Source organism: Gopherus evgoodei, chromosome 11, assembly GCF_007399415.2.
Source record: "Gopherus evgoodei ecotype Sinaloan lineage chromosome 11, rGopEvg1_v1.p, whole genome shotgun sequence".
NCBI classification, from domain to species: domain Eukaryota; kingdom Metazoa; phylum Chordata; order Testudines; family Testudinidae; genus Gopherus; species Gopherus evgoodei.
In genome coordinates, this window is record NC_044332.1 from 38,416,416 (window position 1) to 38,538,311 (window position 121,896).

Genomic DNA, 121,896 nt, shown 5'->3' on the forward strand with positions numbered 1-121,896 from the left:
GGGATTGGGAGGCTCTGCCCCTTCAGACACCCCAAACTTCACCCGCTTGAAGGGAAGCTTTGCATTAAACTTCCTAACACCAATCTCGGAGAGCTTTTCTGCCTTTCTGGCCCCCCCCCTTGGGGCAGAGTAGCTGATCTCTGAGGAAAACCATGTACAAAAGTGCTGACACTAGTCCAGAGAATGCATTTGTATAATTTCTTGCTTGTCACAATCAGACCTGCATCAAATATGGAAGCATTTTAAAAATCTAATTTAGTTTCTTTCACGTTTTAGGGCTTGCGTATTTTTACATTTATTCAGCGTGGTCAATCAAACTAGATTTGCCAGTTTCACTTTCTTCTGCTCAAACACCGTGCTCTTGTGTTTAAAATTTCAATATCACAGGGAAAAAATTGAATTAAAAATTCATGAAATCTTGTTAGTTATATTAGATTTTATAAATACATGTTCTAAAAAAAGGGAGAAAAGGTTATTAGGACACTAAATAATTCTGATTCCCCTTGGCTTCTACTGCAGTCAAGAGATAAAAAATTTCACAAAAGCATAGCCACGGTAGATATACAGCATATTTTAAGACCAAAAATTAATTTTAATTTAAGTGAAAGTGTAAGAGGAAGTTTGCAGCTTGACAATACTAAAAGCTGTCTTCTGCAGAGAATAGTTAAGCAGGGTCCAAATATTGACAACAAAGTTTCTTCTTATGGCTTGATTCTGTGAGACACTGAACACCTCCGGCTGAGCCCAGGAAAACCTCTCAGTGGCATGCTGTAGGTACAGCCACTGGCACTGATTTCCATTTTACCATCCTATAGATTTCTCCCTCAGTGTGGCTGTAGGTCTCGTGGATTTTCAGTCGTCTCCTGCCTAACCAAAGCTGCTCATTGGCTTGCAGTATCAGGTCATTGACTTGAAGGTTTAGCATCTTCTGTCACACCTGTTCCTGATAGATGCTTAGTACCTGCAGCCCCCAATGAAAAGTTTGATTTCCATTCCATTGAAATCAATTGTAAAATTCCCATTGATTGCAACAGGAGCAGAGGCAGGCCATGGGAAGGCAATAAGAGCTAAAGGCATTTGGTATCTTGTGGGCTGAGTTCTGAATGACCTATCATGGACTTTTTCTTCCTAAAAAGCATTTAAAATCATAAGGCCATACCATTAACTGTTTTATGCTACTACTCTAAAATTCATGGTCAAGCTAGACTTGTTTCAGCCTTTGGAGCTTTTAGGCTCTGATTCAGCAAAGCTCTTAAGATCAGTTTTTTTTTAAAAAAAGGTATTTAGGTACCTAAAGTTGCAGATAAGCACCTACTGGGATGTTCAAAAGCACATAAGGTTGAGACCCTGAAAGGCACCTAACATTGAAATCAATGAGTTAGGTACCTAGACACTTTTGAAAATCACAAAGCGCTTCTTTAGGCACCTAAGTACCTTTAAAAATCTGCCCCTTAAGCACATGCTTAATTTGAGTGAGACATGAGCACATGCTTACAGTTAAGCTCGCGCTTAAATGCTTTGCTGAAACAGAGCCCCAAATATTAACTGAAAATACATCTAGTGTTTTACAGATGTTTGGTTTCAGGTACAATACATATACTTGACTTTTTCCAGCACTATATTAATGGTAAAGTGCCCTAGAATCTGGACAACGGCCATGAAGATCCAAATTTTGCCTGGACTGTGCAGTTGATCATATCTAAAAATCAGTGGCTCTTAAGGATAGGTCATGTTTTGAAATTGTCTGCCCTGATGCTAGCACTCCTAACCTGCAGAAACACTGCTCTACCTATCCTTTTGCCTATGGCCACAAAGAGGTGTTGTAGAGTTGGGATTAATGATCATCAGGCAGTGTGACACAATTGTGTTAATTTAGAAACACCCTAAACTATTTCCAGCTCCATCCCATGCACACATTTCTGGCAACAGAAGTAATCTGGGCAGGATGGCAGCCACAGTATGGGTCCACATTAATGTTGATTTATTTATATGCCAGTTGATGGGGGGATGGGTTATGTCAGTTTCACGGTTCTAGACAGAATTTGGCCAGAGATGTTCTGTAAAGAGGGAAAATTGTATTGTCCTTTCTCCTCAAAGTATATTACAGTCTTATGGCAATAGAGGTCCTCCTGACAAAGCGACAGAACACTAGTAAGCTGCTGCAGTTTGTGGCTTCAGCTTTGATGCAGGAACATCTCAAGTATGCGCAGAGTATATAAAAGCCTATGGCTGTCTCTTGTTAACAAGGTGCAGAGCTTTTCTCCTCTGCATGCAAAATTCCAAATGCGGAGCCAGATTGAAAGAGGAATACAGTAGACATTTGTGATTTTTATAATGCCCACAAGCATCTACAGATGTGATCCCATGTAATGAAGCATGTGGCCCTAAATGGGAATTATTTGCAAACAGCAGGATCTCCTGGCAGAAGCGATGACACTTGCTGTGTTCTGAAGGCTTCCCCTCTAAAACCATGTTTGGTTAGCACCTATGCCCTGTTGAAATTGGCACAACAAATTCAGAGTGGGAACAATGCCAGCCTAGCAGATGGGAATGACTGTAGGCATGCCAGAGAACCAGTATGTTCATCAAGTTTGAATATTAGGGACAGAATCCAGTCCAAGAATGTAAAAATGACAGGCTGTACACACATCTGTACCTTAGGTTAAAGGACTATACCATCTCTTTTGAGTTACTACAGTGAATTCAGCACTGAGACCTAGGAGCTTCAGGACTGTAACAAATACTTTCCACTTATTCAGCACTGTCCAGCCAGTGATCTCAAAGCAGTTTGCAAATATCAGTGAAGTTAGCTTCATCACCACCCTGTGAGGTACGTAAATATTAACTCATTGTACAGATGATGAAACTGAGGCATAGCAGCATTAATGGACAGGCTGTGCCCACTTTGGAGGCCAGGATGCAGGACCGCAATGCCCCAAAGAAAGCTCTGGGAGGATTCTGTCTCAGAAGACACAAAATTTCCCCAGCTCCCTGCCATGCAGAAGGTGTGCATATGCAGTATTATTCCTTTGGATGGTGCAGACTGATTACCACTATGCAGCTGTCCAGCTCTTCCTCTCACTTTTGGATTAGTTAATCTGCAGAGGCACAGGACAGCTACTTCCCCTGACTCTTGTGCAGGGAGTATGAAGGCTCTTTTCATTCTTCCAACCTCTTACCACCCACAATCTTGCCCTATGTGACTTGTCTAAGGTCAAATAGGTCATCCATGGAACAACCAGGAATAAAAGCCAGGTCTCTCTACTCTCAATTCCGTGCCTTCACCACAAGAGAATATTGCCCTCTAAAACTAAGAACCTAATGCCACAACCCCACTCTGTACAAAAGCCCACAATTTCAAAAGGGTTTACTAATTAGGGATGCCTCCATTTTGTCCCCCAAAATTTATAGACACACTTGAAAATTTTGGCCCAATTGTAGCCTAAAGTTTGGCCTCCTATACTGTTCTTTAGAGTTGCAGGCAGGCCGGGTTCTCCTCCCAGTCACTGGGAAGTGGCACAGGACCTAGAGATGGAATGGAAGACTGTCTGAGGTGGCATTCTGACAGCTTGTCTGGTGGGACTTTAATATCCTGGAAGGAGGGCCAGGCCGGAAGGATGAGTCAAGAAGAGGGAGCACTGAATCATGAAGAAAGAGAAGGACCACAGTGTGAGCGAGTGATGACAAGGGGCGCCACACACAGTGAAAGCTGATTTCCCAGACCTAGCCACCTAGCTACGTCTGCAGTGAGTGGAGCCCTTTACAGTGCTGCAGCCGGACCTCCTTTCTTCAAAGTCTTCAAAATATGGCTGAAATGGAAGTGATGGATATGTCTTGTGGTTGGCTCTCTAGTGACAGGTGAATTTCACCCTCATTGAATAGATTTTGATCTCATGCCACTGCCTTTCAGGGGCATTAAACAGAAAACTGTTGGTTTATACTTTGAACAACAGAACTTTACCTGACTATGCATCTATGGTTTCTTCAGACTTAAAATTTATTCTTAATCATCTGTATCTTGTGTTAAGAATTTTTCTGACCCATAGTGCAAAGCACTCCGTGGAGTTGAATGAACAGATATGTCAATAACATTTTATCTCTTTGGCTTCCTGAACCAGTCTTCAGCCATAGAAGTTCAACTATATCTAGAGGGAAAACCAGCTGATGTTTTATACTGCTTCCACATGACAGTTCACAATGATTGTGATCAGTTTTGCTTGTTACCAGCTTTCTGGAGGGCAAAGTGAATGGAAATTCAGTGATAAAAAAGGATCGCTGAACACAGGGGCGGCTCTAGACATTTTGCTGCCCCAAGCACGGCGTCATTCGGCGGGAGGTCCACTGAAGCCGCGGGACCAGTGGACCCTCCGCAGGCATGCTGCCGAAGGCACCCTGCCTGCTGGCGACCGGCAGAGCAGCCCCCGCGGCACGCTGCCCCAAGCACGCGCTTGGCGTGCTGGGGCCTGGAGCCGCCCCTGGCTGAACAAAATCACTACAAAAAATGCCAGTTCCATGAAATGGAACTGTTCAGTGCTCACAGTTCCATGTTGCACGTCAGCCAGCATTTGTGTATGGTAATAATTACAGTTTGAATCATGTCGATGTAAATTCAGTTCAGGGCTGTTGTGGGCACCCTACTCAGGAAGGAGGAAAAGAGCTCCTCTGGGCGCCATCTGCCTCAACCCAATGGAAGTGTGAGGCTTGTCAAGACTGGAGATAGGCAGAGCTGTAAGAGGAAGGATCCCTGCTCAGTCCAGTGTGGCACTCTGAAGAAGTAGGATTACAACTCAAATATCCCTGGTACCTGAAAGGAGGGGTTGCTGATTGGGGAAACAGCTTGAGGGCCCTGGGCTATACTACACTACATCTTATGTCGACATAACTTACATTGCTCAAAGGTGTGAATAAATCACCCCCCTGAGCAACATAAGTATCACTGACATAAGCGCTGATGTGGACAGCACGATGTTGGCGGGAGAAGTTCTGCCATGACATAGCTTCTGCTGCTCGCAGGGGCTGGAGTAGTTAAACCGATGGGCGAACTCTCTCCCATCAGCTACATTAGAGAGCTTACAGCTGTGCAGCTCCATCAGTGCAACTGCGTTGCTGTAAACTCACTAGTGTATCCATCTCTTGGTTGCCTGGGCCCTCTCAGAAAGGAGAAGGGGTGGGTTTTTTTTGTTTTTGTTTGTTTGGTTTTTGTTTTTTTCCCTTTGGCTTCCCAAAGGCCTAGGACTCTGCTTTTTGTGGGCTGTGGAAGCATGCTGACTCTTTGTTTGGACTATTTTAACTCCCCTTTCCCCTGCCCCCTCCAGGAGGGCAGGTGCCCTGAACCGCACAGCTGAAGGGCTGAGTCCTGAACTCAGAAACAGAAGCTGTCAAAACACTTAAAGGGAAGATTTGAGAGATGCAGACTACTACAGCTGCAAGCAAGAATATTCTGAGTATGTTTACATAGGGTTGGTGATCTATGGTGTAGCTGGAAAATTGGAAGAGATGATTCCAGTTACAGGCTTTGGGAAACATGAGATAAAATTCCTGGTGGATTTAACCTGTTACAGTTTTCTGTAGTATGGCAAATTTTTAATGGAAAACTCAGGGCACACATTAAAATACGGCATGTTAGCGCACTAATACACTTTTTTAAGGCCCTATTGGAAATTCATCCACTAGGAGACAGTTTGAGGCTATGAGAACTCTTTTTACAAAGGTCTGTTTAAATTAAGCTTGAGCAGAGGTCCCAGAGGTAAATAACAATGGCTACTCTGACTCCTCCTAAAAGCAATAACTGAGGCATACGTAAAATATAATATCAGCTGTTATGTCTTAACAGGGACTAAAAGCAACATTTAACAAGTGTTGTGTAATGGCAGGTTTGATGTTAAGATCAAACAGCTTGTGAATGCATTTTTGAAAAACATTCTAGAATGGGTATCATGACATAAATTGCACAATACTCAGGAGACTGTAGGAAGGTTTTACTAACAGATGAAAAGACACAGTGTTTGAGAACAAAGAGCACAATCTGAGTATAGAGGAGCTATAAGATCAACTGAGCAAAGATGGGGAGAAATGTAAATGTTTTAAGACAAATATAAAATGCAAACTCTGGATTGCTAATAAGTAAACTTCAGGCTTGTATTAGAAGTCTATGACTGGAACTTAAATTTACTTGCTGCTTTTAACACAGAGAGTCAGCAGTAATCTGGGACTCAAATCCTCCACAGCCAAGACTCACAATGATTACATTATTATTGCATGGTATTAAAGTTCTGTATTAGCCAGCCTTCAGTGTAAGCTCAGTTATTTAAGGTGATATCAGAAAGCATGGAGTGGTCCCTTTGTCGCCAGCATAAACTGAGCATTCTCACCAAAGAAGGAAAGCCATGTAAAAGGGATACAATGAACACTAAACATATGATCCCCAAATTGGTAGTGACAGATGTGTTTGAGGATTATTATTATTATCAGAATGACATCTAGTACTTTTAACGGGCTAACTGGATTCTGATGTTCATGTGAGAATTCAGTTAAAGGATAATAATAGGAGATAATAATAATAAGTAGTGTGGTTTAGAGGTTAAGGCAGAGTACCGAGAGAGAGATTTGGGTACTGGTCCCAGTTTTGCTATGGAATGCCTTATATAATCTTCAGCAAATCACTTAACCCCTTGATTGCTCTATATCTAAAATGCAGTTAATAATACCTGCTTGCAAGGGATATTGGGAGACTAAATTCACTGATATTTGTGACGTGCCTTGAGATCCTCAGAATGAGAATTGCTTAACAAAAACACAACGTATTAGTTTATTACATTAAATTGCCTGTTTCTGTAGCATAACACTTTCAGGGCTAATATAGCGCTCTCTGATATTCAACTGTTGTTAAAAGAAGCAAAGGCAGGCTCCTGTGCAGCACATATAGAAAGACCAACACAGACAGGGTTAGCAAGTGCTGTAATTTGGAGCAGCCAGGAGTTGCTTTAGAGCACTTTCCCCCTTGTCAGTAGGCCGCTCTGCAGCTGGCAGCGGTGGACAGTCCAGACTAGTGTCAGAAGCAGCTAGCCCATTTTTAGTGCATTAGCTCAGTCAAAGCTAGAAACATGTACATTTGCCCTAAGCTGTAAATTGCACCTCTACCTGCAGTGTAGGTGTCCTTGCGGGGCTCTCCTCCTGCTTCTGAAATATTCCCTTCATTCTCCTAGCAGGACTTCTGTGGCTGAACTATGCAGTGCCTATACTTGGGGAATTCTACCTTGGGTGGCTGATGATCTTTTTTGCTGCTGCCACAGCAGTCTGCAGGGGCTATAGCAGAGGCAAGAACCCCTCCCAAAAAGTTGGATGGATCTAAGACATCCTGGGCCAAATTCTTCCTGGCGTAATACTATACTTTATGATAAATTCATCTGGATGTTATTCCATCCTCCTATTTCTAGAGTGTGTTTGGAAGATTCCAGCTTCAAAAATTGTGCTTGAAATTGAAAGTCCTGAGATCAGTATTATTTATTGGCTTCTGCCAGCTCATATCAACAGAATCAAAATTTGCATGGGAGATCATTAAACAATATATGGTGTTATGAAATAGTAATGGTGGGCCTGATCCTTGAACTCCAAAATACCAACTGAATTGATCCCTAACTTACAAATACAACACAAGGGCCAAGTTCTGCCCTCAGGGTGAAATTCATTCCCATGCATGGGGCCAGCACAAGGTCTATGCACAACTTTAGATCCACATAAGCCCTACTGTGGAGCAGTGTTGGGTTTGTGCTGCACGTCTGTGGGTTACACATCCACTCTCTGCTCTGTGATCCTTAGCAAAAGTTTACTGAGATGATCATATCTACTTTATGCCTGAAAGTCCGGAGTCCCAGGTTTCCAGGCAGCAGGGAACAAGCCCTCCGTGTGCATGAGGCCCTTACTTCAGAATGGCTCATTCACTGCTTCAGTTTCAATAACCACTTCATAGCCCCGTACTTTGGATCATTTGTGTGAAAGTATGTAATTTGCATTAAAAATATGCTGCAAAGACACTGGCTTTATACTGTTTCAGACTCCTGGAGAGAATTATTAATATAACAACACACAGATAAAAAGACAAAGAAAAAAATTCTGATTGGTTTACACAGAGTTTGTTGTTATTTGTATAGAATCTTGTTTAGTGCATGTTTATGGCTATGCCACATTACAGATCCATCCATTAACACCTCAGGCCCCTAAAATGGATTTAGAGTTCATATTGGGAAGAGCAGAGTGAAAGAAAACTGAGACCTTTTCCTTGGACCCAATACATTCCCTTTGCCCTGTTCGCTTCGTTATTCTGCTCTGAATTAAAGCAGCCTGAAGTAGCCCCTGCCAGCCATGGGGATTAGAGTAAGGGCAGGAAGATAGCATGTAGCCAGCTTTGCTCCTCATATTAGCTCAGCTGAACCCTAGGATCAGGGCTGAGGATTTCAGATGAAGGACAGATCAGTAACTTTATCATTAGATTACTGTGCAGCTGATGAAAGTGCAAGTAGATCTTGATTATTTATTTATTTATTTGGTAGGGTGTTTTTCTAGTTGCTGACATTGAGCCTGTCTCACCTTTGTGCTACAATAAATATCAACATCAATAGTTCACATGAATTTGAAGGAGAATGTGATCAGCGGTTCACTTCTTGGACATAAAAGAGGACCATTCTGAGTACAGCCTCAAAGAGTGAGAAGAGTTGGATAAAGAAATTAGTATAATGAAACAAGCAACAAGTCCACACTGGGCTACCACCAGCTATGATGCCAAGAAAGACTGAGAAATGCTTCACATTATGTTGACAGTAAGGGCTTGTCTATGAGGGGTTGTGAACTGGTTCAAACTGAGTTAATCTGCTTGTAAAATGCTAACACACACAATGCAATGCATGACAGTGCATTAACTTCACATTTACCATGAACGCTGGAGTCCTCATGCAAACTGGACTATATTGGCTGAAAGTTGAATTACTTTGGTCTGTTCATGTGCATGGAACAGCTGCCTCCAATGGCTATTCCACACAACTTTGTGGTCGACCATTACTAAACTGTCTCTGTGCTGGTGTGCCCTCTTCTGGTGTCAAGTTCCCAGAAGGCAGCCTCTCCTGTTTAAAAGCGAGCACACAGCCGTATTATGTCTATTTTCTCTTGACTTCAAGTGTAACTGCTTTCTTGTGATACTACAGCAATTCTACACCACAAACCCCACAACATGCCTTGTGTTGCTGCTTGGAGCCATTCTGAGACCCTGAATCTCATTACCGTTTGGGAAGAAATGTCAGTGCTGGAAGCTCTTGTGGCCAGCCACCGTAATAAAGACCTGTTAGTGGAAATTGCAAAACAGATGTCCATGGGTTGCCTACCAGTACCAGATAAAGAGCAAGAAGCTCAGAAGGGTCTACATTAAAATGAAGGATGCAAGGAAAACATTGGGCAGAAGACACGTGACCTGCCTCTCTTATGAGACAGGATTTTACACAATTATACAACTACCTGATCCAGATAGTTTGTGGATCCTGCTGCTGGTTCTGCATTCTCCACCTAAAGATAACAACCAACACTCATTGGAGGATGAGTGGCATGGGGCCAGAGAAGAGCTCTCTCAGAGCCAGGATCTGTTTGGGATTCAGGACTCTGACAAAGACCAGGTTGAAAACCAACCCAATTCCAGCAAGCAACCCAGGCCAGGACTAAAGTAAAAGATCCTCTGAAGGGAACTTCAGCAGGTAAGTACCTATCTTTTCAATTTATTATTTATTATTGTGTTAACTACACTAGCTTCTGTTCCAGGTGAGCCATGGCTGCAGCCATTTCACGCGAATGTGAGCTAGAAGCTTTTCTGTGTCTCCAGCCTTTGCCTCCCTCTGCCCATACTTTCTACTCAGCCCTCCTATACACGTTCCCAAGATAGCAGCCGTTCTGCCTTGCCTTATTACATGCTACAGCCCTAACCATTGGCCATTCTTAGGCCCACACCACGGACGGCACATACCCATTTTCCTTTCTTTTCTGCTTTCCTCAGCTGTCCTGCCCAGTGAACCCATTCCCCACCAGCACCATTCACTGCTCCAAAATGGCAACCAACAGCATAGCACTGCTACAGCCTCTACACTACCCTCTCCTGTGGCAGATTCAAATAATGAAAACATTTATTTGCTCAAAAATGAATGGTTTATTGAGACAGCAGCTACAGGAAAAGAAGTCTGGTTAGGGTTCATTGTTTATATGAGGTATAAATACATATTTTATGCCCAATACAGGTACAAAAAGTACTGCTCCCCACTGAGATACTGCAACATGCATTCTACCATACAATCATTGTAGGACCCTATCAATATTTCCCTGCACTTTTTCCATGTCTTCAGGGGAGATAAAGCAGAACTTAAGACTGAGAAATTGCTCAGTTTTGGTTCTCACATTATAGGGGATAACCGTGTGGTCCTTTCCTTTCCCCTAGTATAGCCTGCAAGTCCCTTCCACTCCTGGAGCATGTCTGGGGAGACCATCTTGGTGAATAACTTCATAGCCTATCTCACTGTTTTGCCCTTGCCTTTTCGAATAAGGCCATTCTCTGTCTCCTAATCACTTGTCTCAATATCACATCATCCAGTCAGGACAGCTTACAGGAGATGTAGAGAGGATTACTATCCAGATACTATCCAATGCCCACCATAACCCCTCCAACACCAATGCACAAAGAAAATTGCAAAACGGGACTATACGGGGAACATAATTTCCCTCCTCCAACACAGTGGCAAGGCAAGATAGCATATACTTATACGCACAAAAATCCCAATGCACCCAGTACCTTCCCGACACACTCCCCATCTACCATGTCTGAGGTGCCCCAAAGACCGGGAAGAATCTCAACACAATCTATCTAGAAAATGAACAATAACCCCTCTGTTTGTTTGGGGTTTTTTTTGCACATATCCCATAGCCACAGCATCTGCAATGGCCAGACAATCAAGGGCATGGCCTTTATCAGTGGCAGAGGGCCTGGCCAACGTGAAGGGGGGCAGGGGGACAAAAAAGGAAGACTCAGGATGAGATGTTTTCAGAACTCATCAGAGTCCCTTAAAAAAATTCAAAATTGGGTGAGAGGCTGTGATGGGTTGGGTCACAGAGACCCTCTTGGGACTGCCACATAATGTGTTAAGACTACCTGTGAATCTGTTTTCCCTTGCAGTCTGCCTTGTTCAGCCAGACATGCAAGTCTGCTCCAACACAGACCCAAGGTCCGAACCATGTCCCCCAGAAACTGCAGACTTAACTGAAAACAGTTTAAGTGCTTCTGTATCTAGAACCCAGGTCCTCTAGGTCTCCTGGTGTGTTTTATGTCTGATTTGTGTTACTTGAACATTTATAATGCAAGATGATTGGGGAAGCGATCATTCTTCTGTGTCTTGTACACTGATGGGTACACCAATGTCAATTACAAGATAATTAATTTGTAGCTTAATAGATTTTAAGGTCAGAAGGAACCATTAGATCTAGTCTGACCTCTTGTATAACATAGGCCATTGTATTTCACCTAGTTCTCCCTATCTGGGCTCAAAAACTTGTCTGACTAATGTATATCTTCCAGTAAAGCTTCCCCTTAATTTGAAGATAAGAGATGGGGAAACCACAGCTTCCCTTGGTGGTTTGTTCCAATAGTTAATCACTTTCACTGTTAAAAATGGTGCCTTGTTTCTAATTTAAATTTGTCAGGCTTTAACTTCCAGCCTTTGCATCTTGCTTTGCCTTTCTCCACTAAAGAGCCCTTTATTACCCAGTATTTTCTCCCCAGAATATTTTTTTTCACTGTAGTCAAGTGACCTCTCAATCTTTTCCATAAGCTAAACAGTTTGAGCCCTTTAAGTCTTTCACTGTATTTTTTGCAGCCCTTGGATCATTTGTGTGGTTCTTTTCTGTATCCTAATTTTTTCAGTGTATTTTTTTAAAATGCAGACACCAGCACTGTATGCAGATACTGGTCTCGGTCTCACTAAGGTGGTGAACAGAGGTAAAATCACCTCCCTACTGCTACTCCCCTGTATATCCCATCCGAGGATCACATTAGCCCTCTTGATCACAACATTGCATTGGAAGCTTATGCTGATCTACTTGTCTAATATGATCTCTAAATCCTTTTCAGGATCACTGCTTTCCAGTCCCTCATTCAGTTGGTATGGACCTGCATTATTTGTTCCTAGATTATCATAGTTAAGTACTAACAGACAACCTCATTTTTTTCTTGGAAGTCTTAGTTCTGTTTTGCATTAATGTTTTTACTAGAAGAAAACATCTCCATTCTTTTAGGGATGCCATTTATTTGAGATGTAATTCCTTATATCCAGCATCAAGTCAACATACTCGTCCTGCACTTCAAGAATAATCCTGCAAAGACCACCAAGCACTGTAATTTGGGGCTACGGGGTAAAACACTGCGGGGAGCTGTCCCATAAAAATAATGGTTGTGGGTCCTTGGGAGCATTTCCACTATGAAAGTAAGTGAGCATAAAAACTGATCCCAAACTTTTGGAGCAGTAAAAGGGGCAGCACTGCCGTGACTTGTGAAAGCAGCGGAAACAAAGCTGGTGCCACTGGAAATGATTTCTCAAACGAAGTACCAGGGGCCCAGCGCCCAGGAGCCCAGGCTCGGCAGCAGAGAGATACTGTAGGCTCTTCCGGGCAGGGACCAGCTCCCACTGCGGCTGTAGCGCCTGGCCCTCAGGCCCGGCTCCTCCAAGGGATTTCGCTGCCGAAAGGCCCTGGCGCCACGCTAGGAAGGCGAGCGCGGGAAGAAAACGGGTCTCGGGGCAGGGCGCGCGTGGCGGACACTTCCCCGGGAGGGCGGAGCCGAGGCCGGGGCCGGCTCGACAGTGCTGCGCTCGCTGCGGCTCCGTCCCGCCCCTGCGGCGGGACCAATAAAGTTGCTACAAAGTGACCTTGGGCTCCAGCGTTTCCGCCCTCCCCCCCACATCCGGGCGCTCCTCGCCCCCGCCGCGCCTGCGCCCCATTCAGTCCGCTCGACCTCTGCTGCTGCAGCCAGTAAGTGGGGAGAGCCGGGGATCGCCGCCCCATCTGCCCCCCCCTCCCCCCCGCCTAACCGCTCTTGCTCTCTTCGCAGAGAGGCGGATTCCAGCGCCGAGGAGGCCCCGGGGACACAGCGCCAGCCCGCAGCCCTCTGCCATGTTCGCCTGCGTGAAGCTCGCCTCCTCCCCGGCCCTGGTGAGTGCCGCCGGCTGCGCTGGGTAGCCGCCGCCCGGCTCGGGGCGGCCCTGCATCCCCGCGCGACCCGCTGCTGGCTTCAAGTCCGAGCTCCGGGACGGGGGGGGGGGGGGGTCGCAGCAGCTCCTCTGCGGGCCGGTCCCACCCCACAGGGCTTCCCCAGTGCCCTGTCGGGGTGGGGGATCGCGGTGCAACCAGTGAGCTGCTCCTGCTGCCGGGGCCTGGCTCCCCCAGCCCCTTGTTATAGGGCAAGTCCCAGCTCCTTCTCTGCAGCCTGGGGCCCGCGGTGACTAGCGCGGAGAGAGGCGGTCCCCCCGCCCCGAGAGCCAGGCGCTGCTCGTGAGGCCTAGCGCCCGCTCAGCTCCTTGCTGGAGGTCAAATTCCAGCTTGCCGCTTCCGCTGTGCGGGAGCCAGACTCCCCGCCACAGCCGGGGATCCCTCGGCACAGCCGGCGGCCTCTCCGCTATGCCGCGGACACGGGCCGGGTACGAGTCAGCCTGACCTTAGAGCGCTGGGAGCCCAAGGACACCAGCAGGCCGCACTGGAGAGAGGGTTCATTCATTCCTCGCTTGCTCGATTTAATTCTGGGTGGTGTCTCTCAAAACTTACCCGTGCCTTCGTAAGAGTAGCTTAGGGGGGTTTAATGCATTATAGTGGAATTTTATTATGACTGCAAAACTCAAGTTTCTGCTTTATTTTTCTTAGCTCTAAAACATGAGCATAGTTACCCTTTTAAAATGAGATCTGAATTATTCTGCAGCCCTCTGTATTTCACTGTTCAGCTTTAGGATGATGCTCACAAATGAGCAAGTCAGAAGCACTTGTTTTAATGATATAAACAAATGGCTAGCAACTTGAGTAGTGTGGGGTTACAAATGTTCAGTATCTTGCTTTCATTTCAGTTTCCAAATGTGGGGTTATCTCACTCTTTGTTTGTATTGCTGTTAGATATATCACACTTAACATTATTTGCTCTCAATATTACAGTGTTGTTTAGCAATGGCTCCAAATAATGGATTAGCATGAACCTAAGTACTTGACATAAAAGAACCCATCACAGAAAAGGGGGCTGTGAGTTAGGGAATCAGATGATAAATGTAAGCTTTCTTCTTGCCTTGCTTTGATGTTGCTAGATAAGTCAATGTCTGCACATCAGCAATGTTCATTGCCTTGACCTTAAGAAGAAAGACTTAGTGAAGAGTGAAGTCCTTAATCTTACACAAATCACTGTTAAAAGTCAGTGCAGTCATATAGAAATATGTTTATGGTCAAATATGTCACTTTTTCTCTTACAGATCCGTGCAGGATCAAGAGTCTTGTACAGACCAATTTCCGCATCAGTGTTGTCTAGGCCAGAGGTCAGGACTGGAGAGGTACCTTATAAACTAAATTCTGTAGCTTCCTAAACTTTCTGGTGAGCCCAAGTGTTCTCATCCCATTTTTCAAATATACTTTACTAACTAAAATATTGACTGTATGACAGATCAGTAAAAGGTCATCTAATACATTTTCTCCCATCAAAGCTACAGTCCATTATGTTTGGCAATTAACGTACAGAAGTCTGAACTTCTAGTCACAGGCTCTAGTAAACTCTATAACCACTCTGGCTTACTGTATTTGTAATAGAAGAACTACAGAATAACCCGAAATTTCAAAATAGCTATAAAAGATCTGTTTGAGTCTGTATTTAAATGCTTTCCATGTTTATTTCTCAGGGCAGCTCAACACTTAATGGAGCCCAGAATGCTGTCTTCCAAGTAGCACTTAGAGAGTTCCAGACCAGTGCTGTCAGCAGGGACATTGACACTGCTGCCAAATTTATTGGTGCTGGCGCTGCCACAGTAGGAGTGGCTGGTTCTGGTGCTGGTATCGGAACCGTCTTTGGTAGTCTAATCATTGGTTATGCCAGGTAATCCTTTTTTTTAAATATATATATATCACTTAAGTTGCATGCAAACACATTTAATGATAAACTTAAAGATATATATTGGTAGCAAAGTCTTGATAAACTTCCACTAAAACAGTCAGTGTGTAGAATTTAAATAATGCCCCTAGAATAATCCTTCTAACACAGGGGTGAGCAAACTTTTTTTGGCTTTAGGGCCACATTGGGTTTTGTAAATTGTATGGAGGGCTGGTTAGGGGAGGGGGTCGTGGCCTGGCCCCCACCTCCTATCTCTGCCCACCCCCCATGGACTCCTGCCCTATCCACCCCCCCTGTTCCATGATTTGGGGGGGGGGGCAGGACCCCTGCCCCATACAACCCCCATCCCACTCTCCCGGGACCCCTGCCCCATTCAACCCCCTGTTTTCCCCTCGACCACCCTGACCCCTATCCACAGCCCGTCCCCTGACCACTGAACTCCCCTGCCCTCTGTCCAACCCTCCCTCCCGCTTCCTGCCCCCTTACTGCGCTGCCTGGAACACCAGTGGCTGGCAGTGCTACAGCTACGCCACCTGGCTGGCTGCCACCACTGCACACCACAGAGCACCGGTCAGGCCAGGCTCTGCAGCTGTACTGCCCCAGGAGCTCACAGCCCCGCCAGCACTGCAGTGAGCTGAGGCTGCATGGGAAGGGGGACAGCAGGGGAGGGACCAGGGGCTAGCCTCCTGGGCCAGGAACTCAGGGGCCAGGAAGGATGTTTCCGCGGGCCGTAGTTTGCCCACCTCTGTTCTAACATGTTAACCTCTTGGAATATTAGGTAATGGCACACCAGGCCCAAGTGCTGAATTTCTAAGATTACAGATTTCAGTATATGCAAATCTTACGTGACTTCTCAGGGCAAACCAACTACAGCTAAATCAGTGTTTCATGTTTAGTTCTTCAGTATTAGCTTCAACTCTGAGACTCCAAAACCTAACCTAGACTGAATATAACTTGAAAACATTTTGTAGGGGACAATCCTCCATAAATGGAGGGACAAATTGGATGGTGGATGTTAATATTTAACTTGAGATCCTGTGCCTCTTTTAACCCAATTATCAGGATTGGTCTTGAGAAGTAAAATTCTTGCTACAGCCCTGTAATCAATCTTTTACTTAATGTTCTACTAAATGCAGTTTTATAAAATCACTGCAGTAACTACTTCCATGGCAACCAACTAATATCAGACAAGTGATTCCACTGTTGGAGCTTGAGAGGGGGAAACTCCTTTAAAGAGAGAGAGATCTTAGTTCCCTGTGTTCATAATTTTGTTTCCCCTATTTCATTTGTTTAATTCCCATACAGTAGTATCTCAAATCTTACTACTGAGGAGACAGCAACTAGCACAGTCACGAAATGACTTCTTGTAGAGTTTCTGCTTTCTCCTCTCTCCCCCCCCTCCAAACAAAAATATTTAAACACCTTGTTTCCATTTATGAACTCTCTTCTGAAGTGTTAGCTTGGCACTAAAAGCCTGGTTTTATTTCCCATTCAGGAAGCAAAAATATGCTTCTAGCCAAACTAGTTACTTCATCTTTTGAAATGACCCCCCCCCCCCCCCCAAAAAAAAAAAAAGACTGTTTCAAACTGATATTTGTGCTGTTCTTGGTTTTGGTGTTTTTTTTTTTGTGGGGGCAGGGGTGGGTGGAAGAGGGCAGGGAGGCCAATGTTGCAAGGTACTAGTTCATAATTATTCTATTCTCTTCCTTCCTTCCACACTTCCTCAAGGATACTCAGTTGCAGTTTTGTAACACTAAGGGGGCTGACAAACCATCTAAGGCAGAAATCGTTGAGAAGTATAGGTTATCTGTAAGCTGCCTGAATATTACAAGGGCATTCAGAATAAATCTGGATGTATAACAAACTCAGGCCGCTAGGAATGTTGTGTGCATTGCACGCTAGTGGAATTAACCAGAGAGATCTTAGGCTGGTAGGTAATTACTGCATATGAACTCTCTATGTTGATATGTCTGTCTACAAAGGCTCTTTTGGTTTTGCACTTGTATAGACAGGGCCTTCATGTTTGGGTATGACATTTTACACATGCACAAGATTACAAACGTGTATATATTAATATGCAATGTGTACACTTTAAATCTAGTCTTGACTTATTCAGAAGTCACAATTGTACGGTGAACACTGTTAACATTTGTGTGGGTTTACTGTGTTTTCCCTGCTATAGCAGAGAATCTGTAGCATGAAAGTTAATTTAAAATCCTTAACTGGCTCTGTCAGATGCATCAAACTACATTAGCATAAACTCTTAATTTGTATGTATATAAAAACAATCTTATACCTGCACGTTCTCTTTTAGAAATCCCTCTTTGAAGCAGCAGCTGTTTTCATATGCTATCTTGGGATTCGCCCTGTCTGAAGCTATGGGTCTCTTTTGTCTGATGGTTGCTTTCTTGATCCTGTTTGCAATGTGAAGAGATCTGCTGCTCATAATGTTAGCGTTAGTAAACTACAAATGTAATTGTATGTATTTTACTGAGGCTCCCAAAATGTTGATGTCATGGAAACGAACATTATTTCCAAAGTCATTTCATTAAAGATAATAACTTTAACAGTCTGGCTGTGGCCTTCATTTATTACTTTGAACAGTATCTCTTGGTATGACTCTTACGTGGGGGGGGAGGATGTTAGTTAATGTGAAAATAAACTAAATGAGGCTTATACTGACCTGCAGTCACCACAGATTTCTCCTGATCCCAGTGAATTCACATGGAGTATAGGACCCTGAAACTAAAACTTAATGGCATTCTGCTTGAAGTTATGAATGCACATTAAGGGCTTTCTCTAGGTAGTCACTGCATATGTCAATTTTAATTTGTAGTTTTGATGCATTTGTCATTTGCCTTTCTGGTTAAAGACTCCTAAAATAGCCTCTCTCTAAGGCTACTGGTGATCTTCGGTATATGAAATACTAATGGCTTTTGGAATAACATTCAGAACCACAATTAAACTTTTAGACCTTTCTCCTCTATTAAAACCATTTTGTTTCCTGTTCCCATGTGCTATTCCAATACTCCTGAACTTGATGATGTGTTCCATAGAATCTTTCATCTAAGGATCAAAATCGGGGTAGTCAACAGGCAGATCAGAAACATCTGCAAGTCCAGGTTTGAACAGACCCTGAAATCTCTTTACTTATTTTCTCTGGTGTCTGGAATTTGACTGTACCTTGACCAAGAAATTTGGACCTTGATTAAAAAAAAAAGACTACCCTGATCTAAATGCTCCACAAACTGGTAATCAATCCCATGGATCCAGAAGCATGACCTGTTTCAAACCTCATTGCTCAAAAGTAGTTCTGCAGTCCACTCGCCTGTATACAAATCTTGATCAGTCGTGACCCTGTCTCAGACTCTTTAAATATCAGTTTACAAACTAACTGGGTCAGAGTTGACTATTTGCAGGAAATCTTAAAAATACCAAGGAGTGTTGTTCTATAGTGATTCTGCTTTAACAAACAATATTAATAGGGCTGATGACCATACGCATTTTTGCTTGTCTAAACTACAGTCTGTCTGAATCAGTTTAAGAGATCACTTTCTCAAACTACACACATTCTTGGTGGAGATCAGGACATGCGGTTGAAGTGTGGTGCTAACTTAATGCATATACTGGCTAGCTAACTTTGATTATTTAAGGGCTACCACGTGCTGTGACATAAAAGTAATTTGCGTGGAAAGTACAGAAAATCCAAAAGAAGCTGGAGGGAGGGTTTTTTTTTTGGGGGGGGGTGGGGTAAAGTAGGCATAGCAATGTAATTTGAGCTGGTGTTAAATAAGCTGTACACTAAATCTTGTAGCTGTCTTTTAGACAATTATGTACATAACTCCACATTTTCTAACACAAAACATTACAATAATTCAGTCCTAGCTGCCTTAGTAGCACAATTGTAAAAGTTGTTATGACTAGCTCTAAAAGAAAATTGAAAATTCCAGTCACCCTTCCACAGGGCAGCAATATTAAATAAATGCATAAGACCCTTTACTTCTCACAGAAGGTGTATTAGGTAGCAACAATCTGCTAAAAGCTTAGATGATCACAACTGCTTGTTCTAACCCCCTAGCAAGAAAAACAGCACTAATGTTCATCTTAAACTCTTGGTCCCTGAAACTTCTACCTGTTGCAAGTAATTTAAAATAGAATTTCTTGGAGTTTTGTAACCTTAAAAATGGCAGAGTCCTGTGGCACCTTATAGACTAACAGACATATTGGAGCATGAGCTTTTGTGGGTGAATACCCACTTCATTGGATGCAAGTGGGTATTCACTCACGAAAGCTCATGCTGCAATATGTCTGTTAGTCTATAAGGTGCCACAGGACTCTTTTTGCTGCTTTTACAGATCCAGACTAACACAGCTACCCCTCTGATACTTGTAACCTTAAGTTTACTTCCAACCAAGTACGTTCCATTATTCTCCCTACTTAGTCATCTGTCTTGCTGCTGTAAAACATTTGAACATCGAGCAGGCAGTAGAAAATTCTTTGACATTCAGAAAGACTATTGTTTAAACATATCCCTAATATAAAAGAAAAATTGAACATTTGTAAGTTCAGTATTGAAATATTTTTTCACTGTTGATACTCGAGCAAAAAGGTGCCACTGTAACATGTGTCTGTTTTTGTATGTGCATGTTCTTCAATATCCTCTCTTAAAACCTTTGTTAAGCCTGCAGGCATGGTAGTATTGAGTGTAATTAACTGTTTCAAGTACACAGTAAATGAGCCTTCCCTACACACCACTTAAGAGGTTAATGTAAGTAGACCTAATCAATCACCTATCTTCTGCAAGCTGGAAAAGGCTTGGGGAGGGGATAGTACACAAGCTTTAGGAATCAACACCAACCTTCCCTCCCACTTGCTTATGGTGATGAGAAAAAGTGCCTGTATGGTGGCCTCTCCCAAGCCTTACAAGGTTTGGGGATGGTGGTAGAGGGAGGATAAAACATTTCTGCAGGCTACTGAGAGCTCTCTGACATAACCCTATGGAAGGAAATAGGAGCTAGCTACTGTCTGAAGCTGCCAACAAGCCAAAATGTAGTTTCTGAAAAATCTTGTGTGGCAACTTTAAAATAAGTCCCATTGTTCTGCTTATTCCTTAGATATTAAACAGAGGAGCTCAATGAACCATCATCTATGTTATTTACCATTTGGACTGTGATAATGCTGGGTTTGTGGGGGGTTGGGGGGGAGGCATTGTGGTTAGGAACCCAATATGGTAGGGATTGTACAAACCCATAACAAAACCAGACTTGCCCATTAGAAGAACTGTTGAGATTTTTTGGGATGTCAAATCATGTACCTAACTGATCTCAAATAAATCCAACCTTTCCCATAAATATAATCTACCATCTTAAGACCTATATTTCATTGTGTTTGATTTATAGAGGGAGGGGGTGCAAAATTCAGGTTATAATGTCAACTTGAGTGCAAATTTAAAGGGACACTTCTCAAGCTGATTTTTTTTTTAATAGAGTACTCTTGAAAAAAATAGGGCCTTAAGAGGTGGTTTTTAACAAGGGGTTTTCTTCATTATTTGTATTGCAGTAGCTCTGATCACAGATTAGGACCTCATTGTGCTAGGCATTTCGCGCGCGCACACACACACACACACACACGTACGTCCTGGCTCTGCTTTTAATATTTAGAAGGGTCTTTTTGTGGGACCCATATGAAACATTACCAAAAATGCTTGCAGACATTCCTCCACCATCATCTACTCTTTTATCTATATATGTGTCTGTTTGTAGCCTCTGCAATTTCAATTTACTGATAAATACTCTTGCAAAGCTCTGAAAATGTGCTGTCAACGAAACAGAATAACTGATTATATAACTGATGAGAGAGAAAAGATGGGGGAAGTAATATCTTTTATTGGCCCAATGTCTGCTAGTGAAAGATAAGTGTTTGAGCTTACTCAGAGCTCTTCTTCAAGTCTGGGAAAAGTACTCATAGTGTTAAGTCTGCATACAAGGTGGAACAGATTGTTTAGCATATGTAGTTAACACATGTTGTAATAGACCACTCAAGGGAAAGTGGGGAGTTAACACTGCTGCAGTAATAGAACAAAAAAGGAGGGTCAGTGGATTATAGATTGAATTTATGGCTCATTAAAACAATGTCTTTACTGTGTCCATGATTTTTAGTCTAAAAGTTGTGAGTTTAAGCTCCCAGGTTTGTATTTTGAAGGTGTTATGCAGATTTCCTTTGAGGATGAGGGCTGAGAGGTCAGATAATTGACTGAAAAAAGAATCAAACATTTTATTCTTTAACCTCAGAGGAATTTTAGGTGCTACATAGTATAATATAGTGCTATAGTATCTACTATAGTTAAATTTTTCAGACGGAAATATGATTTGAGGTAACAATGTCTGACCCATTATGGAGTGCTTACTGTCATTTAATGATCAACAAGCCTTAGACACCGCAATAAGACTATTAAATGTGAAATATAGATGTGATTTTTGCATTGAATTGAGATATTGCATTAGATACACCTCTACCCCGATATAATGTGACCCGATACAACATGAATTCGGATATAATGTGGTAAAGCAGTGCTCCGGGGGGGCGGGGCTGTGCACTCCGGTGGATCAAAACAAGTTTGATATAATGCGGTTTCACCTATAATGTGGTAACATTTTTTGGCTCCCAAGGACAGCGTTATATCAAGGTAGAGGTGTATAATTAAAAACAGTGTTTACATTAACTAAAGGAAACAGTTTAAATTTATAGCAGTAAGTTTTTTCTGTATTGTTTAAGGACATAAACATTCTAGTTCAAAGAGCAGACTTCTAAATGAAGATCCTATTGTTTTCCCCATTGCATTTTAGGAATCATAGCCTGAGGAAATTTCATTGCCCTGTTAACTGTATGACTCTCACTAATGTTAATTAGATTCAGGTGTCCAGAAACTTAGTTCTGGTGATAACGCTAACATTTTGTTGTATGCATACTTTGCATTGCAAGTAGCTTTTATTAAATTTAATAAATGTGTAAATCTTGTGGTTGCATTTTAAGGAGCTATAATTCTGATATTATTCAGCACCTGTGTTTAGCAATCAGCAATGTTTAAATTACATAACATTTTCCTGCTTCATTTAGAAAGCTTGCCCTACAGTCTTGGATCAACCACAAAGATGCTTTTAGTACTATAGTTGCTGGAATTTTCTAATAAGAATGCAAAATGTTTTAGCTAATATTTTGTATTTTATTTAAAGGGACATTGTCAACTTAAAAATCACTTTTTGAAATTGTAAGTGCTAGTGTGTTCAAATATTACCTAAGAATTTAAGAAATTAAAGATTAGAAGAGAACTATATTTTTATAATTAATTTGTTTATGTATTTAGCAGGATTTTGTGTGTAGTCATTTTCACTGGTTTTCCACTGTCTAGTCCATTTTCCATATTGCTTGTGGGTTTTTTGTACAGTAACATTAGAGGAAAAAAACATTTTCTGGTAGCATGAGACACAGACTTTGTCTTCACTGCAGTCTAATTTTGAGTTGGACATTACAAATCAGTATAGCATGACCACGCTGCAGAACAGCAGTTGAATACCCGACATATGCAGTCACACACGGCGTCAGTACTGGTGCTGTATTCAATCCTGAAATGCAAAGATTTCTAGGTACATACTCTAGAGTTAACTTTCAGAGGACATGGGTATGTGGCAACGTCTTACCCCTATGGAGATAGTTGGCAGAAATGGTCTAGACCCACAAAATTGCCAGGACACAAGCTGGTGCTCTGTTACCTCCTTGTGCTGCAAGGAGGTAATCTGCTTGTCTTAACAACTGGGAGTGACAGCTGCTGTTTTTTATTGAAACAATAATTCTTTGGCATGCCTTTGCAGAAGCTGCCACAAAAATAGGGTGAAGGTGGCGTTTTGCCTGGGGAAGGCAGGGGCTTGCTGATACAAGCACAAGGCAAAAAGGCCAGCACTATGCAGATAGGGCGGCATGGACCTAGCAAGTGCTGTCTTTCATGGCAGACATCCCCAAGCACACTAGGCAAACTGCTGCTTCTGGATCAGGGTCACAAGCACAGAGTGGTGGGACTACATTGTGAAACACAGGCCAGCAGGGTCAGGGTCCAGAGCTTTTGTATGAGAAAAGTACATTCATGGAGCTATACAAAGCGCTCACCAGCCCCTGTCTTCCCCAGGCAAAACGTGTTTTGGGCAGTCCAGCCAGCATTACGAAGTTGAAAAGATGTGCAGAACATTAACAGGTGTAAGCAAGAATATAACAGTGCAAAATACTGAAGCAAAGAGCAAAATATACTGAAAATATTGATGTGCACTGTTACATCTAATGGAACTGTACATCTTCAAGATACCAGTTTGTTCCCCTGTGTAGGAATAGGGGCAGAACACCGCAGCTACTGCTGATGGTGTGCAGTGCTATGACTCATTGACTTGCTCTCCGACTCCCACATCTAGACTTGTACATATGCTGGAAGATATGGTGCAATGGAAGTGAAGTGATGGGACTGGACATGTGGGTTGGGCAGTAGAGCTTGGAATTGACTGGTTCATAATCCCTAACAGTCTCTCAGACGTCCCTTTGAAATGCCATGTCTTGCTCCCTCATCTCCCTATCATGGCAAAGACACTGTGTCACCATCTTTTCAGCCAGAGTTCACATCTCCTCTGTCACTAGCTTCTCCTTTTTTTCATTTTGCAGCCCTCCCTTGGCCCTCCTGCTGCTGAACTCCATTTTGTGATGCTGGTCTTACTGCCTGGAGAGTACCAGCTCTTCTGTTGTTGGGCTCTTAGGCTGTATAGCTGTTAGCTCACAGACAGCAGTCTCTTAGGTGTCCTCTCTTCACTCACTACATCCGAGCCTCTCTTGAAAGTTCTTAACAAACAAACAAAAAGTCCGAGTCTCAGCATAGTTTTACATCCTTCCTGTGTAATTTGGAAAAAGAAATTGTAAACTTTTATCTCATGCTATTCCATTCACTGCCTTGCTGTGATTGCTAGCTTCTGACAGATCACAAGCTTGGTTAAAGCACATTCCTAGAGGAAAAAAAAAAAAAAAAGGTGAGTACCACAATCTTCCCATTAAGCAAAATTTTCACTGAAATAGGGGAGACTTCTTGAGAGGTGGGTGGGGAGATCAGTCCTGATGAAGCAGCAGCATTGGTGATTATTTCAAGCGTGGTCTAAGCTGCTGTGGTGTTAGGTGATACGGTCCTGTTGGAGATCCCGGTCTGGAAGGGGAGAGCAGATATTCCAGGGCTCGGACTGGAGACCTTCTGATTGTGCAAGGGAAATCTTTCCGTGTCTTGTAGTAGCTGAACTTTAAAATGGCCAGAGGGGATTTGTGAGCTATGGGGGAGGCAAAGGGAGGCCTGCCTTGCACAGGTATAGACCACAGGTATAGTGGAACTCTAACTTTACATTAACAATAATGGTTGTGCCCACATTACCTGGCTGAGATGCTATATCCTCCACTGGTTCTTCCATGAAAGACTCTACTGTGCTCACTGGAGTTTGGTTTACCAAAGAAATCCTGGGATTTGGGACTGAGGTCTTCTCCAGGCTGGCTGTTCACAACCAAGAGGGTGGCTTCTGTGTCTTTACAGACAACCATGTTGCAAGCGTGCACCCATCCTGACGTCACAGATGAGCATAGGCTGAAATGAGAACTGCACACAAGACGATGCTTAGAACACCACCCAGTGCCTCATAAAACGGGTAGCTCTCAGGTGGCATGGGGCTTGGAACTGTTATTCTTGGCCCTCCAACCTTGAGCTCATTCATCTTCTCCCTGCTCTATTGTCCGGTCCAGTTGATCCCATGATTGGCCAACAGTTTTGGGGCTATGGCATCTTACAGGTGGGCAGTTCTCACTCCAGGCCAAAGGTCAACCAAGGTTTTAGTATCATCCTTTGGCCAGGTGGCAGTATGCCTGGCAAGCATTTTTCTTACTGCTGTGTTGGAGACCAGAGATGACAAAAGTTGAAGGTACTTCTAACAGTGTAGGTCCAAAGATGCTCAGTAGAATTATAGGAAGGTAGCCAGCTTCCAGGTCAGTGACAGAGCACAGGTAGATGGTAAGACAGAACACGGGATTAGGTGCTCTGAAGACTTCTGGAAACGGATTGGTGGACCATTATTGATTGTTGTGACTGGTCGTAGCTGCACATTTTCACTGCAGACATTTAAAGTTAGCAAAAAGCAGCAAGCTAACATGTGGCTTAGCCCATACCAAAAAACATTGCCAAAACCGTATGGCAAGATTATGATATAACAGGAGGGTAATGGTGTCTGACTATGGAGTGTGTTAACAAGAAAACTTGTGATTCACAACAAGTTAATTCTCTAGAGAAGACAAAGCCCAGGTTACGCTGTGGAGCATGACCACTACCTTTTGGCCAACAAGTGAAAAAACTTGGAGCAATGCTGAGTGATCACATCATACATTTAATGACTAAAGCTTAGCTGCCACAGCCAGTCAAGAAAGCATGGAATATATAAATTAAAGAATTTTAAAGTTTTTCTAGTTATAATTCAGGAAATCTCCTTGCCTTTGAATAATTAAGATTAATATGAGGATTAGGCCTGCACATGAAGGAATGTAAAGCCTTGTCTGAATTTCCTTAAGGTATAATGAAGTTACTACTTAATTTGGTACTGTAGATCCCCACCAGTTTTGAAGTTTATTTTTTTACATCATTATCATATGTTAGGATATAATCTATACATTCATTTTATTTAGTCATTCATAACTAATTGTAACAACTATGCCATTGGAAATAAAGGCTCTGCACATTGTTTTATGGTTTAACAAATGACTGCAACTTTTATTAGTTTATTCAAAAACCTGCAATAAGAATATTTATATAACCAAAAGCATGCCCTTCTTTCTATCCATCAATAAAAGTTGAACAATGCAACCCTTTTGCTCTCCAGCCACAATAGGCTCAGAACCAAATTGCATACAAGTTACTCTTCCAGATAACATTGGGATTCGGTCCAGACTAAAACTCTCAAATCTGATTTGTCCAGAGGTATGCCTACCTCTCTGCTCAATGTCAAAGTACATCTCCTCATCCAAATGCTCACCAGATAACATGGCCTCACTCCTGCCTCTGTACAGGATCTTAGGATAACATCTGGGCATGATTATGCACTATAATTTCAATTGACCACCTGCCAAGTAATCCTGAATTACTCCAATCAGCTCTCAATATGAGATAATTTCTGACTTTGGATCTCTTATCCACTCTGAATAGCCTTCATCTTAACAAGACCTACTCTGTTCCTTTGCAACAGACCAGTCTTGCCTAAATGAATGACACCTATGAGAAAGGCCCAGCCCAGTCACAAGGAAATACACTGTTGGCATCAGCTGGATACAAAAAATATGAATACCTTGTTAACAAACAACTTAAAGCTCTCCAAAACTAAGGCCAATGAAAGCAATAACTTTTTTTAAAATGGGAACAAACTGATAGCCAAGAAACGACCATCCTCATAGAGAAAAAGGGTGATTAGGCGACCTGGATGAATGAAGCATATTTACTTTACAGATTTTCCCATTTGCACACTTCTGTGGCAGTCTTGGCTCCCTGATCCATCTAATGTCTCCTGGAAAACCAGAGTCAGAATCACAGCCCTATCTGCCCACTTAAGAATCCGAGCTGGTGGGACCCAACTTGACTGGCCCCAGAAGCACCAAAAGACTTGACTTTACCCCGAACACTCAAAAAATGCAGTCACAAGTGATGAATAAAAACTGATTATATTCAGAATCATTAGCTCAAATATTCTGAAGAGCAGACAGCAAGGGCCACACCATCTCAACTGTAACTGGACAGCAAGGGTTTATCCAACGGGCTTTGATAATGTTCATCCCTTTAGGAGCTTGAATACCTGAAAACTCTTACACAAGTTGCGGAAACAGAGACAGGCACAAAATGAAATGCCAGTCTGGTGGGACAATTCTATAGATAGTGATAGAGTCTTCACTGTACTGACTTTACTGAAAACTGCATCACCTGATCTTCTGGTATGGACCACAACAGGAAAAAGTCTGATGGCACTCTGAACACCATGAACTCAGAAAACCTGTTTTGTCGATTGTTCTAGTCCTAGCTATAATCTCTCTCTCATTTGGTATCTGACAAAGAGGCAGTTAATAAAGACCTTCATTGCTTTTACTCAGAGATTGCTCTGCTTTCTCCCCAGCTAGATCTAGGCCACAATAATGGCTATATAGCATATGCTGGAGTGGGCTATATTGGGGTTTAGCACTAGCAGTTCTTACTCCTCATCTTGTCCTTGCTGCTCTGTTCTTGTCTCCAGTCCCCCCAAGGTTTCTGGGCCAATTTGAGACTAAGGAAAGGTAGGGAACTGCATGACTAGCCTTGTAGCCCAGAGTTCTCTGATCACATTTAGGCAACCAGTGCTGCAAGCATGTGGTGCTAGCAGCTGGTAGCTGGTACATTTTAAAATGTAGCACCTCAGGAATTGGTGCTATGTGAGAGTGGTATAGTTGGAACAGGTGTGTTGGAATAATTTGCATAGTGAGGGTTCTGAGAGCCATTGAACCAAACTAAACGCTGTATAGGATAGAAACCACTTCCAGCCAGCAGGTGTGGCAGCACGCCAGCACATATTAGTTGGAAAGTATAAAATCCCCATTGTCTCCTACTCTTAAGCCTTACAAGCCCTATGTGCAATCAAGAATTATTTTACATTTTGATAAAGCTCCTTCATATATATTATAACCTTTATCCCACATGCTCTCAAAGTACTTTACAAAGTACAAAGGTTGTTTGCAGGGTTGTGTTCGGCCCAGGATATTAGAGAGAGACAAAGTGAGTGAGGTAATATCTTTTAACAGACCAACTTCTGTTGGTGAGAGAGACAATGTTTTTGAGTTTACAAAGATGTCACTTCACCAGCCATTGTGTAGAGCCCAGCAACATGGTTCTGGAGAATAAGTGAAGAATGCTACATTTAATTGAAAATAAAGGGGAAATTTAGCAAGACAAAAGTAGAATTACTGAGGATGCAGTTTGGTTGTGACACTCAAGCTACTTTTGCAGATGTATAACTGGATCTTTAACTATCATTAATTTGTATTACCATAGCCCCTAAGAGCCCGTCATGGACCTGGACCCCACTGTGCTGCTAGGCATTGTACACAGAACAAAATGATGGTCCCTGCCCCAAAGACAATGTAAATTAAATTACCACAAAAGGGTCAGGATGTCGGTTTTAAATTTCATCTAAAGTGCACTTTCTTCAGCCATTCCCCCCATTATTTTCAGTACCAACCATTCGACAATCGTTAACTGAACTAGTGACAGCTCTGAAGATCTCCCTTCCACCCACTTGCCTTCGCGGGCTCTGCTTAGCGGCCTTCCTTTCCCGCTAACTTGTTACTTATCGCTTCCGGCCACACAGACACGACACAGCCCCATCCTCCGAGCCAACCAGCGCCCTGCCCTATGGCTCCTCCAACAGCGCCCCTTGGATCACGTGACTCCTTTTCCTCGGGCGGGGGTATGTCAGTGAGTTATCGCGAGAAGGGACGGAAGCCTGTTGGGGACCCGGCCTTTAATGTGCGGTTCGACCCGTCTACCCGGGGTGAGTTTGTAAACAGAGCGCGGCGAGGGGGAGCCCGGCAGCGCCTCCGTGGCGTTGTAGTGGGGTTTGTGCGCGGCGGCGCTTCAGCTGTAGCGGGCAGGTGACGGGGGCGGCGCGGCCTTGGCTAGGTGGGGGTGCCCGGGAGGCATTAACATGGCGTCGCCGCTCTCCACAGAGGCCCCCGCCCCCACCGCGGCCTGTGGCCCCCCTTGCCTATAGAGCCGCGGGGTTCGGGCCGGAGCCAGCGCGGAGAAGGCCGTTACCCGTCCCCGAGGTGGGCTAGTCCCTGCGGCTGCCCCAGGGAGAGGCTGGAGAGCAGGGCGAGGCTCCTTTTCCGGAGGCGGGCTGCCCTGACAGGTACAGCAGGTTCCCACCCCGTCCCTGGGGGCGGGGGGGAGCTGATGGGTGCAGCGAGGCCTGTCCCTCCCCCTGCTGTTGAGGGGGCCGAGCCAGCCGCTTTTCGCCTGTGGCTGCCCTGGGTAGGGCGGAGGAAGATGGAAGACTCCAGGTGCCCCTCAGCAGCTGCCAAGAGGGGAGAGCTGTCCTGCCATAGGGGGGCTGCATGGCCTGTGTCTGTTTCCGGCCTGGCCTGGGTTGTGGTGGTCTGCTTGGTGAGTGGGAGCTGGACACTCTGTTGCCAATTGTGTGTGTTTCCTTTAGGGTCCTCTCAATAGCTATAGTCTCTTACCTACTTGTGGCCCACCAAGAAGACGTTTTATGTGAGGCAGCAGTGGTGTCCAGACATTCAAAGCATGATGGTTATATTCTAGGGCTTGAAAATCATCCGTGGTGCAACACTTTCTTGCCTCAGGATTAAGTTTGCTAATAGGAGGTAGGGACTTCATGTGCTGCTACCTCCTGCCACCTATTTAATTTACATTGCAACCTCATGATTTTCCCCACTTATAAAATAATTCTGGTCTTGCAAATAAAATCAGTTGGGATACTCCTATCTCACATGTATTCTGGTTGCCTTTTCTTCTTTCCCCCTCTAGCCATCCCCCAAATAAACTGTTTGTTGTTTCCAAAAATGAAGACATTTTGATATTTGACCTCACAATTAATGGGTTTTTGGGTTCCCCCTCTTCAACTAGTAAATTCTAGGCTGTCCGCTTCTCCAAATAAATGAATTCTGGGCTTTTTGTTTTCTCCCTTCCACCCTCCACTCCCTTTAGCAAAACTTTGTTAAAATCTACCTTATATCCAAGTGAGTGAATTTGGATTTTATTCCCTCTATTGCCCCAAGCTGTCTTTGAGTGCAAGAGTTTAGTAGGACTAAAACAAACAAAAATAGCCTCTTATGTGGCTACTGAGAATATCCACACTTACGTTAGATATAAATTATCATACTTTCGAGCAGTGCTTTTCAAGCCTGTGGTCCCGTGGGTGGGGGAGGTGCAGACTATGTCTAAAATTTCCAAAGGGATTTGCACCTCCATTTGGAAGTTTTTAGGAGTCTGCAAATGAAAAAAATAGTGAAAACTACTGCCTTAGACTATAAGACAGCCACTAGCAGATGGGATGAGGAAAAAAATCCACTATGGGCAGGTTATTCCATAACTGTCCAATGCAGGATTTCTTCAACCTTTCTCTGAAGTATTGGTAGTGGCTATTATCAGAGGCCCCAGTACAGAAAACACTTACGCATATGCTTAACTTTACTACTAGTAATAGCCCCATTGATTTAAAACAAATGTTTGCAGAACTGAGGCTAGAGTGAGGATGTTGGGTTAAGTAGAACACTGCTCTGATCTGGTAGTTATAACATCTACTAAAATACCATTTTGAAAATTACACTTAGCATTCATATAGCATATTACAGATTCAAAGGGCCTCATTGCAATGTGTGAAGTTTAAAAAAACAAAAAATACACTAAACTTTACTGGGGTTCCTTGTTAAATTAAAGGTTATTGACAGAAATTTGAATGAATAATAATAAAAATGCATTTTTTGGAGGGTTGAGTGGGCAACTTGTTTATTATCATTTTATATTTGGGTATCTAAAGTTGTGCATTAATATTTTGATCTTCACTGCACACACAATATCTTTATCATGATTTGGAGATCTGTAAGCCTAATTTTGTTGGTATGCTTACTAGGAATTTTTGTAGCCATACTGATTTCGCCATATATCCTTCTTTCTGCTCAGAAATTTTGTCTTATTTGATTGCGTTAAATCTTTTGGGTTCACTGCTGCTCCCACACCTGTATAACCTAATCTGTTTGGTTTTGTATAGGATATATCCAGATAATACTGTATTACCTTAACTTTTGACATTCAGCCATGTTTCCGATGTTCCTATTATGTCAAGATTTTTTTCCATTTTTATCCATTCTAGTTTCTTTGGTAGTTTTTTCTTTTGTTTAAGCTTCTTGTCTGTAGGTATTTAAGACCAAAAATAAAAGCTATGTGCCAATCTTTAACTCTTAGCTGACACACATTGCTTTTCTGAAATTGTATCTGATCTCAGTTTGGCACGCCTCCGGTTTTAAAAAATGTTGATCAAATTCCCACTTAAAAAGAACCCAGTGAAGACTTTCATAGTAACGAGCATAGTATGGTTCAGTATTATATAGTAATACTTACTGAAGTCATCAAGTGGTGTGCATTCGCTAGCTTATATAACTGCGCGATCTTATTAGTTAGCCCTGTCATCTCTTCAACCATCCCTTGTTGCTTGTTACTCTCACTTGTTACATCTTGTCTTAAATTAGACTGTGTGCTGTTATGAGCAGGTAATGCTTTCCTACACATATGTCCACCTAGCACAAAGGGTCCCTGCTCCTTCTTGGAGTTGTAGGATGTTACTGCAGTACATATAATAAATAAAAACAACTTTGTATAACACCAAATTTAGATTCTCCTGGTGTTAATGGGACACTGTTAACCTACCAATCACACTTCTATCTGAAATATCTTTACCGGTGTTACAAGAAATACCTATGAAATCCTGGCCATATCGGAGTCGATGAGAGTTTTGCCAGAGGCTTGAGTAAGGGCAAGATTCACGCTCAGTGACTTAGGGCACAGCTGCAGCTATGCCACTGTAGCGTAGGCTAAGTCTACATTTAAAATTCTACAGTGGCACAGCTGCATTGCTGTAGCACTTATTGCAGCATCTGGAGGCATTCTCCCGTCACTATGGGAGGATAACTAAGGGTTGTAACTAGGGTTGATTGAAGAATTCTTCCTTCGATCTAGCACTACTTACATGCAGCTCTCAGGGATGTGGATTTTTCACACCCCTGAGAGATGTAGCTTAACTGATGTCGCTTTCCATTGCAGACTAGTCCATAGACACTCGCTACAGCGACAGAAAGGGGTTTTCCATTGCTGTAGTAAATCCACCCCATCAACAAACAGTAGCTCGGTGGATGGAAGAATAGTGGTGTTTATGCCAGGGCTTAATCATATCTTGCTGCAATGTAGCTTGGTCAACATAAATTTTAGATGAGGATCAAAGAACCATAGGGTAGGAGGGACTGGAGAGGTCATCTAGTTTAACCCCCTGCCAAGATGCAAGATTCGGTATGTCTAAACCACCCAAGAGAGATGGCTATCCAGCCTCCTTTTGAAAACCTCCAGCGAAGGAGCTTCCATGACCTCCCTATGCAGTCTGTTCCATTGTCCCATTGTTCTTACAGCTAGGAAGTTTTGGCTTTTACTGAGTCCAAGAAGTGTAGAACACTTCTGTCTGTAGGTAAACGCAGACAGGTTTCACAAAAGAGTGCTCAAAGTGGTCAATTATATTATTTTGGTAAAGACACTTGTAAAGTCTACTGTTTTGTATAACAGAAATCTTACCAGTGAAACAGTTCTTCATTACAAAAACTCAGAAATGATTTGTATCAAATTCATAGCTACATGATAGTGTGAAACAATGTAGACGTGAACCAGTTTTCTGGCTTTATTAATAAAGTTGAAACACTAAAAATGACTTAGCATTATTGTAGTGACAAGATAAGTTTTCATTTTTGATTAACTGAATTTCTGTGAGAAATTTTGAGATTTAAGAACCCAGACAGGTGGATTCAGAAGATTAATCATAATTAACTTAGAAAAGAATATTATTCTGGAAATGTCTGAGAGAACTAAAACTTTATTTTTGCCAAACTGTAAGTAACCTTTGTTTCCAGATTCAGCTTATTATGTAGTCTATCATAAGATGATGTAGCTTCAGTAACAGTAGAAACAGAAATATTTAGGACAGTAATGTTTTTAAGGACATGAAATACACTTTAGAAGATAATATACATGTATTTAAACTAATTTTTATGTCCTGTCACCCAAACTCATGTTTGCTTACTTATTTAATCCTTCCCTATATTTGTATCTGTATTAGTAATTTGACTTTTTCATAATCCCATCAAAAAAGCCCCCCCAAAAAATAAAATTTATTCCTTGCATATTGTCTGCAGTGTTTACCCTTCCACTTGCCTTTCACACAGAAATTTTGCCTTTATTCCAGCTCTGTCCCTGTCTCACCAAAGTCATACTCTCCTTGTTCCTCTGCACACATCCCATTCCATAATTAGGTCTGCTGATTCTGTTGAGCTGGGTACTGGATCTTTCTGCTTCAGGTCATTTGACAATCTGGACAAATGGGTTTCCTTCTGCTTTTTGGATTTGGTTGGCAATGTGACCAATCACCAACTTCAAACTTTTTTTTTTCTTTCTGTCCAGCTGCACTCTTGCGTGGTCTCTCCACTGCTTGCTTCTTGGAACCTCGTGGAGCAGTTAGCCATTCAGACAGGCAGAAAATGCTGTGGCTGTTTGTGCTTAGATCTCTTCATGATGATACACTTGTTATATCCTCTCCTGCTCTCCCTCAAGACCCACTGGAGCAAGCCCAACTTTAAGTCTTCTTCCCAGGGCAAACAGAATGGCCTCTTACAGCAAGGCAAATAGTGGCAGCAGCAAAGTAGGAGGCTCTGGTTCTCTTTGCCTTTAGGTGTTGAGTCCTCCACCCTCTGCACAGCTCCTTTCTGCTTAGTCAGTAGGAGCTTAGGCTCCTCGTGGTTCCACTCCCGTCTCAAATGAGACAGTGTGTACTGCAAATTCTCCTGAACTACATTCTGAGGGCCTCACTCCCTTTAGCACTGTCTTTTTATGGCAACTGATGTTTCAAAATGGAGCCCACCCTGCTCATTTGCAGTCCTACATGCTTCAGTGACCAAGTCCCTCTTCTCCTTTGCAGGGACGGAACATTACTCAGAAGATCCACTTGTGCAGGGACTCTGACACACAACAGAAATTGTCATTTAAGCATCCCTCCACCCTATACAAAAGCCTCAGGCAGTACACTGGAGCACATCCTGTGCTAAGAAAAGCACAGGAGCTGGCTTGTAAAGAGTATAGCTGGATGGGAGAACAATTCTTGGAAGCCAGTAATAATTTCTCTGTCTAGTAAGTTTGAACATCAAATGATACTGAAGAAAACCCATTGGTCCAGACTTTCAAATATGTTGTCTCAGAAGGTTGACTTATAGTAGGGAAAAATCTCATTTGTGTTTTAAACACCTGAACCCTTCCTTTTCACTTTTGTGTTTCAGATCCTGTGCTGGTGGTATACAATAAGTCTATTAAAATGAGGCATTTACCCTCTTCTTTGTGGAAGGCAGATTTTCCTGTAAATGTGAAGCAGTAAATATATTTCATTTTGTTTCAGCTTTCCGCTTGTGTTCTAGGAATCTGAGAGAAGCTGTTCCAGCCCCTCCAGGTCAGTGCAGCTGTGACTTTTTTTTTTTTTTAAACTAAAAATTTTAATTTGTTTTATTTTTCATTATTTATTGAGTAGTTTAATATGAGAGACTTTCCATCTACCAACTTCTATACTTAAGTGAAAGGTGTGACTTTCAAAAATGCTCAAAATCATCCCTGTTCTCCTCCCCTAGAAATAATGGTATAATTCCCATTAACTTTAGTGGGAACTAAGATTAGGCTAAATTAGAATGCTTTTTAAAGTCTCACCCAGAAAGTATAAAGTGTAGCAACTGAGCTAGCATTTAGAACTCTGTTACTTATTTTGAGTTGTATTGTTTCCTCTTCGCTCTAGGAGAAGATACTGCTTTTAACTTTAGATAATTTTAATCTGGTAAACAAAAAAAAACTGAACCCTTCTCCTCTTCCTCTTTTGCCTCTTTGGCCCATTTAAGCTAACATTCCCCATGTTAAGGTTGGAACAGTAGTAAATTAATACCTACACTTAAAATAAGTATTAAACATACTTTCCTGTGTTCAGTTTTTATTCTTATAGTCTGCATCACTGCTTGTTTTATTGCAAATCACCTAAACAAATCTTTTATTGCATTTATATTCTTATCTGAAAAAAGACATCATACGAAAAGAAAAATCAGGAATTAATTAAATCAAACATGCCTTTTTTATTTTTAAGTGACCATTCTTCCTTGCCTGCTCTGGCTTACCTGTCCAATATTTATTTTAATAGTAGTACAATAAACATTTAAGGATACAGTTTAATGCCCCTTCAAATCCAAGAGGTCAGCATTAAACATTTTTTATTAAAAGAATCTAAGGTAATTTTTCTGTGTATATAAACAAAGTCATGAATTAATAACAGCAATGCAGACCAAGTGGGCTACTAGCAGTCATCAGTGCATTTAGTACATTTCACTACTATTTAGGTAGCCTAATAGCTCAAAGAAATGTTCAGTTTCTGCATTTAAAAATAGTGTCTGCTTTTACATTTTCAGTGTATTATCATTCTCAGTTATGGGCTACGCATCCACTCGTAGTGGTGGAAAAGAAGAGAACAAGGGGGATGAATGGATTTTGATGTAATCTGCAAAAAAAAAAATAAAAAATTAAAGATCTAAAATGTTAAAACTTCAAATACAGTATAGAGAGTACTCTAGCTAATGTCCACTCAGCTTCTATTTGCACTTTTCTTTTTAAGAAGTTTTAAGTGAGATGCTTTGAGCTTGATGATTATGCTTTGCATTCATACAGAATGTCATTATATTATTTATTATTTGTATTATTGTAGTGCCTAAGAACCCTAGTTATGTCAAAATAACTTAATCTTGATGAATTAATGTTTATAAAGTATTAGCCTTTTGCTTGCAGGACAGGTATATGGAGCTTGTTCATTTGATAAACTAAAATTTGCCCTGTAGTTAAAAGGGCCGGGAAGACACACACTATATCAACTATCATTGCTATAAGTTCTGTATGTTGTAAATCATTAATCATTTGAGCATTTCTTGTAGATGAGATGCACTGTTGCCCTTCAGACTCTGTTTAAAGTGCCACCTATATTGGTAATGAAAATCTATCAGAGAAACAAGTTTAAAACAGTTTGCTTGGCCAGTGTGGATTCTGTATAAGCTTTAAAAAATTTTCTAGATTCAAAAGGTGAAAAAATCTAGAGAAATGTTTTTTAAATGCTTACACTATTATACTTTTCCATACCAATCAGACAAGCCATGTTATTCTGAACTGCCATTGTGGACAGGGCCTGAGTCTCATGCTAAATTATGTTGAATTCTTTAGGGAGTAAAGTATGGGTAAAGTAATTGACAGATAGGTAAATACTACTTTTAAACTGTTATTTTCTTAGTTACAATACCTTACTATACACCTATTTAAAGATGTGGCTGTGGTCAGAGAAACAGGAGGACAAGTGTGGAAATCTTTTTCTTATAAGCCCAATCAATATCTAACTAAGAGCCAGTCTAATTTTTGGGAAATCATTATGCAGGTGGCATTGATCAAGGTCACCTGCTCTGGCTGCCTAACATTGACTGGGTTCTTTAGTTTACTTCTATCCTGTATAAATAATACAAGGTTCACAGGGCTGTCTCACAAGTACCTATCAAGGAAACAACTTCCTTTTTCCCATTTCCATTTGTTGTATCTTAAACAGATTATTTTGGTATCTGAAGGTCACCGATGTTGCTTCCATACATCTCTCCCCATGTAGGACTTACATCAAAGCATACATGAAGGCCAGGGATGATGCAATACAACATACCACTAGACAGACAGGTAGAACTACATAAACCAAATGCCTTAGGGTAACATGGCTGAAAGGGGCATATGATTCCAAAGGATACAAAATGCAGCTTCTAAGATCATCTTCCTGGGTCCATTATCCTCCTCCTGTTTCATTGCATCAAAGTCAAAGCTTCTTGTCCTCACCTTCCAGAACCTTCAGAATTCTGCCCTAGCTATGTGCTTTCGTTTGTGTCTCATCACATTAAACACAGCTTCTCTGTTCTGTTAACTATGCTAGTCGTCTTTAGCCATTTGTCACCTTCTTATATATGGATATATGCCTCTGCACCTCTTTCCATGCTGCCTCTTACATGTGAAACCTATTCTTTGAGCTGATCCCATAAGGCCACAGATTTCTCGTCAAGTCCCAACTCTGCCCTGACACTTATCAGTTATTAATTATGACTCCGTTGAATGGCAGATAAGAATAGTTGGCACTTACTGTACAATAAAAAATCTGCAAATATATGTATGTATATCAAAATTGTATATATTTGATATCTGTATCCTTCTCCCTTTACCCGTCATATCCCACTTATGTGGAAGAAACGAACTCCACTCTCAGGTTGGAAGCAACAAAATCAGAGACAGCTTTATTCAGGACATGCAATTGCAAGGGAAGAACATAGCTGACAGAGAGCATCTCTGCCTCAGTTTCTCCAAAGTACACACGAAATCACACAAGTATTTATACCTCTTTGTGACATGCATTAATTAAAAAATCTGCATTTTATTTAGGCTATTTGCTATGTATTCCAGTATTTTCTCACTTTCTCTTCTCAAGTATCATTATCTCAAGGCTAGGTCACACTGACTATTCTGCTGTTTTCCACTCGCTTCTGAAGTGAGCCTTGCTTATACAGGTCTTGCGATATTAGGCTAAGACTTAACAGAACAGTTGCTCTGTCTGTGACACTTAAATGGCTGCACTTAAACCCTCTCTTTCTTTCTCTGCTTCCATTCTTATAATCTTAGATAATGAACTCCTTGGAGCAGGGAGCATTACTATGTGTTTTTGTGCTGCTAGCATTAGGGGACAAAATCCTGGTACAGGCCTTTGGGTATTACTGTAATACAAATGTTCAATTACATTTTTTTAAAAATTACATTCAGAGAACTTTAAGGTTGCACTGTCAAACACTCGGAAGTTTAGGAAATGCCAGAACTAAGATTGATTGTGCAACCTTAATTCAGCCCCTTTGTGCATATTCATTATAACAACACCAGTGGATCAAATTCGGTGATGAATCCTGAAACATATTGAGCATATGCTAAGAAGATTATCATACACTCTTCAACTGTATGATCACATTTTTTTTCCCACAGACCCTCAGCATTATTTAAAGTACAGGATGTCTGGTGCTCTGGAGATGATCAGGGTTGTGGAGTGAATGAGGTTATTGTTTGTAGGATCCCTACCTCATTTGTTGTGTAAGTTGGAAAGAGTGTAGTGCAGGGAAGGCAGCACATGAGCTGATTTTCAATGGCACTCACACTGTCCGGGTCTTGGCCACCGGTCTGGGGGGCTCTGCATTTTAATTTAATTTTAAATGAAGCTTCTTAAACATTTTAAAAACCTTATTTACTTTACATACAACAATAGTTTAGTTATATATTATAGACTTATTGAAAGAGACCTTCTAAAACATTAAAATGTATAACTGGCACACAAAATCTTAAATTAGAGTGAATAAACGAAGATTCAGCACACCACTTCTGAAAGGTTGCTGACCCCTGGTGTAGTGAATGAAGCAGGGAACTGCAGGAAGAGAGAGAATGAATTTGTGGTTAAGGCAGCTGAATGCTACTCTGGGATTGGATTCTATTGCTGCTACTGCCACAGGATTCCTATGTGATGTACAGCAAGTCTCATAAGCCAGATTTTTCACAGGTGGTCATTACTTGTTTGTTCCTCATTGTTTGGTGTCTAACTTAACATTAGGGGCTTGATTTGCAGGTATTTGCATTTTTAAAAAAGGGGGGGAGGGCAAATTGAAAACACAGAAATTTAATTGTTGAGCCAGATGGGTGGTCTAAAGGATTAGAAACTTTACCTCCTCATCAGAGACCGCTACCACTAGAGCTAACAAAGTAACTGGTAGCAATCATAGTAGTATGCTGTGATTCTCTTTGGAGCAGTCACTAGATAGGACTGAGACACACTTTGAGTGGGTTTCAAAGATTTTTCCTAGCTAGCAGAGGAATGTTGAGATTCAGTAATCCTGCATTCTATTCCAGGGTCAGGATCGGTATGTGTTCTTGTGGTTTTCTTTACATCATACTCCTATTTCTAACTCTTGCATTTGAGTCTTGTTGCTTTCTCCTTCTCCATGGTGCCTATGCTGGGCAACAGCAGGGGACCATTGAGACTGCAAGAGGGACAATCTGTCTCTTTGTGTTCCGGCCCCTGTTCTGGCCCCTGGCAGCTGGGAAAAGCAATTGCAGGGAATGGCCTGCTCAGCCCCCTGGAGCATGTTCAGTGCAGTTGAAAACAGGAGCTGTGTAGGGGTGGAGTTTGCTTAGTACAGATGGACTATTTGGAGAATTTAGCTGCCAAGCTCTAGCAAGCTTCTATGGCACATGTGCAAATAGTGATTTTTCAGAGGCTTCTTTCTGACCAAAGCTGGTCAGATTCTTATATTTAAGTCTAGAGATTGCAAAGCTTGTCAAAATACAATTTTTCAGATGTCTATCACTCATAAAACTACGTTATGCTGTGTCCTACAATAAAATAATGTTAACAGAGGCCAGATTAGCTTTGACCTTTGTCCAGTAAATAGTTCACTTCAATAAAAACTTATTTCTTTTCCTTTCAAAGCAGAGAGTCGAACCATTTAAATTTTGGTTCAGTTCGGGTTTAGCAATGTTTCCTAACTCTCTGGTTCAGACACTAACAGAGAAAATTTTTGAACTGGTTCGGATAATTTCGGGCAGATTGTCACACACACTCTTATGCTTGCATTGTAACTCTTAGAAAAGGAATATTTATTATTGTATTCTTCAGGAACTTTCTCAACGGAATTTCATTCAAAATGTTTTGTATGCAGAAATGTATCACATTTTCAAACTGTGATCTGGGTTGTTGGGTTAGGATAAATCACAAGTTACATAATATCAATATCCCTTGTTATCAAAGACATACCTGAGGGACTAGGTAGGAGCAGCCTCAGATGGAGCTGGAAGTGATTAGCAGTTGAGCCAGCAGTATGGCCAGAGCAATGTACTGTATTTAGTTGGCTCTGTGCAGTTAAGCCAGTCACCTCAAAGACTTAATGCAACTCAAAACATTCCAACATTCTTGTAAGATTAAAAAAGAAAGATAGTTATTGAGTAATTAATTTTGAAATCAGGAATGCAAAAAAAAAAGTAGCACAGGAAAGCAGCAGGCCTATTAAACAATAAAAAATTCACCACCAGGGAACTGCAACCATTACAATCAAGTAATATGAAATAATTCTGTTCTGAAAAAAAAACAAACCAACCTCCCTGACATAGTGGACAGAGGGGAGAAGTTCTAGGCCTAGCCAGGGAGGTGAGGTGATGATGGGGTTGTTATTAGTCAGAAGAACTGATGCAGCACCTCTCCTCTTTCAGCTAGAACTCCCTTCCCTTCCTTCCTCCTTTCAGGCCCCTCAGAGTCCCTCTATCAAGTAGTCTCCCATAGCATAACACAATAACTGAATCTATGCAGGGTGACCGTTGGAGTGGCAGCAGGAAGGAACTTCAGTGCCAGGGAAACAAAGCCAGGAACAGCGTGGAAGAACAGTGGAGCCTTACATTCGCAAGTCAAAACAAAGGTCCTGTGTTCCACACTCCTCCTGCCTCACTCATCATGTCTGAAGCCTGAGTTATTGGCCTCTAGCACTCACCAGCAAGCAGGAGGAGATGATGATGAGGGGAGGGAGGTGTTCTCTTCCAGGGGGAGTCCTCTTCCTGGGCATAATTAATAGAGAACTACCATTTCCAGAATTCTCTCGCTCTCTTCCTTCTCCTCTCATTTCTGGTTGCTTCTTGGGAAGTGTAGTCTGTGCTCCTCTCTCTGTAAGGTTGGTGCATCCTGAGAAGACACTCCCCACCACCTGATGATTAAGCCTGTTACTTTGAACTGGTTTTTGTTTTTTTATGTTTGATTCCTGTTTGGGGTCAGTATGATTCAGAGGTTTTCAGTCGGGGGTCAGTTCCAGTTCACTCAAAAAAAAGTTTTCTGAATCGTTTTTTTATTTCAGTTCAACTCCTTGTTTCAAAAGGATTCACTTTTGATCAGAAATTAAATATAAAAAATAAAGGATTATTTCCCTCTCAGCCCAATAGATTTAAATCAGATAATCACTCTATATGCTATTTTATATTGTCCTAATCCTGTACTAAAAGGGAGAATAGGCAGATAGCAAAGCTTTTGATATTTCAAATCCTGAAATAGAAGAAAGGTTTACAGTAGAACCTCAAAGATACGAGCAACAGAGTTACAGACTGACTGGTCAACTGGACACCAAGTGAAACCGGAATTCAGGAGTAACCAATCAGGCAGTAGCAGACACCCCCCCAAAAAACAAACACTGTACTGTGCTTACACGTGGGGCAGCCACTTACAGCAAGACACTGGTGCTGCCAGCCCAAGGCAGCCAGAGCCAGCCAGCAGAGCAGGAGCAGTGCTGGGGTCTGCACCTCTTTCACTCCTCCACCCCTCCCCCACCAGTAGGGGATGTACTGTTTTTTACCCTCCCTCCCCCAGCTGAGGGAGAGTCATGCTGTACACACCCACACAAACCCCTGCAGGGATAGGGACAAGCTTGCAAACTCAGCTGCTGGTTCTGGAGCCCAAACTGCACTTTGAGTTACAAAAATTTCAGCGTTACGGACAGCCTCCATTCCTGAGGTATCTGTAACATTCAGGTTCTACTGTATTTGGAGCAAGCTAGATCTGCTAGAGGCACTCTGATACTGTACTATTTCATCTGGCATGGAGTTAGCTTGCCCCTTTGAAGATCAACAACGAGGTATACTGTCACAGTGGACAGATAGAGGCAGTTGTGCCCCTTCTAATTCTTTATTATGATTGTCTTCAGACTTTTGGGAATCCTAAAGGCTACAGAGCTGCTTCAACAATCTCCAATATAGGAGTTGTCCACCAGTACCCCTTGGAGAGAGATCCAGCAGCATTTGGTTAATTAATGTCAAGGCCTAACTGAGACTAACCTATGTTAGATTTGAAACTGAACCAAGAAAAAAAAATTCAGAATGGAGTACAGCAGAACTGGGATGATATTCTCTCTGGGAAGACTTTCAAGCATCCATGGAAATTCAAGATGACTACTTATTCCAATATCCTCTTAGCTATGCTATCTATAGTGTAGCCTGGAGTTTAGACTAATTCATTTTCGTGCTGTGGCTCTTGCCTGTGTTGCTGTAAATCTTTACAAAATGATGATGATAGTACATATCAACAGCCTGCTTAACAGTTCAACAAATACTGAATGCCTTCGAAAACCTGGGACAGGTAATGAACTCTTTGAAGGGAATAGCAGAACAATTTCAGTCCGTGCTTTGTCTTGGCATTCACACTCTGATATGTCAACCTTTCCCTCAGCAGCCAAAGTCAGAGATTCTTAAGTGTCTCTTCTTGGAATAATCTCCTCTTTGTTCCTGATCTGTGGTAGTCAAAGTCCTTTACTGTTGAATGTGGATGTAATAGAATCAACACCTTAGAACCTCTTGCACTATATCTTTGCTGCTGCTTCAGTTAAGTGCTTGTAGCTAGAGTCACTAGCTCTCCTTTATTATGTGTATAGTAGCCAAAAGATCTATCCAGTGGTTGTGAGATGCCAAATTTAGTAAAGGAGAGTGGGATTTCTATCCTTTTGGAACAAGTCTGTCAGCAGTGGATATCAATGACATACATCAGTGATGAAGACCAGTTTAATGGATCTGTCTGAGAACAGTTGAGCTGTCTCATGTCTAATGGTTACTGATGTACTAGAGAGAATTCACATCCAGTGAAAATTTAGGCATTTCCAAAGCTCTCATGACCGTCAGCGTCCGAACTGTTGGAGGAGAAGCAGATTTGATCTGTGCATAGCACATTTTGTTAATAAAGCTGCCATTGCATACTTCATCTAGCAAAGCAGTAGTTGAAACTACCATTCACTGGAGCTGTCTAAAGATACTTTTTTCAATGGTATTTTCTTAAACTTCTGAATCTATTTCTATGGGGGTTAAATAAACCTATGGGCTGGGAGTATGTGTCATTTCTTAGTTCATCAAGCAGTTGGGTTGCTTCATTTCCTTATCGTCTATCTTTGAATGTTAAAATGGGGTGGCCTTGTAATGACCTCTTGTATCCACAAATACTATCCAGTACCTTTACTGTTCTTGGTTACCTGGAACCAGTTCAACAAACTGGTCTATGGATGTTTTTTGTTTGTTTTAATCCGCTGGTCTGAAGAAATAAAATTGCATTTTCTTTCACCATCCTTCTCGTTGCTTCTGGCTTCCTCATTACATGTTTAAATAATAATAATAATAATAATAATAATAATCTGTCTCTGTATCTCCGATTAACCAAATCAGACTTATCTTTATAAGTAGGTCTTACTCTTCTTTGCTGGTATGATACTTGCGGGGATCCAGATAAGAGAAATTTCATTAGAAAAAGTCTGAATGTTGTTTTTGTTTTTCTTCTCAGTAGTATTCCTCTATTTTTGTTCTGGATTTTTTCCCACCTCTTCGAGATTTTAGATTAAGTAAAGAATTGTGGTTTCTCTTTTTATGTACTATCTTCATGTAAATATAGACAGTAGTGAAACTCGTGTTAGAGAAGCAGTCAGGTAAGACAAGGCAATAGCAAAGAAGCTAAATGAATTCTTTGCATTGGTCTTCGCTACAGAGGATGTACAAAATACCCACAACAGCACTGTTCTTTTTGGATGACAGATCTGAAGTATTGTCCCAAATTGATGTGTCAATAGAAGAGATTTTAGAATAAATTGATAAATTAAACAATAATAGGTTGCCAGGACCAGATGGTATTCACACAAGAATTCTGAAGGAACTTAAATAGGAAATTGCAGAACTATTAACTGTGGTATGTAGCCTATCACTGACATCGGCCTCTGTATCAGAGGAAGGTAGCTAATGTAACAACAGTTCTTAAAAAGGGCTCTAGAGTAGATCCTGGCAATTACAGTCTGGTAAGCCTAACTTTAGTACTGGGCAAATTGGTAGAAACTATAGTAAAGAATAGAATTGTTAGATACAGATAAACATGATTTGTTGGAGAAGAGTTACTTCGGCTTTTGCAAAAGGAAGTCATGCCTTGCCAATCTATCAGAATTCTTTTCAGGAGTGAACAGGCATGTGGATAAGGGGTGCGTGGAATATCAGAAAGCCTTTGACAAGGTCCCTCACCAAAGGCTCTTAAGGAAACTGAGGGCTTGTCTAAAGTTAGAGAACTGTAGCAGCTATAGCACTTAGTGAAGAAGCTACCTGTGCTGACAGGAGAGCGTTTCCTGTTGACATAGGTACTCCATTTCCCCAAGAGGGGGTAGCTACGTCGAAGGGAGAAGCCCTCCCATCAACATAGTGCTGGCTACACCAGGAATTAGGTCAATATAACTGCATCACTTATGCTTGCATGAAACTGTATTAAATTGAAAAATAGTAGTTCTGAGAAGGAAGATTGTATTTATGGAGAGAGAAACTCAAATTCAATATATGCATAAATAATAAGAATTCAATGCAATCTGAACCTGATCCAGGGTAATGAATGGTATTATATAACTTATCCAGACACATTACAAGGGAATAACTGCATTTTGTTTGTTTAGCATGCACAATAATTGTTTTCTTTAATTACAGTTCATTGCCATGAAAAGGAGAATGTGATTAAACTGCCCACCTTATGAAATTTGGCTTACATGTGAATCTGCCAGGTATAGATGATGTGTGTGTGTCTGTTTAGAGCGTTGCTAAGTAAAGTAACATTTTGATGTTCTGCTGACTTCTTATACATATGAAAAGTCTTTAGGTAAATATTATCATTATTATTATTTATTTTCTTGTAGTATTTCTGAAGTGGTACTGAAATGTAGTCTTTTTTTAAAAAATAACATTTATAAAAATAATCTCTGCTGTGGAGATGTGCACAGGCATCCCTAATACACTGACTTGGCTTTAAAGGTAGATCATGAGAAATTCAGGGAATTAGTTGTTTTCCCTGGCTTATTGGTGCTGTGCACTTGTTTCTTTGGATGTTATATGCTATCCTTTTTTTTTTTTTTGTACTGTAAAAACCAGGCATTTGCAATATATTTTTATTCCAGTTATAAAAACTACGTGTTACCTTGTAGAATGTGCTTCACAGGTTACGCATACCGTATACCGTTTTTTTATTTGTCTTTCAAACAGAGATGCATGTTCAAAATCTGCTGTGTATCTACCTCATGGGACTTGGAAAACATACCCTCAAAGCCATATGTGTTGAACTATTACTCCATTGATTATCATAGAATCATAGGACTGGGAGGGACCTTGAGAAGTCATCTAGTCCACTCCTCTGCACTCAAGGCAGCACTAAGCATTATCTAGGCCATCTATGACAGGTGTTTGTCTAACTTGCTCTTAAAAATTTCCAGTGACTGAGATCCCAACCCTCCCTAGGCAATTTATTCCAGTGCCTAACTACCCTGACAGGAAGATTTTCCTAATGTCCAACCTAAACTGCCCTTGCTGCAATTTTAAGCTCATTGCTTCTTGTCCTATCCTCAGAGGTTAATGAGAACAATTTACTGTCCTCCTCTTTTAACAGCCTTTTATGTACTTGAAAACTGTTATCCTACCCCCTCTCTGTCTTCTTCTCCAGGCTAAACAAATCCAGTTTTTTCAGTCTTCCCTCAGACGTTGTGTTTTCTAGACCATTAATCATTTGTGTTGCTCTTCTCTGGACTTTCGCCAGTTTGTCCACATCTTTCTTGAAATGTGGTGCCCAAAACTGTACAAAATACTCCATCTGAGGCCTAATCAGCACAGAGTAGAATGGAAGAATTACTTCTCATGTTTTGCTTATAACACTCCTGCTAATACATCCCAGAATGAATTTTGCTTTTTTTGTAACAATTTTCCACTGTTGACTCTCATTTAGTTTGTGATCCACTGCGACCCCAAGATCCCTTTCCACAGTACTCCTTCCTAAGCAGTCATTTCCCATTTTGTGTGTGCAACTGTATTATCAAATACTTAGTTCACTGCAATCAGAAGAGAGGCAGGGTGGTTCTTGCTAATGGAATACTAAAATCTTTAATAATTCTTCCAGCCTGGGCTTTGGAGGTTGATGTATTGGTAACTTGTTGCAATTACTTTGAAATATTTTGAGATGTCTTTTTTGTTTTTGTTTTTCCTGTTTTTATCATTTCAACCTAGGTAATACAAAGACCTGTGGAATATGAGTGATGACAAACCCTTTTTATGCACTGCCCCTGGATGTGGCCAGGTAATAGGATGCTTTGAATCTATTAATGTTGGTCAAGTAGACAAACACAGGTAAATGTATTTTATGTTAGATTGAAGAGTAGAAATATTTCTTAATGACAGATGTTGGAAAGTAACTGCATGCTGTAATTATTTTGTAAAGCAGGTGACAGCAAGAATTCTTAGTAATTTTTAAAAAATTGCGAAAACACTGTCCACAGAAGGATAGATTCTTTAAAAAATAAAAACAAAAGAGCCCCACAATTGTCATATCTCTGTCAGAAAAAACACTTTGTTTTAATTCTGCATTTGTAATTTTCTAAATGGAAACAAATAATGCATTAATTTGCTTAATAGTAATCACATTCTTAACTCTCTAGAAGGAATTAGCAGAAAAACAAGTGCAATACCAAGTGTAACACAGCTCCAGTATTCATGAAATCTGTAGAGGTTAAATGATAGCAGTGTGCTTGTATAGTGAAGCCTGGGGGCATACTTTAAGTTTCAGTAAACATCTCAATTTTCCGCATTATTATAATCCAGTACTAGCCTACTGATTCTACCATGCTCCAGGAAGGAGGCCTTCCCATTGATTGGCCAGCTTCAGAGAAAATCCCTTACAAATGGGCTGTACAGAGAACTGAAATCCCATTCTGGTCTTGTGCATTTCCAAATTTCCCTGCCATTTTGAGCTGAAGCGTAACTTTTTTTAAAAAAGGCCCAGAGGCAATACTGGCAATTACGGCCGGTAAGCCGAACTTCAGAACCAGGCAAATTGGTTGAAACTATAGTAAAGAACAGAATTATCAGACACATAGATGAACACACTATTTTAGGGAAGGGTCAGCACAGCTTTTGTAAAAGGGAAATCGTACCTCACTAACCCTATTAGAATTCTTGTGGACAAGAGTGATCTGCTCAGTATAGTGTACTTGGACTTTTAGAAAGCCTTTGACAAGGTCCCTCACCAGAGGCTCCTTAAGCGAAGTAAGCAGTCATGGGACAAGGGGGAAAGTCCTCTCAAGGATGAGTAACTGGTAAAAAGATTGGAGACAAAATAAGAATAAATGGTCAGTTTTCACAGAGGGGAGAGGTAAATAGGGAGGTCCCGCAAGGCTAAGTGCTGGAACCAATGCTGTTCAATATAACTCATAAATGATATGGAAAAAATGGGTGAACAGTGAGGTTGCAAAATTTGCAGACAATACAAAAATTACTCAAGATAGTTTAAGTCCAAAGCAGCCTGCTTTGGACTTACAAAGGGATCTCTCAAAACAGTGTGATTGGGCCAGGAAAGAGCAAATGAAATTCAATGTTGATAAATGCAAAGTAATGCACATTGTAAAACATAATCCCACTTATACATATATAATGATGAGTTCAAAATTAGCTATTACCACTCAAGAAAGAGATCTTGTAATTATCCGATGATAGATCTCTGGAAACATCTGCCTAGTGTTCAGTGGCAGTCAAAAAAGCTAATAGAATGTTAGTAACCACTAGGAAAATGATAGATAATAAGACAGAAAATATGATAACATTCCTCTATAAATCCATGGTACGCCCACATCTTGAATACTGTGTGTAGTTTTGGTCACCCCATCTGAAAAAAGCTGTATTAGAATTGGAAAAAGTGCAGAGAAGGGCAACAAAAATGATCAGGAGTATGGAACAGCTTCCATATGAGGAAAGATTAAAAAGACTGGGACAGTTCAGCTTAGAAAAGAGACGACTAAGGGGGGGTATGGTGGAGAAAGCAAATAAGGAAGTGTTATTTATCCCTTCACATAACACGAGAACTGGGGATCACCCGATGAAATTAGTAGGCAGCAGGTTTAAAACAAACATAAAGAAATACGTTATCTTCACACAATGCCCAGTCAACCTGTGGAAGTCATTGCCTGCGAATTTGAAGACCAAAAGTATAAGTGGGTTCAAAAGAGAATGACAAGTTCATGGTGGATGGATTCATCAATGACTATTAGCCCAGATGGTCAGGGATGCAAACCCATGGTGTGGGTATCCTAAGGCTCTGACTGCCAGAAGGTGGGAATGGATGACAGAAGATGAACCTTTTGATAATTTCCCTGTTCTGTTCATCCCCTCTGAAGCTTCTGGCACTGTCCACTGTCAGCGGACAGGATACTGGGCTAAGTGGACCATTGTTTTGACCTAGTATGGCCTTTCTTATATTCTTATAATGTGAGGCCTTCACGCCTTCTCAATTCACATGAGGATTGGAAAAGGGGTACTATATTTTGTTCTAGATTATTAATCTTGTTCTTCTTCCCTTCCATACTGGTATGGTCCAGCTTCTATGGTTTTAGGTAATATGTGAGATTTTCTTGATGCAAACAGTGATCAGATATTCATTTCTATTTTATCTGCTCACAATTTTGTCAATATCCACTGCGAACTTGCAAGTGGTCCTTCCTGCAGGGTGTAATGAGGAAGACGTATGTAGACTTCAGGGGAAGGTGCCAGGATGTGAATCTCTCAACCTGGGTCAGTTTGTAGTGGGAGTGGTAGCCTATACCACGAAATGAAGGGCACACTAACTTAAAAGAACAACTAGGGCTTAATAGTTAGATGGACACAACTCTCATAATAGAGTGAAAGTTAATATTACACATCACATCTGGGCAGCCTGTGGTTAGGTCCTCCTGAGCAGACTGAAGACCTTTCAATTGTTACCTACATAATCATCATAATAGGTATGTAATCTATGGTCAGAAAATGTAGCTGCCCATAGCTGTAGGGGTTTTCCATATGTAGAGGAGTGTAATTTTCCAGTGTGTTAAATAATAATGAAGCTAATAAGCCATTTTCCTTTAGGCTTGTCTTCTGTGTTTCTTCCTATGTACTAATAACTGCTCAATTTATACTTATTCTGTAAGGAAAAGTCATTGCATTCTTGCAGATAATGGGGTTTGGTTGGTGTGGGGTTTTTTTTGTTTGTTTTTTGCACAATGTTGCTTTACAGAAGCAACAAGATTTATTTTAATACAACTCTAGGATTTGTTCTTAGTCTTATACAGTCCCATTTGTCTGACAGTGTCTAAGTCCTGAGTGGTAACATTGAGTCTGAGTTAGATTTCTTGTCAGTTTGTGAGAGACTGATCATCATTTTAACATTGAATTGTGTATTTAATTTCTGATTGTAATGTTTATAATTGAAAGATTCAAGGAGGTGAATGTTCTTTGATTTTTTTAAAAGGGAATTTTAGTGTACTACATTCAAGAGTTCAGCATACTTTTATTTTTGAAAGAATGTTATGGCTTATAGACTCATAGACTTTAGGGTCAGAAGGGACCATTATGATCTTCTAGTCTGACCTCCTGCACAACGCAGGCCACAGAATCTCACCCACCCACTCCTGTAACAAACCCCTGACCTATGGCTGAGCTATTGAAGTCTTCAACTTGTGGTTTAAAGGCTTCAGGGTGCAGAGAATCCTCCAGCAAGTGACCCATGTCCCCCGCTGCAGAGGAAGGCGAAAACCCCCCAGGGCTTCTGCCAATCTGCCCTGGAGGAAAATTCCTTCTCAACCCCAAATATGGCCATCAGCTAAACTCTGAGCATGTGGGTAAGACTCACCAGCCAGACACCCAGGAAATAATTCTCTGTAGTAACTAAGATCCCACCCTATCTAGTGTCTCTTCACAGGCCATTGGGCATATTTTCTGCTAATAGTCAAAGATCAATTAATTGCCATAATTAGGCTATCCCATCATACCATCCCTTCCATAAACTTATCAAGCTTAGTCTTGAAGCCAGATATGTCTTTTGCCTCCATTTTCTGATGGCCAGTTTATATCTATTATTTCTTGTGTCCACATTGGTACTGAGCTTAAATAATTCCTCTCCCTCCTTGGTATTGATCCCTCTGATATATTTATAGAGAGCAATCATATCTACCCTCAGCCTTCTTTTGGTTAAGCTAAACAAGCCAAGCTCTTCGAGTTACCTCTCATAAGACAGGTTTTCTATTTCTCGGATGATCCTAGTAGCCTTTCTCTGTACCTTTTCCAGTTTGAATTCATCCTTCTTAAACATGGGAGACCTGAACTGCACACAGTATTCCAAATGAGGTCTCACCAGTGCCTTGTATAATGGTACTAACTCCTCCTTATCACTACTGGAAATACCTCCTCGCTGATGAATCCCAAGACCACATTAGATTTTTTCACAGCCATATCACATTGGTGGCTCATAGTCATCCTATGATCAACCAATACTCTGAGGTCCTTCTCTTCCTCTGTTACTTCCAAGTGATGTGTCCCCAGTTTATAATAAAAATTCTTGTTATTAATCCCTGAATGCACGACCTTGCACTTTTCACTATTAACTTTCATCCTATTACTGTTACTCCAGTTTACAAGGTCATCCACATCTTCCTGTAGGATATCCCGGTTCTTCTCTGTATTGGCAATACTTCCCAGCTTCGTGTCATCTGCAGACTTTATTAGCACATTCCCACTTTTTGTGCCAAGGTCAGTAATAAGAAGATTAAATATGATTGGTCCCAAAACCGATCCCTGAGGAACTCCACTAGTAACCTCCTTCCAGTATGACCTGTTGTAGTCTCCTCTTTAACCAGTTCCTTATCCACCTTTCAATTTTCATATTGATCCGCATCTTTTCCAGTTTAGCTAACAATTCCCCATGTGGAACCATATCAAATGCCTTACTGTAATTGAGGTAAATTAGATCTACTGTGTTTCCTTTGTCTAAAAAATCTATTACCATCTCAAAGGAGGAGATAAAGTTGGTTTGGCATGATCTACCTTTTGTAAAACTATGTTGTATTTTATCCCAATTATCATTTACCTCAATGTCCTTAACTACTTTCTCCTTCAAACATTTTTCTAAGACCTTGCATACTACAGAGGTCAAACTAACAGGCCTGTAATTACCCGGATCACACTTTTTTCCCTTTCTTAAAAATAGGAACTATGTTAGCAATTCTCCAGTCATACGGTACAACCCCTGAGTTTACAGATTCATTAAAAATTCTTGTTCATGAGCTTGCAATTTCATGTACCAGTTCCTTTTGTATTCTTGGATGAAGGTTATCTGGGCCCCCTGATTTAGTCCCATTAAGTTGGTTGAGTTTGGCTTCTACCTCGAATGTGGTAGTATGTACCTCCATATTCTCATTCCCATTTGTCATCCTACCATTATCCCTAAGCTCCTCATTAGCCTCATTAAAGACTGAGGCAAAGTATTTATTTGTTTAGATATTGGGCCATGCCTAAATTATTCTTAACCTTCACTCCATTCTCAGTGTTTAGCAGTCCCACTTCTTCTTTCTTTGTTTTTTTCTTATTTGTATGGCTATAGAACCTTTTACTATTGGTTTTAATTCCCTTTGCAAGGTCCAGCTCTACATGGCTTTTGGCCTTTCTCGCTTTATCCCTACATGTTCTGACCTCAATAAGGAAGCTTTCCTTGCAGATCCCTCCCATCTTTCACTCCTTGTAGGCTTTCTGCTTTTTCTTAATCACCTCTTTGAGATGCTTGCTCATCGAAGCTTGGTCTACAACTCCTGTCTATGAATTTTTTCCCCTTTCTTGCAATGCAGGCTTCTGATAGTTTCTGCAACCTTGACTTGAAATAAATCCAGGCCTCCTCCTCCAGATCTACAAGTTCTTCAGTCCAATCCACTTCCCTAACTAATTTCCTTAATTTTTTAAAGTTAGCCCTTTTGAATTAAAAAACCCTAGTCACAGATCTATTTTTGTTTATTCCATTTAGTTTGAACTGAATTAGCTCTTGATCGCTCAAACCAAGATTGTCCACTACAACCATTTCTTCTATGAGGCCTCACTACTCACCAAAACCAAAATGGCATCTCCTCTTTTTGGTTCAGCAACTACTTGGTGAAGGAATACATCAGCTATCGTATCCAGGAAAATCTGAGCCCTATCGTTACTACTAGCACTTGTCCTCCAGTCTATATCTGGGAAATTAGTCTCCCACAATCACACAATTCCCATTAGTATTTACTGCATTAAAAACATTAAAGAGGTCTCTGTCCATATCCAGATTGGATCCCGGCGGTCTATAGCACGCCCCAAGCACTATCCCAGGGAGGCTGTAGTATCTTATATTTAAAAGAAATCAAGAGTAATTCTAATCTGAAACATTGTTCTTTCAAGTAATTTCTGCTTAGCTTTTCGGGCTCTATACCATGGAGTTAGAGACTAAGAAAACTCGATTGTGTGGAGGTTTCAGAAGTAACTTATGTGATGTGAATTATATTAAAAAATGGCAAACATTTTTTTTAAGTATACAGTAGTAGAAATCAATGAGTACTGTGGGTTTTTTTGTCGTCATGGTAAATGCTGTTGTTGCATGTATGCACAGTGAGCAGGTAAAGTATATGATTGTTACTGCATTACAATAAAAGGAAAACCAACTCACACTATGCCTTGCTCTAGCAGTGCCACAGATCCCTCATTTTCATGAGCACTGAAATATTCACCAAATTTAAATAAAAATAGATTTAAGGGACATCAGTTCAAAAATGTAATTTCTGAATATTTTACTTGTTACAAGAATCATTAAGGATTGATATCATTGAAAGGGAGTAGAAGAAAATATGTTTTTTTGTGCATTTGGCAAAATAGTTACATTATTTAACAATTTTCCCTGTAAAGTTGATCAGTTTCCACTTTGATTTGTTAGGATATTTTACGTTTTTTGTAAAGAAGTAACATGTAGAGTGCGGCTCGGGGGCAGGTAGACAATAATACTTGAAAGTACTTTTAGCTAATTTAAAAAAAAAAACAAACCTGACTAGCACTCAAGTTAATAGCATCTCCAAGAATTTAATTTTTAAAAATGCAGTGATTTAAAAAATCCATATTAACTGCAAAAAAAAAATAAGCTAAATGCTCAAAACTTCATTAGCCTGGAGTTGTTTGCCTTCACTTGTCTTGTGCCCTTTCAGAATGTGGAGAGTGGCTAACTTAAACATCTGAAAACCCAGAGTGCAGGAATGAGAATATATTCTATCCCAACAATACAACCTTAACCGTACTTTCCCTGAAGCTGGCAGTAGGGTAGTGCAAAGGTTAATAAACTGTCAATGGAAGTGGAGGATTCTCATTCTTTTGATGTCTTCAGATCAAGACTGGATTATTTTCTGGAATATGGTTGAGTCAAATAAAAGGCATTAGGCTCAATGCAGCAGTAACTGGATGGAATTCTCTGGCCTGTGTCATACTGGAAGTCAGAATTTATGTTCTAATGGTCCTTTCTGGGCTTAAAATCTCTGAATCTACAGTAGATAGATCTGAGAAAGGACTAAGCATGCCCCATTATTCGTGTTAAGTTCTACAGATTTGACTTCCAATATTTATCTGCATGGACTTCAGCTATATTCGTTGTGTTAGGTGTACTTGTTTTGAATGATGGAGGGATTAATTGGAACAACTTGCTAGAGATGTGACTGTGATATAAAGAGAGGTGCAGGTATACCTTGAGGGATCAAGTATGCTTCATTTCAGCACTGAGTTTTGTAGATTGTCAGTAGAGTGGCACCAGTTACCTTGTCATGAAGATTATCAGCAGTGTAATGGCATATGTGACAGCGGTGTCCAGGGCTTTGTGAGGGATAAGTGAAGGTAACGTCTCAGAACAAATCCTCAGGACAAGCATGAAAGTGTGGTACCATTTTTGCAAATCTGGGGTGGTTTGTGTGGAGTAAACTCAGTGTTTGAGTGTAGACCAAGGGGAAGTGGGTAGTTTCCTATATCTGACGTAAACCCAAGGTTTGCCTTGGAAAAGAGAAGGTACTAGACTTTATCCTACTGTGCTCATATGCTCTGTTCCCAAGTATTCTGTAGCATCTATGCTGTGAATGTATTTAATTGATATGCTGGGGAATCGCTCTAAAAGAGCAGAGTTAAGGTTGCATTGCAGGAGTCGCATGTACCTTTGTATTTCCAGGTTTTCAGAGGTTTACGTTTAGCCATTCTTCACATTTTGGAAGAGCACAAAGCCTGACTGGGTAACATTAACTTTGCCTTAATGAAGTTTTGGCAAAATTAATTTCCTTTGAGTTTAAAAAAAAACACAATAATTTCTCAGTGTGCTCATGTACCACAGCCCAGCTCTCCACCTCCATTGCCTCTGTCTCCTTGGCAGCGATTACAGCCACAGAATACACTGGCCACATGTTAGTGTCTTCAGTGCCCTTACATCATCTCCCCATCTCTCTGCCTGCCTGGCACAGCCTGGTTCTCTCTCCTCAGCCCTCCTGTCCACGGAGAAGCAGGCATTAGCATGGGACCTGCAGTTTGAGAAACTGGGGAAGGGATGCAGCAACAGTGCAAGCACTAACATGGAGTTGGGAAGGAGGGGCATTTTTTGATAACCTCACCCCCCTTTCAGAGGAAGGATTATCCAGTGGTTAGGACTGGGGATTTGGGAGACATAGTTTCAATTCCCTGCTTCGCCATAGACTTCCTGTATGACCTTTGTCAAATCACTTAGTGTCTTTGAGTCTCAGTTCCCTAACTGTAAAATGAGAAAGATAGCACTTCCTTACGTCACAGAGGTGTTGTGAATGTAAATACATTAAAGATTGAGGCACTTGGATACTACAGTGATAGGGGCCATGTAAATACCCATAATTGATGTTAATATTGATGGATGTGAGGTTTGGGGGGTGGGGGCAGGGGCGAAGGGGCAGAGCTAAGCCACTCCAGTATCACCTACTGCACTCCTCTGACTCACCCTTTTACTCTACTCTTTCCTGCACTATTCCAGCCCCTCCCCCCACTGCTCCAACCCCCATATTCCTCCAAGCTGTTCAGACTCTCTTATTTCTGCTCTGACACTCTCCTCCAACATTTCCTCCATATGCCTGCTGCTTTGAGCCCTTTCCACACATTTACCAGCTGCACCCTGCTTCTTGGCACTCCATGCCCTAGAGGGGCTATAAGTAAGTGGGAAAGTGATGGGGGCTCTGAGGATTCCATGAATCAGCTGAAACCAGGAAGAGGCAGGTAGGTGGAGAAAAAGTCCCCAAATCTCGCCCTAGTGTATGTGGAAGAGGCTCTAGACGTCCATCTTCAGCAGAGGATCCAGATCTTGGCTCACACATGGTGAGGCAAGGATTCAGACTTCCCTGTGAAGGGCAGGAACCCCCCAGATCCTGGCTTACATGCAGAGTGGGAGGGACAGGGGCTAAGACCTCCCTCTGAGAGGCAGGAGCACCCAGCTCCTTGAGCTCACCTTCTAGCCCCCAGCTGTGGGGTTGTGAATGGGAGGCATCTCCCCTATCCCCATCTTTCTGCTGCCACTACCTGGCCCAGGCAGGGCTAGGGAGGGGAGTATGTGGGGAAAACCAATGTTTGAATTATCCTTGGCATGTTTGGTCCCTCAGTAGCTGTGCCAGAATACAGCCCTAAGGTGAAAAGCCCCCATCCCAACCTCACAATTCCTGCATTGCTCCACCCCCTCCCCCCATATTCCTTCACTGCTCTGACATCTCCCCCACACACACATTCCCCAGCTGTGTCTCAACAAAATAATGAGAATTTGAAAAAAATTGTGCAAAGCTCCTGAGAGTGAGTTGTGTAGTAGGTACATCTTGACCAATGACACATTGACTTACTATGCTTTTGATCACACTCAGTTCCATTCGTCAGGAAACAGACAAAGACTGACCTGTGATTTAGTTACTCTGTCTAGTGGTTTTTCATCTTATCTCTATTTAATTACTGGTGATTTCCTGGACAGTACTTCTAAAGTAAAATCTGAATCTGCATGTGGATTTTAGAGCAATTTAAAAAATTTATCTTAAACCAGAAACATTGGTCTTGGTAAAACTTCCAAAAGCAGCCCTGCAGAATGCAGGCGAAGAGCAAGGATGTGCACATCGCACCTTCTCTGAAAGCTGCCAAGGGTAGGGGTAGAACTCAAAATGGATGAGTACAATGAACACAGCATGTTTCCTGAAGCCATCTAGTTATTGTGACAACAGCCTGCCTCGCACCCTTGCTGCACATGTGCATTTCTATCTCTTTGGCTCATCAATTTTGGCAAAAGCCATTCTGGAGATCTAAACTCTGTCAATAACGTTTTCAATATTGTATTGAGTGGGTGTCATGTGCTAGCTAAATTAAATGTTGAGTAAATGAGAATAATCTGAATTCCAGGTGTGTGCAAAAAAATAAGAGTTTGTAAAAAGCGGAGGAACTGTATCTTGAGGGGACTCCCTTTGTTCAAATGACCCCTTTAAGGATTATTAACCCTATTCTACAGGCTCATGCAGCACAGCAAAGACAATCCAAGTAGGCATGTGGATTTTAGAGCATTCACAGTGGTCAACCCTTAAACAAAAAGCCATGTTCAACCTTAACCATGTTCAATCTTAGCTATGGCAGAAAACCAACTCTTCTGTAATTGCAAAAACCACAGAGGTTACTGTGCTCAAAGACAATAAATGTTTATAATACTTTTGTGTCAAAACTGTATCTTGACTTTTTGATTTCTGTAGGCTTCTTCACAGTATCAGAAAGTAAAATTTTATTTTATGCTGACTTTTACTGACTCAGTGTTGTTACTTAATTATTGCGGACATTTTTTAGCAGTATTGTGTATATATATTTTTAATTTTTCTGACCACTTGATGGTAGAATATTATATCCAGCATTAACAGGAACAGATGTGTATCTGTTTAATGAAAATCAACTGATATTTTAGTAATTAGGATGATTTTACATGCTGTGAAAATGACTTTCCATATAATTACATTCACTTTGGTCAAATTCAAAGTTTTAACTGTACTTTAAAACTTTTTGCCACAGCGTTTTACCAACGAGGATCATTTGGCTGTCCATAAACATAAACATGAGATGACACTGAAATTTGGTCCAGCTCGTAATGACAGTGTCATTGTGGCTGGTTAGTATATACTTTTATTAATAAGTTATCCCTCTTTCTCCTGGAATGTGCACAAATTTTATGGGGTTTTGTACATGATATGATTTCTATAGACTGGTGAAAGAAAATATCAAAGAATTCTTGTATGGTAAAGGTTTGCAACATGTATTCATTATCCATTACATTTCTATCTAAATCACCTCTCTTGACATGGTATATAATAACAGGATTGTCAATATTGCAGTAGTTGACTAACCTACGTAAGCATTCATATGAAAAAGCACATACTGTATAACCTTTTATGTCTAACCTCATCTGACGCTTAAACGCTTCCCCAAGGTCTTGGTTGCCCTTATAGTTTACACATATGATGAAATAGGTTTTTTCCCCTAAAAATACTACACCTTGTACAGACTGCAGTTGTCTTAAGAAAAACAATCAATAGTATTGTAAATATTTTAAAATAATAGGTTGTTACAAAGAAGACAAGTCTTTTAATTTTGTCTAAGTCAAAACTACTTATTTGCAATATCTGATATCAAACTTTAAACCCTGAATCCCTTTGCCTTTCTTGGTCAGTCACAATCTTATTTTTCTTATTATTGTTTTTTTTTCTTAAAAAAAAATTCCTCTCTAAATTTATTAAGTCTATGGCTCTTACAGCCACAGACCAATCATGAATGGACCATGTAAATATTGCTAAGTAAGCTCCTCTTGAACTTCTTGGAGATGGTGCATATACTACACCATAGATATAGTCAAAACATTTTCCAGTGATGGCGCAGTCTAATTTAATTATACAAATGCACTAGCCCCTCTTTCCAACCTTCCGTTATTCCAAGTTGCTAATTTATTAGGAGAGGCAGACAAATGGAATTCTACAGTTAAAAAAAATTGGCAGACTTTTAAGTACCAGAAATGCTCTCTGCAGTGTGTGCAGTTTGTGGGGGACATCTATCAGGCAGTCAGGTAAGTGGCAGTGAAAGAGTTCTTTATCTGCCTTCCCAAGCATGCTAAAGTACTTCCATGATTTTTCCCCACTATCATACATGAACTCCCCTTGAAATTAGTCAAACCTTGTGTAATGTACAGTAAAACAGCTTACTTTCATCTGACAGTGCATAAATTCTAAGTGAAATAAATGGGAGTTTCCATACTATCCAAAATATAAATTTAAAATGAGTACAGAAGTCATTCACACAATAGTCAATGGAAGTGCTGTGATTTTAGTTTTATGATGCAAACATCTTTTAAATCAAAAAAGTTTGGAATACTATCTTCACTACACTTAAAAATGACACAGCATATGAATAACAGAAGCAGTAGTCCTATTGTTCACAATAAAAGAAGAAATACAAAACAGGTCCACAAGTTGATCAATGCCACTTTCCCTTGGGTTTAAATTGTGGGGGGCCCTCGCACAACAGCAACTCTCATTCCTGTTTGAAAATAAAGCTTCTTTCTTAAAATGATCCTCTCTGCTAATGCAGGTACTTAAGAGTTGTTCCTTCAGCCAATAGATGGAGACAGAACTCAGACTTTTGATTACATCTTCTCACCTGTGTCTATACCATGAGGGACTGGTCTACAAACCCCAGGTGTATGTCTCTAGCAGATGGAGCAACAATACCATTTCTGGCTGGCCTGAATGAAAGAGGAAAAGAAGTGTGCCTTGGAGGCCTAAGAAACTTTTTAGCCACATGCCATATCTCCCTTTCCAATCTTATCCCTGGGGTTTTGAATGAGAGAATCTTCCTAATTACCAAAACTACAAGTGAAAGCCACCTTCCAAAAGTTAACAGTTATTAATGTAAATACCATATTTTTATCTGATTTTCTCTATGTATGTAACCATTCAAGCCTCCATTGTAGCCAGCTACTTATCAGTGTGTATATGAAAGTGAGAGGTAAGAGGGAACTCCACTCAACAGAAGAGCAAGTCTAATTAAAGGCTTCCCTCTGATAGCAATCTCTGCTGACCCATTGATGTGTATTGTTGCGTTTTACACCTATTAATTTGTACCAGCGCATAACAAAGTGTGCCCCCATCAAAGTGGGAACTAGCATTCATCCATATTGTTTATTTATAGTGTATTATTAAAAATAACATTACAAATCTAAGAAAGTTGGCCCATGTATCTGATGTGTCTATTTTTAATCATTTAAATATTTTCAGATCTAACTACTCTCTCCAAAATAGGTGGAAGCAAAACCCACATTATGAAATAACTGACAGCTGAGTTGTTTAATAAACCATTTTAAGGAAAGCTAGCACAGAAATATTCCAAAATGCCCAAAATATTATTTTTACACACACAGTAAAAATATCTAAAGTATTTTGAATTAAATTGCCAGAAAGTTTTGAATAGTTATATGCCTGCTTTAATTGAAAAATTGTTTAAAACAAATGAGTTTGTAACCTTAGCAATAGTGGTTTTAGGTAGAATGGGTTGCAAGTCTTTATAATTAAGGGGAAAGTTGCATCTTAGATTTATTTTTAAATAATGTTAAAGAAGAGCCCTTAAACTGTAGCACAAACTTTATTTTAACTAGGTGGTTGTTTGCTTTAGTGTTAACGATAAATAACGAAAGTAATTACAGTTTGGGCATTGGTGGTATTTTCATATTTTTATTTTGAAGATAGTAATAACGTTCTTACTAAATCGTATTTTGGGAAAAAAATGTTTAATTTCATTTCAGATCAGACACCAACACCAACTAGATTCTTGAAGAACTGTGAAGAAGTGGGTTTGTTCAATGAGCTAGCAAGTCCTTTTGAAAATGAATTCAAAAAGGCTTCAGAAGATGACATTAAAAAAGTATGTTGGCATTATTGGGCTTAGAAGTTACTGTATACAATTTTTTTGTTTTGGTCTGGAAGTACTTTAATGTACTGAGAGATTTGTTTGTTTTGATAAAGCAGAGGAACTGTGTTATACTGGAATGTGTGCTTTAAAAAAAATCAGTGTTCTCAATATTTTGTTTTTCAACTTTGAAATGCATCAGTCATCAACATAGAAGTGTACGTATATGTTGTATGGAGAGAATACAAATTTAGGCCCCAATTCTGCAAAGACTAACACACCTGCTTCATTTTACACAATGTGGCTTTAATTGGCTTTACTGTTGTCTTTTTTAATAATTTAAAAGCCCGAGCCACAGTTTGTTAAAGTGAATGGGCATCTTTCCATTGACTCCAGTGGGCTTTTGATGAGGCCCTAAATGAGTAAATCATTCTAAAAAAGAACCCAGTTCTTACAAGGGGAAAATATGTAAATAAAAATCAGGTGGAAGGAATAACTCTTAATTGTTCTGCAGGTACACAGATTAGACAACACTTTATCAATGTACGCATTATTTTAACTGAATATTAGTAATGAATTAAACAGTGATAAATTCAGCAACTAAAAGTGAAGTATGGTTTGAGAACACATTTTACTATTTTAACTTCAGTTAAAGTGACGTTTAAATCTCTGACAGACAAATCTCACTTGAAAAACAAATGTTGATAACAATCAAAACCACCACACTTGTTCTTATTGTACAAATTGAATTTTTGTGTAAACTTGAATTGAATCCATTTCTAGTGAACTTTATTTAAATACATTTAGATCTGATGTCTTTCATTTTAATTCCTTCCCATTTATAAATGCTTAGGGCCCAAACCTACGAACACTTGTCAATGTGAAAAACTTTACTTATATAAATATAGTTATTCAAATGAACAAAGGTATGCAGGATCACATCTTTAGTTTTCTTTGTCTCTGTGGAGATAGCAGAGACACTCAGAATATAATAGAACGCTACCGAGCCCTAAAAAAATCTGTCACTTGCCATTTTCTGTGTGCCCAACACAGCTCCAAATGATGACTCCCACTAATGTTTCTCACCCCATTATATGTAGCACTATTGAGCCTGTGAGTACTTGCAGGACTTTCCAGAGCACTCACTGCCATCTCAGGAGGCTACAAAGATAAAAGAATTTTTAAAACTTTGCAGTTCCTTCAACACTGCTCTTCATCCTCCCATCTGACCTTCATATCTCAGGGAGGGATATTGTACTGTGATCTCCCTAGGGCAGTGATCAAAGGAGAATGGGGTTAACAGGGAGTATCATGTGGGAGGAGTTATTTAACTGCATTTTCTGGTTTTCGGAGTAGTTTCTGGCTTTTAACTTCCATGTTCTGGAAGAGTATAGGGAGAATGGGCACTCCTAAACAATTTTCTCTCTTTAATGAAGTTGGGTTGTCTCTTGAAAGAGCCAGATAGAGTATAATGAAAGGTAAAAATCTTTCTCGAGAGAATTATTTTCCTCTAAGGTATTTTGGCAGATGGGCTAGTTTGCAAAATGTGAGTCAGTGGGTAAATACTCTGGACTTTCTTTTTCTTTAACCAGTGTCAGTGATACTGATTAAAAGATATTTTTAAAGGAATTCCAGATGTAGTCCTCATGCCTTTTAGAAGTTATTCGGTCAGATTTTAACAACGTGAAGCCATTTGAGCAATTATATATGTTTTTCCCATTCTCTTTTTAAACAATTTTGTCTCTTTCAATAATTATTCAATATGTTTGTTTGATAACGTTTTGTCCCTTGTAGCTTTTGGAACTTAAGGTTTTGCTGTCACACTTGTGATTATAATCATTTGCTTGGTAACAATAAAATTTAATAAGCATTGCAATGTAACTTCATGGTGTGAGTTCAAAATAAAGTAGAAGTTAGGTTGTGATGGAGAGCAGTTATTCAGAACAAATCTGCAATCACACTAAAGAAGACAGAGAAGATTATGGGAAAGAAAAATGAGTCTTGTGTGTTTTGGGGTGTTTTTTTTAAGTTTTGCCCAAGGTTGAGATTTCCTCCTTAGGCTTCCATTTATTTTGAGACTTAAAGTGCTTTCAAAGTTTAAACTTTATTCTTAGCAATATAAGTGAAAATTTTAGCATGTTAAGTGGTGTTTGTGATTATTGAGAGTTCTCCATTACAGGCTGCTTAGGATTGAATTGAAAATGTAATCAGTTACAGACCAGGAGCCCAATACAGTGTGATTACGTGGTCATATAATTGTCCTCATTCTCAAATTGTTAGAATCAGCAGGGCCAGCCATAGCATTCAGAGTATAGAAGAGAGCAGGCCATGCAGAAGCCCAAAGGACTGAAAATAATACAAGGCAGGGACAAGGGGCTTTCTGGAGAATATGGCTATCTTGTGAAGCAGAATACCTTAGGCTCCATTCTCAGTTGTTAACTTCCTAAGGTTTTCAGGAAAGGAACACTTCTCCTACAGAACTTACAGGGATTGGCCTGTACTTTGGCTGGCCTGAGGACTTGAAAGGAGAGGAACCAGACATCTGCCCAAGGGACTGAAGGTCATATAGAAGTGGGAATGATATGGGGTAGCTTAATAAGCTGGCTCTGCTTTAGATGGCCTGTGCTCCTTGAGAACAGAGCTTCTACTCCTTAGGGCTGATACTTTCCCCAGCAGCTTATTTTGTTTTTACATATTATAATTTGAGTGGCTAACAGTTTTATTTGCATGTTTACTCTTTTAGATGCCTCTAGACCTATCTCCTCTTGCAACACCAATCATAAGAAATAAAACTGAAGAGCCTTCAGTTGTGGAGACAACTCATCAGGATAGTCCTTTACCTCATCCAGAGTCCACTACCAGTGATGAAAAGGTCAGGAACTTATTTTTCTGGATTCAGAACATTTTTATAAAGAACATTCACAGCAATGTATTTAGTTTTGTATATATTTACTAGAATTGCTTTGCTGACCTAATTGTTGATTGTACAGAGATGGTAGTCATATTGTAAAAGATTCAAAACCTTCAACCCTTCAGGTAAATTTTGCTTAAAATAAACATCCTTTATTCTTCTTTGAGTGCTTGCTCATATCCATTCCAGTTAGGTGTGTGCGCGCCGTGTGCATGTTCGTCGGAAGATTTTTACCCTAACAACATTCAGTGGGTAGGCTGGGCTGGAGTGGCACCGCATATATACCCCTGCCAACCCAACCACCCCTCAGTTCCTTCTTACCGCCCGTGTCGGTCGTTGGAACAGTGGAGTGCGGTTTTACTGACCTCCACCTCCCTAGCTACTCGTTCTCTAGTTATTTTGTTGTGTATGTAGTTCAAAGTTATATAGTTATAGTTAGTTTTTATTGTTCATAGTGTACAGTTAAGAGGGGTTCGGGGATTAACCCCTTCCCCGCACCCAGTGCCGGGGCCTATGCCCGGTTCACCGGGTTTCAAACTGTGCTCGGCCTGTCATAAGCCGATGCCGACAGGAGATCCACACAACTCCTGCCTTAAGTGCCCCGGGGAATCTCACCTGACAGATAAGTGTCGCATTTGCAAGGCTTTTAAGCCGAGAACAAAAAAGGAGCGGGACTTTCGGCTAAAGCAGCTCCTCGTGGAGGCATCTCTTACCCTCCGCCATGGTTAATTGGCGGGCAGAAGCACCTCCTCGCCACCGGACTGTGCCAGTACTGCCAAGGCCTCTCAGCACCGGCCGTTGCCGGCACCGAAGTCGACTCGGCACCACTCCCTCTCCCCGAGGTCGAGAAAGCCTAAGGCTGCTGCTGCTTCCGTGCCACCTACACCACAGCCAGAGAGCTCGTCTAAGTCGGATTGCCCAGCACCGACACCTGCTGTGGCACCGACAACGTTCGTACCGTTGATTGTGGTCCCACGAGGGCCGTCGAGTCCAGTGCCTGTCAGCTCCCCGGCGTGAGCTGTGGTTGAGCTTACTATTCCATCCACGCTGAAGACATTCTCAACGGCGAGGGATCTGATTGCCATGACAGAGTCGATGCTGCCTCAACTCCCGGCACTGCCGGTACGGGTAATACAGTCAATCGGCAAGCCTGCCTTGATAAGACCATCCTCTGTCGGCACAGCAGAGCGGCACCATTCCCGATCACAGTCCTGCAGATGTTCCAGGTCCCGTCAGCACTCCCGCTCCCGACACCACTCGCAGTCCCAGTACTGTTCTCCTCGGTACCGGTCGCACTCACGGCACCGGTCAGTATCCCGTTCGCCAGCCCGCTACTCTCAGCACCGTTCCAGCTCCCAACACTGCTCCAGGCACCGTGACTCCCGTAGCCGCTCCCGACGTCAAGCCTCGAGATCTCGGTCGACCTCCCAGCACCACTCCGGTCGCAGGTCCCGATCTCGTTCCTGGTACTGGTATGCTTCCCGGTACCGGTCCCTGGTGCCGAGTAGGGCAAGGTCCGCTAGAGACAGAGATTCTGCCCAGGGCTTTTCAGCACCTCCAGGGCCATCCAGACACGCATCAGTGTCGTCCCACTTGGACAGCTCTTATGCTCAGGACCGCGATTCTGATGTGCCCACCAGAGTCTTCCAAGACCATCAGTGGTCTTTCTGGACACCTTGGGCATACCACCAGGCCCAAGGTGTACCAGTAGTTCCGTCCCGCTCTGTCTCATCAGAGCACCGAGTGCCAGAGGCGACGGTTATCCGTCCTCCTCCGACTGCTGCGAAGGAAGCCCCAGTTCACCCGCCGGACTCCCAGGTTCCTCTGGAGCAGGACGTCGCCCAAGAGCAAGAGGCCACCCAGGACCCGCTCGTCGCTGGCATCTCTTCTTCCTTTTCTCCAGATGAGGCGGTGGCAGGAATATCCTCCTCGGGCCTTCCTCCAATCGACCTGAGAGCCCATCAGGACCTCCTAAGGAGGGTAGCACTCAATATGAACCTCCAGGTGAGGAAGTCCCGGAGGTAGAGGACCCGGTAGGGGACATTCTATCAGCGGATGCCCCCACTAGAGTGGCCCTACCGTTTATTCGGACCATCCAGGCGAATGCCGATACAATATGGCAGTCCTCAGCCTCTATCCCTCCTGCGTCCAGGGGAGTCGAGCGTAAATATATGGTGCCCTCTAAAGGGTATGAGTACTTGTATGTCCATCCTCCTCCCTGCTCACTAGTTGTCCAGTCCGTTAATGAGAGGGAATGCCATGGCCTGCAGGCACCAGCCCCGAAATCGAAGGAGGCTAGGCGAATGGACCTACTCAGCCGCAAGGTGTACTCGGCAGGGGCCCTACAGCTCTGGGTGGCAAATCAACAAGCCTTGCTTAGCTGCTATAATTATAACACCTGGGTGGCGGTGGGTAAGTTTACGGAGCTTCTTCCTCAAGACTCCCACCAAGAGTTTGCTGTCCTCTTGGAGGAAGGGAAAAAGGTGGCTAGAACTTCCCTCCAGGCCTCGTTGGATGCAGCAGACTCAGCAGCCAGGACTCTGGCCTCGGGTGTTGCCAAGAGGCGCATCTCATGGCTTCAGGTTTCAAACCTCCCACCGGAGCTGCAGTATACCATTCAGGACTTACCATTTGATGGTAAAGGCCTCTTCTTGGAAAAGACTGACCCCAGGCTGCAAAGCCCGAAGGACAACAGGGTCATAATGCACTCTCTCAGCATGCATACGCCGGTGACCCAACGCAGGCCTTTCCGTCCCCAGCCTCACTGCCCATACTCTGTGCCTAGACAAAGACAGGACTTTGGCAGGCGGCGTGGCCGAGGTGGTCGCAGACGACCGTCAGGACCCCAAGGGGGCCAAAATCAAGGTCCCTCAAAACCGCCACCAGGACCAAAGATGAACTTTTGAAGGTGCACCCGAGGGCGGCATACCAGTTACAGGTCAGGATCCCTCTCCTCCCCTCTCCAACCTTCTCTCCTACTTCCTCCCAGCGTGATCCCAGTTAACTTCAGATCTTTGGGTCCTATGCATGGTGGAGTATGGGTACCACCTCCATTTTATTTCAACCCCGCCCTCCCACCCTCCAACCCTGTCCCTCTTCAGCAACCCTTCTCACAAGCAATTCCTCTTACAGGAGGTGCAGATGCTCCTCGCCATAGGAGCTATAGAGGAGGTACTGATGGATGAAAGGGGCAAGGGGTTTTACTCTCGTTATTTCCTAATCCACAAGTTGAAGGGAGGTCTCAGACCTATCCTAGACCTGCGAGGACTCAACCAGTTTATGATAAAGTTGAAATTCCGCATGGTATCCCTGGGGACCATTATCCCGTCCTTGGATCCTGGAGACTGGTATGCCGCCCTTGATATGAAGGACACGTACTTTCACATCGCCATCTTTCCTCTGCACAGGAGATACCTCCGCTTTGTAGCCAACCATCAGCACTTCCAGTTTACGATCCTGCCGTTTGGCCTTTCTGCAGCCCCAAGGATATTTACAAAGTGTATGACCGTAGTCGCTGCCTACCTCCACCGACATTGGATACACATTTTTCCGTATCTGGACGATTGACTCATCTGAGGGGCCTCCGAGACACAAGTCACTCAGCATGTGGGCATCGTCAAGGACCTATTCACATGTCTAGGCCTGATGATCAATATAGAAAAATCCACTCTGGTTCCCACGCAGAGGTTAGACTTCGTAGGAGCTGTCCTGGACTCCAATCTAGCCAAAGCCTGCTTACCACTGCCGTGGTTTCAGGCGATGGCAACAATCATCCGAGGTCTACAGAATTTCCCAACGACCTCGGCTTGCACTTGTCTCGGTCTCCTGGGTCACATGGCTGCCTGCACGTTTGTAACCAACACACCAGGCTCCGCCTCCGTCCTCTCCAAGTTTGGCTCAACGCGATATACCGCCCGGGCAGGGACCCGATAGACACGATAGTCACCATTCCCCCGAGCACTCTAGGCTCCCTAGAATGGTGGCTAACTCTCTCCCTGGTTTGTGCAGGAATGCCGTTCCATCTGCCCCAACCCTCAATGTCCCTGATGACGGGTGCGCCATCTCTCTGCTGGGGTGCTCACCTCGGTCACCTTCGTACTCAAGGCCTTTGGTCTTCTCAGGACCTGGCATTACACATAAATGTCCGAGAACTGAGAGCAGTCCCCCTGGCGTGCCAGGCGCTCCAGCAACAGTTGCGAGGCCGTTGTGTCTCAGTGTTTACAGACAACGCAATGGCCATGTACTACATAAACAAAGAAGGAGGGACACGGTCCTCCTGCCTTTGTCAGGAGGCCATCCAACTCTGGGACTTTTGCATAGCCCACTCGATAGATCTGGTAGCGTCCTTTCTCCCAGGTGTTCGGAACACCCTGGCGGATCGACTCAGCAGGTCTTTCCTGTCTCACAAGTGGTCGATCTGCCCATAAGTTTATGCATTCTGTTTTCCAGAAGTGGGGATTTCCCCACATAGACCTGTTCGCTTCCCGCGAGAACAGGAAATGCCAGATGTTCTGCTCCTTCCAAGGTCTCTCCCCGGGATTGATCTCAGACACTTTCCTTATGCCGTGGAAGAGCCAGCTCCTTTATGCCTTCCAACCGTTCCCGCTGGTTCACAAGGTCCTGCTGAAACTCCACAGGGACAGAGTGTGCATGATCATGCTCCAGCGTGGCCCAGGCAGCACTGGTACACCACATTACTCGACCTGTCGATAGCCAACCCAATTACCCTGCCGCTCCACCCAGACCTCATAACTCAGGACCACAGCAGGCTTCACCACCCGGACCTGCAGGCTCTTCACCTCACAGCATGGCTGCTGCGTGGCTAAACCAGTCAGAGTTACGTTGCTCTGAATCAGTACGACAAGTTCTCCTGGGTAGCAGGAAGCCTTCCACCTGGTCAACGTACCTGGCCAAGTGGAAGCGTTTCTCCTGCTTGTGGGAAACACTTAATCTTACTCCCACTGAGGTCTCGATCCCCTCTATTTTGGACTACCTCTGGTCTCTCAAACAGCAGGGCCTAGCAGTATCATCACTGAGGATACACTTGGCAGCCATCTCTACCTTCCACCCAGGTGAAGGTGGTCGTTCCGTGTTCTCACACCCTATGGTTTCGAGGTTCCTCAAGTGCTTGGAGCGCTTATACCCTCAAGTACGCCGCCCAGCCCCGACCTGGCACCTCAACCTGGTTTTAACCAGACTTATGTCTCCCCCATTCCAGCCGTTAGCAACCTGCTCGCTGCTATACCTGTCTTGGAAGACAGCTTTCCTCGTAGCTATTACACTGGCCAGACGAGTCTCCGATCTTAGGGCTCTTACGGTGGATCCGCCGTACACTGTGTTCCACAAAGACGAGGTGCAGTTACGACCACACCCGGCTTTCCTCCCTAAGGTGGTTTCGGCCTTTCATGTTAACCAGGACATCTTTCTCCCGGTCTTCTTCCCGAAGCCACACTCAACGCGATGGGAGCAACAGTTGCACTCCCTTGACATCCGTAGAGTTCTCACATTTTATATTGAGCGGACAAAACCGTTTTGTAATACGCCCTAATTCTTTGTCGCGGTAGCAGACCGAAGGAAAGGCCTACCTGTTTCCTCTCGGAGGATCTCATCTTGGGTGATGGCGTGCATCCGCACTTGTTATGATTTGGCTCATATTTCCCCAAGCCACATCACCACGCATTCTACCAGGGCTCAAGCTTCATCTGCCGCCTTCCTGGCTCGTGTACCTATCCAGGAGATATGTTGCGCAGCTACCTGGTCCTCAGTCCACTCCTTTGCTTCGCATTATGCTCTGGTTCAACAGCCGAGATGATGCAGCCTTTGGCTCAGCAGTTTTGCATTCTGCCACATCTCACTCCGACCCCACTGCCTAAGTAAGGTTTGGGAATCACCTAACTGGAATGGATATGAGCAAGCACTCGAAGCAGAAAAGACTGTTACTCACCTTTGTAACTGTTGTTCTTCGAGATGTGTTGCTCATATCCATTCCAAACCCGCCCTCCTTCCCCACTGTTGGAGTAGCCGGCAAGAAGGAACTGAGGGGCGATTGGGTCGGCAGGATTATATATCCGGCGCCATGGCGGCCCCACTCCAGGGGGTGCCCAGCCGACCCACCAAGTGTTGCTAGGATAAAAATCTTCCAACAAACGTGCACGCTGCGTGCGCGCACACCTAACTGGAATGGATATTAGCAACACATCTCGAAGAACAACAGTTACAAAGGTGAGTAACCGTCTTTTCTTCCCACTGGTCCTCCAACAAATTTAGGAGAGACCAGATTTTTCCTGATATTTCTTCTTCTTGTCTTACTCTCATCTACCTGAGTTCTGCTCTTTGAGTCCTCCTCCATTCCAGCCTGTCTTGAAGCAGTTCCTCGGAAACACTGCAGCTAATTATATCCTTTTGTAAAACATCCATCTATCTAGTTTCAGATCTTAAAGCCCTTCTCTCACCTTCCACTTTTCAAGATAGCATCCTGTTTCCTATGTATTCCTCCAATGTTGACATATGAAAATAAGCCATCTAAGCCTGGATTCCTTCAGCTCTTCTATAATTGGTACCACCTTCATACTTCCTCAAATTGTACATTCCAAGCATGGTCCATCCTAATAACTCCAAGCATTGATCTTAACACTAATTTCCACTGTATTAAAGAACTGCTTCTGGCTCTTCCTCAGTGTCCAGCACTCTAAATCATACAAAAGTGCTGGCCCAATTACCATCTTGTAGATCTTGCTTTTCAGTTTGATAAGCATTCTCTTATACAGATCATTTCACTCACTTTTCTTCATTTAGTCCGTGACTTTCCTTTTCTGTTTATAAGAAAAAAAACTTTTTTTAAAAAGAGCATCTTTATATATCATAAATAGGACTACAGATTTGTCACATCTTTTCTATCCAAAAATCATGGCGCGATATTGGTAAAGTTAGTAAAAGTCACAGGTTTAGGGAACTGCTTTGTGATTTTTTGTTTTGTTTTGTTGATAAATGCCTTGGCAGATGAAGGGCACTGATCACCTACACCAGCACCGTCCCAGCACCACAACCCTAATCCTGGCCTAGATAATTTGATTGTGACTGTACAAATGACCACATAGTTTACCTTTTTTTGTTTGTTTTGCCAGGATACCATGTAAATTCACAAAATGTCCATTTTCCTGCTATCAACCTGACATTTTGCCTGCCTTCTTAGGTTCTGCTTGCTTTTTAGTCCCCCTCTTTCCCAGAGGGGAAACAAGTGTGTTTCTTTGCTGGCTATTATACTTCTGGTATTAAAAGGACAGAGTGTGCGGCAGGGAGAAGGGATATCTTTCATGATTCAAATCCTGTAGGAGAACACTTCAACCTCCCTGTCCACACAATAGCAGATCTTAATGTGGCCATACTGCAGCAAAAAAATTTCAGGACCAGACTTCAAAGAGAAACTGCTGAGCTTCAGTTCATCTGCAAATTTGACACCATCAGCTCTGAACTAAACAAAGACTGTGAATGGCTAGCCAACTACAAACGCAGTTTCTCCTCCCTTGGTTTTCACACCTCAACTGCTAGAACAGGGCCTCATCCTCCCTGATTGAACTAACCTCGTTATCTCTAGCTTGCTTCTTGCTTGCATATATATACCTGCCCCTGGAAATTTCCGCTACATACATCCGATGAAGTGGGTATTCACCCACAAAAGCTCATGCTCCAAAACGTCTGTTAGTCTACAAGGTGCCACAGGATTCTTTGCTGCTTTTACAGATCCAGACTAACACGGCTACCCCTCTGATACTTTCATGATTCAGTGCATCAAGGATGAGAGTGTGACCTGAGCCACCAGACCTTTTCTTGCAGCTGAATGGGCAAAGCAGCTGAAGCAGTTGCATTATCTTGGGTAAAGACGACTTACAGGAGGAATATGCTGCCATCTGGTGCTTGTAAACTGCTCAGGATCACAGCTCCACTCTTGCAGCACTTATGAGCTCTTCATAGCAGCCACATTCTCCTTCTGCACAGCTCCTAAACTTAATCTGAACAAGGTTACCCTTTAGGAGATCTACAGGGCAGATTTCTTCCGCTGCAGTTCTCCCCTGGTTTCCCACAATGAAATACTTCATGCCTTTGTTCAAAATCTGGGAGAACTGATGAGCCATGGAACAAATGCAAGTTGTGTTTTGCTCGTTGTGAGGTGCAAGTTTCAAAGCTGAAGATCTCTTTTTATTGAAAAAGCCCTGCTGCCAATCCACTCCTATTTAAACTAGAAATGCTCCCAGTTTGACCACTTCTGAATTCAAAAGGCACCATAGAAAGAGAAGCAGTCTTTAGGGCAGCAAGGTCCCTAACTATTCAGGGCATTATCAGTCCAAATCTGCAACATAAGCTTCATTCAGAAATCAAATGGAAGCCAGTGCAGCCTATAGGGCACAGGTGTAATATGTTCCCTAAGTGAAATACCATTTAATAAGTGGGCAGTTGAAATCTGTACTAATTGAAGGTTTTTTTTTTTTCCATAGTTTTAAAGTGTAGTCTTGAGTACAGCAGCAGTCAAATCTGACAAAGGCATAGGTGACTGGAAAAGCCTGCATCCAAAAGGAAAGATAAAAGCCAAGTCCAGATAAAATGCTCTGCTGCTGCTACCTGTATGTACCTCCAAGAGCAATAGAGGATCTAATAAGGAACAAACAGTGGGCATGCTTCCTCAGTAGTTGGAGATGATAATCTCTCCAACCGACAAATATCACTTTTTTCTAATCTTGATTTTAGTCGCAGCTAATGGGTTTTCATTTTAGCCCTGTCCTGGTTTGGTTAACTGCTCAGCTGCCCTGTCCATAGAATGCATTTATTGTGTGTGTTCATTTTATGAAGTATTTATATTCTATTTCAGTACAATTAAAGGTTACTGAATTTAGCAATAACAAATATTACCATGTAATTTCCAGTTTACTGCATCATGCAGTGCTCTCATATTAATTTTGGTTGGGGGCTAGTTGCCGTGTACAGTAGGTAAAGTTTATAGCACAGTATACAGGGTCCCATGTTAAAGGTAATTCCTTGTTTCATTAACTTTTGTGAAGTGCTTTGGAGTCTTCAGATGGAAGGTATGGATAGACGTGCTAAACGCTTGTTTAATATTTTCATTGAATCCTAACTGATTCCCAGTTTCAGGATTATGAGATCACATCCTCAGTCAGTTCTGTTACTTGCCTGGTTTACAAGCACAGTGATCTATCTTCTGTGATCAAATCTTTCTTTAAGATTCAGTCAAGATGTAGGTGAGGGTATTTCTAAGCATCTTGAAAGACTGAAAGAACTGTAAAGTCCTGTGAGTATTTTTCACAAGATAGGGTCCTAGTTAAACAAGAGAAATTAGTTTTTAAAAGGAGTAACAAATGTACTAAGTTTTTTTGCTTCTTACTGATTCCAATGGTCCTTTTTGTTTCAGCTGTTTATATACCCCTAAAAGAAATATTCATTTATATTTCTCTTTGCTGTATGTCAGGGCATATTGAAAAGGACTGTTTACCAAGAACTGATGCATCCGGTAGCATAATACTGATTGTCAATTTGTTTCCCCTGTATCTATTGGACTTACTAATATAAACCCTGACAGCATATTGGAGCAGTATGTCTCATAGCTCATCAAACTGATCTTGAATTTGGCCTAAAATTGTGACGAACAGATGCTTTTCTTGATTTTGTTTGTCACAGCCTTAATTATTGAGCCTATATTTTTGCTGAGTTTACTCAGTTTTTTAAAAGAGCATTATTCATTCCACTCCATGAGTCTGTAAGTTGTGTCAATGTTACAAAGATTGCTGATTTTTTTCTCTTTAATCTATGTTCACTGCACAATGTTTATTGATGGTCTGTAATTTCAATGGTTAATTTTCATTTTTCCCTTAGGAAGTGTCACTTCAGCAGACTGCACAGCCTACATCAACAATAGTTCGTCCAGCGTCACTGCAGGTTCCTAATGTATTGCTAACAAGTTCTGACTCAAGTGTTATTATTCAGCAAGCAATACCTTCACCAACTTCTAGCACTGTCATTACCCAGGCTCCATCCTCCAACAGGCCAATAGTGTAAGTTATATGCGATAGTAAAATATTTTATTGCAGATTTCTAAAAAGATTTTTTCTAGTTTACCAAGTACTTTTGATCACTTTTTTCTGCAATTTGATAAACAATGTGGCCTGCAACTCCCTATTCTCCAACAGTACAGTGAGTTTACATTATAACTGTGTAACACAGTTATGTCAAACAGAATTACTGGTAAATGTACAGAATGTGGATATTATTGATACCTTGTTAAAATGGCAAATAGTTTAAGCTGTTCCCCGCATGGGGAACTGTTAGTTAAATTGGAAAAGATGGGGATGAATATGAAAGTTGTAAGGTGGATAAGGAACTGGTTAAAGGGGAGACTCCAGCGGGTCGTATTGAAGGGTGAACTGTCAGGCTGGAAGGAGGTTACTAGTGGAGTCCCTCAAGGATCGGTTTTGGGACCGATCTTATTTAACCTTTTTATTACTGACCTTGGCACAAAGAGCGGGAATGTGCTAATAAAGTTGGCGGATGACACAAAGTTGGGGGGTATTGCTAACACAGAGAAGGACAGGGATACTATTCAGGAAGATCTGGACCACCTTGTAAACTGGAGTAAGAGTAATAGGATGAAATACAATAGTAAAAAGTGCAAGGTCATGCACTTAGGGATTAATAATAAGAATTTTAGATATACGTTGGGGACGCATCAGTTGGAAGTGAAGGAGGAGGAGAGGGAACTTGGGGTATTGGTCGATAGCAGGATGAGTATGAGCCGCCAATGTGATACGGCTGTTAAAAAAGCAAATGCGATTTTAGGATGCATTAGGCAAGGTATTTCCAGCAAGGATAAGGAGGTGTTAGTACCATTATATAAGGCGCTGGTGAGACCCCATCTGGAATATTGTGTGCAGTTCTGGTGTCCCATGTTCAAGAAGGATGAATTCAAACTGGAACAGGTCCAGAGACGGGCTACTAGGATGATCCGAGGAATGGAAAACCTGCCTTATGAAAGGAGACTCAAAGAGCTTGGCTTGTTTAGCCTGGCCAAAAGAAGGCTGCGGGGGGATATGCTTGCTCTATATAAATATATCAGGGGGGTTAACGTTAGGGAGGGAGAGGAATTATTTAAGTTTAGTTCTAATGTAGGCACGAGGACGAATGGGTACAAACTGGATATTAGGAAGTTTAGACTTGAAATTAGACGAAGGTTTCTAACCATTAGGGGAGTGAAGTTTTGGAACAGCCTTCCGAGGGAAGTAGTGCGGGCAAAAGACTTATCTGGCTTCAAGACTAAGCTTGATAAGTATATGGAGGGGATGTTATGATAGGATAGTTTAATTTGGGCAATTGATCTTGGATTATCACCAGATAAGTCTGCTCAGTGGTCTGCGGGGAGATGTTGGATGGGATGGGAACTGAGTTACTGCAGAGAATTCCTTCTTGGGTGCTGGCTGGTGAGTCTTGCCCACATGCTCAGGGTTTATCTGATCGCCATATTTGGGGTCGGGAAGGAATTTTCCTCCAGGGCGGATTGGCAGGGGCCCTGGAGGTTTTTCGCTTTCCTCTGCAGCTTGGGGCATGGGTCGCTTGCTGGTGGATTCTCTGCAGTTTGAGGTCTTCAAACCAGTTTTGAGGATTTTAATAACTCAGTCCTGGATTAGGGGTTGTATAAAAGTGGATGGGTAGGGTTCTGTGGCCTGCCTTGTGCAGGAGGTCAGACTAGATGATCATATTGGTCCATTCTGACCTATGAGTCTGAGTCTATAAGTTTGGACAGGGTTAAACCAAATTAATAATGTATCAAGGTTTGTAATAAGAAATGTCAGTATCTTTCAATTCTGCTGTATATTTGTGTCCCTTTAAAACATTTCCTCCTCTTTGTTTTTCTTAGACCAGTACCAGGTCCTTTCCCTCTGCTGTTACATCTTCCTAATGGACAAACTATGCCTGTTGCTATTCCTGCCTCAATCACAAATTCTAATGTTCATGTCCCTGCTGCAGTTCCAGTAAGTTTACACAAGACCTATTATACATTCTTAATTTTAAAATAATGCAAACTTGCATAAATGCTTTTTTTTTTAAATTTCAAACACTGACATTTTACAAAAAAAATGTTGGACTTGCTTTACTATGGTGTGATACATATTTTTGGCAACTATTGTAATTTGTGCTCTGGATACTTACTAGAATAGTATATCTTTATCATTCCAAATATTACTTAAATGGTTAGAAAGCTTTTTACCCTTTCAGAGTAATTAAAATACTGCTATACCTTAAGCCTTAGAACTTAGTTTTACAGATTTTGGTGGCTGTTTTGGTTCTAGTGGGCAATGCAATCATATAATTTGTATTATGCTGGAATACTCAAATATTGTTTTTCCTTTTTATGACTTTCCTGGTCAGCTTGTTAGACCTGTCACCATGGTGCCTAATATCCCAGGAATCCCAGGGCCCTCCTCCCCACAGCCAGTGCAGTCAGAGGCAAAATTGGTAAGTTAGAATTCCATTGATCTTCAAGAAGGTTAATTTGAAAAAATGTTATGTCATTAATAATTAGGTTTTATTACAGATGTAGTTGTTTGATTTAGTAATTGTTATCGTGCGGTATACATTTTATTTTCTACAGATTTTGATCTTACAGAAGACGAGCTCTGTGCTGGGATCCTCAGTGCTAGAAAATGAGTTACCAATGTGTTTTGGTTTTATGGTAATTTTAGATTCTTATATGATTATTAGCACTGGAACTAAAACACATTTATGAATTTAGCAGCACCAGTTAAATGAACTCTGAAGAAGACCAGTTTTTTAACAGTAAGCTCAGCCTCGCTCCTCATAGTGAAGGGTAGGCGTAGATGTGGCATTAGGAGACGGAGGAGACACAAGCTTAATATCACTTCAGCAGTGAACCTTGCCTGCTAGTAGAAGCAAAATTGAAGAACTACAGAGGTAAGCCCATACCAAAACAGTGTGAAGCTTCATAGCAGAAAAGACTATAGGAATAAAAAACAGGCTTTACGTGACAACACACGTCTTAATATTCCCAGCTGCTTATGGTCTTTTCTTCCAGGCATGTAACCTGATAGGGTTTAGTATGATGAACTTAAAAAGTTCGTTTGTTAAGATAACCAAAAAGGGTAAAGAAAAGAATCAGTTATATAAATGTACCTTAGCAGGATCATAATAATTATAGTTTAAACTTTAATCACTTCCAGTAAAAATGTGTATCTTCTCCAATTTGTTAGCTAGTTGCTTCAGTGCTTTTTTATCTAACTTTCCTTCATTCCATCTGTTCTTGTAAAATGGAATGGGAAATATATGACAGAAAAATTAAATAAATGTCCCCCCATGTGCATCCGTAGAAGAACTCCACAAGCTGAATCTGATTTGTAGATTACGTGCATTTAACTTAGAATAGTATTGTATTATCCCTGACGCTCGTTTATTTGTATTTAAAAAATTAAGAGGCGAATCAGGAGCAGTAAGTAGATAAAAATATTTTTAAATGTGAAGTAGTAGGGTATTCAGGGGCAATAGCGCCTTGCTAGGGCACTTCCATGGCAGCAGCAGGAGCAGGCAGCCCAGTTGCTACAGCTGCAGAAGCCACTTTGAGACTGTATATATTGCTGGCAGGAGGGGATGATGGGCTTCCTAGAGAGATGAATCTCTTAAAATCCTTTATTAATGTGGAGAGAAGGCTGGTGAACTTTCTTTTTGGTCTCCACTCCAAACCCTAGTGTATTCAGTAGTGAGGAAGTGTGCAGGGGTACCCCCAGAGATGGGCAAGGACCCTTTCCACATCAGATGTCTGTCTGTGTGAGGTGAGGCTGTTGGACACACAGAACCCCTTTTCCCAAAGTGATGCAACCACTCTCAGGAGTGCATTGGCCACCAGTGAACTCTGAGTAGAGCTGCCTGCTACAATCAGAGCTACTCTCCTATCTCTGCTCCCTTTGGTGAGTTGGCTTTTGAAGTACTGCAGGAGATGGGAGGACAGTACTAAGGGCTTTTTCTCCTCAGTCTCCACTCTTATCCTTCAGAGGGATTGAAAAAGGAGTCCTTCATTTTCAGAGTCAGGAAAAAAATAATTGTAACTGCCTTCCGAGAAAATGTATTTATCTTAATTCTGGAAAAAGATTAATATAAAAAATGGGGATCAGATAAGAACAAGAATTCTGTTTCCACACCTGACGTATTCCACAGGATCAAAGACTCCTATTCACAGAATTTCACTATGTGGAATCTATTAGAACTTCAAGACTAGAGGTCTAAATCATTTTTGTTTAGTTGGGCAAGAAATTAGATTCTTAAGAGTAAGAATAAATCATGCAGTAATATGCTTTATGAAGCTTTATATATGAAAAAATACAAGTGGTAAAAGCTTTTGATTTCACATAGGAAAAAGCAATCACTTATAGAGAAGGCACAGAAATAGCATAAAGAAAAACAGATTGCGAGACTTAAAATTTAAGTCTCATTAGTTTTCTCATTAGAAGCTAATATGTAGCTAATATGTGCACTTCAGTGTTTGCTTATCTTCTTTAAATGGGATGGTAAAAGCGTACTCACCATATTTCTTCTTTTCTTTCTTGTCTCTATGAATAAGGAATGGACAGAATATATCAGAATTGTATATATTAGATGTGCTTTATATAGTGTATATTCACAAAAATGAAGAAAATGTTATTTCTGTTAAAGTGTAAAGAACTAAACAAGAAGCCTAATATTCACAGAAAAATTTCTTCAACAAAAAATGGGATAGGCTAATAGCTAAAAGCTATAGAAAGTATTTTGAACAGGCACCATAGGTTACCAATTTTTAAAATTCCAGTTTGATTTTCAGAATTTAAATCTTTATTTGCAACACCAAATTCTCTGTCTTTCTGGTATATTTCTTGCATGTAAAAATATGTTAAACATGAAACTGCTGCAATGTAACGTGCAATACATTTTAAGTTCTGCAAATGTCAGAGTAATTAAATTTACTTTTATTAATTGTGATGGTCTCTGTTAACCAACAGAGGGTTTAGAATAGTTAATTTTATTTGATTAATATTTCCTCGATAAACAAAGTTGATGAAAATACCTTTTTAAAAAATGCTATGCTCTGATTGTCAATAAAACTTAATAAGCAGTATTAACTAGATACTATTAATATCGGTTAAACACAATTTCTAGGCTTATTACATATTTCTCTTACTATATCACTATGGTTACTAGCTAGAAGACAAGGAAGCAGAATTTTTGAATTCATTTGGAACTTTCTTATTGATATTGTAAGAGAACTTAGTCATGTGTAGACATATTTCATTGCTGTGGATTTTTCTCATATTACACTAGGGGAATGTAACATAAATACATACTTTATGTAATTGCTAAGACAACTGGTTGTCCAACTTGCTAAAACAACTGGCTACCTAACGTCAAAACAGTCTGCTGAATACATGACATTCAGTGTGACAATAATTAAGCTGCTGAACTAGGGATGATGTCTTGACAGTGGGTAAATGTCTTGGAGGGCTGTTATCTATTGTTTGCCTTTAGCTGTCATTGGTTAAACTTTTGTCTTCTATAATGCAAAAACTGAAAATTTCTAATCTCTAATAGAGTATCTTGCATCTTTTACTGTAAGTTATATAAAAAAATATATTATTGTAAGGTACTCTCAGTTGAGGCATTCTGACTATTCGAGAAATTCAAGATGAAGAGATTGATGTGGTGGTTGAGGCCCTAACCTCTTCTTTGACAAGACATGTGACAACTTGCCCAAAAGGAGACAATCATGTTCATAGTTTCCTGCAGGGATGACCTAACTTTTTGTCCCTGGGCAAAGCTAGCACTATCATTCTGACCAGAGAAACATCTTCTGCCTTCATCAGTAGACCAGGGAGCATAATGAACATTGTAACATTTAAGACACAACAGCAAACTACCCTGATGTGAAGGAAAGATTAGTGAGTGAGTAATACGGTTACATCAGGAGTTCTTTAATGATCCAAAAACTAAAAGGAATCCTACAAAAAGTGGAAACGTGGACAGATTGCTAAGGATAAGTACAAAAGAATAGTATAAGCATGTAGGGACAAAATGAGTGACACCTAGCAAGAGACATAAAAGGCAATAAAAAGAGGTTTTATAAATACATTAAGAGCAAGAGAATGATGAAGGAAAGTGTAAATCCACCATTTAGCGAGGGTCAGATGGTAACATCAAGAAATTCTGAAATATTTAATGCCCATTTTGGTTCAGTTTTACCTAAAAAGATTAGTTGTGACCAGATACTCAACACAATTAATATTTACAAGAAGTGGGAAGGATCACAAGCCAGAACAGGGAAAGAACAGGTTAAAAAATATTTTCGTCAGCTGTATGTCTTCAGGTCTTCAAGGCCTGATGAAATTCACCCTAGGATACTTAAGAAACTAAGGTCATGTCTATATTTACCAGGGATCAACGCTGCTGTGATCGATGCAGCGGAGGTTGATTTAGCGGGTCTAGTGAAGACCTGCTAAATTGACCGCATAGCACTCTCCGGTTAACTCTAGTACTCCACCGGAATGAGATGATTAATGTAAGTCGACAGGAGTGCATCTCCCATCGATGCAGTGCGGTGTACACATCGCAGTAAGTCGACCTAAGCTATGTCCGCCCCAGCTACATTATTCACATAGTTGGAGTAGCATAACTTAGATAGACTTGCTGCAGTAATGTAGACAAGGCCTAACTGAAGCAATCTCAGAACCATTAGCAGTCATCTTTGAGAACTCATGGAAGATGGGTGAGGTCCCAGAGGACTAGAGAAGGGCAAGCATAGTACATACCTTTAAAAAAAGGGAACAAAGAGGGTCTGGGAAATTGTAGACCAGTCAGCCCAACTTTGATACCTGGAAAAATACTGGAACAACTTATTAATCAGTTTGTGAAGCCCTTAGCGGATAATAGGATGATAAGAAATGGATTTGCCAAGAACAAATCATCCTAGACCAATACAATTTCCTCCTTTGATGGGTTTACTGGCCTACTGGATGGGGAGAAGAAGTAGATGTGAGATACTGTGATTTTTAGTAAGATTTTTGACACAGTTGCATATGACATTCTCATAAGCAAACTAGGGATGTGGCTTACGTGAAATTACTATAAGGCAGGGGTCTCAAACTCAAATGACCACAAGGGCCACATGAGGGCTAGTTCATTGGCCTGAGGGATGCATCACTGACACACACACCCTGCTGCCCCCCCGGCCCTGCCCCCACTCTAGCCCTTCCACGAGGCCCCGCCTCTTCCCATTCCTTCCCTCTCCCTACCCCTTCCTTGAAGTCCCTACCCCAACTCTGCCCCCTCTCTGCTTCCAGAGGGTGCATGAGGGGTGTGGCAGGAGCTCAGGGCAGGGAGTTGAGGTGCAGCAGGGGGTTGAGGTGCGGGCAGGAGGCTCATGGTGCAGAAGTGGTGTGGGGTGCAGCAGGGGGGCTCAGGGCAGGGAGTTGAGGTGTAGGAGGGGTGTGGAATGCGGCAGGGGGCTCAGCACAGGCGGGTTGGGGTGCAGATGGGATTGGGATGCAGCAGGGGGCTCAGGGCAGGGAGTTGGGGTGTGAGATGCAGCAGGGGGCTCAGTACAGGGGATTGGATGCAGGCAGGGGACTCGGCAGGGGAATGGGGTGCAGAAGGGGTGTGGAATGCAGCGGGGGGCTCAGGGCAGGGGGTTGAGGTGCAGGCAGGGGGCTCAGGGCAGGGAGTTGGGGGGTGGGGTGCAGGAGGGCTTCGGGATCTGGGGTGGCAGCGGCGCACACCGAGGGCAGGGCAGGCTGCCGGCCCCGATCCCGCTCTGCTCCGGGAAGTAGCTGGAACCATGTCCCTGTAGCCCCTGGGGGAGGGGAGACACAGGGCTCAGCATGCTGCTTGCCACGCCTTCAGGTACCTCCTTCGAAGCTCCCATTGGCCGCAGTTCCCTTTTCCCGGACAATGGAAGCTGGGGGGAGTGGAGGGAGGCGGTGCCTAGAAGACAGGGCAACACAAGGACGGAGCCCTCTGCTTCTTCCCCCCACCCCCGGCCGCAGGGATGTGATGCCAGCCGCTTTACAGAGTGGTGCGGGGATCAAGGGGGACAATCCTGCGACTGTAGTTTGCCCACCCCAGGCCTGGAGGTAGGCTGAGGGGGCAGGCGTGGGCCGCAGAAAATACGGCCTACAGGCCCTGTATTTGAGACCCCTGTTATAAGGTGAACACACAACCAGTTGAAAGACTATACTCAGAGTAGTTTATGGTTCATTGTCAAGCTGGGAAGATGTATCTAGTGGTGTCTTTTGTATTCATTTAGATGGAATAAATGAGCCCAAAGAGTCAATGACGTTAATATGACAGTATTTCAACATTAGAGTGTTAAAGGAGGTTTGGGGTCTGGTATAGAGATACCACAACCTACTTAGTGCCATGGCAAACACACCTTTAAAAAAATCTTTTTCACCTTTTATTAAAGAGAGAGAAAGAGAGAAGGAAGGGAAAACTGGTAAAGCATTTGAAATGTGGAGTATTGGGGAAGACTTTTATTTTAACATTCCTTGTTCTTTTCCCTTTAGCTGAAGAGAGAGTTTTTAGAAGGAAAACCCACTTAGTCTATTAGATGGTATTAAAGATGGTAATAACTGTCCTTTTGGGGAAAAGAGAAGTTAGTTGAGAAGGGCTAGAGTTCTCATTGCTGTGAAAGTCCAATCCCATTTCTTAAAAGACAAAAAAAAATAAAAAAAATAAAAACAACCAAACCCACACACACAGAAGAGGAAAGAAAAGAACAGCATTTGGAAAATGCAGCTTCTGTCTCTAGTGTTGATTTTCACTTGCAGCCTCGCTGCTGAAAAAACAAAGGAACAGCAAACTGTTTTGTTAGTCGTGCTAAGGCCTAGCAAACTTGTAGCAGCATTGAGCTGTTTAGGGCATGGCTTTTATCTTCCTCTTCTGGGTTACAGGCTTACAGCAGTGTAGTAAAATATATAGTCTTGGCCAGCTAATCCAGATTCTCTTTAAACAGAAGGCAAAAGACGAGAGGTAGGAAAGGGAGTAGTGGGTGGTGTGATAAAGTCTCAAATCCTAGATGGTATTTCGGGTTCAGCTGGAGTTGGTAAAGGTGGCAATGTCATCTAAGTCCCTCTCTTGCCCAGGTCTGGTCAGGACATCTTGGAATCAGGCTGACAAAGGTCCAGTGATGGTACAGTAGATCTTGCAGTCCCAGGAGATAGTAAGAGTGGCATTCATGATGGTGAAGCTCGCTCCTTTCCCTTCTCTGATCTTTCAGTCAGTTATTGTCACATTAGCCAGCTTTTTCCCTCCACAAGTCTCTCTTTGAGGACTCTGAAAGGGAGTGATGGGCAGAATAGTCAATCTTCTTATTTTGTCCACCAGTTACTCCTAATTTCTAAAACACATTTTTGACTAGATGACGTCTTGAGGTCCCTTCCAGCCCTACATTTCTATGGTTAACAGAAATTGCATCCATTTGTTACAAGCTCCCTTGACTTTCCTAATATTCTTCATGGGGAAGGACAACATAGCTAAGTTGGAGTCAACTTTCAATGCGTGTTAGGCACCTAACTCTCTCAGGTGCTTCTGAAAATCCCACCCTTACTCTGTTTTCCCATTTTTCCCGGAGGGACAGGAGGGGAATAGAACCTTAGATGAGTGTTGGATGCATAATTTATTACCATTTGACTCTAGTTTAGCTACTTTTTCAGAGTGAGCCAGAGCATAGAACCACTGCATTTTTTGATAAATAACTATTTATTTCCTTATGGCTTGTATGTAGCAAAGCTGCGCGTTCAAAATCATATATAGCACCATTTGTTGTGATAATCATAAGAGTGAGCTTTACTGAAATAAATGGAAATTTTGTTTTAAACTTCAGTTGTTAAAAATGTGTCAGCAAAAATGTTCTTTGATAATAGATATAAGTCATGGTTAAAATTTCATCTTGGCTTTCCTAGAAGACAATCCCACAATTGTTGGAGAATAGGGTACCTAATCTGTCTCACATGCCAAATATAGCCTTCACTCATGCATTCGTCTAAAGAATGTCTTTCTGCCCATTTTTTACCTTGTAAGTATGAGCGGCTCCTGAAGCCTCAGTTCAATTTCTAAATCTGCTCTCCAGTGACATTTCAAAGTCTTACCAGCCTGAAGCTGCCCAATTTAATATTCAGGTTTGCCTGTCATTTGGTTGGTTGAGCTGTATTCCACTTCCACACATGTTTGAGTCTCCCTTCAGTGCCTGGATTGCACATCTGTAAATATTTTCTTTGTTACAGCCTTCTTTTGATTTGACTTGAAAGAATGTTTATCTGGTCTTTGAAGATGTATCATTGAGATGTCTGGTGCTAACATTCTGGAAAAAAGTTTAACCTTACAGGATAGTTTTCTTCTGATGGTTTTTCCTCTATGCAGTCAAATGTCATACCAGTATAAAACACATGTGCAAGCACAACTGCGTATTAACTTTGTAAATACATAATTTAAATAGTTGGATTTTTGTTTTGTTTTTCATTTGGGATGGCTGTTGTTTTGATGAAATCCCAACCTGGGAATGTCAGACTCCTTCAGGGTGGCACAGTCTTGGCTTCTCATGCAGCCTATACGGAGACAGTACACTGTGAACACAATTGCCTTGGGTGGGGAGAAAGAGAGAAAGCACAGGAGCAAGAAAATAAGATAAAGCATGAAAATAAACCAAAAAATAAATAAATAAATAGAGAGAGAGAAGAAAAAAGAACAGGGATAAAAAATTCCCGGAGAGGCAGAAAATAGGAAAATGGTTAGCTCTGATCATTTTGTTGCGATGCACTCTCCAGTAAGACTATGTGAAAAATATACTGTATAAGGAACAATTGCGTGTATGCTTAAATGCTGAAGCATAATGATATGAAGTTAGACAATAATATGTATTGCATTTAAGCCCCTGCATACAATATTAAATTTAGGTAGGTGAAACAGGCATTCTAATGTACTTCTTTTGAGTTGGATGTTCATGTACACAGTGTTAGCTTGCATTATTCTATGCTAGTGTTGTCAGGCATGAAGTGTCAGTTGCTCTTATTCCTTTGAAAATATTTTTTATTGTTCGCTTTTAATAGGAATGATGATTCATAGATTCCAAGGCCAGAAGGGACCGCTGTGATAATCTAGTCTGATCTCGTGTGTAACAAAGCCCATACACTCCAGGAATTACATTAGGGAAGTTGTATCTTTTAGAAAAACATCCCATCTTGATTTAAAAATTGTCAATGAGGACGAATCCACCATGACCCTTGGTAAATTATTCCAATGGTTCAACTTCCAATGGTCCAGCCACTGGTTCATGTTATACCTTTCTCTGCTATATTGAAGAATCCATTATTAAATATTTGTTCCCGTGTAGATCCTTACACACTGTAATCAAGTCACCCCTTCACATTCTATCGGTTAAGCTAAATAGATTGAACTCCTTAATTCTGTCACTAGAAGGCACGTTCGCTCATCCTTTAATTTTCCTTGTGTCTCTTCTCTGAACCCTCTCCAACTTATCTGCATCCTTTTGAATTGTGAGTACCAGAGCTGGACACAGTAGTTCATCAGCGGTTGCACAAGTGCCAAATATAGAGGTAAAATAATCTCTCTGTCCTGCTTGAGATTCCTGTTTATGCATCCCAGCATCAGAGTCACTCTTTTTGTCACAGCATCACATTGGGTGCTCATGTGCAGCTGATTCTAAGAGTCTTGTAGGAAGATCAGCTTTACAGTTCATGTATGAAGTGTGCCATATGCGCAAAATGTGGGTTTTCACACACACAGGCTCAGTGTCCATTGTTATAAAGAACTCTCTTAAGATCACACACAAAAGTAAAGCCACACGTGCAGGTTGATTTTTTTTTTTGGGGGGGGGGGGTGTTTTTGAGGTGCCCAGAACACATGCAGGTACAGTAGGCGATGTGGAAAAATGTTATACTGTATTGTCAGGGAGGGTTCTGTTATTTTAGAATTGGGTCTTTGATCTGTTTGAGAGGAAAATCTGAAATTCCAGATATCAGTGTATATAAAAAGAAAAGGATGATTTACCTCAAGCTGTGTAGCATGTTTGTCATTAACATGCAGTTTGAGGATGCAGACAAAAAACATTGGGGAAAACATTCTGAGTGAATCATGAAGTTTCCTAAGAAAATAAATTTAAAAATCTTTGTTTAAACAAAGTTCTACTCTGGAGAACCCTTAATACAAAGCCTTTTGTGACAAACTGAGAAATATCTTGAACACAGTGGGTAGCCAGTAGGCTTTCTGCAGGGGGTTTCTACTGAGAGTTGACAGAGGGCAGTTTGGCAAATGTTCAGAAACCTATATTAGCTTGGTTGAGCCCGGCATGGGACCTTGTGTTCAGCAGAATTCTTCTGACCTGCCTCTCTGCGTGCCGAGCTAATCAGCAAACACCTAATGAGCCTACTCTAAAGAAACAGACCCTCTCCCAACCTAGTTCATTTTCATAGGTTCTCTGGGGGTGGAGAGACAAGACTTCATGAGGACTGATGATGCTGCATAGACCACAATAATGATAATTAACTTGCTGAATTTAGAAGATTATGCTGCTAATTAGTTGCAAAATAAAGATAAGTAATAGAGCAGCAGATGGTAGGATAACACCCAGGAGAAGGAGGGTTATTACTCTGATGAGCTTTTGTGGCAGATATGAAATATGGATCTGACTTTTTCATAAATTGTTTCTAGAGAATATTATCTAGTTTCTGTGAGCTATTGATGGAGTGATCTATTCCTACCAAATTTTGACAGATGTGATAAGGATTTGTTTTCAAGGGTACACATGCACATTAAAATTTCACTAATAAAGATTTAAATGTTAAAATATTTTAAAATCAGATTTTTATTCTGTGATGATTTAACCTCATTCGAATAAGCATCTAGATTATGATTAGCCGTTATTATTTCTTCACATATAATACTATAACTATATAAAGAATAAATCTTTAATATATGTGATAATGTATCAGATTTTTAAAACTAAAATTCATAATATTTTGGGTGACTACTCCACTATTCTGTTGAAATACAGTGTCAACCCATATGCCACATGCAAGTATTGGAATACTTATCTGGTATTTGGGTTTCTTATATACATCTCTCAATCTCTGCTGTGCCTAAAACAGGGAATTGTTTTGTATTCCTATTTCTGTGGTAAATATCTATTTTGTTTCAACTATATAACAAGTTTTCAAATGGGATTTATTTACTTTGAAATGCAAAAAATGTATTTTTAACTGTGTAACCTTTAGCATTATATACAAAAGTCAAGTTTCCAAAACAATATTAGTGTGGCCATTTGCAAGTCATGTGTGTCTGATGGTATACATTTCACAACATAGACAGTAATATTATGTTATACATTTAATTGGAAAATTTTCAATAGGCAAAATGCATGTGCACTTTGTCAGAGTTAACATTGCTATTGGAACCTTACATTTGAATTTCCTTTGATTTTAACTTGGCAAATTTAGTATGAGAGATTTTTGTGTTCAGTTCAATAGAATCATGGCAGTTAGGAGTTTAAAAAAAAATGGAGCTGGATGCATACTGCAAAAAGTTTTCTTGCAAATATTTTTAAAAGACTTTACTTTGCCTATCTTCTCACTCCTATGCATTTTCTTTGTTACTGTTCTAGCAAATGGCTGTGCTAGCAGGTTCATTGAACCTACCGACTTTAACCAGTATTACAGCATATTTGCACAGAATTAATTTTTATTTTGTAATGGTTAGCATTTGCATCAGAAACCTGATTTAAAAACTGGAATAGAAACATAACATCTAATTTGTATCTAATGAATACAGTTCCAATTGTAACTATTTAGTATTTGCAATGAACTGCTTATCAGCAAGCTATAGTTAAGAAATATTTGAAGTTATTCAGCTCATAATTGAAAATAATACATTTGAGAAAAATCAGTCTTTGCAGAAAATTTGTGAAGACAAAATGAGCTGAAATTTGCCATATAACTATTAAATACTTGCCCAGCTCTAGAAACAGAAAAGATTTGTTAGATCAGGGGTCGGCAACCTCTGGCACGCGGCTCACCAGGGTAAGCACTCTGGCGGGCCGGGTCAGTTTGTTTACCTGCCATGTCTGCAGGTTTGGCAGACTGCGGCTCCCACTGGCCAAGGTTCACTGTCCCAGGCCAATGGGGGCAGTGGGAAGTGGCACAGACGAGGGATGTGCTGGTCATGGTTTCCCACCGCCCCCGTTGGCCTGGGACGGCGAATCGCAGCCAGTGGGAGCCGCGATCAGCCGAACCTGCTGACATGGCAGGTAAACAAACTGGCTCGGCCCACCAGGGTGCTTACCCTGGCGATCCGCGTGCCAGAGGTTGCCGACCCCTGTGTCAGATTATCCAGTCCATTGCCCTGACAGTTCACCATTAAACTACTAGTTCTCCAGCTGTACTTTCAGAATGAGGGGGGAATGGTTCTAACGGGACATTACATTTTAGTAAGGAGAATTGAGTGAACAAAGGATGAACTTTTGCTCTTGCTCTTGTTTGACTGGAGACAGTTGGTGGCAGGGCTTGGAGGTTTTGGGGGTTTTTTTTGTTTGTTTTTGCAAAGCTGTGTTTACAGTAGTAGGAAAATTAACTTATTTTAATGAGCATTTAGAATTTGCAAAATATAGAATTAAGTAAAAATTGCCGACACAGGATGGCAGTTTTCCTCTGTGTTTGGTATTGGAAGTGACTTTTTAGTTCCGTAGGAGGTTGGGGCAAGTTACTCCCTTTCGTCCTCAGGCAAATTGTTCCAGCAACCCTCCTGTGTCCCTGCCAGAGCTGGGAAAATGTGCAGTGTCAAAAAAAAAATGTGCAGAGCTCATTAGCACTGCTTTTTAAATACTATGTACAAAAACAAAATAATGTTAATTTTGCAAAGTCAAGCACTCAAAAATTAGGAAATGCTATGATAGAAGTTCCCCATGCAGCCTTAATTTGATCCTTTATATGTATGGCTAGCCTTACATAAGGTCCTAACAGCCGGGGCAAACACGAACTCACTGAAGTCTTCGTCTAGTACCAAGACTTCGTCTAGTACCATAAACACAAGGGAGTATCCTTCCTGCTCTCTGTAACCATAACACACAGAGCTAGTCAAAAGTCAGAATTTCTGTTTTGTGGAAAATTCCAAAATTCTGGAGGGAAACTTCAAATCTGAAATGTCCTGCAAAAGGGAAAACTTCCCAAAAACGTATTTCAGAATAATCTAAATGTTTCATTTTGGAAATCTTGAGCCCAAGTTGCAGGGCTCCCAGCTCCATGGCAGGGAAGCTGGAAGTCCTGAATCAGGAGCTGAACCAAACCTAGAGCCAGAAGTTACAGTTGCAAGGGAACCCAGCATGTGGTTGTCAGAAGTTCATAGAATATATGTTTCTGCAAAACATTTTAAATTAGATGATTTGGCATTTTCCAGAATTCCTGGCCAACTAATAAAACATGCACAAGGGGGGGTGCATTAAGGTTGTATTTCTTAAGAACATGAGAATGTCTGTACTGGGTCAGACCAAAGGTCCATCCAGCCCAGTATCGTCTACTGACCGTGGCCAGTGCCAGGTGCCCTAGGGGGAGTGAACCTAACAGATAATGATCAAGTGATCTCTCTCCTGCCGTCCATCACTACCCTCTGACAAACAAAGGCTAAGGACACCATTCCTTACCCATCCTGGTTAATAGCCATTAATGGACTTAACCTCCATGAATTTATCCAGTTCTCTTTTAAACCCTGTTATAGTCGTAGCCTTCACAACCTCCTCAGGCAAGGAGTTCCACAAGTTGACCGTGCTCTGTGTGAAGAAGAACTTCCTTTTCACCCGGATCACCTGGATCAATCGGTCTTCAGCTGTCATTAAGACTGCGTTTGCCACGTACAGTTCTTTCGTTTCTGCCATTGTTACCAGCCTTTCTCCTCTTTCATTTCTTGCTCCACTGCCGTATCTCCCTATGAACTTTTCACCAGCTTTCCCTCACCCGACCTTAGCATTGAAATCTCCCATCATAAGTGGACTTTTGTATGAAGGCTCTTTCTAGCTCTTGGTAGAGTTCTTCCATTTCTTTGTCCTCACTTGCACTTGTGGGAGCATAGGCCTGGATGACCTTGAGGATAGCTTTTGATCCATCTGAAGATGCAGCACACCAATACGTGATGATATTAGCTGGCATGATATGACTTTCAAAACCCAATCCTTACTAACAATAAATCTGATGACTCCGTTTCTAGCACCATCTCTCTTTTTCCGAGCCTCACAGTGTTTCCATCCTTCCAGTTGACTTCCAACTCCTTCTTTCGTCGAGTTTCGCAGATACTGAGGATATCGCATCTTATCCTTTTCTTCTTCTCCATTAGATGGTTTAACATTTCCTCTCTTGCCAGTGACCTACAATTATAAGTACACACAGCGAGGGTTGTCCTTTTCGATGTTGGCCTAGCACCTGACATTTTTAGCAACTGCTCGTTGTTCAATTTTCACTCGACCACCAAAGAACGGTTTGATGACACGCAGGGAACTAAGACCCATTTACTCATGTTGTTTTAGCCGTTATCTTTAAGCCGTCCCACTGGCTAGGCGAGCAGGCATACGTACCTCCTCAAGCTTAGCTAGCCTTCAACCTCTAAGAAGAAGGAAAAACTCTTTCCTCTGATAGAGCAATCCCCCTCCTTGGATTGGATAGTCCAACACCTTTGTAGCATGGTTAGACCTACCAGGGCATACGCCCCGCTACCATAGTTGTCAGACGGCCAGGGTCGTTGCTGCACCACGATGAGGCATGGAGGTTGGATTTTGCAGCGGACTTTCTTTTATTTGTTTTAAATTTGCTGCCCATTAAGTTCATTTGGTGGCCCCTAGTTCTTATATTATGGGAACAAGTAAATAACTTTTCTTTATTCACTTTCTCCATAATCTCTTAAATTCTAGTGAGAAGTGTCATAGCTTCTTTAAAAAACCAACTGCATGGGTTATCACCAGGAACCCAAGACTTCTAGAGGGATAGCATAGGCTTCGACCACTTAGTTAAGATTTATTCACACTGTAATAAGAGTGCCAATACAATACTCTAGGTGCCCTTGACATTTTATGCAAGAATACACTTGAATTAAAGCAATAACTAATTGTGATAGTAAGCTGATATTGTCTTTGTGAACCAGTTACTGAAGGGGGACATGTTACTACAGCTACCATGTCAGTGGCTTGCACAACTGCTTGCAGAACAGCAAAGGAATGTTGGGAGTTAGGGATTCTTTATTCTATTCCTAGCTCTGAAGGCGAGTATAATCTAGCCAAGCACCACAGCTAAACACATAGATTTGGTGTAATTTGTTGTGAAAAGCAACTTATGTGACTTGCCTTTTTAGAGCTTTGGGTTCTGTTCTCAACTCTGACAGAATTGGCTTTGTTCAAGCTGTTACTTTAATTGTAAAACGGATTAAGATCCTTTCCGGCCTCCTAAAGTAGAGGAGGGTATGAGTCCTTGCTTAACAGTAATGGCTTGGAAGTTCACAGAATTAACACTGGTCAGCTGAAGAGCTAAGACTGGAACTTCATCTCCTCTTGACTCCCTGCCCCCAGTACACCTTCTCCCAGGCCAAGAGTTTGGATGCCTTCCATTGCCTCCTGTCTTCATATATCTAGCTCTGTGCCTACTGTGTAGCAGACTCTTGTCAGTTCTGAGGGCATGCTTAGTGCAGTTGGTATATAGTGAGTTCTGTGGCTCTGGGAAATGTCAGTTCAGAATAGAGTATTTGGAGACTTTTTAGCAATAAGCCTCCAACAACCTCTGCTGATCATATGTAGATCTGGATGGACTTTTGCAAAAACAGCAAAAGGCTGTTTGATATCAGGACTGTCCTCTTCGTTAAATTTCAAGTTTATGCTCCAATGCATGGAGGTGCCAGAGCTCTTCAGAGAAATTCCTGGAAAGAGAAATTTATCATCGGAAAAAATAGTTTTTGTCACTCTTCAGTCTCAAATTTAGCAGAACCCCTTGATAAAACTTTCAAAAAACCTTCAGTCTGAGATGAAGAAAGAGAGTATGGAAAATTCCAGTCCAAACGGTTAAAGTTAGACAAAATTTATAAGCAACTGAAAGCAGGAACCTATAATGGAAGGTGCTAAGTAACCTTAACAATGAGCATTGCTACCAGTTATGCTTGTAATATCTTATCATACTCCAAGTAGTCTCTAGGTGTTGTAGGGCTGAATGTGAATTTTAGGCTATTTAAACACAAATATCTCAATTCAGCACCTTGTAAGATTTGGATTTTAGCTGAGCATCTACAAGTTCGTATGCTTATCCAAACCTGTGGAGGCATCCATATCAGTCCCCATCTGTCCCCACAGCTTCCGTTAGGTAAAACCCTGTTGGGAATCAAGCTGTGGTCATCCTCCTATGGGTAGTGGGGAGTCTTGTATTCAGAGAAAGGTGACAAGCTTATTTTCCACTATTCTTCCTAGTATCTTCAGGGGCTTCTCAGGGTGAGGAGCAGGAGTGCTTCTGCCTTACTCATCAATATGTCTGCTTTTTGCCTTTATTGAATTAATGACCTTCTTTCTTGTGCACTTTTGTCTATGGTACACAGGAGAGCTGAATTTACACTGTAAGCCTAGTGGCATAAAAAAGAGGATAATAAATATTGATGATTTTTGCTACTTTCTGCACAAATTTAAAAGAAATCTGCAATAATAAAGATTATTCAAGAGAGTTGTGCATTTTTATGTATTTTAGACTGCCATGTAGTAAATCTTTGTTAATTTGTTGTAAAAGTATACTAATGTAGTGTTTAATGAAGTTGATGGTTTTAAGTACAGTACTGCTCACTGGAAAGATAAATCCTCATACACAGTTTATCTTGCAGGGAAATTGTTTAATAACACTGAATAAAATCTTTGTGAGAGTGCAAAATTTGAAAATAAAAACAAACCTATTAATATAGCCATTGAGGATACCTAAGTCAGTCTCTTATTAAGAAAGAGATAGATAATAAGACAGAAAATATCTCATTGCCTATATATAAATCCATGGTACGCGCAGATGTGGTCGCCCCATCTCAAAAAAGATGTATTTGAATTAGAAAAGGTTCTGAAAAGGGCAACAAAAATGATTAGGGGTATGGAACGGCTTCCATATGAGGAGAGATTAATAAGACTGGGACTTTTCAGCTTGGAAAAGAAATTACTAAGGGGGGATATGATTGAGGTCTATAAAATCATGACTGGTGTGGAGAAAGTAAATAAGGAAGTGTTATTTACTCTTCCTCATAACACAAGAACTTGGGGTCACCAAATGAAATTAATAGGCAGCAGGTTTAAAACAAACAAAAGGAAGTATTTTTCACATAACGCCCAGTCAACCTCTGGAACTCTTTGCAAGAGGAGGTTGTGAAGGCCAAGACTATAACATGGTTCAAAAAAAGAACTAGATACTTTCATGGAAGATAGGCCCATCAATGCCTGTTAGCCAGGATGGGCAGGGGTGGTGTCCCTAGCATCCTTTTGCTAGAAGCTGGAAATGAGCAAAAGAAAATGGATCACTTGATGACTGTCTGTTATGTTCATTCCCTCACGGGCACCTGATATTGGCCACTGTCAGAAGACAGGATACTGGGCTAGATGGGCCTTTGGTCTGACCCGTTATGGCCATTCATATGTCATCCTACCACAGGCATATAAGCCTGTTGTAAACAGAATACATTACCTTTTGTTGAAAATTTGCTGTAATTCTAATTCACATTTATAGTGAAAGCATAGCTTTTATTTTCAAGCGGTTTTAAACTTTATTATCAAATAGACTAATACAGTCAATAAGATCTGCTTTAGAATATAGCACATGGTTAAGTATATAAAATCTGTGGCTCTTGAAATATATTGTATACAGATACAGTTTGTAATTGTGTTGCTTAATAAATCAGCTCATAAAAGCTTTTGTAAACTATTGTTGAAAATATTTAGCCCGTGCACTATGTAAACATTAGTTAAATTCCACATCTGAGTTAAAAGATGTCAATTATTTAATGCATTATCAAGATATCATCTTAAAACAAAGAATATGATTTAAAACAAACTATAAACCCACCAGAAGTTTTTAAATTCGGGTTTGAAAGAAATTTCCTGTGGCTGGGTTTACTGTCTGTGTACTTATCCATTCTCGTCTCTCTATCGCATTGTATACCAGGGGTCAGCAACCTTTCAGAAGTGGTGTGCCGAGCCTTCATTTATTCACTTTAATTTAAGGTTTCGTGTGCCAGTAATATATTTAAATGTTTTTAGAAGGTCTCTTTCTATAAGTCTATAATATATAAATAAACTATTGTTGTATGTAAAGTAAATAAGTTTTTTAAAATGTTTAAGAAGCTTCATTTAAAATTAAATTAAAAAGCAGAGCCCCCCCGGGCTGGTGGCCAGGACCCAGGCAGTGTGAATGCCACTGAAAATCAGCTTGCGTGTCGCCTTTGGCACGCATGCCATAGGTTGCCTACCCCTGTTGTACACTGGCTACTCCACTCCATCAATAGTATTAGTTCACTTCTTCGACACCGTTCTGTGCATTTTCTTCCATTTTATGCTGTGTAGAAGGAATGCCCTTCCTAAACTTGCTCATAATGCCGTTACCCTTTAACTTCCTCATATTCCTCTTCAATACTCACTTCTACAGTGATGGTTGCAAGCAATTTTCAACTAATAGAAAGCCAATTAGACTTTTAAAACGTTTTCTTTTGATGTTTCATCCTCCTGCACCCTTTGTGTTTCTTATCTTAAAGTGTGAGCTTATTGTGTATGTTTGGAAAGTAGCTAGCAGTATATGAGTGCTACGGCTATATAAATAGCTATTATTTAATCTGTTATCACAGTATCTTCCTTTATGAAAAATGTGACACACTATTTTCTTACTCTACTTTCAGAGATTGAAAGCTGCCTTGACCCAGCAGCATCCTCAGGTCACAAATGGAGATACTGCCAAGGGGCATGCTAGTGGATTGATTAGGACTCAGTCAGAGGAAGCCCGATCACAGTCATTACAACAGCCTGCTACATCAACTACAGAAACACCGGTAGGACAACAAAGCCAAGATGTACTTCTAACTCCTTTTTACTGTTATGCAAAAATCTCTGATCCTTTTTCTTTTATTTTATATATTGAGAATAAATTGAGATGTGTTATGAACCAATATTGGAAAAAATGGGGGTTGTCTTACCTACTCGGTAAGAAAACTAAGGCCTCCTGATTTCTATAGCACATTGGCATTGAATTCTGGGGTAAACTGAAAATTGTGCAGCAAGTTAAGATACATCTGGAACATATTGACAAAACAAGGGTTACCATGGTATTGTATTAGTTTAATATTAAATATCATAAGCACCTTTTAAAATATTTTTCCAGTCATTTCAGGTTCCTTGCTTGAAAGAGCTGTTATTGACTGATATAAAAATGAGGGACTCACTGTATGATTTAGTTAGTTTACTGTGCTCTCTTGGATGTTAGATGGTGATTTTGGGAGAGCTATTCTAGTTGATGACTAGGAATAGGATGAAAATAGGTGGGAACAACGAGCCAGGTTGGAGAAGAGGAATAGATATACAATTGAGAGTTGGGAAGAGGTCTGGTTCCCTTGATTCTAGGAGAAGGATTCAGAAGCTACAGTTTTTACTCAGAGGTGTGCTGTTGACCTGCTTTCATCTGGTCAGAGAAGCCTGTCTGGAAAGCTCTTTCTCAAGAAAATCCAGGCTTACTAAATAGCACAGTGAAAACAGAAGCACACACCCCTTTTGTGAGGGAGAAAGAGACAAACATGAAGGAAGCATCGCTATATTGAGTGTATTTCAGATGATAACTTCCTTTTGTAGGTTAACGTACACTAGGAAAATGACATTTTGTAGACAGAGGTTGTCAGCAATTGGTCACTGTGTCTGTTCAGGAGTTCTTTCTTTCCCCTAGTCAGTGTCCTTAAAATCAGATGACTTGTATCTCTCTCCTGTCTGTTTTCCCAGCTGTAGAACTTCTGCCAGTGTAAAAGCTGGTATGAAAGACGTATCCTCAAATATCATTGCTCCTGTGTTGACAAGCTGTAGCTTTTGGAGTTAGACCTTCAAAGAAAAGATGTATAGTGTGTCTCTTCTCTTGTCTGTTACCTGGGGATACTGTGATGGTTCTGTAGTACCAGGCTGGAACCCTCTCACATGGTAGTGGATCTCTTGAACTGTAATATCACATGCTAGTCTTTTTAAGGATGTTCAAAATAAAGACCTGAAGATCGACTCCCTTCAGGATTTATAAAGCAATTGGTAGTGCCTTAAGAATCAAGCTAAAGTATTCCTCTGGGGTTTTCCTTTTAGAGGTGAGGTGATATTCAGTTTTTAGGGCAGCTGAAAAACAAAAGCAAAGACTTTGTCATAGTTGCATGGGATTTCAACTTTATCATGAAAATCTTCTCAGGGATTTGAAAAATCCCTTTAGAAAGATTTCTGGCCATAATGTTGTATTAATAATGGCCATCTGCTTGCCTAGAAAATTGAGCATGAAGCTCCCTCTATCCTTACCAGTTTTTTCATCAGAACAAGATATTAATGAAGGGTCAAAATTGTAAAGGATTCTTAACCTTCTTTTTCTTTGTACCTATAACCAGTAGCAGACTCATTAACAGGAGGTGTAAATGCTGTCAGTGCAATCAAGCAGTAAGATCTGAATGTTACAATTTTTGGTCACAATTGTTTGGTGCAAAAGAAGACAGTTTAAAATAATTTGTCTGTGTGTTTGGTCAGGAAGTTTTTCTCCCCCTTGTTCTGTCAGGCCTAGTGAAACTGACTGAGGAACATACATTCATACATACTATATAACAAGCTTTGCATTTCCTATCTGAAAAGAATTTTGAAAATTAGAAAAACAGATCCCATTTGTTGGTTTGTGAAGTACCAAAAAAGGCAAAATAGCATTTAAAGTTTAGATATCTTGGCCAAGACTTCCAAAAATGGATGTTTATGTTCATAGTATCAAGGAAAGTGCCCGAAGGGCCAGTCCTGGGGCCAGTTTTGTTCAATATCTTTATTAATGATCTGGAGGATGATGTGCACTGCATTCTCAGCAAGTTGCAGATGACACTAAACTGGGAGGAGTGGTAGATACAGTGGAGGGTAGGGATAGGATACAGAGGGACCTAGACAAATTAGAGGATTGGGCCAAAAGAAATCTGATGAGGTTCAACAAGGACAAGTGGAGAGTCCTGCACTTAGGACGGAAGAATCCCATGCACTGCTACAGACTAGGGACTGAATGTCAAGGCAGCAGTTCTGCAGAAAAGGATCTAGGGGCTACAGTGGACGAGAAGTTGGATATGAGTCAACAGTGTGCCCTTGTTGCCGAGAAGAGTAACGGCATTTGGGGCTGTATAAGTAGGGGACGTGATCATTCCTCTCTATTTGACATTGGTGAGGCCTCGTCGGGAGTACCGTGTCCAGTTTTGGGCCCCACAGTACAAGAAGGATGTGGACAAATTGGAAAGAGTCCAGCGGAGGGCAACAAAAATGATTAGGGGGCTGGAGCACATGACTTATGAGGAAAGGCTGAGGGAACTGGGATTGTTTAGTCTGCAGAAGAGAAGAATGAGGGGGGATTTGATAGCTGCTTTCAACTACCTGAAAGGGGATTCCAAAGAGGATGGATTTGCACTGTTCTCAGTGGTAGCAGATGACGGAACAGGGAGTAATAGTTTCAAGTTGCAGTGGAGGAAGTTTAGGTTGGATATTAGTAAAAACTTTTTCACTAGGAGGGTGGTGAAGCACTGGAATGGGTTACCTAGGGAGGTGGTGGAATCTCCTTCCTTAGAGGTTTTCAAGGTCAGGCTTGACACAGCCCTGGCTGGGGTGATTTAGTTGGGAATTGGCCCTGCTTTGAGCAGGGGGGGTTGGACTAGATGATCTCCTGAGGTCCCTTCCAACCCTGATATTCCATGATTGTCATATTCAGGCACCTAAAGATGTAGTCTGATTTTTCAGAAGTGCTGAGCACCCACTAAAGGCAATGGGAGAAGCTGGGTGCTCAGCATATTTGAAAACCAAGCCATTCAAAGACCGAACATCAGGCGTCCCTTTTAAAACATCTTGTCCCCTTCTGGTTTTGAGGCTTGGTTAAGCAGGTGTATGCTGCCCAGGATAAAGAGGCTGTTCTTACTGAGTCCATCCACAAGAGCAATGTCTACTCTTGGATTGAGACTGTGTAACATCGTCACCTCTGTGTCCTTCTGTACTTTTTATGTTGTTAATCTTGATGTAACAGTCTCTGCAGATGCTGCCCTGACAAGGTGGAATTTTTATTTATGTATTGGTCCCAATTTTTCTTCTAGGTATACGTACCCTGTGTATAATCTGGTTAATGGGAACTAGTGTGAAAGTTCTCAGTATCTAATCAGTAAGAAATATTTGCAAATGGTCAATTCTTAACTGTTAATTTAACTTCTCAGAGTCCCTTTATACCAGTCTAGATTTCATATTATGCGCTGTGGAAGTTAGCATTGGTACTTTGATTTCTGTTTTTATTTAATAGTTTATTATTTATTTTATTTTATTATTATTTATTGTATAACAAGTATTAAGCATGCAGAGTCGGCCAGGTCCCTTTATGAGTAGAATTAATTCAAGGTAGAATTTTATCCTCTTTATTGGCTGATAAGACTTGAAGATCCAAGGTTGTATAGCTGTAACGCAACAGTCCTTTTTTATTGGGGACTATATTCTGCCCGTGTAGAGGGTGGACTGTATGATCTAATAGGATATTTTCATTTCTAACTACTTTGATCCTATCCATGTCTGGGCTGGCATAGAGGGACTTGGAAAAGCCAGAAGTAACAGGTAAGAAATTACTTTTCTAGGGATTAGTTAATACCAGTGCTTTGTCCAGATCCTTGTGACAAGCAGTTGTTATATATTGGGCAAATATTACATAACAACCAAAGTATAGCTAAGTTTTAGGATAATAGGTGTTTGGAAAACACCAGAAACAGAAACTATATGAAGTTGTTGCCTGATAAATTTCATTTTGCAAAGTCATTTTTAGTTAAATCGTTTTTTATAACTTAAAGGTTGTAAATATTTTGTCTTCCTGTAACTTTAAAATGGGTAAAAGAATGTTTGAAAAAAAAATATAAAAAGTTACTTCTTTCAGGTTTACTTGTATGCCTAGTATCAGAATGGAGTGAATTTTTGCAGCAAGATTACAAATCTGGAAACCAGTAGGTCATGATTAAAATACTGAGAATATTAAATATAGTTTACTAGTGAGCAAAACCACAAGACAGTATTCATAGAATTAGGATGTTTATTTAATATTTCCTTTAGTCAAAAATTACATTTTAATTATTAGAACAGAAATATCATTGAAGTTTTCCTATATAAATGTGTGTACATTTATACGTGTAAGTCAAACCCTTACATTTGAGTTACATGTTGCGTTACACTGAACTATGATGTTCCTGTTTCCTTCAGGCTTCCCCAGCTCAGCCCACACCACAAACCCAAAATACAGGAGGTCGTCGAAGAAGAGCAGCGAACGAAGACCCTGATGAGAAAAGAAGAAAGTTTCTAGAGCGAAACCGTGCTGCTGCTTCAAGATGTCGACAAAAAAGAAAAGTGTGGGTGCAGTCATTGGAGAAGAAAGCAGAAGACTTGAGCTCATTAAATGGTCAATTACAGGTATTTTCCTTTTTTTGATTACAAGCAAGAAGTGGAGTTAATTTTCAGTTAGCAATCTTGGGATCATGGAGTGCAAACTTGGTATGAGAGCTACAATATGAATAGCTTTCTTAAATGCAGTTGAATTCAGAACAGACATAATTAGTATTAAAGTGCCTGTATCATAGGTATAATAAGAATGAGACTATGCAGCTTCAAAGATATGTGAAATCTGGGATCTCACCTACTTGGCCTTTGTTCTATTTTAAGTAACTTTAGGGTTGTGACACAAACCAACAAGAGCACGTTGATGTTGAAGTGAAGTCTCATTGGCAAAATCTTAGCCTTAATTTAGAAATGCCTCATTTATATCAATTTGTGTCACTGCCTGAGTTACTTAAATTCAATTTTTTGTTTTAATTTCCTTTGTATTTTTTAACTGTAGTTTTTTTTCTTTAAAGTGAATGTAGTGCTCGTGAAAGGTGCCAGATTGACAGCACTGGAAACTGAAGGCCTCTATTTGTCCACAGAACAGGTACAGCACAGGCAGTGGCAGTGAAAATTTCAGCACACTGCCCTACCAGTGTGCCTCAACCCTATTTTTTAGGGACCATATAGTATGAGAGGGTTGTCCAATATCTATTCCTAGTCAGCCTTAGGTGCCTTTGCTGAGACTGCCAAGAATGTGACAATTAATGCCAAGTTGTGATGTTGATCCCCACCCAAGTCCAGTGAACTGAAACATCCAATTCATTTCATTTAGACAATAAAGCAGGCAACTGGTGGTACTGGCATTTTGCTACCAGTCTGGACCTAAGGTCTGTGTCAGTCAACTTGAGCCAGCTAGGCCTCTTTGACAGGTATTTAAACAAAAAAACAACTACCACCACCCACTTAAAAGTGTATAAGAATTAACACAATAGACATGTCTCCTTGTAAGACACTAAGGTAAACTTTTTTTTAAAAAAGCTATATTTTATTTTTATTGAAGATTATCAGAAATATAATAGGATAGAGAATAAAGCAAAGAAACACGATAACACTAATATTCAGGAACCAAAATATGAATATACAAAAAAAATTTAGGTTGTCAGATCCTTGCTGGTATAAATCAGTGTGGGTTGTTTGAAGTCAGTGGAACTTGCATGATTTACACCAACAGAGGATCTGGTTCTAAATCTCTTGACATCCCCATTTTTAAATGAAACTTAGAAGCAGTGTGTAGTAAGATGTATAGGACAGTATGACATAAGTAATTTATGTCATTCCATTTTGTTTTAAAAACAGTTGAATGCAAAATGAGAGGAAGAACAACAAAGAGCAGGAAAGAATAAATTTTCAAACATCCATTCTTTATTCTTTGTCCTGAGGAGTAGGCAGGCATGTTGAGCATAATGCTGCAATATGTTGAACACCATAAGCTTCTCATCTGCAGGTCTCTTCAGCATGTCCAAGGATCCTGTCCCGTTATGCAAGTGAGACTTAAATCTGGGTAAAGGACACAAAGCTGTCACCCAAATTCAAGAAAAGATGCATTATACCTCAATATTGGTGGAATTATTTTCAAATACAATACATAGTGTCTCTCCAAACTCTATCACTGCTCAGTAAATGTTTTTCTAATAGTAGTGGAGTAAAAGTTCTGACTTCAGAGTATTATAATACAGTGATGCAAGGAACATGTACAGCACCAAAGTTAATTAACATAAAAATAGATGGGTGTGGGCTTAAAAATGATAATATTGATAGATGTTAAAGATACATAAGCTTCTTTGGTGCCATCTGTTGGCTGCAACCATGATTATATTAACATTGAAAGGAGTTGTGTAAATAAGTTGTGCATATCCCACCAATTATGAGGCATACTAAATGAAACTTTTTGAAGATTACTGAAGAAATTAGAATGTATGCCATAATTACTGGCCAAAATTCAGTTTCTTCTTCGAGCGCTTGCACGTGTCTATTCCACTGTACGTACGTGCACGTCTTGATCAGTCACTGGAAATTTTTCCCTCAGTGGTACCTGTCTGGGAGGCTCAGGCGCTTTCTGGTGCTGCACAGTCATAGCGTCAGTATAAAGGGCCCAGTTGACCCCTCAATTCCTTCTTACCACCTGTGATGGTCTCTGAAACTGTTCTCTTTGCTACGGCAAGCTTTCTCAGTGGTCCTTATTTTTCTGATAGTTGTGTATAATTAATAGTCTTCGTTAGTATAGTTTATTTTTCTCTTTCCATTAGCAGAGTTTTGTCTGTGCTCGGTACCAAGGCATGTCTCGGTCACCGGGCTTCAAGGCCTCCTGGAACAAAACTCTGCTCCTGAGCAAACTGCACTTCAGTTGCTTGAAGTGCTTGGGTGAGGCTCGCATCAGGGATCGCTGTCAGATTTGCAGGGACGTTAAATGCCATATGAAGAAGGACTAGGAGGCCAGGTTCAAGTTCCTACTTATGGAGGCAACGCTAAGACCTTCCTCCGAGCCAAGCCAGTTGGACTCAGCACCGAGCACCTCAGCGTCTGTGAGGAGTGCTCCTCCAACCTTGTGAGAGTCCCAGCACCATTTGCCATCCTTGGTGCCAAAGAAGAGGCATAAAAAGCAGCTGGTTGAGAGAAGACGTTCCCCAACAACAAAGAAAGCCAGGCATGGGGAACAGAGCAGAGTGCGACCTAAGTCAAGCTACTCCTCTGCCTCAGCATTGCAGCAGTGAGCACCATTGCGTCTGGTTCTGAATAAACCATTGGCACCCGAGGGACAGTGTGGTACCAGCGCTATTGTGGCGCTGTCCACACTGGAGGTGTTTGCTGCCATCAGCACAGTCACTGACAGTACAGGCTTTGGTGATGTTGGTGCTGGTAGACAAATGAGAGCATGTGACTTCAGTTACCATCTGGTACCGGTCTCCTTGGTACCGTCCAAGGAAAGACCATCTATCCTGACCCCAACGCAGCCTTCCCTGCCTCAGCACCAATCTCCGTCACTAGTGGGAACTACCTGTCCTGCTTCATCCGTTCATGTTCTGTACCACTACGGAATGTTTGAGTGCTGATCACAGTGGACATTCCCACCAGTTCATTTTCACCCCTCCTACCCAGCCTTCCTCCCTATCCCTCTTCAGGGATCCCTCTCACAAACAATCTTTGACCCAGGAGCTTCAGTCTCTCCTTTGGGTAGGAGCAGTGGAAGAGGTTCAACAAAATCTAAGGGGTAAGGAGTTCTCTTCCTGTTATTTCTTAATCCCGAAATCCTATTCTAAACCTCAACTAGCTCAACAGCTATCTCAAGAAATTAATTTTGCATGCTCTCCCTGGCTTCCATTATTCCCTCCCTGGATCCTGGGGACTGGTATGCCACTCTCAATTTGAGAGATGCCTACTTCCATATATCGATTTTCCAAGGCCACAGAAGGTTCCTCAGGTTCATTGTGAACTACACGCACTACCAATTCGTGTCACTCCTGTTTGGCCTGTCAGTAGCTCTGCTGGTGTTTACAAAATGCACAGTAGTAGTGGTAGCTTTTCTGAGGCGGTGAGGGGTGCAAGTTTACCCATAGCTGGATTACTGGCTAGTCAGCAGCCGGTCCAGGGCCGGGTAGAATCTAGTATCCTCCTCATCGCCCTAGGCCTGCTAATAAGTGTACGGAAATCTACCGTCACTCTGGTACAGAAAATAGAGTTTATTGAAGCGATGCTCGACTCTACCCAGGCCAGAACCTTCCATCCAGAAGGGTGGTTTCAGATGACCAAGTCTCTGATAGTACACCTCAAGGGCCACCCAGTTGCAACTGTCCAGAATTGTTTGAGGTGTTTTCGCTCACATGGCCTCCTGTACGTATGTAGTGCAGCATACAAGACTGCTCAGACGCGCCAGGCATGACTGGCCTCAGTGTATTCACTAAACCGTCACCTTCTAGACTCAATTCTTACAGTTCCTTGCTTGGTCCTTGCCTCCTGCAACTGGTGGCTGGACCCACTGGTGGTCTGCACCAGCATTCCATTTTCATGGCCCCAACCATTGATATCCCTGGTCTTGGACACATCAGCGCTAGGCTGGGGAGCTCACCTGGGACCCCTCAGGACTCTCAGGACCTTTGGTCTCTGGAAGAGTTCTCACTACACATCAGTATAAGAGAGCTCAGGGCAGTTCACCTGGCCTGTCGAGTGTTCTTTCCTCACATTACGGGTAAGAGCATGTTGTTTCTTACAGACAACACTGAAGTCTTGTTCTGTTTCAACAGGCAGGAGGGTCTCACTCTATCACTGGTATCCCCCGTGTCAAGAAGCAATTCAGCTGAGGGAGTACTGCATAGCCCACTCAATCTACCTCAAGGCTTCTCACCTTCCAAGAGCACAGAATGAGCTAGCAGATCACTTTAGCAGGTCTTTGTTCAGTCACAGGAGTGGTCTCTTTGCCCGGATATCGCAAAGGACATTTTCCAGCAGTGGGGCACTCCCCAGGTAGACCTATTTGCAACCAGGCACAACAGGAAGTGTAACCAGTTCTGTTCCCTGTGGGATCACAGCCCAGGATTGTTCACGGATGCCTTCCTGCTCCCAGGGATAGGTCACCTGTACTACGCTTTTCTTCCTATCCTGCTAGGACACAAGGAAGGTTCTGCTCAAGATCAAGCGGGACTGGGCACAGGTCATTCTTATGGCCCCAGCTGGGCCCCATCAACATTGATTCATGATGGTGCTAGGCCTTTCCATGGTGGCTCCAATCCTGCTCCCTCTGCATCCAGACTTGATCTCTCAGGACTACGGTTAACTACTTCACCTGAAGCTCAGCTACCTCCAGTTTATGGCCTGGAAGTTCCGTGGCTAAATCCCAGAGAGCTGGCTTGCTTGCAGCAGGTTTATTAGGTCCTTTTGGGTAGCAGGAAGCCCTCCACTGGGTCTAATTAACTCTCAAAGTGAAAGCTGTTCTCCATATAGGCTTCCCAATGCGGGATGTTGCCCATGCAATGTTTGCTGCAGGTCTTTCTTGAATACTTATTACACCTGAAACATCAAGGTTTAGCAATTTCCTCAATTAAGGTTGGATAACCAGTTCATTTTTTCACAAGATATCTATCCATTTCCTCAAGGGCCTAAAAGGACTATACCCTCCAAGTGTGAGAACCCATCCCTCCATGACCTAAGCCTGGTCTTATCAAAACATATAGATCCCCTGTTTGAAGCATTGGCAACGTACCCCATGCTATACCTTTAGTGGAAGGTGGCTTTTTTAGTGGCCATTGCTTTGGCTAAAAGGATCTCGGCGATCCATGCCTTCATGCTGGAAACATCTGTATTCTTTAAGGATAAGGTGCAGCTATGTCTTCACCTGAGATTCCTCTTGAAGGTGAATTTCCAGTTTCATAGCAATCAGGCAGTATTCCTGCCAGTTGTCTACCTGAAACCATATGCAAATAGAAGAACAGTGGCTTCACACCATGGACATAAGACATGCCCTAGCATTCTGTATAGAAAGGACCAAACCATTTCGTAAATTCACCCAACTGTTTGTAGTGGTAGCTGGTAGGATGAAAGGTCTCCCCATCTCTTCTCAGAGAATTTGGTCATGGATCACATCGTGTATTCACACGTGTTATGAGCAGGTGGGTATTCCGTCATTAGCTATCCTGACTGTCCACTTCGTGAGAGTGCAAGCGTCATCAGTGACATTCCTAGCACAGTTCAGGACATTTGCAAAGCAGCGACTTGGTCGTCGGTGCTGACGTTCTTTACTCATTACACCATTACTCAGCAGTCTAGGGACAATGCCTGATTCAGTCGAGCTATTTTGCAGTCAGCATGTCCAGGAGCTCCAATCCCACCTCCTATGTAACTGCTTGGGAATCACCTACAGTGGAATTGATATGTGCAAGCACTTGAAGAAAAAATGGTTACTTAACTTTCATTGACTGTTCTTTGAGATGTGTTGCACATATCCATTCTGCAACCTGCCTTTCTACCCCTCTATGTTGGAGTAGGCCAGAAAGAAGGGACTGAGGGGGCATAGGGTCAGCTGGGCCCTTTGTACCAGTGTGGCATGCTATGTGAGCATGTGGCACCAGAGAGCACCCGAGCCACCCCAACAGTCACCACTGAGGGAAAAATTACTGGTTACTGTGCTCAGGACATGCACATACCTATAGTGGAATGGATATGTGCATCACATCTTGAACAACAGTTACAGAAAGGTAAGTAACTTTTTTTTTTCTTATCAAAGTTATTTTCAAGTTTTTACTAATACACAAACTTAAATCCATAACCCGGTATTTTTTAATTTTCCTATAACTTAAAACAAGCTATATAACATATTGTTTGCAATTCATTAATGACTGAGCTTGAAAACAATGCCAGATATCTGCCTGCAGCAAACATTTATGGTGGAATTTAAAACTTTTAATTAAATATTATATACTATATTAATTCTAGCCACTTCTTTAATATCTTTAGTGCTTTATAGTTGCAAAATATCTTGGTACGCTTCTGCTTTTCATTATCTATAAAAGTAATTCTGTTTTTGCTATACTCAGTATCTATGTTCAAAATTCCATTTTATAGACATACCATAAAATTATAGTAATTCTTCAGCTATTTTAGTAAAAGTAATGTAGTTGTCTTTTGTATCTGTATTTAAATTAGCTGTCTCACCATAAATACTTGTAGCTGTTAAAAAGGACCGGGCAGCTAATTGCAGAAAACAGTTGGTAAACATTTGCTAAGCTCCACAAATCTGCGTCTAAAAAGAAGCTAAAAAATTCTCTAATTCTCCACTGCTTGTATTTCCATTAATCTGGCTTGTCACATGTTGTTGGCAACAGAAGTAAATTTTGAGACAAATGGGGAAGCCAATCAGGTCACCAGTGAGATAAAGTTTTGTGTTACTTTTGGGTCTTTTGAGCTGATGCTGCAACCACTTATACACATGGGTGACATCATTTATGTCTCATTGAGGTGAGTGGGATTATACTAATAAGAGTAAACTCACTCAGGTAACTGTTGTGTAACTTTTATCTGTTAGCATTATTAAGCCCATAGCTACATGAAGAGATTTTCTTCATTAAAAAAAAATAATAATAATACAAGGAAGCTTTTGGCTTCCAGATTGTCAAGAGTTAACCCAGTAACAGTGAATTCAGGGGAAAGAAATTTCTTTCCGTCTGCCAATACCAAAACCGTTAACTGTGAAGAACAGAATGACTTGTAAAGAAAATTGAATGTCAAAGAAATAATTAAACTGTACTTTATGTGAAAACATTAATCAATCCTGAATTTCCATAATAGTTCTTCACTTGACAGCCTGGCACAGCCGATCAGCATAGTGGGCAGTAATGACCCATGATTACTTATGTTCTATTTAATAGTAAATGTAATAAGTTTGGAGCTTTGCCTTAGCATAGTTTTACAGACTGCATGCTAGGGTTTAATAGTTCATATTTTGTTTAATACTTAAATTACCCTGCTCAGCTGAATTTTAAGCTACAGTATTTCTAAAAATAGACTGATTTCATAAAGACTGAAAGTTGTGGTTGAGCTATTCAACAAAAACAATTGTCTTTCACCAACGTTAATAAGTAGATGTCTTAAATTTAAATATCTACAGTGGTGGTCGTGTAAATTTAACAGGGTTTTTTAGAATGAAGACGCTGAACAATACATATCGAAATAGGAAGATGAGAATGGATATTCTTTCTGATGTAATTTCTGCATGATATATATTTTACTGCATGTTCTCTGTTAGCTTCCAATAAACACATTTCTATACAAAGAAGGTCTACTTTAACCTTTCTTGGTACAGTCCAGAATTCTATCTGCTTCTTAAGTTAAATGGTTGTGTATAATTCCCATTGCTACCTTCATTTTCTTGGTTTTAAATGATACTATTCTATTTTATTATATATGTAGTGCAAATGTCTATTAATTGCATCACCTCAATAACATTCAATATTTTCAGTTAAATGGGCAAAGTTTCTTTACTGCAAGCTCTTCTACATCAGTTTCCCCACACGTACAATCTTTTAAAACCTGTATTCTGTTTGCTTTTGTGGAGGCTTTCTCAGTCAATATGTTTGTTTCCTTGGTAAAAGATCTCAACATATATACATTCTAACTATTGCCTCTGTGCCTTACAGACATATTGAAGAATACTGTATTCCTGTAACAATAAACATACCCTGTGTCTGTTTTTACTATAAGTAAGGCTATGATTTGGTCATGGGTATTTTTAGTAAAAGTCTCGGACGGGTCACTGGCAATAACCAAAAAGTCACTCCTCTTTAATATGCATATTTGTATGAAGGATTTTTGTTTGTTTGCAAAAATTAGCCCCTCAAAACTTGCATTGAAGATACATTTTGAAAAGATATGGGAGCAGCAAATATTGACAAGTTACTTAATGTTTTGTAGACAACTTAAGCTTAAGACAGTTTGTAACTATTTTTAAGTAAAAATGGTTGCATCTAAAATGACATGCTGTTCTTAATTTTGATTATTGTCTAATATAATAACAACAGCTCTTATCAGGCTCTTCATCAGTAGAGTTCAAGGTGCTTTACAAAGGAGGGCCAATGTCATTATCCCTTTTTTACAGATAGGAAAGTGTAGGCATGAAGAGGTGAAATGACTTGCCCAGGGTCACCCAGCAGGCTAGTACCAGTGCCAGGAATAGAATCCAGTTATTCTGAGTCCCAGTCTAGTGCTCTACTAGGTTACATTGCATCTAAGTGATCATTATTAATTCTCTCTCCTACAGTGGGTTTATTCTCATTCCCATTACTTGATTCTTGCATACTGATTGTTTCCTGTTACTGGCTCTGAAAAATAAAATCTGAAAATTGATAGATCATTGTCTTATCATTCCTGTTACATTTTGTAGGGAGGTTCTCTTTTCTATAGAGTCTAAATGTGTTTATTAAAAAATTCATTCCACACTCACTGAGCATATTCGGGGTTATAACGTATGTTATATTGTGGGTGGTTAAAATTAGGTTTACTTGCTTGAAAGATAACCTACAAAATCGTCCAGAAGAGACTTACAACAGTCTGATCGTGTGAAGTGGACTATGTGTAGAACCTGCAATCTACCAACTACAAAATGTAATACAGTAAATGAAATGGCATTTATTATATATATTAAAAAAAATCTTTTTACACGTTACATCTATAGTTTAACATTAAAGTGTTCTAAAGTCATGGAAATGACTATGTACTGTGTACTGTGTTTTGTTTACCCCTAAATGAACATCCAAAGATCTTGTAAAATTTAAGACTGTTAATACTTACCTCTAAAATGCATGTTGTCTGAGCCTGGTAAAGTGCATAACTTTCTTCTCCTTTAGAATGAAGTCACCCTGCTGAGAAATGAAGTGGCACAGCTGAAACAGCTTCTTCTGGCTCATAAAGATTGCCCTGTAACCGCCATGCAGAAGAAATCTGGCTATCAGAGTGAGTAATGTTCCATTACCTATAGCCTTAGGCTGCATCAGTGAAATACTGCCAAAGTGAACTGAGCAACCATTAAAAATGAGAAGTGCAGCTATAATATTGAACAATAAATATATAAAATTCTGCAAGCTTATTGCAAGACAGGAATGAATGTATGATATTTTGAAGCTATTTTTCTAAATGCATTCAGTTTAGAAAATGTTGTAGATTAGCTGAAGTTTAAAGACATTATAGAAAAAACAACCAAAACTAAGTGTGTACCCATAATTAATACTAAAGGACTATAAGCTGCAATAGCTGCTTCTAAAATATACAGTTAAAGTATTGACAGTATATGGTGAACAATCTCTGTAATGCATTATCTTAAATAAGATGAAAGGTCCTTGTTTCTTCCATTTCATAATGAGATTTCCGTTGAGGGGAGGGTAACAGCTGTCCTTATTTACTAGCACATACAGGATCAGTCAACCCATTAAAATAATCAGATGCAGGTTCCTGGCTCTTACTGTACGCTGTCCCTGAGATTGTTTTGACTTAAAATAACTGTTGTTTGTCATAAGAAATTAAAATGTTTGAATTTTTAAAATAGGAGTCTAAATAGTGAAAGACTAAGAATTCTCAAGTTAAACTGAAATCAGTAAAACTGTAAAATTTTAAGGAAATGAAATTTTTTCATTTCATTTTTCACTTTTTAGGCATTTTAAAGGTTAATTGTGCTTTTCTTACTTCTAACTTCTTTTTTTGGATATGATGCACAGAGCTAGAACCAGCTGCTGCTGTAGAATAAATGGCCAATTTTGTCCATTGTACACAAATTCGTAACAAATAACTGAGCTGGGAATGCATTAGGCAACATTCATAATATATAACCCACAGCTTTCGTTTCTATGATTTAGTGATATTTCAGGATATTTGTAAATGTGAAGATTGTTTCTGCCATATGTAGCCACTTCATTTTAATTTGCCAGTGTCAGTAATTCAGGAGAATAAAGGAACATTTTGTATTGCATGCAAACAGTTCCTCAGGTGCTTGCGATAAAACTTAATGGCCACCATCTTTACTTGTAGTCATTGTAAGCAGTTTCATCAGAATGGGCAATATTTTTTAATTTAAAAGATTCAGGAGATTTAGCAACTCTCTGTTGCCATATATATTTAGAACACTGATTTTGTCAGTTTTGAGCTTATAAATCTTAGTCCTTTGATCTCCAGTCATTTTGACAGGATGGAAAATAGCATCTTGGAGTAAATTGGAACCATATAGAAATATGTTCGGGATTTATACTAACAATGATTGCTGCAGGGATGAGACCATTATGGCTCCCATCTGACAGAACAATATAATTTCATATAGAAGCTACTAGGGGATACCATTATGCATGCATGGTTTTCCAAAACAAGCTAGGTTTCTTGAATTTTGATAGTTTGAAGATACATATGTTTCTCTAGATTTACATGAAAAATTATTAAACATATGCATTTTTTAAATAGACTGGCAGATAATTACAAATTAAGAATTTTTTAATTAAAATACTAAAAACTAAATGTTAAGTAATATTGTTGACCTTAATACTTGAAAAAATGCTACAGTATTTATAAATTTGCTGCAGATCTTGAAGTTCTTAGGTGTGTCTTCATTATAAAAGTCAATGTAAAACTAACTCACTACTAACCAGAACAGAGAATGTAAAGTTGCTAAAATATCTATCATTGAAAAAAGGAACTACATTTTAAAAGAAGTATAAAAAGATGTTCAGAAGGAAATGTTCAGGCATAGTTCAGTTAGTATTTTTGTCAAGCCTTTGGCACAGTGCCACACAAAATAATGATCTACAGGATTCGTGTAATGAGTAATATGCCATGGGGATGGGCTAGGTATGTAAGTGGATAAAGAATGCGGATACACACTGAACTTTTGTCTCACTCTGTAGAAATGTTATGTCCAAAGCACTTCACAATAGCTCTGAGAGAATTAAATAATATCTTAATTTTACAGATATTGGGGCAACACACACACAAAGTGACTTGTGCAAGACTATATATGATGAATCATAGCAAGGACCAATTAAAATGGTTTTAGTTAATGTTTGTGGTTGTGGCATGAATAGAAAATAACTTCAAATCTTTAAAAAACAAATTTAAAAAGTTATGCCCTATCTGCATCATCAGCATGACCATGTTAGCTGAACTTCTTAAAAAGTGTTAAATAGTTTCTTATCATGTGTGGTATAGAAGAGGCAAAGAGGCAGAATTAGAATGCTCCTGCAGTGCAAGGTATCGTGTGCTGCTGAGACACAGTTAATTTATACCCTGCGGACATGGCTTTAACAATTCGATACACAATTTAATGGTGTTTCACTTAAAACGCACTTCAACAGGCACAAGCAAACAATGACATTGCAGAATTTTTTGACACTTATTTAGGTATCTTTAAAAGATCTTTTGAACAACTTCTGCTTCACATAGAGTGAAAAGCACAAGTACTAAGGTCCCTCTTTCTTGCTAGCATTTTCAGTTACTTTTAGTACCTTTCATCTGCTTCCGAGAGATGATGATGACTGAGAAACCAGAAAAGACAAAAAGAGAAGTGATTACATTTCATGAGGCTGTTTGGAGGAAACCTTGGGGCAATGCAAGAGTTGTCAACCAAGTATAAATTCATCTCCTTCCCACGCAGATATGCTACTGGTCAATTGTTTGGGAAATTTCTTGAACCAAGCCCTTAAAGACTAATGTGTAATCAACAAGAGAAACCTACGTTTTCTATCCATAATCCCATCTCAGACTCAGTTTCAGGAACACGCTGCTGCAAAGCATATAAAGTCTTTTGGTGTGGAGGATGGGGAAAAATGAGGGAGGATAAATAGTTGTGATGGGGCAGAGAGTAATTGGAGAGCTGTAGGTGTGAGGATATTACTTCTGTTTGTTTGTAAAGATTCAGGAAGCTTCCAGAACACTAGATTGATTGTATTTGCGTAAAGCTTAATAAAAATAGGGGCTATAATCCATTTACGATTGAATCAAATTTTTTTATTCCTGCTCTAGTTAATTGTAAAGAAACAATTGGGGTCTAGCCGTTATAATAATTATATCAATCCATTGCCTACAAATTGTTCAGGATAAGTCAACCCCTTCAGTGATTTAACCACCACTCTAGAGAATTTTCTGGCTACCATAGATTTGCCTAGATGTTGACCTAAACATTCCATTGTCCCCATGCACCAGCAGTATCTGGTTTTATCTCTGGAGACTTCATCTTCAGTATTGTCTGAAGTGTCTGTCCGTTCTGTGCATTTGCACCAATTTTATACAAGCTGTCACAATTGTGTGAATAACTGACTTTTTTGGTTTGCTGGCATTTCCAGAAAAAAAAAATCAGCAAATGAAAAATTGGGGAAAAAAGAAAAATTGGAAAGAGTGAAATGTTTTATTTGACCCAAAACATTTCATTTCATTTTTGAGCTTTATCTTTTTAAAATAAAATTGAAAGAAATCTAAAACACAATCATTTCAAATAGGAAAATCACAATTTTCATTTAGAAAATATGAAAATGTTGCTTTATTTTTTCAGTTTATTTTAATAGAATTTTTCAATTAAAACAGTATAGCAAAATTCACACATTTCCTAAATATTTTGATTGACCCAAATCTCCAGTTTGATCAAAAAAATTCAACCAGCTCTAGTCATACCACACCTATGGAAGAAAGTGTTTGCAATTTTTTCTCATTTGGATGACTGACTAGTGCAGAGGTGGGCGAACTACGGCCCGCAGGCCACATCCGGCCGCGGGACCATCCTGCCTGGTCCCTGAGCTCCTGTATCCAGCAGCGGGACCATCCTACCTGGCCCCTGAGCTCCTGACTGGGCAGCTAGCCCCTGGTTTCTCCCCTGCTGTCTCCCCTCCCCCGCAGCCATGCTGCCACACAAGCAGCGCTCTGGGTGGCGGGGCTGCGTGCTCATGCAGGGCAGCATGGCAGTGTGTGGGGCTCCGGCCAGGAGGTGTGGCTTCAGATATGCTGCTCTGAGCGGCATGGTAAGGGGGCTGGGGCCTTGGATATGGGGCAGAGGGTCCTGGGGGGCAATCAGGGGACAGAGATCAGGAGGCGGTTGGATGGGGCAGAGGTTCGGGGAGGGGCAGGGGATGGGGAACAGGGGGAATTGGCTAGGGGTGGGGTCCCGGAAGGGCCTGGCAGGGGATGGGGATGTGGATAGGCATCAAGGCAGTCAGGGGACAGAGAGCAGGTGGGGTTGGATAGGGGATGGGGTCCTGGCGGGTGGTTGGGGCGCGGGTCTGAGGAGGGGGAGATCAGGGGACAAGGAGCGGGGGAGGGGTTGGATGAGTGGGAGGTTTTGAGGGGGGCAGGCAGTCAGGGGGCAGGAAAGTGGGAGGAGTTGGATAGGGGGCAGGGGCCAGGCTGTTTGGGGGGCACAGCATTCCCTACCCAGCCCTCCATACAGTTTTGCATGCCAATGTGGCCTGCCAAAAAGTTTGCCCACCCCTGGACTAGTGTGTAGCAATACTTTTTAGTGTACACAGAAAGTATTTACCCATACTTTGAAGCTTGTTGTGAATATCTTCAAAATACCCTAATTCCAACACAGTCTAGTCTACATGGTAGCCCACTTCCAAAGTGAGCGGGCAGAGCCCTCTTGTCTATGAAGAAGACAGTCAAAATGAAGCAAGCCGTAAAAGAATTGTGAAGTCACCTACTTATGTGATAAATATCTCTGCTTTTCAGTGATTCAGTGCACCAGTCGCAAGTTTGGCCCCTATGTTTGTGTCCACTTGTAGATCCTGCAGTTTTTCCTGATTTTTAGTTGGAGCCCATCAAGACCACTGAATTTGGACAAATTTACTGTCATGCCACCCTGTCATGGTGGCTTCCAGATTCAACTATTCCTACATTTGGACCTGAAGATGCTGGCCCTAATAGCTTGGCACATAAAAGGCTATTTGTTCAATAGGTGTGTCAGAATGCAATTCTATCTTTTTTATATTCTGGAAAATTTCCCACCTCCATATCCTACTTCAGACTTAGGAAAAAAGTTGCCTTTAGTGTCAAGTAGTTCTCTAAGTGCACTCTGTTTCCACCAAGTAAAATTTTTTGCTCTTCAAAGGGAAGTTTGCACTCCTTTCAGGGGTTAAATTCAAGGGATATGGTGTCTTTTGGGCGGGGATATGAAACAGAGGATGAAGCTCCCCTCCACCCCCACTCTGCTAAAAGTAGAGGGAGAGCTCCATTTGCTGGCCCTTGAAAGGTCCACTAGAGTTCCCTTTTCTCTCTGGCTGGTGATATGAAGGACTCATCAGGCAGGGGACTCTGAAGTATGAGCAGCGAAAGGAGCTGGTGTATAGGTTGAGAAGTTTCTGGGACTTTGAGTATTTTCTGTCAGTGAGTGGAGCAGTAACAGCAGCACCAGACAAGGGAAGAAGAGGTGCGTCAGCTGGGAGTCCCCATCGTACATCCTCTTCTCCCATGATGCCCCATCCACTGCCTCCTTATTCTCTCCAAGGGAAAAGGGACACTTCACAGCTCTCCTGTTTTTTTTTTTCATAAAATGTTTTTGTTGGTTTTTTTAATCTCTTCATTTTGTAAAATGCAGAAAATTGCATTGAAGTTTCCATTATTTTTCAGGGACAATTCTCTAACCTCTTCGTATCTCTATTTTCATTCGGTTTTACATCAATACAGGTTTATACACTGCTGGAAATGGGGTATGGAATACCAAGGATGTGACCATTACACATGGTGCACACTGAATGAATGAACTCTCTCTCTCTCCCTCTCCCTTCCTCCATCCCTGTTCCCCACCTTGGGTGGCTGTGGCCCTGTTTAGGGACTTGAACAGCTTTTGAAGCCATTTGTTGTATCTCCTTTCTCTTTCTCTTGTTGTATTCCCTTTCCACGTGATCTTTTGATATGTGTGAAAACAGCCACCAGTCAGTGAGCTTCCCCTCCTATCTTGATATAATTTGACTCCTTCGATGGTCGAAGCATCCATTTAAAAAAAGGAACAAAGTCCACAAAAACATGCTATCTAGATTAATAGGAATTTTGTAGCAGTCCGTTCCAAAGGGGTCAGCATTGCACTCTTGAAATAGGACTCATTCCATAAACACCGTAAAAAACTCCATAATAGAGATTCAACCTAAATGTCTATCCCAAACTTTAAAAAAAAAAAAAAAAAACCCAGAAAATGCCACCATGGATAAAGAGTGGAGAGTAAAAGTGGTGAAAAGCAAAAAGGCATCATTTGAAAACTGGAAGTCAAATCCTACTGAGGAAAATAGGAAGGCGCATAAACATTGGCAAATCAAGTGTAAAAATAGAATACGTCAGGCCAAGAAAGAATTTGAAGATAAACTAGCTAAGGAGATTCAAACTAAAATTAACTTTTTTTAAATACATCAGAAGCAGGAAGCCTGCCAGAGTTAGTGGGGCTACTGGATGATTGAGGTGTTAAAGGAGCACTCAACAAATACTTGGCTATTGTGGAGAAGCTAAATGAATTCTTTGCATTGGTCTTCACTGCAGAGGATATGGGGGAAATCCCCACACTCAAGCCATTCTTTTTAGGTGACAAGTAAGAGGAACTGTGCTTGATTGAGGTGTCAGTAGAGGAGGTTTTAGAACACCTTGATAAATTAAACAGTATTAAGTCACCAGGACCAAAATGATATTCACCCAAGAGTTCTGAAAGAACTCAAATATGAAATTACACAACTTCTAGCTCTGGTGTGTAACCTGTCTCTTAAGTGAGCCTCTGTACCAGATGACTGCAAGGTAGCTAATGTAACTCATATTTTTAGAAAAGGCTCCAGAGGCGATCCTGGCCATTACAGGCTGGTAAGCTGAATTTCAGTGCAGGTAATTGGTTAAAACTATAAAAGGGAAGAGAATGATCAGACATATAGATGAACGTGATGTGTTTGTGGGAGGGGGGAGATGAGGGAAGAGTCAACACGGCTTCTGTAAAGGGAAATCCTGGCTCACCAATCTCTTAGACAAGGGTAATCCGGTTGACAGAGTACTTTGACTTTCAGAAAGCCTTGGACAAGTTCCCTCTCCAAACACTGTTAAGCAAACAAAATAGTCATGGGATAAGAGGGTAGGCCCTATCATGGGTCAGTAACTGGTTAAAAGATAGGGGGAAAGAGTTAGAAATGAACAGTCAGCTTTCTTAATTGAGAAAGGTTAATAGTGGTGTCCCCCATGGATCTGTACTGGGACCTGTGCTGTTCAACATTTTCATAAATGATCTAGAAAAAGACGTGAACAGGAGGTGGCAAAATTTGCAAATAATACAAATAATAATACAACTCCAAAGCTGACTCTAAAGAGTTAGAAGGATCTCACTAAACTGGGTGACTGGGCAAGAAAATGGCAGATGAAATTCAACATTAAATTCAAAGTAATGCACTTTGGAAAAAATAATCCCAACTGTACATTCAAATTGATGAGGTCTACGCAAGCTTTAATTACTCAAGAAAGTGATCTAGGAGTCGTCATGGATAGTTTCCTGAAAACATCTGTACGGTGGCAGTAAAAACAAACACAAAAACCCCCAAAACTAACAATGTTAGGAAGTATTAGGAAAGTGATGATAAAACATAAAAAATATTATAATGCCACTTTAAAAATCCATGGTATGCCCACACTGTGAATTACTGCATGCAGTTCCATTCGTCCCATCTCAAAAAAGATGTATTAGAATTGGAAAAGATGCAGAGAAGGACAACAAAAATTATTTGGGGTATGGTACAGCTTCCATGCAAGAAAAAATTAAGACGACTAGGGCTGTTCATCCTAGAAAAGAGACAACTACCGGGGGATATGACCGAGGTCTAAAAAATCATGAGTGATATGGAGAAAGTGAATAGGGAAGTATTATTTAGCTGTGCACATACCACAAGAACTAAGGGTCATATAGGCAACAGGTTTAAAACCAACAAAAGGAAGTACTTCTGCATACAATGTACAGTCAATCTCTGAAACTCTTTGCCAGGGGATGTTGTAAAGGCCAAAAGTATAACAAGATTCAAAAAATTAGCTAAATTCATTGAGGATTGGTCCATCAATGGCTATAAGACAGGCCCATTATCAGAGTGTCCCTAAACCTCCACCTCCCAGAAGCTGGGACTGGATGACAGAGATGAGTCACTCAAAATTGCCCTGTTCTGTTCATTACCTCTGAAGCATTGGGCACTGGCTGATGTCAGAGACAAGATACTGGGCTAGCTGGACCATTGGTGAGCCCCAGTATGGCCATTCTTATGCTGTTATACTAATTAACATTTCTTTGGAATACATTTGCAAGGCTGCTTACTTGCATGTTTGTCTGACTTTGCTTCTATTGAAGCAATACTGTGTAAACAGTTACTTTCTGTTTCTGAAACTAATCCCTTCTTAGTATGGATAAAGGACTGCAATAAAGATCTTATTATGTTGTGGAATTGACTTGCTCATCAGTGAATTTTCATTCTTGCAACTGGTATTCCTGCACTGAAAAAACCTCAGCCCACAATCTACCTTCAAGGTATTTTTGTTGTCCGTGCTCAGTGTTTGTTCTTCGTTATTATCATAAACTTTGGTGTATCCTTCCTTGGACACTTTGTTTGTGTCTTTGTCATCCTTTTTAGTTTTGGATTCAGTTTTTCTATGCATACCCTATTCAGTAAAAATCTTTATTTTGATTGCACTACTGTAGAACTGAGCTCTTTTCCTCCTTAAATTCTAGCCAGATATCTGTCTCCATTTCAGTTATTAAGTGTAAAAAGTAAATGCTTTGGGAATTGTCACAGGAGACTCAAGCAACATTCTAGGAAGCTTGGGATGGTACCAAAAAATCTTGCAGTTAAATTTATCATTCACGCCTTCCATTTTTATATGAGCAAAAACCTGTTGTGAACTGAGATTATTTTATCTGAACGATACCACTTACAGGTAAAAATTTGACTGCCACAATTTATCATCACTTGATAATGTCTGTTCAACGATCTGACTAATCAAAAATAGAGACGAGATTTAATTAAAACACTAATTAATTTACCAGTTATCACCTGTAAAAATAAAAGTTTAATGGCTAAACGATTTTCTCATCTGAATATATATGTTTATCAGATAATCTATTAAGTGGATTTCACTTCTCATATTGGCTTCGTTATCTCCTAAAATGCCTATATATATATATATATATATATACACACACACGTGTGTGTGTGTGTGTGTGTGTATATATATATATATACACACACGTGTGTGTGTGTTTGTATGAACTTTGCTTTAAATGAAAAGTCTGTGTTGTAAAATATAACTGATGCATTTATTGAAAGAATAATTCCTGTTAAATTGTGCCTCTGTATTTAAACAAAAAAAAAAAAAAAAAAAAAAACGTGCACAGCAAGAAAAGTTTTTTGTTTTTTAAATACTTGGGTTTTGTGATCATAAAAAATTATGGGTAATTCATTTGAGTACTTCATTGATTGAGAGCAAGTCAAACAGAAGTAGTTTTTAGATGTCTTCTGATTTTTAAAGACTTATGTCATGCATTAATTAACTCTTATTGGCAGATATTTAAGTGCTAAGCAAAACTAATTGAATTTCACCGTTGAAAGAATGAAGATTTTGCATATTGAAAACTTTATTGTCCAACTGAGCAATAATAATTTACTGTATTACAGAGAGTGATTTTCATAAACATTATTAATTATCAAACTGAGAATGATTCTCTTGCTGAATTACTAGTCAAATGCAGTATCTTGTGGTTTTTAAAAAATCTGAATCTAATTAATTCACATAACTATAGAACAGCTGGTGGCATTTAGACTATAAACTATAGACTATTGTTGTTCTCATGTGAGTGCATCTTTAGACTCAGGTGTTATAGTCATCCGTCGCTGCATTAGTTGGAAAATCAACCAAAATTAACTGTGGTTTTAAATAGATGGGAATAATAATTTGAAAATGTACCTATGTTCATAAATATTCTAACATTTTATCCTGTTTTTTGTTTATAGAAAAATACAAACAAGTTACCTGTTCATCTTTATAATAAAGCAATTATGCTAAAAATAAATGTTTGACAAATATATTTTTATATGTGCTATTAATTGTGATTATGTACAGGACTCTTATTGTTATCTGAAAAAATGTTATGCATATTTTAGAAAAAAAACAGCAAGTGATTTTTTTTTCCTTTAGCTGCAGATAAAGATGACAGTTCTGAAGACATTTCTGTGCCAAATAGTCCACATACAGAAGCTATTCAGCATAGTTCTGTCAGCACTTCCAATGGAGTAAGTTCAACCTCCAAGGCAGAAGCTGTAGCCACGTCAGTTCTCACCCAGATGGCGGACCAGAGTACAGAGCCAGTGCTTTCACAGATTGTTATGGCTCCACCTTCCCAGTCACAGCCTTCAGGAAGTTGATTAAAAACTTGCATTGCAACAGTTTCTTAGATATACATTTGTGACTTTAAAGGGAAATCAAGACCAGTCTCCATCTAAAAAGATATGCAGCTTAAGATTATTCATTTTTAAAATTCATATTTAAATTTGGCTTTAAAGATTGGCAGATGGGCAGATGAAGAGGAGACTGAAAAGCAGTTTCTAGTCTTGCAGAATATGGATTTTTTTTAAAAAAAAGTTGATTTACTAGTTATTTTCTGTGCCGAATGTGTAAAGTGTGTATAAAGTACAATGTGGTTTATTTCACTTTTAATTTCATATTATTTCAACCAACATTGGGGTGAATTATTAAAGTGCATCTCCAAGACTGTGATAGTAGTAATATGTGACATTTTATACCAAAGTTCTGCATAGTCCCTATTGACTTTGAAATGTTGGCAAGGTCATAAAGCACTAGGCAAGAGAAAAAGACAGTAACAGTACATTTGCTTTTAGTCTTTTTGCCTTTTTATTGTTTTGCACATTATGAGAGAAAGAACATTGGGAGAAAATGTTTGCTTTATATCATGTGTAGCATTTTGTTTGGCTTATTAACTGTTTTGTTTGGTTGTTTTTTTTAAATTGTTTAACAGGGCCAGTATGGTATAGGGAAATACAATACTTTTATGCACATACCTAACTAGATGAGGGTCATTACTAACTAGATTTTCTTTAAAAGCTGATGCCAATTTTTTCAACACTTTAATTTTAAAAGAGGAGCTTTATTTCTGCTGTCAAAACAATGGTCTGCAAATACCCTTTGTGCTAGGCTAGTAGAAAACAGTAAAAAGATATTGTACAATACAGGGTTATCAAATATGGAATAATTTTCATAGCTAGCTTGATACTTTGTGGATTTTTGAATCACAGACTAAGGAGTTTACTCATTCACAAGTATGGATGCGAGAAAAGCCTAAAAAACCTTTGTTAAACAACACTTTTTTCCTTCTTCTTTGTCATTGTCTTGTATTTGCAAGCTAACTTGTACTTAATTCTTGTGTAAGCACTGTCATCTTTTAGTAGCAAAATTTTGATACCTTTCTCCTGGAAAAATCAGTATCTACCATATCTTGGAAACAATGTAATTATAATGTGGTGTGTATGTGTGTGAGAATGGTTCAGTAGTTTATGCCAGAAATCTTTGCTTGAATGTTTAAAGATGCCTTCAATGTGATACTGGCTGATAGATTGCAGTTTAAAAATGTTATTTACTGTGTGAACTTGGCTAACTAACATTCCATGATGTATGTTTGTTTCTGATGAGATGATTGTAGGTACACTTTTTCTCATTATCCAATCATCTGCAGGATATTGAGTTTTTTAAATGTGCCATTAGCTATTTGGATTCTGTACTCATGTTCAAAATACAGTACAATATTTTACAGTAGATTACGTTGGGGAAAAAAGTAGATGTGTGCTTTCAGGTCAGAAAACTTTGTACAATAGCTAAAGAGTAGCAAATTTTGGCAGTCAGACAGGATTCCATTATGTATATAACAAAGATTTAATGCATTTATAATGGGTTGTGTAGTTCATTTTCTCTTCCTTCTCCATGCTACACTTTTTAATCTGTGCTATCAAATTCCTTATGAGATACTTTTCATAGATTTAAAAATGAAATTGGTAATACAGAGGAAGAACATACTTTGTATAATATACAACCACACTGTAATCAAAACTGGACAAAGACATATCTGAATTGTGTGTATGTCATTTCAGTGCTGTAAGTGTGAAAATAATAGGAATTCTAAATATTTTGTATTTTAAAAACAAGGAAGTAATTTTTGAGTTGATAAACCCATATGTTTAAATACTTTTACCAGTTTCATGGGGGAAAAAGTTAGTTACTGAAAAATTCCACAATGGTAAAATATGCCATAAGTCTTGTGAGAAAGGAATTTATCTCAAAGGCACAAAATGTGAATTATGCAGGAAAGCTATACAGTTATTACTTTTCATTGTAATTTTGGTGAATAGGTAAAACCTCATTGGTTACATTTTCATTCTCTCTCCTAAACACTAGGCATTTTTTATCTTATTTATGCAAGTGAATTTTTTTAATAAAACTGTTGTGCCTGTAAAATAAGTCTACATAAGTGTGAGGAGACATGTAAGCATTTAACAAATGGGGTTGGGAAAAGAACCATAATAAACATGTCTGTGTTTATCAAATAGAGAAAACAGTTATTAGTTGTACAACAATGAATTCTGTTTTGAGACATATGTCACACTACTTCTGTACTTATCATTTTGAGTCTTTACATTTGAACATGTTTCACAAACTGTACTGGTTTCTTTTATGTGCAGTTTGCATGAGTAAATCATCAGAGAATAATCTTTAAATTATGTTCCTATTTTAGTGAAATTACAACTGTTCTAAAAAGGTAGTGGTGTACTCAGACTTCTTTCTCTATGGGTTTTTTCTACAGTGGTTGTTAGCATTTATGTGGAACTCATCACCAGAATGTCAGTGTAACATTAGATAAATGTAGAAGAATATCCCTGTCTTCTAGAGGAGGAGTCAAATTCCATTCCTTTACCCTTGGATTTAAACCACTTTGTTTAGAAGAATTATTCTTACATCATTAGTTCCAGGAGCAGAAGATGGGCATTGGAAAGGAGTCCAAGTTGGCCCGTAGGTCACTGATGTGATTCAACCTGATTTCTGTTGGCAGTGAGTTCCATAGCAGAGTTTAATGGGGTTTGTGTGTGTGTGTGTGTGTGTGTCAGCTAATAATCTGTAAAGTTACAAAAGTAAAGTAAATCTACAGTTAACTCTTATAATCCCTTATTAAACACAGTAGCTATGTAGAAAATAGAGGTGGGCAAATACTACAAAAATTGTGAGCATTCAATCAAATTTTAAAAATAAAAAGTTCCCCTTTTGTTTGCTTTTTCAGAACATTTGGGTTGGTTAACTTTAATTCTCATAAATGTTTGTGGAAACATATTACAAGTTTATATGGTCAAACTGAAAGTGGTGCATTCTGTATGGGTCACCCCTTAAAGTATAGAGAGATGATTCCCAAAATCTCTCCACAGAGCTCTGATACAGAGGCAGTTAAAACAAGACAGACAGGAACCTGACTGCATGCATCCTTTGCAGCTAGATTTGTACACACAATTATTTTATTTAAATGTGATGAGAAAATTCAATTTAAATTCGTCATGTAGTCAATCATTCTTACAGAAGTTTAATATAGGAGAATTGCTTCAAACGAGGCCTACACGATAAAGAAAGAGAAATGTAACATTTTTCTATTCTTTTCTCCTGGAGACGTTCAGATACCCTTTTGCTTCATCAAACTCCCTTCCTGATTATAGGAATTAAGTTCATCACTTCAGGAAAAAGAAACAATACCATCACTTTTATGTGACAAATCACTAGTCACCACCATTGTTCAGATATTGAGTGTAGGGTCA

At 40.7% G+C, this 121,896-nt stretch overlaps 2 protein-coding genes and 1 long non-coding RNA gene across 5 annotated transcripts; 2 read left to right on the forward strand and 1 right to left on the reverse strand.

The window, feature by feature from the left end:
* Positions 1–12,939: 12,939 nt before the first annotated feature.
* Positions 12,940–17,723, forward strand: ATP5MC3 (ATP synthase membrane subunit c locus 3). The gene is made up of 5 exons (XM_030580733.1): positions 12,940–13,047; positions 13,127–13,227; positions 14,523–14,600; positions 14,943–15,136; positions 17,466–17,723. Exons 2-5 carry the CDS (start codon positions 13,189–13,191, stop codon positions 17,578–17,580), a joined length of 426 nt encoding a protein of 141 aa, XP_030436593.1. The 5' UTR covers positions 12,940–13,047; positions 13,127–13,188; the 3' UTR covers positions 17,581–17,723.
* A 4,059-nt stretch (positions 17,724–21,782) lies between these two features.
* Positions 21,783–28,612, reverse strand: LOC115659995. Its single transcript, XR_004002684.1, has 3 exons — positions 28,375–28,612; positions 24,600–24,818; positions 21,783–24,186 (listed from the first exon to the last, which is right to left on the reverse strand). It is a non-coding gene; the product is annotated as an uncharacterized LOC115659995 (long non-coding RNA).
* A 71-nt stretch (positions 28,613–28,683) lies between these two features.
* ATF2 (activating transcription factor 2) lies at positions 28,684–120,872 on the forward strand. 3 transcript variants are annotated; one of them, XM_030580862.1, is made up of 14 exons: positions 28,684–28,770; positions 34,441–34,491; positions 44,643–44,716; positions 46,203–46,272; positions 57,075–57,171; positions 59,851–59,969; positions 62,698–62,826; positions 72,748–72,926; positions 74,783–74,897; positions 75,295–75,381; positions 93,841–93,990; positions 98,414–98,620; positions 107,920–108,025; positions 118,229–120,872. In XM_030580862.1, exons 4-14 carry the CDS (start codon positions 46,225–46,227, stop codon positions 118,453–118,455), a joined length of 1,464 nt encoding a protein of 487 aa, XP_030436722.1. In that variant the 5' UTR covers positions 28,684–28,770; positions 34,441–34,491; positions 44,643–44,716; positions 46,203–46,224; the 3' UTR covers positions 118,456–120,872. The 3 variants fall into 3 exon arrangements, with proteins under 3 accessions (XP_030436722.1, XP_030436724.1, XP_030436723.1); XM_030580864.1 differs by lacking the exons at positions 107,920–108,025; positions 118,229–120,872 and adding an exon at positions 99,061–99,134; XM_030580863.1 differs by lacking the exons at positions 28,684–28,770; positions 34,441–34,491; positions 44,643–44,716; positions 46,203–46,272; positions 57,075–57,171 and adding an exon at positions 58,679–58,960.
* The last annotated feature ends 1,024 nt before the right edge of the window (positions 120,873–121,896 follow it).

Bases quoted from the DNA above. Each gene is read 5' to 3' on its own strand.
- ATP5MC3 (XM_030580733.1), top strand. From the start codon at position 13,189: ATGTTCGCCTGCGTGAAGCTCGCCTCCTCCCCGGCCCTG. The intron at 13,228-14,522 runs GTGAGTGCCGCC...TTTCTCTTACAG, and splicing joins TCGCCTCCTCCCCGGCCCTG to ATCCGTGCAGGATCAAGAGT. The intron at 14,601-14,942 runs GTACCTTATAAA...TTTATTTCTCAG, and splicing joins CAGAGGTCAGGACTGGAGAG to GGCAGCTCAACACTTAATGG.
- ATF2 (XM_030580862.1), top strand. From the start codon at position 46,225: ATGAGTGATGACAAACCCTTTTTATGCACTGCCCCTGGATGTGGCCAG. The intron at 59,970-62,697 runs GTATGTTGGCAT...TTACTCTTTTAG, and splicing joins CAGAAGATGACATTAAAAAA to ATGCCTCTAGACCTATCTCC. The intron at 74,898-75,294 runs GTAAGTTTACAC...TTTCCTGGTCAG, and splicing joins ATGTCCCTGCTGCAGTTCCA to CTTGTTAGACCTGTCACCAT.